Raw genomic sequence first — 123355 nt, 5'->3', positions numbered from 1 at the left:
TCTTGGTGAAAGGACTAACAGATAAATCCCATTGCTTTACAGGTTTATTCAAGTCCTTGGTTGAATGGGAATCTGAAAAGGTTCGGCAAGCCTGAGAAAACAAAACCCTGCTGAAGTTTCTTGAACATCTCTGCACCGACACCGTCCAATAACCGTGATATAACCGCTGCCTTATTAACGAAATGAACATTACTGAAGATATACGTTGTGTACTAAACATAGTATAAATTAGTAGGCATTAGTTTAAAACAACTTTTAGCAACAACGCTCCAGAGAAATGTTTATATCACGAGGTCACAGCAGTACAGAACAACGACCGACGACTACAATCCGGAAGTGAGCGCGAGTGGAATTATGGGAGATGTAGTCCATCAAGTGTACAGTGACGTGTTCTGGTTTGGTTAAATGATAGTTACATGCAGTGTTGCATTTCATAAATGATTTGAAATGGTACAGTTCCCCTTTGGAAAAAGTAATAAACAAAAAAGCTCCGAAAACATATAATATTTTAAAAGTTTCTCTTTTCTTCTCTGGTAACATGTGAATAATTGTGTGAATAATACCTCATGCTCATGTGGCATTGAACAAAATGTGTTTTCTACTTGATGATGATATAAAAAAAATTATGCGGTGTTGCCAACTTAGCGACTTTGTAGCTAGATTTGGATTTAGTGGAGTCCCATTTAGCAACTTTTTCTTCAGAAAAGCACATTGCAACAAATCTAGCAACTTTTTTGACAAATATTGGATTATTTCGTAGTTGGATCACGTTCAGTCAATATTTCTGACAACAGAAAAAAAATATTTATAAATATATTTAAACATTTAAAATTACAAATCAGTTTGTTGTGTTCTGTGCATTTTTTATTAAAATGTGTGTAGCCATGACCTCATGCAGTCGATATATACTTATGTGGCAACAGCTCAACTTGTCTATTAGGATTATTCAGTTTAATAGTTTACTGAAACTTGTTTATCAAATTATTTTTGTGCAGTTCAATTTCAACACTGATTCATATTTCTGTAACACGCACGTGGCCACCAGTAAAAGTTTGTCTTGTTCGTGTCAGTATAAAATTGATATTGCAGTGTTATGGAAAGCACTTCTGTGTTGTAAATAGCTCATAACTGTCATGTCAATGAGCTTTTAAAACTTCCATTAAAAGAGTTTGAGCAGACAGGACGTCATTTAGGGGCGGATTTTCCGTCTGGTTTTCCAATAGCTTAAAGCAATATTATTCACGATACTGCATCACTGCTTGAGCTACCTCATTTCTTTTAATAAAATCCCGGTGGGTGTTTTTTTTTCTTAAAGGAATTTGTGATCCTGAAACAAAATCGTCTAACAAAAACAACAAACTCGGAATTCACTCACCACATTTGAATTCTCATTGTGATACATAAGTCGGCCAGTAGGTGGCAGTAAAATCATTTTTACATGTAGCAAAGCACAGATCGTTACAATGGAGCCCTTATGACAATAGATAACAGCGCATTGTGTCACATGCCCTCCTTTAATTTAGCTTATGAGTTAGTGTTGAGTCATGAGAAGTGGGGGGATGTAGTATTTGTCCTTCAAGTTAGGGCAGCTCACTACAGTTAATTGCAAAACCAAGTTAATAAAACTATGTGACCCTGTCTGTGAAATCAGGGTCACATAGTTTGTTTCTTAGTCTAATTATGTATTTATCTCATTTTTATTTCACATGTTAACTACATTTGCATTGCAAAGTCAATTTTAAACACAGGGTATATTATCACAGAATGTCCTTTATGATTTATGCAGAAAACAGTAAATCACAAAAATGACTTTTCACAAACAGGGTCACATGAAATGTAACAGAGTAGATTTGAATAGTTAGATTTTATATGCATACTTAATTTGCAATTATTTGAATAGAAAATAGTTAAATATTATCGCTTACTCTTCTACAATTTACTAGAAAGTTAATTAAACTGATAAATATCTTAAAGTGGACATAAACAGTATTTTGCATGTGCATTCTATTCATTTAATGCTCCTTTACAGCCAGGTAGTATTACCCTTGTTTTCAAGAAGAGACCATAAAGAAGGAAATTAAAAAGCCTGTCTAGACGATAGTGGCTAATGTTCAGGTCAAGAGCATTGAGGGTAATCACAAGGTCATGGTCAAGGTTCACACTGAGATGAAATGAAAGGTCTCATAGAGAAGAATGAATTTAATACAACCGAGGGAACACAAAGGGACACATTGTTACATTTAAGACACAAAAACACTTACACACATAATAAAACTTTATTATTCTTACTGGAACAACAGAAATATTGTAATATGTACCATAATTGAATCATTTCCATCCCCACATAGCTCATAAGGAGACAGTGTGACAGCCTCAACTAAAAAAAGATGGGTATTAAAAATTGAAAAAAGGCAAAACTTCATATTAAATGATTCAGGATTCAACCTGTTTATCATAAACACACCAGAATTTTAACTCGCATTGGGATAAAATGAAAACAGCTGACCTATATTAATTATTTGATGGATATACCAAACTCTATTGTATACTGTGTTCAAAGGCTATATATACATGTATCACACAGCACGTCAGACAAGAAGGGTAGAAAAAAAAACGAATTATTTACACCAACCAGTAGTTCATTATGGAAACATTCATTGTCAGCTTCACTACATAGCAATGCACTGTAAAGGCCTGCATGGAAATATTCACACCATTCTACACACCAGCCATCCATCTTGCATTTGTTTGTTACAATTTCGCCATATTTGATAATGCTTTGAATGCCAAATAAGAGTACTCTTAGTTCAGTTTAAAGTCAACATGAAATCAATATTGTCTACAACCCCCTCCAATATACAATGATTAATAAAAACGTACAGTTCACACTTTAACCTCTCAATGTTCAAACCACATGCACCCTTGTTGTCTCTCCTGTGTACTTTTATACACAATTTGCTTCTATTGTGCATGAGGGAACAATGTATGCTCTCTAAATGGAAGTAAATGTATTACGTTCTTATAAAAATGTAATATATTGGTCTGCCTCTAAAATCATTGCTTTTAGGCTGATAACACCAAGCTCTTATTTTCATCCCCTCCCCTCCAGACACATTGTGGCCCCTTTCTGGTAAGTAACTCCCACTTTAAACAATCCAAACATTTACTGATGGACAAAATCAAGTCCCGCCTCTTATTCATTTATTCCTCAACAGATAGTAGAGATTAGGGCTGCACAATTAATCAAAATAATTAATTGGGATTACAATTACGGGTGAAACAATTACATAATCGGCAAAAGCCTACGGCTGTCCATTTGTGCTCATTTCAGTGGTGAATCAGAGATTTTAAAATTGATAAATAAACGTATTATCTGACCTGATCATTGACTGTTTTCAGAAAATCTGCTGATGTCCAACAGTGGAAAAAATTGAGGGGCTCTGATGCAAAAGCCACTAAGCGCCACCTTCGTGATGATATTAACTGTATCTTTAAACGTATTATACGTTTATCAAATAATTTCGCTTCAAACCTGCTTAATCCTGGCCTTACTGTGGGTTCACACCAGATGCGAGTTCAATGACTTGCACGAGTAGATTACATACAAAGTCAATGCAAAGACGCAATTCAACGCGTCCTCGCGTGGGTCGATGCGAAAAACGCGATATGGGCGGTGCGTTTGCCGCGAAACATGTGCTATTCGCCTCAAACGCGTCTTCGCCCAAGTTGAAAATATTCAACTCGAGTGAAAAATTTGCATGACACGAAGTTAAATCCTGCGAGTAATCTAGTGTAAGTAACGCAATGCCCCGCATTTGGTGTGTACGTAGCATTACTGTGGGTTCACATCAGACGCGTTTGAGGCGTCAAATTCGCATCTACTGTGCGTAGTTGGACGCTTGAACATTTTGAGTGTACTTGCTTCATTCGTGCGTGAAAGCCGCACGTGAAATTCTAGTCATTGAGACATTCACGTGGAAATTCGCGTCATGGGAGGGGCTTCTGCGATTCCGTTCGCTTCCTGTAATCACGTCACTACTAGAGCAAGCTCCTGATTATCGCGACACGTTTTTCCACCAAAGTTCAGATTTTTCAACTCACGCGTTTCCAGGGGCAAGGCTCAATTCGAGCATTTGCGTGAACTAGACGCAAATCACGTCTGCCGCGCTAAACGCCTTATTCGTGCTGCGAGACCTCCAAGCGTGAGTTAACGTGTCTTTACATTGACTTAACATTGAAATCACTCGCGCTTGACGCCTCTACCGCGGCTGGTGTGAACGCAGCATTAGGCTATTCAGAAATATTAAATGTCACGTTCTTTCTGATCGTATTTTTTTAACCCTTATAATAGCATAAATAATACCTGTAAAATGATAAAGCTCAAAGTTCACTGCCAGGCGATATATCTTCTTTAACAGAATTCCCCTTTCTAAGCCTAAAGCGAACGGCCTGTTTGGACTACAGCCCTCTACAGTTTTTTGACTAAACTCTGCCCACAGGAATACGTCAGTCGTCAGCTAAGGTAACGGCAAGCTAAGCTGCTATCGAATCACAACACACTAAACAAACTACACAATCAGAACTCAATATGTATTTCTGAAGGAGGGACTTCATAGAACAAGGAAGACATCAGCCGGTTTTGAGGACAGTGAAAACAGTAAATTGTGTGAAAAATACCGCATTTTTTACACGTGAAACATGAACACACTGTAAACACAATCAAAGCTTCAAAAACACAGAAAGAACGTGACCTTTAAGAGTCTGATAAAAAAATGCTAATTTACAAGAAAACATGTCAGATGCATTGGTCTGCATCTGAGCTATTCAAATGCTTTTATACGCCATTACTGATTATCGTGCATCCCTAATAAATATCCTATTGTTACATTACTGACACAAAAAGGGTTACAAATACCATTCATGTTGACTTTAACTCCATACAGTGCTGATAATGTGAAACAGGTGCACCATGAGGCCTAAGTAAAATGCTTTATAAACAGATACAAATATAAAACAACTACTAAACTGCAGAAATCTTGTTGTAAAGAATAAAATGACCAGGTCAGAAGCATCACAGCATTTTAAAGGTTTTCCAAACGTGAATCAAATAGGAAAATAGAAACGGATGATTTATAAAGACATCGGTGTCTGAATCTAAAGAACAAGTGGAAATTTAAAGCTCACGTTACTTGTCCAGTGTTCTGAAGAGAACTTCATTATGCCGCGTTCAGTTCATAATATGAAGGCATGCACAATGTTATATAACATTTTTCACAGAAAACAAAATGGTAGACATATGCTCAGATACCCCAGAGAACACAATGTCACTAAAGAGTTTTATAAACCATCTGATTGGAACTGGAAGAAAAGCGCCTGCCAGTACGATTCAGACGGGCACAGATTGCGAAAGGCGTCTCGATGCGAACGAACAGATGAGACATTAACGGGTTGACACCCAAACACGCCACCTTTGAAACATCATGGCTCGCAATCCAACTCGCTTCAGGTTCACTGTCTCAGGGGAGTGTGCCCATCTCATGCCTGAGCGGAGAGCCTCAACTCCACAGGTCATGGCTCATCATCACAAACTATTTACAGTGATCAAGGGAGTGTGTGTGCCTTTAAAGTCTTCACTGTTTCTTATCCTCCTTTATTAATGTTGAAAGCCGACCGGCAATCCAGTGTTTTTTGTAGCAAATAAGAGCTTTGGCTTTTCATGTTTTTGATCATGTCAATCTCTTCATCCCTCCCTCCGTCTGGCCATCTCTGTCAGGTGAAGCAGTCACGGTCGAGGTTGCTCTGAGAAGAGATGAGAGAGGGGTATGGTGTCATCTTGTCGATGTTGACGTAGGTGGTGTTGAGGAGGATGTAGTGCTCTCCGCTGAAGCTGGAGAAGATGGCAGCGATGCGGGACACCAGCTCTGAGAAGGTGGGGCGCCGCTCGGGTTTGGGGTGCCAGCACTCGATCATCACATTGTATCTGAGATGGAAATAGAGAGAGAGAGATCAGATTGTATGAGAACTCACAATTGATCAAAATGTTATGTTGCTCTAAAAAAGGATATGGGTTCGATCCCCATGATAAATGACTTTGGATAAAAGCATTTGCCAAATCCAAAATGTAAAACTCCCTTCCACTTCTTAAGTACTATGAGCAATAGCTATGCTGATACTTGCTGGCCCTACCTTTCGCAGATTCCATTCACACCAACTGTTTGCTTTGGCAGTGCAAGACACTGGTGCATTGAAATTTATCACCTATGTTGAAAACCTCACATTTCAGAACTACTTTCCTGCCGAGGCCCTAAAACCCGAGAGACTGATAGCTAGCTGTGCAGTCCATGAGGGCAGAAAGTGATGACCCACATATCTTTATTCAAAGTCGCACTGCCAGTAGTGTGTGAAGAATGTTTGAAGGTTGACTCAAATCATACAGGCAGGGTGGGGAGTCAATGTGTGTCGATCTTGGGTAGTCATGCACGGCTGAGTTGGCCGAGAGTTCTGATAAACTGTGACCGCTTGATTGAATCTGCGGGCGGTTAACAATGAGCCTCTGTTGTGCGCCCTGATGCCCATCACCCCCCTTTGAGTGTTGTATGTTGGTCATAATGAAGGACGTAAGCGTGTATGCGTGAGTGTATGTGTGCTTACAGGGCGTCCGGGCAAAACTCGGGCTGTAGCAGTCTTCGGCCCTGAAGGAGGAAGATGGTGATGTCGAAGGAGTTCACGTCGGAGTACGGCGGTGCGCCGCGGGTCATGAGTTCCCAAAGCAACACCCCGAACGACCACTGCAGGAGGATGAAATAGAAAACAATGGGTTATGAGCAAAGCACCTATCAAAACAACTGACATTTGTGTGAACTCTGGCTGACTCCAACGTGTCATCAATTGTTGGAAGCTGATACAAAGTGAATACGGTGTGCCAAACAGAGGGAATGCTAAACCCATAAATCCATTTAAGGGAAGAGTTGAATCAGAAATGTTTGGGGAAAAAATTCTGCAGAAAATGCAGACGTGCAGTTTTATTTGAAGGTAGGCAGCTTGGACAACAGGACGTGAGTCATGGTACACCTTGAGCCTGACTTGTGTGCACATGCATGAATCAATGAAGTAAAATATAAGTTAATGAACTGCAACATATTCAGTCAAACAGTGATTCAAAGGCAACAGTACTTGTTCAAATATTGCCTTTACTATTATTGGAACTGATTGAAACTAAACAGTTTTGTTGTGTTTAAAACAAAATGAGGTCACTGCTGGCACACATGAGCTTTCCAAAACTGATACAAAAACTGTCACTAGGTTGGTACCCTTTTAACAGATACAACTAAAGAGTACAAATGTATAAATTTTTGTACCTTAATGGTACATATTAGCACCCTTTAAAGGGACACTCCACTTTTTTGAAAATATACCCATTTTCCAGCTCCCCTAGAGTTAAACATTTGATTTTTACCATTTTGGAATCCATTCAGCTGATCTCCGGGTCTGGCGCTACCACTTTTAGCATAGCTTAGCATAATCCATTGAATCTGACCAAAAATGACCAAAGAGTTTTAATTTTTCCTATTTGAAACTTGACTCTTCTGTAGTTACATAGTGTACTAAGACAGACAGAAAATTAAAAGTTGCGATTTTTTTAGGCAAATATGGTTAGGAACCAAACTCTCTGGTTATTTTTTAATGCGATGCCAATGGTCCAATCAGACCCAATGGATTGTGCTAAGCCATGCCAAAAGTGATAGCGCTAGACTCGGAGATCGACTGAATGGATTCCAAAAAGGTAAGAATCAAATGTTTAACTCTAGGGGAGCTGGAAAGTGAGCATATTTTCAAAAAAAAGTTTAAATTCTTTAAATTCTAAGGTTGAGATTGTTTAATGTCATGAATTATCTTTGTTAGGGGTTGCAAGGTGATGTATGCCAAAAAGTTTGAGAACCATTGCATGAGGAAAAATGATCAAAAGATTGTTCTTCTAAAAGCCCATAAGAACCACATCTGTCCTGAGAGCCAATCAGATGTTAGAGTTATGTTTAGTGGCAATGTTAAAGGTTAAGCTCTCTATTGGATTAGGGGTTAGTATAACATTCCTATTACACCAATTATCTTCCTCTATTTTTACACTTAGGTTACGAAAAGGTTTAGGACGTGCCTCAGCAGTTCATTCCTAAAAAAAACTTTTCATAATAAGTCATTCTTTTCCCCTTAACACTTAACACTTGCTTTTACTCATAACAGCTCACAAATATCATCAATAAATTTAAAATATGTTTAAATGATTTTTATTAAAGTTAAAAAGATGTAATTGTTGGGGAGGGGTGTTATATATAATATATATATATTATTATTAATATTTTTTCTCTCCTTTTTTGTGCATATTAGAAAATTAATCCTGAACCATGTGATTATTGTAAGGTTTAAACTGAATAAATTTTTTTTTGAAAAAAAAAAGAAAAGATTTAATTGTAAAGTACCCACACATCAGATTTGGTGGTGAACTTGTGTGTCTGCAAGCTTTCCAATGCCATCCATTTGACGGGTAGCTTGACTCCATGCTTGTTGTGCACACTGTAGTATTCTTTATCATACACATCCCTGGCCAAGCCAAAATCGGCCACTTTTACCGTATAGCTCTCATCTAGCCTGTGAAGGACATTACAAGCGTTACCGGGGTACACACACACACACACACACACACACACACACACACACACACACACGCGCACACGCACACACACACACAGACACACACACACACACACACACACACACACACCCACACACAGTTATATAACTTGGCACAAAATGAGAAACACCAGAATTGTTGATAGACTCACATGCAGTTTCGGGCCGCGAGGTCTCTGTGTACAAACTTCTTGCTTGCGAGATACTCCATTCCTTTAGCCACCTGCAGCCCGAAACCCATCAGGTCTTTGACCGTGGGGTTCTGCGTGGGAACGAAAATATTAAAAGATAAAGATATTCATAACAACAGACTATGTTATAACTATAACCTTGAATTCACATTATTTGATAAACGTATGTGTGTGCATCACATACATGAGTCTCGTCTCTGATGAAGTTGCGCAGGTCCCCGTGTTTCATGTATGGCAACACGACCAGAGGTGACCCCTCACTGGGCAGGCAGATTCCCAACAGCGAGAGCACATTCGGATGACTGAAATCTTTCATGATGATGCCCTCCTTCAGAAACTGAGATACTTCCTCAATATCTGTGATTCCTGCAAATAAGCATATTGAGATTTACTAGTGTAAATGTCAGCCATGTTATTGATAACGCACAAAATTTCAGCAGTTCAAAGGTCGACCTCTTTGGCACCAACCCACATCTCCATCAGTTCTGCTACCCCCAGTCTAGATTTACACGGTTGACCCAACATTTAAAATCTATCCTGCTATACGTTTTCTAGGTTGGCAATAAACCTGCCAAGTTGTCTGTGAACCATTTCACCACGACGAATAAATTATCCCCAACACTATCAAGTGTTTTATCACACAATGTCTGATATTTCACCCTGGAAGGAGTGAGAGCAAATACTTAATCCTTGGTGTCATGACCATGGCGTTACTACAGTACCTCGATCTCTACTGGTACCTCCATTTAATCCTGTTGGAGGTGCTTTCACATTTCAAGGAGATTAAACAGATGTTTAACCTTTCACTAGGAAAAAAGAGAGGCTTACGGGTAACACAAAACAAAAAGAAAAGGCCTGTGTATACGTGTTGTGTTTACAGATGATTGATCTCGAAATGATGTAACATCTTGCACTAGCACACCGACGATACGGGCCTCTGTCAGTATCCTCAAAAGACCAAGTCTGATCTGGGAACAGCTCCAAGTATTTACTTGATCGATTCTTTATATAATTTATTCATGATGTACATGTTGTGATTCCTGCACAAATATGTAATGAAGCTTTTAAAAATATTTAATCCGACAACGTGGAGCACTTCAGACGTTTAGGGTTAAGCAAGGTTTCCTGTTGAAACAAGCCTTCGTCTTGAGAGCAAACATGAGCAAGAAAAGCAGAGCTCGGGTCATAAATCTGAAGCTCTCAGTGACGTGATTAGGGGCGTCTCTAATGTGATATGGCTGTTCTGCTGTGCATTCATCATCATCATCTTCATCACGGTGTCATATTAAAACAGCCCCGTGTGTAATACGTCATGTCTCAGTATAGAGATGTTGTGCTTGTCAGATTGGGTTCAAACCAGAAACTAAATAGTAGAAAACCAACAGGAAGTCGAATAATGTATAGCAGGAGCCAAAAGTAAAAATAAAAGTTATATTTTGACAGCACGATTTTTATATCTAGTACATTAAGCTTCATACTCTTAAGCTGTTTTAAAGAGTATATAATTTGTGTGGCACATCCCAAACAATGATACGGTGCTTTTAGCCTCCAACACTGAAAACCAATTCATCACTTTAACACAACGTCAATAATGTCAAACTCACGGTTTAAAGACTTGATAGCGCAGTGCTGCTTCTGGCCATCTGGTTCGAGTAGGGTCCCGTGAAACACGCAGCCAAAGTGGCCTGGACACACAAAGACAGAAAAGGATGCAGAGATTATTAACACATGAATCTATCAGAGCCTTTTTTGAGTCTAAGCATCGCAGGTGCGTATTACATACAGTCGGCATTTAAAACCAAGAACAATGAATGCTGTGAATCAATGGAGTGTGAATAAAGATTTGTGTTGGGAGGACGAGTGATCTCTTGCTCTTAAACGTTTGAGTCTGTCTTACTTTATCATGCACAGTCATATATATATATATGTGAATGTGGGACACTGCACTTTTTTGAAAATAGGCTCATTTTCCAGCTCCCTCAGAGTTAAACGTTAAATTTTAACCGTTTTGGTATCCATCAGCTGATCTCCAGGTCTGGCAGTAGCACTTTTAGCATAGCTTAGCATAATCCATTGAATCTGATTAGACCGTTAGCATCGCGCAATGAAATTATGCAGCGCCTAAAAATAGTTCTCTTAGTATCTTCCAATAGTAGGGGACTATTTTCGTGCGCTGCGTGGTATCGTTGCGCCTCCTGCAGCCATGGTACGGCAGCAAAGTCCTTGGTTATTGCGTCGGAATGAGAGTATGATTCCTAGCCATATCGGCCTAGAAAATGGCAACTTTTAATTTTCCATCGGTCTTAGTACATGTAACTACAGAAGAGTCAAGTTTTAAATAGGAAAAATATCGAAACTCTTTGGTTATTCTTTAGCGTGATGCTAACGGTCTAATCAGATTCAATGGATTATGCAAAGTATGCTTAAAGTGGTACCGCCGGACCTGGAGATCGGCTGAATGGATTCCAGAATGGTAAAAATCAAATGTTTAACTCTAGGGGAACTGCAAAATAAGCATATTTTCAAAAAAAGTGGATTGGCACTTTAAATTACAAGATATGTAAAAAAATGTATGGTTGGATAAAATATGAACTGTTGGTTAAATCAATCCAGGAAATGTTGGGTTGAGTCAAACGTGAGTAAACAACCAAGCATTTGGGGTTAAAACAACCCAACATGGGTTAATTTAAACCAAAAATTTGTCTCTGTCCATATTTTTCCCAAGCATGGGGGGGCTGAAACTATCCAGTGCGTATGAAATCTGTCACTTCCAACATTGTCAGGAAAAAATTTCAAAAATATTTACCTATTGGCTTTAAAAAGGTTGCAATATGTACCATTTAGCTACAGATATGTATACATTTGGTACCAATATGCACCTTTGATGTACTAATATAGACTTTTTGGCACTAATATTAACTCCTTATGCACTTTTTTGTACTAGTGCAGTGATTTTTAACATGGTGCCCGCGGTTGCCCACCAAAGCACATTCTATTAATAGCCTAAATTGTAATATTTATTTATTATTACGTATTTTTTATATTAGCTCTGCTTCTTTTATATATATGTTAACATTTAAAACAATGATAAAACATATCAAAAAGTTAAATAAAATAAAAGTTTTTGATAGACTATATAAAAAAGTTAGTTTTTTAACCATGAATACAGTTAATTTCCATTTACTTTGTTACCATTCACTACTGCGCATGCATTGTCAAATGTTAACAATTTTGCAACGTTAGACATCAGAGAGGGACTGGAAACACACAATGCAAGACCCGCCCAGATTATAGCTGGCTGCAAGGCAGTTTCTACGTGGTTGCTAAGGTGTTGCTAGGGTGTTCTGGGATTATATTGCAAAAATATTTGCATGAAACTCTAACAAGAGGATTTGGAGTTTAGCGTGGTCTATCGCTGAAAGATTAACCGATTACAAGTATCTGGGCCGAGTGTTCTCTCTAATTAGGGCACAGAGAATAGAGGATAGTGAGAGTTAGGGTGTTGAAATAATGGAGCGTGGAGCGCTGTAATCTCTCTCCAGCACTGCTATCACGTCTTCCCAGATGGGTGTCGAGTCAGATTACCGGTGCGGAGCACTGAGACGGCCCAACAATGAGCCTGGAATTTAACACGAGAACAAATCATCACACATGCCACCCCGACCACCCCAACATACTCGCACGCAAACACACACATACGCACGGTCTCTATAAATCGCTTCGTGTCACATGCGTAAACACACACACACGTTAAGCTCGGCTTTCCCACAGGGATGGTGGGTTTTGCACGGGGGTATACAGGAGAGTGGTTTACATCTGATCCCCAAAGTAAATACGATACATGCGTTCACACCCACACGTCTGCAGAACAATGAGACGACAGGCAATTTAATGTTCAAATGTCCAACCTGCCGGGCTGATTGTGACCATTTAACCTTTTAGCTTTTCTGTGTTCAACCACGTCTGAAATTGATTCCTCCTCCTAAATCACTAATTTGAGCTATTGGATTTCTTGTAATGCACCTCTTGAAAGTTGAAAGTTAGTTACAAGGAAGATTAAAATACAAATCAGATTTTCTCAAGAAAATTTCTCATTGATTTCGATCTTCGACCCAGTCAATAGTAAAGATATCAAGGTTATATTTTCACAGAACGTCTTTATATTATGTTGGATGAATTTATGTAAAAAACAATCACAGTTTTCCCAGACTGAGTCACATGATTTACAAGCATATGTTTAATACTTCAGTTTTGAATATCAGATTTGCAAAACATTTTTATGTGTTCCCTCACCTCTTCCGATGATCTCATTCACATGTAAGAGCAGATCCTCTCGAGCAATGACCACGTGCTGAACCTCCTTCAGCAGCTCGGGATGGAGGCTGCCCAGATCTATGGGTGCATTAGAAGGCAACAGCGGTGAGGCCAAGTCCCCTTCCATTGCCCCGAGCATAGGGGACAGGTCCACGTGAGCATGGGCGTACAAATGAGGCCGACAGGACTCCGTCTGTGACAGAGGCAAGCTCTGGTCTGCGAGGCGAAAAGGTCAAAGGTTAAAAGTCAATGACTTGTTCGCCGAGGCCTGGGGTCACCTGAACAAAGCGGTGAAAGTCTGAGGGAGAGTTATTACACCAACTACAAAGGGCGTAGGAAATTCTAAACCGGGTTATACAGATGAGAGAGAGAGAGAGAGAAAGCAGAGTTTTTTCAGTCATCTTTTTAAAGAAAGAAGAAGGCAAAAGCAGGCATGCGATCTCTTCTGCAAAAATGAGAATAGAGCAGAGGGTAAGGTCAGAAGGTCTGTGTTTGGAGAACTGGATAAAGTCGTCTTTCACTGCTGGTCTAGGGCCAGCCCTCCCTATCGTGATGTACCCCAAGCCGTGAAGAGATAAAAGCAAAGCTGATTTGAGATCAGCAGAGATGGTGAACCCCCACCAGTGGCGTGTTTTGAGCGAGAGGCAGCGAAGCGTGAGAACGTACCCTCAAGCAAAGTAGTTCTATAGTCCACGGACTCGTGAGAGACCATTTCATTAGTCGGACTGACACTCCTCGCGTTTGCCAACATGTCCAAGTGTGGAATGTGAGCCCGGCCGTCATACCAAACCATAGTTTTAGCTAAATCTACAACCAGAGACAGGGTGAGAGAGAGAGAGAGGGAGAGAGAGACCAAAGAAGAGGTGAGAAACAAAGGGACAGATCGCTCCACCGTGGACTTCTGCAGTATCAACTCCCATAAATAACCCAGAAACCCATATCTCACTATCTACCGCTATATTTCCAAACTTATGCAGTTTCAATAACCAACAGATAGATCAAGCGAGTACAGCAGCTGGAATGAAAGGTGGCTGCTTTTTAGACTTTTAACTTACCTCCTAAATAACAAGTAAACTATGCTTTATCTACTGCAGGGCTGCATAATCGTGACTAACAGTGTTGGGTAAGTTACTGAAAATTAGTAATTAGTTACAGTTACTTCTTTTAAAAGAAATTGAATTACTCTACCCGTTACTATATTTCAAAAGTAATTAGTTACTAGGGAAAGTAACTTTTAAGTTAATTTGCTTTTTATATGTAAATATGAACAGTACTGAACAGTCAAATGATAAAATGATTGGCTGTGGGCCACAGTGGGCATAGTTTGGTTATGTACTGCATTATTTTAGTAAAGTTTCTTATATGGATGGGCTATTTTACACGTAAGACTCTAATATATCACATATTGTAGGAGCCTATTTTGCCTTTGAATATTTTTAAGCTTACTTTATTTATGTATATCATTTAGACAAATATTCTGTATGTTTACAATGAAAATATATAATGCGTTAAAATTGTGTACTGTCTCTTTAAAAATTTGGGGACTGTGAAGCTTGCGGGTAGTGCGCTCTTTGGAATACAGTGGAGTCACACAGTTTTCTTTACCGCATACGTGATATTTAAGATCATATATTGTTTGTATATTTTTTATGTTTGATATAAATGATAAACAAGATTAAAGGAAGATATTTAATCAGAAAACGGAGTATGATTGTTTTGTCGGACGGACACAGAGTGAGTGGATTGTTTTATCGGACACGGAGTGAGTGAAACAAAAACTGAAACTAAATGCCCACTCACACATACTATGGAGTTTTAACACGGTTGTACAGCGCAGAGTGTATATTTTACTGGAAACAACAATCGCGGATCGTTATCTTCCATGAAGACCGATGTAAACATCGGATAATATATAAACATCAAATTTATTACTTTTGTGGACTACAAATGCAAGTTGATGTCATACTGGGAACGCCTGGGAAAGATAATTTACAAACATGAGATCGGATGGACTTATGACTCAAACACAATTTTTAAACAAAGGTATGTTGTCCCTTTTTGATTTTTTATGTTTATTCTATTTTACGCACTGTCGTCCATGATGAAGTTTTATGATTCATTGCGTCACCCGCCACGGTCCTGCGACATTAGATCAGTAATGTCTTGTCTGCAAGTGTTAATTTTTTACAAAATAGAGTAACGCAAGTAACGAACTCATTTAAATTTCAGTTATTGTACCTGCGTTACTTGATTAAAAAAATACTTCGTTACATGCTCGTTTCCGCTAAAAGTAGTGGAATTACAGTAACGCGTTACTTTGTAACTCCCATCACTGGTGACTAATCGTTTGCAGAATAAAAGTTTTTTGTTTACATTATATGTGTGTGTACTGTGCATAGCAATAATACATTTAATATACACATTATATATATGCAATTGAATTTATATATACATAATTATTATACACACATATAAAATGTAAACACAAACTTTTATTCTGCAAACGATTACTCACGATTAATCGTAATGCAGCCCTAATTTACTGTTATAGCTCACAGGGTTTGACGTTATACTTATCTGAAGTTGTTTTGAAGTGAACCAGTCTGAATGCACATGAGGCGATATTTGCATAATTTGATAGATTTAACTGGTAAATGCCTATACAAATGATCTTCAACATTTAAACAAGAAAGTGACTCATTTAGTACAGCAACAACATCAGTACAGACACATACATGCAGACTACATACCATCAATATGCTTTTTCCTCTTGATCCATGCGAATACTGCAATCAAGAGAAGAAGAACTATGGACACGCAGATGCCACCTGTGATCAGTACCCTGTAGTCCTGTTCTTGAGCCAAAACAACTCGACCCAGGATCACAGAAGATGTGGCCTGCTTCCACTGAAATACACAACACAAATTTTTAACGATTTATTAGGGATGCACAATATATCAGCAACCATATCAAAATTGACCAGTTTAGGTTTTTCATATTGAAACCAGATATTATTGCACAAAAAATACCTTTAGTAAGTGTAAAAAATGATAGCATCAACCAAACAACCAAGGATTTCCATACTAACGCGTCTGTGGCACATTTGCTTCATATTTCATATACTGCAAAATGTTTACATTTGAACCTTCAACATCACAACAATCCATCTAAAAACACCCTCGGGGAGAGCTTGGGCTCGGTAAAAGTGCTTCACTGGTCATAAAGCAGCACGGCGAAATGAAACGCACATATCCACTGCAGGCAGGAGGGGAAATTGGATCAGCGATAGAGCTTCTCTTATGTGGCCGAACGTTATTGAGTTTGGGCTGAGATTAGCTTCGCCGCACCGCATTGTGATGGGGTCAGATTAGAGCATCGTGTCACACGCACGCTGTCTGTCTCTCGCTGACAGATAAGCACTTTATGCTGAGGCCAACATTTCCTTGATCTTTATACCAATCATATCAGACTGTCTGAGGGCTGGTGCCGAGCCTCCAAAACGTTTTTTTTTTTTATGTTCTTGATGATCTAATGGTGTGCAAAAAGGAAATGTAAGGAAGGCTCGGTTGGGGTGAAGTATATAAAAATTACAATATGAACACCGTTGAGGAAATGAATCATTGATAGTGTTTCTCATATCCACGGTCTTTGTGGAAAGACTGTATATTAAGGAAATAATCATGATCTGGCAACCCAGTTTGCCCTGTGTGTAGAGGCCTTTTTTATAATTAGAAATTTTGACTCTCAAAGTTACAAATCAACAAATGAATTTTTTAAAGAAATGTGTTTAAAAGTCAAAAGTCAAATTCGTACTGAGGAACTACACAATCCCTAAACCTAAATAATAACCCCTTTGGATCAGATCAGATAGGTTGTTACTATGGAAACAGGATGCCAAGAGTTTACAAGTGACCCATCTATTTGCATTAAATGATTGCATATCTATGACGTTAGTTATTTTGTGTCCGTATGGATAATTTAAATTTAAAAGGGTTAAAATTTCAAATTAAATTTGTAGATTATTTGCATACATTCTCTTTTTTGAGGACCAAGTATAACATTTCTGGTTTTATTTCATTTTGAAAGAATATTTGGGGGATAATTGCAAAAATGTTAAAGTGGTGTAACTGGTCTGTGTCAATTGGTGTAACTAGTATTTTTTTAAATTAAAATATAAATATATTCATAAAAAATGTGGAATAAAATATAATCATCTAGTTTAGTGTAATATGATTTTTTAACATCATTTGTCAAAGATTATTTAGAAAACACAGCTGTTTTCAGCATACGTCAGGACAATTATTACAAAAATGCATTAAAATTTACATTTAGAAATTATTATATTAAATAAGTATTAAAATTCTTTTTTAAAATGATTTTTTTTTTGATGATTACGCTTACATATGGAGCCCCTAAGGGGACATGGAGCAAAAATTAAATAAAATTTAGTTTTGCACGCAAAAACTATCGCGTTTAGTTTTGTGTGCGGACGTGAAACTTTCGCGTGTGCACGTGAAACTATCGCGTTTAGTTTTGTGTGCGGACGTGAAACTTTCGCGTGTGCACGTGAAACTATCGCGTTTAGTTTTGTGTGCGGACGTGAAACTTTTGCGTGTGCACGTGAAACTATCGTGTTTAGTTTCGCGTGGGCATGTGAAATTTTTATGGGCAGAACCCACGTGCGCACGCCAAAGTTTCACGTGAGCACGCAAAACTAAACTTTAGATTTTTTTACTCCAATGTCACCTTAGGGGCTCGGTACTAACATGCCATCAAGGTGGAAAAAATATTTAAGATTTCTCATTCTTTGGCACAATTGGCGGTTACACCATCTGACATTTTCAGGTACATTCAGTCTTAACTTTTCATAAATATGGTGCAAATGTAATTTTTTATTGCATAAAATTAACATAAATACACTGTGCATTGAAATAAACCTGATGCATGCTTTTAAAACAAGTTAAAATAAATCATTTTACCAAACCGTTTTTGTCACTGACCCATCTACAGTCTCCTTACACTGTAAAACTAATTTTATATTCATTTATATTTAAGTATTTAAAAAAAAATTATTTAATAAGTTTGGTCATTTAAAATGCACTGACTGTAGTTAATTCCCTCATCAAAGTACACAGTCTTGTACCTTTGTATTATATCAAATATATGGATTTAAAAGTCCCAATGTCTTATACATGTTTATATTTTTTCTTTGTGGAAAGTGATTAGGAAAAATAAACAGTTGTGCTCTACTGGTTGAGCTGGCTGATGAGTGGCTCTTATTGAGGCCAGTCTGGCTTCAAGTGCTCTGAAGTGGATTATAGAGAGGGTCTTGTACCTCCACCTCCAGCTCTTTAGTGGCAGTCTGAAGCTCCATGGGCACGGTGCATTCGAGCGTGTTGCCCACCAGAGTGACGCTCTCGCAGGTCCGGTTTGAAACTCGAAGCACCTCGCCGTTTTTTACCGCCTCCTGATTTACATGAGGAACCTGCAGAGGGAAAGAAGAAAAACAGAAATATGACAAATCCATCAAACTTCACAAGGAAAATTAAAAAAGGTGTGCATTTAGTGTAGACAGACAAATTGGTTAACGTTGGAAACTTCACGTTGCTGTGTCATGCCTGGATAGGACACGGTGTTATTCTCACGCAAGCAGACACCGCAAGACATAAACATTTACGCTCATTAACATAATATGCCGTTCAGTCTGTGACTTTCTGTAAATTGCCCCGTGACTTAAGGAGGTATATGAGGCGTATACATTGCATCTTTAAACTCAGCCCGCTATGGTGTACAGAGCAGAAGGCAATAAAGAGAGCGATCACATTCCTCACATGACAGCCTGGGCTTTGCAGATTGGACACGCTCTACTCCGGCACCTGTTACTATACGGTACAGGCCAGACTGAGATATACTGCAAACCAACACACACACACAAGCACCCTTTACAATGTGTTTTTAGTAAATGATGCATTTAAATGACATTTGAGGATTGTATTATGATTTAAAAAATGTAGGGGGGACACATTAAAGCGATAGTTTAACCCCAAACTGTTATCATTCAGCCCATCCGTACACTTTTAGCCACTGTTTATCATTCACTTTAACTGCATGACATTAAGATCATCCTTATCTATTTGAATTTACCCTACAGTAATATACGTTTTTTAAGAGATATAAATCTCTGAGACAGATGCACAAATAATAATTGCAATGTCTAACTTTGTGTAACGGAGCCAAAAATCCAAATGCAAACCTTCCTTTACAAAACGCACTTGTAACTTGTAACTCCTGCCAACTGCATTTTTATTTCCCTGAAGATGTCCTTAAGTATCAAGCGGTAAAACCTAAACAAACAAACAGCATGGGAATGAAAGCGCATGACGCGAGTGATAGGGTAGTTTAATGACAATTAAGCTAAACTGGGCCACTACTGCCCATTATTGAACATACAGTGCCTTTAGTGCCTTTAAATGGGCCTGACAAGTACACAATGCCTAGCGTGTGTCTCTGTGTGTATGTGTGTCCAGGCAGGGTCCCTAGGGGTACGAAGGGATTTGAAGCTGAAGTCTCGCATGGGAAGAAAAAGCAGAATCTCACACGACCCCCTCCTCTTCACAACAGCTGCACTTGACTATTGAGTGGCAGTTTTGGATAAAAAGAAAAAAACTGTACTCTTATATTTCATTGTTTAAAATGCTGTTTTTCACCAGCTTCATCTGGTAAATGTAAAGGGTCTTGCCATCAATGTGTCAGAGCCTGTAACCTTCAGGGTCGGAGAACAATGTCAAAGATGGGGGACGCAGGAGGTCCTCAATGGGAAACCAATTACACTTCCTGTTTTGCTTCAGTATTGTTTCCTTCCAGCTCAAAAAGGAGTGTTAGGCACGGAGAGCGTGAGATCATGTTTAAACAACTCATAAAGTCAAGTTTTGAGCCTTTTAGTCGTCTATTATCCTTAAATAGGTACATATATGTATCTTTGAGGTACCAATATGCACATTTGAGATACTAATATGCACTCTTTAGATACAATAATAATATGCACTCTTTAGATACAAGTGTAAACTTTTAGAAAGGGTACCGCCCCAATGACAGCTTTTGTACCTTCTTTGGGTATGCTAATGTACAGTACGCTTGACAATTGCATCAACAGCAGATAAACATAAAATTTACAGAAAAAAATGTTAATTATTCATTTTGCAAATCACAGACTTTTGTCCTAATCAATTTTAATGGTGCAGAGCACTGGTCCATCTTACCTTTATCTCCAGAATGCTCTTGTTCCCTCTTGGTGTAACGGTGGGCTTCTGAAACTGCTCAAACTTGGGGTCCTCCACATACAGCAGGTCGTACTGTTCGGTAGAGAAACCGTCCAACACAAAGGTGATTTTGGTGGCAACTGGAGGTTGAACGCTGAGGCCCTTCAGCGAGGGAGTGATGCACATGATATTTTGCTTGTCCTCATCATGGCTGCAGGTCTAGGCACAAAAAATGCACACGTATTAGCCATCTCTCCCTTACAGCTCTGTGTCAAGTCAATGCTTAGGCATGTTACACTTTGTATGTGGTAATTTTCATAAAATAAAATGTTATTGGCTAATAAAGGGGATAACAATATAACATATCATATTAATGTGATATTATTAATGTGCAAAAGTCTTACTGTGGGTTCACACCAGCCGCGTTTCAGGTGTGAAATTTGTGTCTACTGCGTATAGTTTGCACTTGAACATTTTGACTTTACTCGCTTCATTCGCATGGGAAAGCTGCGTGTGAAATTCTAGTCATTGAGACATTCACGTGGAAATTCGCGTCATGGGAGGGGCTTCTGCGACTCCGCTCGCTGTCTGTAAGCACGGCACTACTAGAGCAAGCTCCTGATTGGTTAACGCGGCGTGTTTTTCCACCAAAGTTAAAAAAATTAAATTTGCGTGTTTTGCGGTACAGGCATCAAGTGCGAGGGATTTCAATGTTAAGTCAATGTAAAGATGTGTTGACGTGCGTCTGGAGGTCTCGCAGCGCAAATGTGGCATTAAATTTGGCGCCTTAGACGCGTTTTCGCCTCGTCCGCGCGAATGGCGCGAATTAAGCGTTGTGGCGGGAAAACGCAAGAGTTGAAAAATCTGAACTTTGGCGGAAAAACATGATGTGTTAACCAATCAGATGCGTGCTCTAGTAGTGATGTGATTACAGGAAGCGAGTGGAGTCACAGAAGCCCCTCCCATGACGCAAATTTCTGCGTGAATGTCTCGATGACTAGAATTTCACGTGCGAATGAAGCGACTACACTCAAAATGTTCAAGCGTCCAACTACACGCGGTAGACGCGAATTTGACGCCTCAAACGCGTCTTGGTGTGAACCCACAGTAAGGCCACCATGCCACCATTAGATTTGTTGTTATGCAATGGTATAGTGATCATATATATTTATTTTTTAGTCTCTCTTTATCAGAATACAACCATAAAATACAGAAAATTTGAATGTAGTATTAAAAACAATATAAAAGTATAAGCTGTCAAATATTTAGGGTAAACAATTGCAGGAATCTCCTAAACCTAAAAATATTTCTAAATGTTAAGAGTAAAAAATAAAATATTTATGGACAATAAAACTTTGTTAAAACAACAAAGCTGGTGGTGGTGGCCTAAGACTTTTGCACAGTACTGCATGTTCCAGATCATATTAACAGGTAAATTTAAATGGTTAGCATGCAAGTATATTTAAACATTTGCCCTAAAATCCACCTTTCAATGTTGCGTGCCATTTCATGATGCAGATTGCATGGTTCAGTTAAAGTACATACTGAATGGATCCATGCCAAAGTGCGTCAAATAATTTGACATTTCAAAATATTGTTGGATTACGAAAATGAGATCTTTTTTAAATGCTCAAAGCCTCCTAAATGGAAATCATATCATAAAAAAAATCATGCATTGATCCCGTTAAACCAGAAGTAAAACCCAAAGCATTGTGGAGGTACGCACATCAATATATTTAAGAGCAGTGGACAACGGTTCTTTGTGAGACATAAGGTGTGATCATGCATGAGTTATAACTCAAGGGCTTTATGTACCAGCTGTGACTACATCTCTTGGCAGCTCTCTAAGGTCTATCCACGCACTATTTCCATTTAACATTATAACACCAAAAGAGCATAATTAACTGTTTTTCCAGAACACCTGTCATTTGCTTGTCAACCGTGTATAATATGCTGTCCTCAGGTGCACTTTCTAACGTGTGTTGAAGGCATAACCCCACAACGTGAGACCCATCAAACTAGTTTGACGTTATATGCAAACATACGACATATTAGCCCACTTTGCTCCTAGATTTCCATCTTGCAAACCTGGGTTTCCCTGCACTGCAATTGCAATGCTGTAAAAGTCTACGAACAGCTTAAGTATAATTTTAAAGTGAAATGTGCACTATGGATCATCTCAGTAAATACTACATTTCATAAGAACCATTTATATTTTGTTTTGCATAATGGTGACAATTTTTTTTTTTAATGTGGCAGTTTGAACAGTTAAACCCATGACCTTTAAGCAAGAATTATAGTCCCATTTTTATGCATATGCAAGGGTCCACATACAGTACAGTGCGCATGGCGCAAATTTAGTTATTAAAATAATACATGCACACTATAAACGCACATTATTGTAACCAGAGAATGTAGTATGTAACCCAGGAGATGCACTGCATTTTGTCGCAATGTGCATGCCAGAGTTGGCCCACAATGACCTTTAATTTGGCCCGTCATGCCATGTGAGATAAGGGAAAAGGATAAACGCCATTGACGCAGATGTTTATATTTCTAATTAAATATTTTCTAAAATGTAACAAATGTTACAAACATGTAAATTGAAATTAAATGCAAGGAATTAAAGTGAATAAATTTTTTTTAATGTACATGCATACTTGAAAGTGTATAGCATTCGTCACGAAACTCAACAAACTCAGGTACTATAAGCTAATAATGGATGAGGTCAAGGCAGTGGCACACAGACAAAAGAACATTTAAAAATGATTGGCAAAATGTTTTCTTTTTTTTTTTTAGAAAATTATAAATTAGGAAAATCAGGGCAACTTTACTTTTAATACAACACAGCAACATTTACTTTCGGCCCACGGCCCTCAGTCAGGCTTGATTTTTGGACCTTGGTAGGAAAAAGTTTGGGCACCCCTGGTTTACACGTATGAGTCAAATAAACTATGCTTTGCAAAACTGTAAAAAACAGACTATACTCCAGGCTTAAGGTTGAAACCAGAAACCAGATATAGCTCGATTATAGCTCAGGAGACCAAATTATAGTGTGGGAATAAACAACATTGTTTTAAGTACGCTGTCAGAAATAAAGGTACAAAAGCTGTCAGTGGGGTGGTACCCTTTCAATAAGTACACCTTTGTATATTATATATGTAAGGAATAATTAAGGACGGGCCATTGAATTATAAGAAAATAATGCACACCCAAGGTGGTAATGCACCGCGGGTGTGCATTATTTTAAAATAATTCAAAGGACCGGAGTCAATTATTCTGCTTATACCACAGTTACCACAAACATTGCTCTAGTGCCTATTTTTAAGAGATTTGAAAAGTTAGGTGTGCAGTTATCGAAAAATAATGCATAACCATTTCTCAACCAATCAGAATACAGCATTCAACAGACCCGTGGCTATTTAAAGCAAATAAAGCAGCAAAAATGCTCACAAGCTTAATGAGCAGTTAATGCGCGACTTGCGCACTCCTCAAAAACAGCGCCTGCATACATAACTGTTGTATGTGTTTCAATGGCTTAAAATCACTTGTTTAAAACTGTAGTGCTTAAATCCGTGTACAAATGTTACGTTTTCGTGACCACGCGCACAGCAACGTGACATGAGTGTGTTACTTTGTTAGAGACGATAGTCCAAAATCTCTAATAATTAGATCATTTGAAGGAATTTGATTTAATGTGATTTTTATACTAAAATCTCTGACTTCTGGTTTGCAGACTTTGGTGTTTCTCAGCTATTTACTTTATAATTTTTTTACTTTGCTGGCCACTTCTTGTCAACATATGTTGAGCAGCTCCAAGCTCAACATTTTCATTCACACGAAAACACACAGACTCCCATCCTAACCTCTGTCATTGAAGAGCTTAAACTATGCAAATATTCATGCAAATTAACACAGATCTTGTGTATTTGAATAGCGAACAACTAACTGTTTGCATATTTAGAGAAGCAAGGAGCCATCCACTGAGACTAGTCAAATGCGTGTAAAGCACTTCGGCTTGGTGCGCAGCTTGACAAACACAGCGTTTAATTGTTTAGAATGGATCGAGTATCTCAAAGAGCTTTCGGGGGGGTTGGATAACAGCTGCTAAAGAAAGCAGGCAAAGGATGATGGGAGACACTAAAAACATTTCATTTGGCGTTTAGGGAGTAGATATCCTCAGCGGGAATTATAAGGTATTATTACATTTTGATGGGAACTATTCCTGAAGGTGCTCCATGTAACTTTTGTCAGCATCTTTGTTGGTTTCTCTCACTATGAAAGTTACACTCTTTTCTACAGTAATAACTGAAAACCTTTGAAGATAATTAGGACATAAAAAGCGTGAAGATCCCAATCATGAGGAATTATAGACTCCTACACACAAGCATCCCATGTTGGGAAGCAGTATCCAAACCACAGCGTGAGAAAAAACACAGACTGCACGAAAATGAGAAAGCCAGGTTTGGTTTGGGTTAAAATTGATCTGATGTGGAAACGACTCTCTTTGAATCCCAAAAACAGGTGGTCCTCTTGCTAGGAACCCTAAACATGTCAGAGTGCTGTAATCGCCTCTTCTTGTACCTGGGTTTAAATTAAAACATGAAGGGCTCTATCATACACCCGGCGCAATGCAGCGCAAAGCGCAACGCAAGTGTATTTTGCTAGTTTGGACCCGATAATGGAATTTGGAATTATCATTTTCACGTTTAGTGCGACGTTGTTTAAATAGCAAATGCATTTGCGCCCATGGGCATTTTGATCTAAAACGAGGTGTTTTCAGGCGCATTGTTGGCACGTTGCTATTTTGAGGCAACTAAAATAGACTACGCAATATGTTTTTTGTTATTTAAAGAGCGCGTTAGAAATATGCGCCTATAAACGGGACGACAATGCGGGTTTGCTTATCACATACATGAATGCTCAGCAGCACAAAAACACTTTCAAATATAAAAAGATTAAAGGATTGAAATGTAAAAGATTATTATTGAGTCTCTTGGACATAAATGAGGACCAATTATGAGACGTTAGAAGGCGCAAAGAGCTGCTTTACCTGTAGCCTGGTAAGTAAATAATCTGTTTAAAAAAAAAAAAATTTAAATGCTACCTCACGGATTTATTGTATATGATGACTCTGTACCTGTGGATATGGTGAGATGAGACATTTTTTTAAGTAATGCTTTGTAAAAATCCCATGGCGCTGTACTAGTGCTGAAACGCTTCGGTTCTCCACGCGTTTGTAAATTCTTTATCTCTTGTTTGTATTTTTAGAGTACAAACCTTTTCTTGTATATTTGCAAATTATTTTATGAGATTACAATGATTATGTAGGATACATTTACACCAATGAAAATCCTGCTATTTGTACTTCTATGACTGAAAGAAAACGGCTTTTAAACGTTTTAATCAAAAAAATTAAAATTTCAATAAAAATGAAAGCAACACAATTTTTTTAACATTACTCTTAAACTTAGGGTTTTCTTTCGTATCTTCAAAGTCCGTCATCTAAATAGGGATTCAACATTGTGCCAGCGCAACTGGCTTTTAAAGGGGATGAGAGCTGAGACTCTCATTGGTTTATTGCACGTTACGCCCAAAACACACCCATTATTCATTACAAAAATAGGTACAACCCTTTCGACCGTGCGCTCGGCACACAAACCATTTTTCCCGTCGTTAAATTAGCAAAAGTGGCATCGGACATGCCTATTTAGACAGTGCGCCGTGCGCTTTAGACAATGCGCTTAGATCGTTAAAATAGGGCCCGAAAACTTTACAAATCTTGGGTTGGAAGATGCCATGCCCCTTAACTAGTGAAAACTCTTTAGGTTCACTTCTGATTGTGGACAGTGACAAGCTAAGGCCTGTTAAAAATGCTTTTCATGTCAGTGGGAAAGGTGAGATTGACTGATCCCTGGATTTAGCAAAGATCTCAGAAGTAGATATTCAAAAAAGCTCTTAAGATTCCCTCCCTGTTTCGTGAGCACAATAATTTTCGTCCTCAACGCTCAATTCTGCATACAGATTTGCATGATTTCAAATGGCTAACAAGAATCTGCAGCGTCCATCACAGGAAATATAAAAGCTAGTGTCCGCTTTTCTTTTATTTTAGGCCTGTCAGCAGCTAGACGGTGACTGCGGCCCACGAGAAACCTGAGCTACTGACCGCATTTCTGTTTCCTCCATCGGTGATCAAACCTCAGTGTAGTAGATGACAGCTCGAATCGGGTTACACAACCAGAGTCAGCGTGATTCACAAAAGCTGATGGAAGACAGGAAGTTTTCCTACCACGCAGCTCCCCAATAAAAGTGGAGAAACAATAAAGCTTATGTGTGTTGCAATTTACGACAATAATAGTCTCAACGCTCACTGCTTACAGAGAAGAATTTACAGTCCAACAGCTGCAGAGCCATGCAAAATCATCTAAAGGGACAGCTTGTGTTTCATACTCTTCCTCTTTTACAGAAGCATCAAATCCTTGGATTATCCGACATTATGTCATCATTGCTGCTTAGCGACGTTCTTCGATGAGACTTGAATATTTAAGTGTTTCAGTCTGTTCTGTGGAGGGCAGAAACGATGAGAACGAATGGGAAGGAGATACCATCAAAACTGAAGACGTATGCTGAGCATTGTCATCGGCTATGACAGGACTTGTATGCTCAAGATTAGATAGCTTTGTTTGCGTGTACCACTGCAGGACCACGCTCCACCTCCACAGAAATCAGATAAGGGGACTCTGTGTGTAAATGAGTGTTTGTCTGGTCCCACTGAGACGGAAGTAGTTCAGGTCGCCCACAGCACTCAAGACGTGAGATGGGAAAGTTTACAAAGAGATGATAAAGGATGGATACTAAACAAAACATTTAATAAAACAATCACAGAACTGTCAAAAAAAGTTCATGCACTGAAGCTACCCGGTGGGATCCATCTATTTTATAATGAACATTTCAACAGTTTGCTTAGGTGATAATCACATTTAGCACAAGTGAGTTTTCCATTTCCAGTTCTGGAACATTGCTTTCTTTATTTCCTAGGTCTGCTTTTCAGTTCAATAGGGGTTAATGATAATAACATGCCTGTGAAATAGTAGGGAGGTATTTGATGTGTCGGCTGTGCGAACTCACCACAGTAACTTTGCCCTCTGTGGCAGCGGTGAGAACCATCTGAGGCTGGAGGGCTGAGTGAAGGTGGATCCCATTCACCGTCACTGTGCTTCCTCCACTGTGGATACACAAAGACAATTTAACGTGCTGTCAAATGTAGATTCTTACCTGTTTCCTGTTTAACCCATCTTTTTTTGGAATAGCTATGACATAATGTGTGTAGTATAAAAAGGTGTTGGTTGAAGACGGGCTGACCTGATGAAGGAATGCTTGGGCTGGACGCTGGAGATGTGAGGGTCCTCGTTGTAACTGTAGCTGACCGGAGATTCACAGATCACTCCGTCAATGTGCAGCTGTACCTTGAATTTGGACGGCGATTGCTGAGGTGGAGTCCGACATGTCAACATTGTGGCTGATATGCTGCAGAAAAGAAAGGTTTTTAAGATACTGTTGATATTTTTGCGCAACACAGAGGTAAAGAGATGTCAACACTCACCTCTGTAGCACACAAGAAGCATTTCCTATTGTAACCAGTTGCATGTTTCCACTGCTAAGGAATGAACCTCTAATAGTAAGCATTGTTCCACCAGACTTTGGTCCAAACTCTGGGAATATCTCTGTTATAACTGGGTTCTGGATCAACAATAAAACAAAAGAGAGATTACATTTCACATATAACTATGGGAGGGAAGTATGGCTGTACCACACATTGACGTTCATCCCTAAATGCATCGGGTCTGTGTCAACTAGTCAAAGATCACATGATTGCAAGTGCGCTAGTTCAATGCATGTCGACAACAGGAAGAAAATTTCTCTTTCCGATGTGTCCCAGTGTGGTTAAAGGTACTGTGTGTAGATTTTAGCGTGATCTAGGGTGAGATTGCAAAATGCAAATAGATATGTATAATAAAGTCAAGATGTCTCGCCTGCGTGCTGGCCAATGGAGGTCGACTTCTGCACCTGGCGGCCATCTTGTCTCAGTTAGCTCGCTCACTTGTAGCATTGTTTTAATGATGCATGTACTTTTAAATAACCATAACTTGCTCAATTTTCTACCGATTTTCAAACTGTTTGTTTTGGTACAAACGTCAAAGAGGTACCTCTGACACTGCATACTTATGAATCTTATGTTCAAGCATTCAGAATTACAGATGTGGCCTTTAAAAACGCGCGTTTTCTCCCGCGGCATTCGCCAATTCGTCTCGCAGAGTCCCGCAGCATTCTGCAAGTGCTTTCGGGGGGGCTACTTTTCCCTTTCCCTTAATGTGTTTCGCTTCAAAGAATATCCACCAGGTGGCGCATAAAAACATTGTCATTGCCGTTGTTTCCAGAAGTTAATAAGGGCATTGCTGAATATTTTACATTGAATTGCTGTTTTTGAAGTGATATGTCAACCCCTTCTTGCCAGCATAACAGCGCATACAAATATTAAGATGACTGTACGTGCAATGCGCATTTATAGTAAGTGCAACAGATAATTTAGTGTGAGCCTAATAAACGCGACTCGTGATATAGGGTTGCTATTTACAATGAATATCTTAATTATTTGTGTTGTCGAATTTTGACACCGTTTCATTGTTTGTTCATAATATTTATAATTGTCAGTTTTTCAAAAAAGTATCAATATTTTAAAGAGATTAATGTGGTATAAAAAAGACATGTTTTAAAGTTTAAAACGTTGTAAAAAATATAGTAGTATTCTTATATTTTAAGAATAACAATATGATACATTTATACTCCGCTAAAATGCTTTACATATGGAAAGAGGAATTCTTCTCATAACAGATATTTTTATGTTATTATTAAGACGTAGGCTACATCTAATAAAATAGCGAACAGAGAAACTGTGCCTTTTGCGGACGAAAAACACCTCAGAAATATTGAGTTTATGAATATTTACACTTACAATATGTACTTTGTGAAATGTGTGTGTAATAATTTTATAACATGTGGCTGTAGAGACAAACACGCTGCGTCGCCTTTCAGATATCTTACACGTTCGCATTCAACACTTTTCAAAACGTATTTATATTAAATCTAATGAATAATTATAAATTATGACATGAGAAAATTAGAAGTGTGCAAAAGAGCACAGTTCAGATATTGTTAATTAAAGCGGTTTTATACACCTTTCTGCCTTGTTTAAATTAACAAGAATTTTATTTGCCACTGTCAACACGTTTTGTGATTGATTTAATGATTTATTACAGAAACTTCTATGAAGCAAAGCTATTGTACTAAGCATCTATATATATATGTAAATAAATAAATATATATATATATATATATATATATATATATATATATATATATATGTTATAAATGTTGTAAAAAAATATATTAGTATTCTTATATATTAAGAATAACAATATGATACATTTACATTGCGCTAAAATGCGTTACATATGGAAAGAGGAATTATTCTCAACCACCACCAATAAAGTTTAAACATTATTTTTTAGAAAAACGCCTCGGAAGTGTTGAGTTTATGAATATTTACACTTACAATATATACTTTGTGAAATGTGTGTTTAAAATAATAAATTTCATAACATGTGTATAAAGACAAACACGCCGCGTTGCATGATTTTATAAATACCGAGGTCCATATAAGTATTTTCTAGGGCATGCACCCCAGGAAAAAAACTTCTTATTTCCCTGCTCTACATATATGAATTTTAATAAATCAGAAAACCAAAGAATCAAATACCTATAGATTTCAAACCATATTAGTATGCAGAAAACTTTTGTTGGTCATTAGGAATACATTGTAATAATTATTTTACCATCCTGGGCACACTGCTGCACACTTTCTCTTCTTTTGTTATTTAATTAACTTTAATGACTTTAACAGGTAGGCCTTAGGACTAAATGCAATAAAATGTTCAAGCCAAAATATGAACATTTAAACTCCGTGCACGCGCACTACGGGTGGATGAAGCGTTGTACCGCGCACGTGATGCATCGTTTTCAAGTTCAAGCTTAGCAGCACAACACAGTGAATCTAATCATTATACAGTAAAAAAACATATCTTCAAGAATTAAAGGGTGGCGTTGAATTTTGTTAATAAACACGCTGAATAACGGAAAGTGAATTACTGAAGGGAGTAAGAGCAGCGCATTAAATCTGGACACCCATATGTGCTCAACTGCAGTAATGTTTCTTGTCCTGTCACCTTGACAGTCACTGCGGTTTCACATTTCTCGTCATTAAACTGCTGTATATAATAGTCAGCGTTTGATTACTTAGGCTACATCTTTCTTGCACAACCACTAACTGCGCATCTGACCTGTGTTGCACCTCTGTCTGACTGGTTTGATTTTATTGGTCATCTCGGTTTCATTTTGACTTCATCTTAAAACTTAATAGACCATTTAACTGTTTGTACACAATGATGACATGGCACCGTATGCGTGCGCATTTGGGCAACGGAGCTATGGCAAGAATCAGCAGCAACTGACCCATTTCACAAAAAATTCACACGGCCGCGCCGCTCCATTAGCATGCTACACTTGCTACTTTAGCGGGTTGAAATGCATATACATATTAGGCTATATATTTGGTGTGTTTGACTTTCTGCCGAACTGCGCGATCCAATCGGCATATGAAATTACTATAGCGGCGCGAAAGTGACTGGGGAGCAGACTGGTGTAGCGCTACAAAAACCCACAGCCGAGTGACAGCAAAGTACCGCGAGAGCGATTCCAGTTATCACGTGGAGAAATCCGCTTTGAATCGCTCTCGCGGTACTTTGACATCACCAAGAGGTCTGCTTAGAGCAAACTTGTGACTTGCATAACAATGACTTTGTCCCACCTCTGCTAAAACGTCACATGCCGATCGGTCTGCGCGGTGCGGGGGGGAGCCACGCGGGCGCTGAGCGTTGAGTCAAATTATAGGACGAGCGTGGGAAAGTTATCGAGGTCTGGTCAGGGAATTAACCCAACACAAAGTGAAAATGATAGCAATGACTCTAAGATCTATGGACATGCACATCAGTGTTTTATTTGTGTGGAGAAAAGGACAATTTGAAATAGTGTCCAACACAATACTCTACCATTATACTCAAATAAGTAGGGCCTACATGCACTGCTCCCAAACGTGATGTGTTTTGGTGTTGCTTGTAATCTGGAACTTGGTGTATTTCAAATGTGTTTGTTAAGTGTCTCCACATGAAAACGGAATGCCCTCCCCCCGCACAGTCCTGCAATGAGAACCAGAAAAACCGGTTTCTAACCATTTTATTTACATGTGAATAGTGAGAGAGCACCCCCTCAGGAGCTGTAGGACGGTTTTTTATAAGCGTAAACCAGGACTAAGCCTTAGTTTAAATAGAATATAAAATTAGTTTTAACAAACATGCCTTACTAAAAACATTATTTGTCTGCATTTTGAGGCAAAACAAAGGGCATGGCCGTCCGGACCTCGGTAATTTTCTGACGCTTGTCTTATTTGACTCAATGCTCAGCGCTCGTTTGACGATCTTGCGGCGCCACGCAGACCGATCGGACGGCATGTGACATCTTAGCACCGCGAGACAGTAGGCCTACAGCATGCTTTTGAATAGATCTCACGGTAGTGTGATGTCACAGACCAACGGGTCTGCGCTGCGCCCCATTAGGTAAAATAAAGTGAAAATTATTCCTAGATGACCAATAAAATCATACCAGGCAGACAGCAAAGGAGGACGGATACCTCAGTTAGTGGAAGTACCAGAAAGATAGGTTAAATTGGGCCGGAGCACAGCTCCGCCTCCTCGGGTCCACAACACACCTTGCCGGAGCTCCGGTCCGTCTCCTTCAGCAACAGGGTTTGGTAAAATATAAAGTGTATAAAGTGTGCAGTATACAAAAAAATGCCAACAAATTATTTCTAAAAGTAGCAATATTTTAAAGAGATAAATGTGGTATAAAGAAAGACATGAGAAAAGTAGAGGTATGCAAAAGAGCACAGTTCAGATATTGTTAATTCAAGCGGTTTTATACACCTTTCAGCTTTGTTTGAATTGACAAGCATTTTATTAGGCACTGTCAAAACATTTTATGATTGATTTACTGATTTATTACAGAAACTTGTTGTCAGAAGCAAAGCTATTGTACTAAGCATCTTTATATGTATGTTTTAAATTTAAAAGTGTTGTAAAAATATATGAGTATTCTCTTATATTAAGAATAACAATATGATACATTTATATTGCGCTAAAATTATTTTGCCATATAAATTATTCTCAACCACCACCAATAAAGTTTTAACATTATTCTTTAGGAAAAAAACGGCGTTTAAACCCGTGGAGCGAACAAGAAAACATATGTTTATATGCTCATTCGGCATATCATATGATATTTTTTATTTAGTTTTACAGTTTTAAAAGTGGCAAAAAAAGTTCTTAAAATCTAACTGGTCTCTGTAAATATAACTGCAGATGACAGCAGATTAGATTCAGTTCACCTACTAAGAAATAGGAGAAGCGATGATTTGTGATTGATTGGGGCTAATAGAATGACTGCCACACTCAAAATACACCAAACCAAATGAGCACTTTATATTACACTAAAGCAACACACAATGTGCAAGTCATGACCATGGCCGGGTTTCCCAAAAGCATCGTAAGGCTAAGTAGATCGTAAAAACGATCGTACGAATCATCTTAGAATTACGGGCTGTTTCCCAAAAGCTTCGTAACGTAAGTTGCACTTGAAAATCATCGTAGATCTACGAATGCTCTGGAGTAATCGTTCATTCATAAGTGCTTTTGGGAAACCGGGCCCAGGCCCTGACGCTTTGCGTGTTCGACTTTAAATGGTGGGGCGCTGACTGGTCGGCGTGTGAAAACAGAGTAACCCGCGAGCAAATGTAAAGTCGGACCATTTTGTAACATTTCGACTTGCTCTCGCGGTACTTTGATGTCTTCGGTGCCGAACTGTCTGCGCAGCGCCACAAAGAAACGCCCTTTGACTCTTTACAGCAGAGTACCAGCAACATGAGAGAAGTGGTGGCACGCAAAAGGAAGTGAAGGTACGCAGTACGCTAAAATATAAAGTGTCTGTACTGCGAGCACTGGTCTAGTTATTTACATCGTGTGTTGCTCTTTCACCATTGTGCACCCGCGCACTCGCTCTGTAGTTTGTAGCTCGCGCTCCGGCTTCTGTAGCCGTTTCTTAATACAAAGTACAGGAGAGTGGAGCAAAATAAGCCTTTATCTAGGCAACCATACAGATTTGTAGCCGTGTGACCACAAATACAGGTAGCAACCATAATTTATATTTGGCTATGTTAAGGGGAAGGACAAATTAAAGAGTTATGATTAAAGTGATTTTTTTTACAAAAAAATCCTATCCCATCAAAGTAAAATTTATACATACCAGGTGGTTATGTCAAAGTAGATTTATTCAGGTCTAAATATACCATAAATATTGGTGATAGGCGAATGATTTAGCTAAAGATTAGCCTGAATTACTAAGCTAGGCAGTTTTCCCAAAATGGTGGCTGTGGGGCAAAGTGAACCACCATGAGGCACTGTCTGAAACCACTGAATATGTTTCATTAAAAAAAATATCTGTGTAGTTTCGCACAACTGATTTGTTCATTTTTAAACATTTTAGAAAACATATCATGCCAAGACATTACAATATTACTACATTTTTATTTTATGCATTTGGCGTTTTGGTCCATACTGAAAAACAAACTTACCACTAAGAAACGTCCATTGACAATCTCCAAACAATAAGTTGTTCCTCAAAATCTGTATTTTCATCTGATACAGACTCAAACATGAGTGGATGACATCAGAGTACCGCGAGAGCGATTGAAACCAACCTCCTCCGCCTTATTTCTCGCGGTACTCTGATGTCATCTGCTTGTCTGCTCTTGCGGCGCTGCGTAAAGTTGACCACACCTAAAAACCGTACTGCTAAACTCGACAGGAATTCTCTGTGTATACCAGCACCTCCTTTATTAATTGTATAGCAGGAAAACTTATTTTTTACTTCTCAGCGTGAAAAATAGCTTGGTTTGGCGTGTGAACTGATTATGTCAAATTAAGTTACCCGATATCCACTTAATTTTAGTTATAGAAATTCATTTAAAATAACTTACAGCGTAGTAGGCCTAGATTTGCGTTTAAACAAAGCAACTGCAAGGTTTTCTTTTGATTCGCTCGCTGAGAGGAGATTAGAATTGGGGGTTGGCAAAGAATTGGCAGACCTGGGGGTGGGTGGTTTTTAATTTCTTGACTTTCTGTGTCAGTGGTAGCTGCTACTAGACGCATTACATTTTGGAATGAACTTCCTTCATGTCGTTTTATTTATACACTGTAAAAAATATTTTCTGAATTTGTAAGTAAAGTTAGCATTAAATATGTATTACAATTTTAAATGAATTTTTGCTTTTATTATAATTATAACTTAAATAACTGTAAAAATATTATGTGTAATTTTTAATGTGTAATATTAAAAATAATATTACACATTTTTTTATCAAAAAGACAAATAACTTGATTCTCATTAATAATAGGCATGGAAAACAAACTTCTAATTTTCAAACCCTCATACAGCTTGTGCCTATCTGCGTTGAACTTGAGAGCGCTGTAAGCGTTTATTGTGTCTTTCAGCACATTACATATATGACCCATTCTGTCTAAATGAGTGGGATGTTTTCAAATACCCTATTAATTAAACATCTAATACGTTTTCTGAGAGTGAAATGATTAATACTAAGATGCATGTCATGTCTGACATCTTGGTTTCGGTTTAAAAACATGCAGGAATTTGAAATTAAAATCCGGAACTTGCTTGATGTTTAAAAAGTTATTAAGAGAGATAAAGTTCGGGACTGATTTATGTTAAAAAGTTATTAAGATCAACAAGACTCGTACTGACTGACAGATCCGAAACCAACGCACAGACACGCAAGTACCTGCAGACAGAATAGTAAAAAAATCTGTTTTGGCAAGAATTTACGAAAGCATATTAAGCATTACAAAAAACTTGTTAAGCTCATTATTAAATATGTCCATAGCCTACAGCGTTTGCGCGAACAGAACGAATTGTTTAAAAAAAACTCTCTCATTAATCTTCATCTAAATTAATAAATAATCAGATATTCGTTTATAATTTTAAATAACAGTATTCTCTATTATTTAAAGTCAGTTTTAGTTCAAAACAAGCAAAATTATTTTAAACAAGGTAATTAGAAAGTTGTAATTCAAATGTTTCAGCTGTTATTTACTAACTTTTTTATGTTAATTGCAATTCATGTCATAATAATCTTCAGTATACATTTTGCTTTTAAAATGTTACATTTTCATATTTTTATCTATTTACTTGTTTATTTTATATTCACCTAGATTGACAATGAAGCTGGCTTTAACTTGAAGTAATTTAAAGATCATCTGTGACCGAAGTCACGGAGACACGGAGTTATTAACGAATATTTTATTATCAGAGTGCAGCATTTTATCAAGGTTTTCTGGTCTTGTGTAATTAAATAAAACAAAAAAACTAAAATGGTAATTTTTTACAGTTGGATTAAAAGAAGCTTGATATTAGGAGCGTTTTAAAACTAATTCCAAAACATCTCGAGTTTCTAAATAAGGGACGCGCAGAAAATGTCATTCATTCATGTAATTTTATAGATTACACTCATTCACTTAACACACATATTATGCGTGCTTTAAGGGCTTTATAATTTAGCTGTAAACACTTGATTATGTCTGGCCGAATATTTTTTCTGCTATTCGGATGAATTCGTTATTCGTTTTAAAGCCATTATCCGTGCCCTTGCGAATAACGTATTCGGCTTCGGGCACATCCCTAATATATATATTTATTTATTTATGTTTGACGAATGCTTATCAGTACATACTTTTTGGTTTCTTCAACTTTAAAGATGAATATTCTCCTTTAGAGATGGGCAATTTTTTGCAATCACGAAAAAACAAAGAACGGCACACTGCTACTATAGCTCTCAATATTTATTATTTAAAAGACAACGTTTCGACCAAAACGTTGTCTTTTAAATAATAAATATTGAGAGCTATAGTAGCAGTGTGCCGTTCTTTGTTTTTTCGTGATTTAGTGTTTTTGTGATCGAGCACCTGTCTCATAATATTTTTGGATGTGCACACTTCTTATTCAATTTTTTGCAATAGCACATTATATTCAAAATTTTGAGCTCATAAAAAAGATTTTTCGCTTATTTAAATGACATGTTCATGTTTTTATGCACGTTTAGATTTGGTGCAATTTCCCAAAGGCTTATAATTAGGAAATACACACAACACGCTTAACTTATATTTTCTTATATTTCTACTTATATTCCTACTGTTCAGTAATGCAGAAAAGCGCAACACAACCATGTTAAAGCTATTAAACGTTCAGATGCAAAAATGAACTAAATGTAAAATTAGATAAATTAGTTATTGATATTGCGTAAATGCGCTCGGTCTCTTCAAAGGTCTTCGCGAGTTATTTTGTTATAAGACTCAGTTATCATACATCACGTCTCTTCTACTGTAAGTACACGGAAAAAAATAAGACAAATGATGCGCGTTTGAGTCGAAATTTTATGAAGAATATGTCACTGTTTATGTAACTGGCAAAGAAAACTTCGCCAACGAAAGGTTTGCCAAAAAAGCCTGCATTTGTATGGCATCAAAGAGTATCTCCTAAACACAGAAAATCCGTGTCATGTTACTTCAATATCATAGAGTATACGCTCAGCATGAAGTTAAGCACACAAATTGTCGTCAGTATGGCCTACATGAAACACGACTGCCATCTACAGGTTTTTGTATTTCCTGCATCCCCCACCGAACCCCCCTTCTGCGGGATCTCGCAGAATTTCGGAAGTCCTCGCGGCATTCTGCTCTCAGAGACGCGCATTTTTAAGGGCCACATCTGTATAACCACGTTAATAATGTTTGTAAAAAAACAAACTATTTGAAAATCAGTAGAAAATTGAGCAAGCTATGGTTATATAAAAGTACATGCCTCATCAAAACACAATGCCACGAGTGAGCGAGCCGACCGAGACAAGATGGCCGCCGGTGATGACGTTAAAGACTCTGCCGTAAGACATCTAGCCATTATTATACATATCTATGAGTCCACCGCTCACCCCTCCCTTTTGAAACGCATAGAGAATATATGGTAAGACAAACATGTCGTCGTCTGAGACAAGATAGTAAAGAAACGCACTCTGTATAGCAGTGTGTCCCTTTTGGGCTACTGTAGAAACATGGCGGTGCAAAATGGCGACTTCCAAGTAAGGGATCCTGTGGTGTATATAGATAAAAAAGTCTCATTCTAAGGTAATAAAAACATAGTTTATTATGTAAGGTCTTACAAAAAAAAAGAGTTGTATATTATATTGCATTTCTGTCAAGAGATCCTTCTAAAATGTACACACAGCACCTTTAAGTGACATTCTGTGTATAGTAACCTGTATCGGCCAAACACATTTGAACACGTGAAAAAAGTTAAATCCCTGAGTCAAAATGTTAACGCACCTCTCTTTAATAATAGCTTCATTTGCATTACAGATTTGCACAAAACTTATGCAATATTTTATAAATGTCGATAAATCCTTTTGTGAAATGACAGCATTTCCACTTACCGATGATATGCAAATAAACATTTTTTATAAACATCTCACGGCAAGACAGATGTTGGGAGGTTTACTAATATCGCATCCACCAAAGGAGACATATCCAAGTGATCCAAGCATTAATGCCAAGGAAAGCCCCTAATACTTGGGTGCGGCAACATACAAGGTGTGTCTTGGAGGTAATATATTATTTTAAATCAAAGGAGATGTAGGAATGTTATCCAAACACAATTGGCAAGGAAGGCATCTTATACTTGGGAGCAAATGGAGTTTCTGGGAGGTAATATAGTAGTACAGGGGTCTTCAACCTTTTTGTAAGCAAGGGCTACCCCAAGTTAAAACAGTCTGGAGGGCTACTTTTTGAAATAGTCTACTCAAAACTTTTTTGTTTTACTTGTTGATTTTATTTTATTTTACTTGTTGATAGGTTTTAGTATTGATACGTAAACCAAGCCAAGCTAATATAAAAATACGTAATAAAAATATTACAATTGAGATTAATAGAATAGAATGTGCTTTGATGGGCACCTCACAGACGTTGGAGACCCCTGCAGTAGTACATACTGCATCTTCTTATAATGATTATTTGACTTGCATACTGTACATCAGGTGACCTGAAAAGTGAATAAGTTGTTTCCAATGCAGTTTGCGAAATACTCCTTTTTCAAATTGCCTAAAAAAACGCCTGATACGTGCGTAAAACTTTTTTGCAACATATGGGAGTTTCTGCAAAATTTACATGTTTCCATTTGGCTGTATGTTCAATTCGCAATGTCAATTTGCGCAATTTAAAAGGTAATGGAAACGGTTACTGTGTCAGCAAGAGGTTCACAAAAATTCTTAGCTAATGAGATCCGACTTTTGAGGCCATTTGTGAGGATGAACCAGCATGTATCTGCATTGGAGATACGCATGCTTTCGCTTCTTCGCAGCTGCTGTGTGTTCTCTTCCGATGCGTTGCTAAATCAGCCAGAAGCAGCAAAGCGTGTCATTTACATAAGCTGGACAAAAAGTCTTACATGATGCTTAAAACCGTGTAATTGTAAATCAATTTTAAATAAGCGTGAATAAAAATCCTAGAGGGTCTAAAATGGCTGAAAACATACTTATATTATTTTATTGGGAATCTGTGAAGCCTCTTACCACAAATGAGAAACCGTCTTTCACGGTCTCTTCTTTGCCACTGCGCACCCTGACCGCGGTGTCAACATTGGAGGCATTCACATGATCCAGTCTGCAGACCAACCTGGCATACAACACAAAGACATTAACATTTCCCGCCACAAAAACAGCAAACAAGGCGTGGTTGTGAACCAGTGGAGTAAGCAGGCAATTAGTCCGCTCTAATTTAATGATAATGCCGTACTACTCGGCAGAAACTACACAGGAGCTATTCTCTAAGGGAATTTCTTTTCTCTCCTCACAATAGGATGGTTGTAGAGTGGTATGTCCGGGGGCACAAAGGCTCATAGGTTTTGTGTGTTGTTTATAGTATGATAGTTTAACATAGAAGCCCAGGATGAACAATATAGCAATTTTGCAGGCCAATTTAACATTCTGCAGCATTGCAACAAGGCTGATATGTCGAGAATGTGACCTACTCTCTGATGATGTATATAAAAGGTCAGCAATAGGGATTTTTACAGTACGATTACTTGTTGAACCACATGAAAATGCTAAATAATTAACTATTCGTTAAAGGGACATTCCAGTTTTTTGAAAATATGCTCATTTTCCAGCTCCTCTAGAGTTAAACATTTGATTTTTACCATTTTGGAATCCATTCAGCTGATCTCCGGGTCTGGTGCTAGCACTTTTAGCATAGGTTAGCATAATCCATTGAATCTGATTAGACCATTAGCATCGCGCTAAAAAATAACCAAAGAGTTTCGTAATTGTTTCTATTTAAAACTTGACCGAAAATAGTCCCCTTGGTTACTCTCAATAGCAGGGGACTATTTTCGGTCAGTGCGTAATATCACTACGCCTGCTACAGCCATGTAACATCAGCAAAGTCCTTGATTATTACGTCAATGTGAGAGTATAGTCCTCCAAATCTGCCTAGAAAATTGCAACTTTTAATTTTCCGTTGGTCTTAGTACATGATGTAACTACAGAAAAGTCAAGTTTTACATAGGGAAAATATTGAAACTCTTTGGTCATTTGGTCTAATCAGATTCAATGGATTGTGCTAAGCTATGCTAAAAGCACCAGACCCGGAGATCAGCTGAATGGATTCCAAAACGGTAAGAATCAGATGTTTAACCCTAGAGGAGCTGGAAAATGAGCGGAAGTGGAATGTCCCTTTAAACGTAACCAGATTATATGGCATGGTATGTCAATTTACAAATAACTTATGACACTACTACTGTAATTTAAATATGATATGACGATTCCAGCTGCAATGCATTAAAGGTGACATAGAATGATTGAACAGAGTATTTATCCTTGTTGTGTGATGTGACATGTAGACAAATTTTTTTTTTTGAGTCTGTAATGCCTTAGAAGCTTCCTAAAAACCTCTCTCAGATAGCTCTATTAGGGTGGGGGATTTTAAACAAGTGGTTTTGCACCTATTTGGCTCCCCCTACTGGCTTAACTTGCAATCTCATTACTGATTGGCTGACTTTGTGCCACTCAAAAAATGTAGCCTATTATTTTAAAGTGGAGGGGCAGTTAGATGCCTGTGATGTCATAAGCATCAGTTTTTTCAGATTGGGCAGTTTTCTGGCTGACATTTCTAAAAGAGGAATTTCTATGAGACTGAGATGTTTAGCATGTTTTGCACTTTTTGTATGTTTGTGAATGTGGGTAGACTACCATTATTCAACAAAGACAAGGTAAAAATGGTTTTTCATTCTCTGTCCCCTTTAAAAAGTTCCTGACACAAATATATTCGATTTTGAAACAAACAGTGTAGGCTACATATTTTTATCCATAAAAAATTATATGTAGGTTGTTTTTGGCTATTTGGACTACAAAAGTTTTAAAGTTGGATATGTCAATAGCACCTTTTTGTCAAACAAAGCTTTATTTCCTAACTTACCGATTATTGCTACTGTCCTTCCTTTCAAGTTTACACTTTCTTCCAGCAACAGTCACGTCGATCAGCTTGATGTCAAAGCGGTCTTTCTTATTAAAACCAAAATTTTTGCCACAGATCGTCATGTTAGTGTTGCCTCCCAACGGAGCAGAGAAGGGAGAAATCTGCAAAACAAACATTTTGTGAGCTTAAATTGTGGCAGGAGTTTTCTTTCAAAGTCTCCAACTGTGCCAAGCATTTCCCTCCAATCATAAAGTTGGTAACCACTGACAATAATTTGTTTCGGTTGTATGGACAATCTGAAGGCAGGGGGTCTTCCAGTAAATAGTGATGAAGACAAAAACCAAGAACAAAACAACCTTCCCTGCTCCCTCTTTGCCTTTTTAGTCTCTTGGGTTAAAGTGCCCTTTAAATTGGGCCACCAGCTGAGGTTAAGAACAATACCATTGGCACATCTGAATCCAAAGTTTGCGTAACACCAAATCTACACTTTCATCTGGTCTGTTTTAAAGACATGTTAGATGTCCTTTTTGTTAACTGTTTATGACATCCCACAATCCTTCCGTTCATTTCGATTGGAAATAATAAAAATGTGGTCTTAATTTGTTAAACTTGAGCATAGATTTCAACTACAAAATAACCATTGTAATCATAAAATATTTGGGTTGTATCCATCGTTTTAATGAATTTGTTCTGGATGATTGGTCATGATGTTATGGGGCTTTGGTAATCTATCTGAAACTTCATACAAAAAAAGGACTGCCTGTGTAATTACTGAATCACTGGGCAATGAGGCAGCTGTCTTAGGTTTTGGACGCTGACTGTTTTGAACAGGAAGAATCTTGTACGTAGGTCACCATATCCGTTATCTAATGCAAAGCTCATCACTAATACGTTCCACCTGTATTACTTGGCAATGTATTCTGTGGAATTAACCTTATGAGATTATAATAGCTTTACTGAGAAACCGATTAACCATTTTGGGTCTAGAATCTATTAATATTGCATTAGTTAGGTTTCAAACTTCCTTTTTTATAAGCTATCTGAGAAACCTGGCTGATCTTAGTTCTCTATTGAGAAACAGGTGGTGTTGCCTTAAACACACATTTTTAAATTTTCAGTTAATCATTAAGAGTTCAGAGCACCACTTATCATTTGCAAAGAGATCTTACACAAATCCAAATACAGGTTGGTCCATTCTGCAGCAATGCATGGATTTGGAGGAGGGCTGACGTTTATATCCATTTACAAGAACGCAAATACTTCTTGATATTTAAAATCAATTTTCGTCTTTAAAAACAGACCAGAGGTCTCTGGAAACCATGCAATGATGTTTAACCTCGAAATCACCGCAAAGCAGGCAAATCAATAAAGGTCAGAGTTTGATACGCGGTTGTTTTACTTAGAAAGCACTTATTCTATTAGGTATTTGCTATTAGGTGCTTTAAAACCACGGTAATATTGTTTGTGGCAGGGTGGGGCAATTACCTTGTTGATGAGAAGGGGGCAGGAGTCCTGGATCCAGTTAGAGGGGGAGCACTGAGGAGCCCTCGTACAGCGTTCAGAGGTCTTACACCATCCACAGCCCATAAACGCTGGGGCCAGAAGACACGAGCTACAAGACCATAGCTGGTTACAGCCAGGGCCTATCAGAGGGACCTTAGAGACCTAAGAGCAATGCATAAATGTCATGACTATATTACACTTTACATAACATTCATATATTAAGGAGATACAAATGCTTACAAACATCATTGTATTTAGGACAGCTACTGTGTGATGTGTCTTTTGACGATTTTGTGGTCAGCTTACTTTTATGAGCTTTTCCACTGGTGCATAGTACCCCATACTTTTTTTTTGTACCACCTTGGTCAGGGTTCCAAGCAACCTGAGCTGATACCAAAACGTGACGCGAAAACACTGTAGATCACTGATTGGTCTGAGAGAATCGTCAATACCAGCGTCATCGCTATAATGTAAAAGATTAGCTTTACCTTCATGCTAGCTTGCGCTGTCTCGAGCAAACATGTTGTCATCTGTGCTCTGCTATAAGTTCCCAAACTCCCTTTTAACGATGAAAAACATCCATAGGTTGAGAATCAGGGACACCATACCAGTTTTTTTCCAGACTTTCAGTTTTGGCGGAACATTCGCGGTGCGCACATTCGCATATATGCTTAAATGCAACTTATATAAGGCTCAGCGGAGCGCGTCGACGCCACGGGTGTTTGTACAAAAACTGTCATGTGAGACAGAGGTAGTGTTAAACGCGGTGTGCAAACATCTATTTGTGATTGTCAATTTAAATTTTGAGAAATAAATGAATGTATGGGAATGTACAACGATGCTCTCAGTTGTATGATGTCACAGCAGTAGGCAGCGCAAATATACCGACACGCCTATAATCCCTCCCACTCCGAAGTGTTACTTAACTGAATGGAAAAGCTAACCAGGCCAAAGTGAGGTGAGCTGACCCGACCTGACCTAAACCAAACCAAACCATGGGGTACTATGCGATGGAAAAGCGCCATTTGTTTCTCTAATGCAGTCATATCTGTTTACTATATCTCTTTATCTAAGCCACCAATAGGTCTGCTATGTACTCACTAATGATTTTCCAAAGAAATGTTTGCCCTCTTCTCCAAGACATTCTTTCGCTCACCTTATTTCCTGTAACCAACAATAAGGAGCCGTCTTGACTCTGTGGAGACAGCAGGGCCATCTCTGAGGACACAGGGAGCGTGTCCAAGCGGAAGTCCACATGCGGCTCTGTCTTGCCAAAGCGGGAAAACACCACCTGTGGAGGATGCCAGCAAAAACGGGTGGCCTTTTACATCAAAAGCGTAATCGGTAAATGCAAGACCTTAAAAAAGCATGTTTACAGTCTCAAAAGACCTCAAGACGGCATAACCGCATTCCACGTGGATGATTAAATGCTGGAACTGAATGATTTGAAAGCTTTTCACTCTGGTACAGGTTATTTATAGAGGACACTTACACTTTTTTTAAGAGGTCAACTGTTTATTTTTTCTTTGATGAGAACATCTAACATAATCTAACATCTAAAATATGGGGTCATATATCACCCCAATACTGTAATGCAAAATAAATAAATGAGTCATATAAAAAATCTTAGGATTTTGGGATAAACATGACCCAAACATTTGGTTTTCTTTTTACTTATTCCAAAACAATAAACATCTCTCCAAGAGTTGGTGCATCTTCCTAATCCCTGTTATTTTTTTCCTGAAGAAACATGCTATAAAACATTAAATTACAGATCACGAGTGGAACTTTCATTGGAAGAGAGGCAGATTCAAAGGAAAGTGGAATCCAGAGGCAGTCTTTGTAAAGGGACAGAGCCTCTGCTTGCTACGGTTACTGTAATAACAAGTGTCTTAGCCTTTCAGGGCAAAAATGACAGACTGATATGCGGTGACTGTGTTTGATGGCACGGAGTGGGAACACACAAAAGCTCGGGCCTGCAGGCAAGTGTAGACGTAAAGACCTCTGACATGGTGGGAGGTGTCAGAACAGTGGCTCCATCCATACACCTGGACTAACATTTATCATGGTTACATTGCAATTACAGGCCTTCAAGACAGGCTAAGTATGAATAACGTCTGTTTTCCATTAGCGATCGGCGGATCACATCATTAACAGCCTTGGGCTTGAAGCGTGGGGCATGTGGTGTGTTATGGTAGCTGGGAGAGTATGTCATTACTGTGGTTTTAGCGAATATAAGTGTGCACGAGATACCTTCAGCTGACTAAAATAGTGCACTGATGTAACTTCTGCAGTCAAGTGTACTTTTAAATACTCATAGTAATCTTTAATTGGTTAGGATGTTGCCTTAGGCCCGGAGCATAGTTAGTTCTTTATGCATATGGGGACACATTCGAGCACATACTGTAGCCTTCCAAAGCATAGTTTATGCTGCGTTCATCCCAAACGCAAATAGAGCGTCTGGCGCGAATGATTTCAATGTTAAGTCAATGTAAAGACGCGTTTATGTGCGTTTGGAGGTCTTGCGGCGCTAATGAGGCGTTTAGCGCGGTAGAAGCGAATCCGCCCCATTCGCGCGTCTAGTTCACGTGAATGACACGAATCCGCCTCATTCGCGTATCTAGTTCACGCGAATGATACAAAATTGATGCACGAATGACGCAAATTGAGCGTTGCCACGAGAAACGCGCGTGTTGAAAAATTTGCACTTTGGAAAATCTCGCTGCATTAACCAATCAGGAGCTTGCTCTAGTAGTGACATGATTACAGGAAGCGAGGAGTTGCAGAAACCCCTCCCATGATGCAAATTTCCGCGTGAATGTCTCGAATGACTAGAATTTCATGTGCGAATGAAGCGAGTAAACTCAAAATGTCCAAGCGTCCAACTACGCGGGAATAGCGCATTTTTGCCGCCTCTATCGCATTTGGTGTGAATCCAGCATTAGTTGGAAGCTGTTTATGTAAGAAATAGGTAACCAAACAGCTCACTAGGTGCTGAAACAGAGGCTACTGTCTTCTTGTGCTGGGCAAATGTGATGTGCTATATTCACAATCCCAAAACCGAATGAAAGCTTGGCAACTCTCGAGTGGCTGAGAAGGTTTTCAAGTGCGTTAAGCCATAAAAGGATTTTGAGTCCCAGAAGCAGCTAAGCTAAGCCAGGCTTAATTAAGCCCGAGCATCGCACAAAATGGCTACAAATGGAGCCGTTATTGAGGGAGGAATGTTACGCACTCTGGGGAAAAATGCGCACAGTGGCGGCCTAATAACCGTGTGAATTACAGCTCATTGTGTATGTAAGGGAAGTCCTGCTAGCAAACACAAGGCAAGGTGTTGAGTTTTTCTCCCCATGAGTGGGAGCACTTCCTCATACAGAATAAGGACCACTGGGACTGTTACTTCCCCAATGCCCTCCCTCTTCCCTGCTTTTAAAAAGCTTGTGGGCTCTCATAACTTTCATTCACACAATTATGCCGTACTCTGCACTCATCTCCATTGCATTCCTTATTTTATTTGCCTATGTCTGTTTTTTTGCAAGCTTTCGTCGTTCATTGTCAAGCCCTCTTAAACACTCAAACACTCTCTCTTTGTCTCAGAAAAAACTCTCTTTTTTATCTTTCTCAAATGGGACAGCTGGACCAGCGCTCACCCCTAACCAGGCCTCAACATCCAGACAAAAGAGGCGAGAAAAAGTTGAGAGGAAAAACGTAAAAAGGAAAAGACAGAGAGGGAGAAAACGACGACAGCTGCAGCCGTTCCAAGAAAATGCCATGCGAGGACGTGTCATCGAAGCCTAGTGCTTACTATTAGCGAACCATTCGGTTCCTCCGGCATGCTTCCGCGCAGCTGTCACCATTTCTCTCGCCACTCATTTCTCAAACATTTTCTTGTGGTATTTACAAAACATGAATGGAAGGTTCTGATAGGCTGTTTCATATCGGAGACATTCATTAGCAAATATTCCCAAGTATCTTTGCATGCACGAGACATACGATATTTAAGTCTGCCTTACTCCTGCAGCTTCAGAACTACAAACATTGATAGGTTCAAATTTTTTTTTAAAGAGAGAGCTGAAGTGGTGCTGGTGGGTCAAAGGTGAACAGAGAGCAAACAGGAAAACACCATATTTCCCAACCTGCCACTGGCACCTGCATTCAGAAGTGTTTTCACTGGTCACGTACCGACATCCTGCCTATTTACATAGACAATAAAATGGGGAAATAGTGCTGGCAAATACAGGACATTTTAGATTCTGTTTCTTTCTGTTTCAGTATGAGGTTGTCTATACTAGTCTGTACCTCACCAGCATTATTACTCATAAGTTTAGAGGCACTTTAACTGTTCATACCCTCCACGATTGAATAATCAGTATCTATGTAAAAGTTCAACATTAGCAAACAATAATTATGTGGCTTTATATGCACAGTGAGAAAATAGTTAACCTTGTTTTTTAATGTTTGTCTTACCTGGATCACCCGCCCTTCATTTGTGCCTAAGCTGACAACTGTGTGGTTTTGAATGGGGACTACAGCTATGGAGGTGAGAAGAACATTCCTGAAGCGCCCGTTAAAGTAGTCCCGGCGTGGGTTGGTGCTTGCAACCTCAAGTCGGTAACCCTTTTCATGCTTCCCACAGCCAAAGGAATCTCCTACAAAGCTCTACAAAAGACAGGAACATAAATTAAACAAGCGATTAACTTACGCGACTGTCAAGCATAGATACCTACAGGTGACGCATAAGATTAGTCATGCATAGGGCCGGGGAATACATTTGTTATACCAATAGAAAATTATAATCTTATATCTTTAAAGTCACAATGAAACGAAAGTAGTAATTGTTTTATTTTTCCCGTCGTAACGTATATCCGAGTGAAATGGCTTCTGAAATGAGGAAAACGTAGGACTGAACTTGAATTCGCTCATCAAGAATTGATTGGATCGTTGGAGCTTGGGTCATGTTGCTATTTGCTAATCGCTGCGATTTTTTCTCCCTTCTGAATGAAAGTAAAGAGAAATCGTTGAGGAGGAGAGGAGATTTGCGTTTTGATTGAAGATTATGAGGGCACATTAATTTTTACAAAACACTGAAGCTCACAGATAAGTCATTTATAAAAATACCACAATATTCCCAAAAAATTTAATTGTGACTTTAACAGCCTTTAAATCAGCCATTAGATTTCCTATACACACACATACACAAACTACACAGCCTTTAAGACTATATTCAGCACTATAGTAATGTGTGGATGCATTCTGTTTCTTCAACAGAGAACTGCCCTCAAATCCACCATGCAAAATGCAATTTGTGGATAAGATGCCTGTGGAAAGGAGCGATTAGGCCCCAAACAGTAAAGCTCTATCTAAGCTTGCCATCTACTATTTCATCACGGCCAGTGCAGTTGCGCCTCTTCTCCCATGGTGCTTGGATCATCCTGGCCGCAACGCTCACAGATGGCAGAAATTCATGGGAAACTGTGAGGAAAGCTGGGCTTGCTGTTGCCCTGTTAGAGCTGCTCTGATTGAGTCCAGCTTTATTTGGCGGGGATGTCTACAACCTGTGAAGCTTTGTGTGGAGCTATATTGTAGTATTTGAAATATTAAACTAGCTTTTAGGGCAAGTTAAAATGTTAATTGAGAATTGAGGTTGTGTTTAGCTCAGTGGTAGAAAATTGCGTTAGCAGTGCAAGGGTCATGGGTTCGAACCCAGGAAACACACATGCTGATGTAAAAATGTAAACCTTAAAATGCACTTCAAGGTGCTTTGGATAAACGTGTCTGCCAAATGTTTAATGCACAAATGTTTTACATTCATTGATGTAACGTTTTGTTTTACACCCTTTACATGATTTTTATCCTGCACATCCTTCTGAGAATAGTCAAGGCATTGTTGTTTCTGTACATTTAAGACTATTTTACATGTAAAAATCTCTTTGGTTATGGCCAATGCCAGTTTACTGGAGTTACTCATAGATTTATTCATCAGAGATTGCCAAATACTGAAAAGGGCACGGTCTAGGGATAGACCAGGGGTGGGCATTCCTGTTCCTGGAGGGCCACTGTCCTGCAAAGTTTAGCTCCAACCCTAATCAAACACACCTGTCATTTCCAAATCATACTGAAGCCTTTGATTGGGATTTTCCGGTGTGTTTGATTAGGGCTGGAGCTAAGCTTTGCAGTACAGTGACCCTCCAGGACCAGGAATGCCCATCCCTGCGATAGACAATAGTATTGTGTAACGACGATCGTCAGACTTATTGCCAATAGCAGGCTTTCATGACGATAGTTCACGATTAGGGGTGGCACAGTTCATGAAAAAAATACGAACCGTTCAGTTCGCTTGTCTCGCTTCGGAGCGCGTATGCGTCGCACGGTTCAACGGTTCATGGCATGCGCAATGTAGCCACATGCCCTGTATGTGACCTCAGATAGCGTGTTTCCCTTTCGCGCGAAAGAAGAGGTGACTGGTTATGTTACGTGTAGAAATGGCAAGTGGGAGAGAAAAGGAAGTCTGCCCGGAGTTGGAGGATGCGCCAGCGTCATATAAGTCTGGTTATGTTACATATTATGACAGCGGAAATAAAACAATAGATAGAACTGCAGTCTATGGGTTGAATGTGTTCGAACAGCCACAGGAGACCGCCTCCTTTCCGACCATTTATCTAATCTGAGGTACTGAACACTGTTTTACGTCTTTTCGTATTCAGCGCTATTTTTAGCCTTTCATTGATAAAACTAAAGCGGCTGATATCCGCGTAGTTTCATTTTGCTACCGTGTGAAAGTTGCGCGATCTTATTTCATAAATTGCCCCTCAAAGTAATCAAGACATTAGTAGTCAAAAGTGGACAAAAGAGACGGATTTAAATATTACAGGTGTAAACGTTATGTTTCTCTCTCCTCCACATATACTCTCTGTAGTATTTAAGCAGCCTCTCAGTGATAAATCTAAGAGCTACACTGAAGTTGGCATTTTGATAAATGCAAGTTATCTTTGTGTGCTAAAAAGGCACATAAGTTCATGTAGATGGCAATACACATTCTCTTTTGCAAATCTTTTTTGCCAAATAAATGAAAAGCATGTTGAAATCATCAATGTCTGCCCTCTTGCTGTATCAAAATCTCATCTGGCTTTCCTCAGGGATGGTCCCAATAATGTGCTTAAAGTCAAATTTTAGTTTGTGCATGATTACATGATATAACTCTTTTAATACTGTATCCCAAATTATTTATAATTAATAAATTAATAATATAATAAATTTCTGGAGTTTTAAAAATTAAAATAAAAAAATAACAAAACCGTACTGAACCGAGAACCGTGACCATAAAACCATGATACGAACCGAACCGAGGGTTTTGTGATCCGTGCCACCCCTATTGACGATGGTTATTATTATCATCATCATTATAGATTCACATTTACATGCGCATTGCATGCTTATCCTCGCATGAGAGGGTTTCACTTTGCACGAGAGAGCTTGCAACGCAAGGATTCGTGCTTGGACCTGAATGCGTGCAGCATGGACTTCTCATTAATGCACATGATTCGGAGCTTGTAATATGCGCGGCTCTGACATTTCCTTGTACTAGATACTGTAGGTTGCTAGTGCACAGAGGGTTAAAATCTCATGATTGTGACATTATAACCATGAGACCAATATTTGTTTTCAAAAAAGTCAGTGTGGACTTATTTCAGTCATACTCCAAGCACACTACAAAGAAAAAGTTTTTTGAGTGAAAAATACTTGATTCACCCAAGTTAAAGTTTACTTTGCTGAAAGTCACCTGCCGTTAAAGACAAAGGAGCGGTGCACTTGAGGGCTACACGGTGGTCAAGCTCTAAGGGTCACAGATCCTAACATGAAAGTCATGCTATTAATAATTAAAGAAACCAGACCATGGCACCATGGGCCATGACTAAAAGCCCGCTGGAGTACAGAACACAGGCAGTTAATGTTTAACACCGTGCTCACTCTGAACCCGCTCAGATGGTATATCGTTACACTATAGTGAATGCACCTCTACAGAAATCACACCCATGAAATTTCAGACAGGCATAAAAATGGACACCCATGCTGTGCCAAGCAGATGCAAAAGTGAAGAGGGAAAAAAGTGTGGTTTCTCAACTTATAATACACCTCTCTCTCTCTTTTTTTTCACTGCCAATGTAAGAAAGAGCTATGAGTCAACGGTATGACTGTGGTTGCAGATTCGTTTTGAGGGCACGTCTCAAAGGGCCGCTTTGAAGACATTGAGAACAATACAAGCTGACGATAAATCAAGCTGAAGGAGGTTTGGGCTCTGCTCTCATTACAGGTATTACAGCTCAGAGGCACAGAATCTCAGGTGAAAAACAAGAGAAGATGGTGAGATTAGAGGGCAGCTTATCCCATCCCCTAAAGGAAGAGCGGGACTGGTACAGCAGCCAAATAGGGCGTATCAAGAGACAAACCACTACAGACAGAAAGGACACATGTAGTATGAAAGCAGGCCGGGGAATTAGTCAGCTGGGGACAAGCTTGCCTTTGATGTGTCTTCAACTAAAGTAAGTTTGCTTGGCTTGGTTATGCAAGCCCACTGTGATCCATCACAACGACCTCGCTGCCATGCGCTTTCAATAGGGCTTTCGTAAACGTGCGTAAGTAAGCACCGCGGTTTGGAAATGATTCGAGGGGACTCTCTGAAGCTTGACCCATCACCAGCTGAGAACTCATCAGAGGGTGAACGCCTGTTTTAAGGGGAAAAAGACATTATTTTCATAGCAAATAAACTTAACGTTTGGTCTTTGTTTAGAAAGGAAGAAAGGGAAAGCATTAGGAAGCAAAGACGTGTGTACATTCCACTGCTTAGGTCAGGGTATTGCAGGGATCAAGGACCGAAATTGAAAAACCTGGGCAGTGTTTTGACAAGCGAAGCTTGATGTGATCCTGAGGCTTCTCCACCAGACTGTAGTCTAGCAGTGTTGTCGAAATGGTAAACGTTTTGCCTTGGGGTTATGGATAGTTTGCGCAAAATTTTCTTATTTCTATGACCTCACAAGGAAGTGCATTTAAAATTTTGATCTAGGAAATGCAGAAAAATATCCCACGGCAATGTGCTATTACAGTGTTGAAATAAAAAGCTAATGGCAGGAATGGTAGAGCCAGCGCATAACTCCTCTTCAACACATTAACCAGCTCTTATTGTGTCCAGCACAATGCAGAGGTTATAGGGTTACCGCGCCCCACCTGTGGTTCTTTATAGTTTTGTGGCCTTTGGCGTCACCTCCACAAGGCCTGATCTGCGTGTAAGGAGATCTGTATGACCAAATGTCACCTCCAAACACACGTTGCGTTAACAGTTTCTGCCAAGTACAAAGTTGAAAATTTTTGGAAAGTCATTGCTCCGCATTTCCACAAGTCAGCTGTTCTTGACGAAAATAATGACCTATGACCCCACAAAAATATATATGCTTGCGTGCAAGACGTAACATTTGCTTATGGCAGTGCATCTACATGGCACGTCGTGAAGCAATCCGATTCTTATGTTTGTGGGGCTTCCATGGATTACTGGGTCGTGAGGGTCAGTAGTCTGGGGAGAATTAGAGAAGCTGACAATATTGGGGGCTTAAAGGCTGGCAGTGCAAATACTAGGGTCGGGAGTTTGTGCCTGCTTGCTGGTTTGTTAATACCTTTGGAGGTCTCAAAAAACACTTGATGGGCCAATCGTGCATGCTGTCAATGTCACACCTTGCTTTATATATTTTGGGAATCTTGGTTTTAATTAAATAGTGAGCGCCTTTCTTTTCTGGGCTTACATTGTTGTGTTTGACTTCACAAATATCTCATCACTATGCTTTCTGTCAACATTCAACACATTCAGTGCAACCTTAAACTTCTGGAGAGATGGAGAATATAATCTTTCTTCCACTCTCCCCCTCTGTCTTTCTCTTAACCCAGCAGTCAAGTGATCTGTCAGCATGATGCTTTGTTCCTTACTAGAGCCTCCAAAAGGCTGGTATAGCCGCTTGTATGTTTGTATAAAGTAATCAGTTTAGTGCTCATGGTTAAATCCCTGCTCATCTAAGTGCTTTGACTAAACTTGTTTGTGCGTGTTCGATTCACCCAAAAATTAAAACGCCGAACAACCCACGAGCGAGATAAAATATCTTTTATGCAAAGTCATAAATTAAACTAAAATAGTTATTAAAGTGCAATTAATAGATTAAGACATTGCTAAGCCAACAAAAGCAGGATTGGTTCTTTCTGGATAGAGTGTAAGATTATTTATCATTGTTTCTGAACGGTTTAATGAGCAATAAATCATAGTTTGGACCAACGCTACATGATTTACACCAACAAAAACAGTGACAAGCTTAATGTACTGTACAAGCCTAATACAAAGAGAGAGAGTTATCATTCTATCGACTTGCACTGAAACATATTATGGAAGTGCTTATGAACCATGCACATCCATTCAATTAGTGCAAACCGGGGATAATTTAGTGTGGAGTCTAATCTGGAGGCCTGGCCCTGTCATTATTTACTTGTACAGCATGGATCCATTCAAAGCATTAGAAGAAACGCCCATTCATTAAAGTAGACGCGATGAACACACTCAAAGAATCCCGTCTATGCCTCAGCACACAAGCGCGGTTGCTTAAAAACTTTATGTAAGGGGCACGGATGTGATAAAAGGGTAAAAAGCATAGCTTCACGACCATGAAGCGTTGAGACCCCTCTAAAGATCAAATCCAGCTCTTTACAGAATGAAGAGAGGGGCAGCAGAGGATTAAGATGCCTGGTTTGCAGTTGACCAGAATAATCAATTCCAATCGTGACTGTGAAGGCTTGGCAAGGCCTGCATTTCTGCCATGATCGTACAGTTTTACGCATGTCTGTTGTCTCTGACAGGATAGATCAGACACAAGCTGCTCATTTTTTTTGGGGGGGGGGGGTGTTTAAAGGGTTTTGCAGATTCTCTGTTCCTAATTTTAGCTATTTTTTTGACATACGGCAAAGAGGTTTTTTTTTTATAGAAAATTAACTTTGTAAAAAGAGTCTTAAAATGAGAATAAGTGGAATGCATTAAGGATTTTTGGTTTTTTTTGTCATTTACTCTTTCATGTCTTTTCAAATCCATGTTGCCATTTTTTCCCCACTAAAACGCACACATAGGCACTTTTCCATATCCCCACAGGCTGTCATGTGCCATTAAGAACGAAAATGCCTTTCGAAAGCACAACCCTACTTTATTCAAAGCATTATATTTCATCCAAAACCATATGTTAGCACTGTGTGATGAACAAGTGCAAAATCTTGGTCATAGTATTATGGTCTTACATTATTACATTTGGTTATGGGGCACTCAAACGTGCATATGTGACCCGTGCTGGCAAAATGAGTCAGATTGCGCACCGTCTAATTTTGAGCTAAAGGCAAAAGAAAGTTTAAATGTCTATTTTGGTCGAAATTATGGTTTTCATAAAAACAAACACTAAACCCTCATCTAGCGTTCTCAATGCTCTAAATAAATATTAAAGATCTAAAATGATCTTTATTTGAAGAGTTTGGTTCCAAAACATGTTTATTATTATGTATGTTATCATGTTTTTATTGTGTTTTATTGTGGTACCTAGCTGTTTTTTTAGTTATAAAGGGTTAAATCAAAACAAACCAACTGCAGTTTGATTTATATCAATTGGAATGCACAATCAAAAAACACTATTTTTTTAAAAAAAATAAAAAAACTGAGTTAACTCATTTTGGAACCAAACTCTTCATTTGTTCAGGCAAAAACATGCTATTCACGCGTAGTCGGACGCTTAAACAATTTCAGATTTTTCAACTCGCGCAAATTACGTGGCAACGCTCAATTCATGTGGAACCCCATTCGCGCTTACCGCGCCGCAGGATGCCTATTCACGTCTTTGCATTGACTTAACATGTAAATCACTCGCGCTTCCTGCCTCTTCCGCGTCTGGTGTGAACGCACCATTACAGTGGGTTCACACCAGACGGGAGTTCAACGATTTGCGCGAGTAGATTACATACAAAGTTAATGCAAAGATGCGATCAGATGTGTCCTCGTGCGGGGCGATGCAAATGACGCGATATGGGCGGCGTGTTTGCCGCGAAAACACACGCTATTCGCCTCAAACGCGTCTTTGCCCAAGTTGAAAATATTCAACTGGTGTGAAAAATTCGCATGACACGAAGTTAAATCCCGTGAGTAGTCTAGAGCGAGTAACACGATGCCCCGCGTTTGGTGTGTACGTAGCATTACAGTTTAAAAAATATCTGTTTTGACAAAAATTTACACAGGTAGGACCTATAATCAGGTACCTCTTAAAGGGATACTTCACCGATTTAGCATTCAGCTTTGTATCTGTAGAAACCCGGCAGTATTACTGAATGACCATGTTTCCCTCCATCATTTCCCCCTGAGAGGAGAGATATCTGCATTTTGGTTATGCAAAAAAGTCCTCCGATGATGCAAAAATCGTCATATTACATCATCGGAGGACTTTTTTGCAGAACCAAAATGCAGATATCTCTCCTCTCAGGGGGAAATGAGGGAGGGAAACATGGTCATTCAGTAATACTGCCGGGTTTCTACAGATACAAAGCTGAATGCTAAATCGGTGAAGTATCCCTTTAAGTGAGTGTTTGGTTAACTTTTGGGAAAGATATCTAATGTGTAACATTATATTAAATCCTTGCGTTATAGTAGATATGAAAGTGTCAGCGTAAGTTCTACCAGGAAGACTCTAATACCACGTCATTCATTCATAAAATCGGCTTACCAAATCACAGCTCAATGGCGACTATTTAAACGCTGAACTAACACTCTCTCCTGCTGCCCGTAGGTGTCGTAGCTGAAGTTCGCCTCCATCCTCCCCACCACCACCACCACCAGGTTGTTCCCTGTTCTTTTGTCCGGGGGTAGGCTCCGCCCCTGCCGTCAACATCAGGCAGGATCTGCCGGACTACAGCTAGACCTGGACGAAAGGCGGGGCATACGCCACAAGAATCGATACGAGACTCACGCATCTAATTCATTGAGACGGATTTGAATTTCTGTCTTTTACTTCAACATGGAAGAAAGGTCATTCCAACGGTCACTTGCCTTCTGAGTCTTTATGGTAGAACTTAAAGATCTCTAGAACTTAAAGATCTCAATGTCAATCAAACTATAAAAGAAAGACAAAAGTTGAACATATTTTTCCTATAGTATTGTTTCTAACTTTAGTTCTAACCTTTAGTTATTTTAAGTAGTGATGCACCGATGTATCGGCCACCTATATTTATCGGCCGATTTTTGATGATTTTGAAACCATCGGCATATCGGCAATAGCACAAGAAAGGCCGATACCGATTGTTTATTAATTAAAGGCAATGAGTTGCATGTCTGTTGTTCAATTAAAATGATTTAATGTTCTGGTGTGCACTATACTTAAGCACCGACAGAATACCTTTGTTGAGCTGGCTCAAATGTCTCGGACAATAAAAGAAACAGACTGCACTTTAGTGTGGGAAAAGAAGTCCAACTTTTTTTGAAGTAGCAATATTTATACTCTGTTTAAAGCAATAGCACTGGCATTATTTATGTTTATTAAAGAAATCCATTATATGTAAAAAATGAGTTAATGTTGTTAATAAAAGAAATGCTGAATAGCAAAAACCACCTTTGAAGGTTGTCATGTTGCCTTTTTATATTTGTTTTAGCTTAATGTGCCTCTCTTATTATGTTGGTCAGTTGAATGTTAATTAGATCCAATCCATGTTCAGTAAAAATAATTTGATGCAGAAATAAACTAGCTAATAGACCAACTGTATAGTATTGTATACAAGTGTTTAATATCGGTATCGGCATCGCACAGAAGTTGTCTGTTTAAATCGGTATCGGCTCAAAAAATCCTATCGGTGCATCCCTAATTTTAAGGTATAGATGCAGTGATTTTGCTCAAATGTCAAAAAATTCATTTGAAAATTTGCTCATTCCAACTCATTTTGCCAGCACGGGTCACATAGGGGTTGTGAACAATATAAATGCGAGTAATTCATGACCTCCCCTTTCTAACTATTCCTTTGAGCCTATTTATCTTAAACAGTGCATTATAAAACTCTACCCTGATACATTTATTGTTTTGACCATTGTTGTGCCTTAGACATTTAACACATAGTTTAAATGGCCACTTTTCAGAAGTTGCCTTCAGCTTTACTTCCAGCAGTTGTTACTAAAAGGTCCATATTATGAAATCCTTATGTCTACCCAACATTATTTTATGCCTCTCAAAAAGCACACGCAGCCTCCACAGCATGCTCAGAACAAAGATCAAGGTCTTTACTCACAAAACACCCTTCCTTTGCCAAAAAACAACATATGTGATAAGAGTATGAGTATGCAGCAAAATCTGTTTTTGGTAGTCATCGTGTTTCTCACGATCATGATTCAAAGAGTCTGAGCAGGTGTCGTCCTTTTCTATGACACATAATTTCAGTAATCGCCAGCAGCTAATATACTACTTAGTGTATAAATAAAACCATGTAACAAACAGAAAACAAACAGACAATTCAGCATTACAAGAACACGTAACGCTTAACAGCATGGGAGAACAGTGCATCAGCGTGCCATCTTTTTGTAAACCACTAGAATCACTAGTAGTCCAGGCAAACTAACCCATTTTGGAGCAAAAAATAGAAGTAATTGTAAAAGAATTTTTTTCAGCCTAGATCATTTCTATGAGGTGTCCAGAACAACATACTAAAAGTCCTAAGAAATCCTAGTTGAGGAAATATGTTAATTTCTCATCAATCCGAAATGTGTGCCAATAAGGCCAGACTACAATACACCCCAATGGGGCTATTTTTTTCATTTACTCCTATCAAAATGAAACTTTACACAGTTGAAGTACCCATGAAAAGTAATTTTTTTTGTATTACAAGTTGCTTTGAAAATTAAATGTAATATGCAAATGAGCTATACACTAATCGAATATGCCCAAAATACACCCAAAAGTAACTTTTTGGTATTACAAGTTTCTTTTGAAATGAATTTGAATATCCACATGAGCTTTACACTTATTTAATATGTCCTAATTTGCATAGGCAGAAACATCATTCATATGTATGATAAATATATCGGCCCAATGTTCATCCAATCAACCTGCTGCTTTCAAACTGGCCTCTAATCTGAAAACTGCCTGGCTTGGTAGTTCCTGCCAGCTGTATAACCCCCGCCGGTATTATCTTCAGGTTCACGGAGGAACACAAGCCTGAACAGAAGGGGAGGGTTGTGTTTTTTGTGTGTGTTTTTGTTTTTTAATTTTTTTATGTTTTTTATCCAGCCTGGATCCTCAACCCCTTCTTTGTGGCTTTTGGTTCGGGCACCCCCATATCATTTCCTGGTTTGTTCTTTACTTGGTTCTTCCCCTCTGGGTTATATTCATCTGATAAAATTGCCTCACTAAAGCAATCTGAATTGCAGGACTAGCAAAATCTGTACAATTTAAATGCATGTTAAGTTAGAAAATAGATCAACACAGTAAATCATTAACAAAACACAAGAAAGACTGATTCCTTTTTTTCTTAAGGTCACACTGGTATAACAGCATAAATGTACCTGAGGTTTCCTTGCAGCATTGATATGGGTAAAAAAAATTGCATTGCAAAATACATTCATTACAATGCAGTGCAATTGGCCATTTATTTTGTTGGGGCACTATTATGGGTCAGTGCTGAAACAATTTATATAAAATCCTCTTATGTTTCAGAATTGAAATGACATTTTTATTAAGAATGTGTAATTGATTGTTTTCCATAATTACATTTTAATCAGGGAACGAAAACACTACCGTATTATAGATATTTATTTAAAAGCAACTAAATGATTTCAGACTTTTTCCATTCAAGATGACACATCGAGCTCTTCAAACAATCCAACCCTAATAATTTTGTGGCTGTAATTCTACATCTCGTCTATTTGGCATAGGAAAGGGATGGCACTGAAAAAAGTAAAGAATGACACTGGCTTTCTCAAACAAACTAAGGTGTTTAGCCAGTCACAGGAAAATGTGGGAAAAGGCATCATCATTGCAGGTGAAAAAGCTCTAGTATCACTGTATGGGGGCAAAAGGATGAATCACTGGACATGCTAAGATACAGGCAATTCTTTCTTAAAGTAACTCAGAACTCATCTCCAGTGAAAGCTCAATCTCTCCCTCCAACGTCAGCAGCTGCAAAGTTCCAGAGTCTTCAGGTCTTTTACCAAATGATGAAGTGGAAAGAGGGAAGTGAACCTATGGACCCAAAACCTTGGGGGTGCCATGTTTTGGATGGGAGATTAATGCCAATAATGACTGATCAGCCAAGCAGCGTAACGAGCCAACACCAGGTTACTTTTTGCCAGGCTGGGAGGACCAGCTTAAACCAGCTACTGCCACCTTAAATCAGCAAAAAACAGCTACCAGCTTATGCTGGTCTTAGCTAAATTTTTCAGTAGGGATTGTTAATCACTGCTATGACTAAACACATACGCATAGGTCTAAAGGTTCCAAATTGTGAAAAGCGCTATATAAATAAAATTGAATTGAAAAAAATGTAGGTTAGGTAGAGGCCTGTCTAAAAGCAGCAGGATGATTGGATGAACATTGGGCCGATATATTTATCATACATATGAATGGTGTTTCTGTCTATGCAAATTAGGACATATTAAATAAGTGTAAAGCTCATGTGAATATTCAAATTCATTTCAAAAGAAACTTGTAATACCAAAAAGTTACTTTTGGGTGTATTTTGGGCATGTTCGATTGGTGTGTGGCTCATTTGCATATTAAATTTAATTTTCAAAACAACTTGTAATACAAAAAAAATTACTTTTCATGGGTACTTTCATTGTGTAAAGTTTCATTTTGATAGGAGTAAAGGAAAAAAATAGCCCCATTGGGGTGTATTGTAGTCTGGCCTTGTTGGCACACATTTCGGATTGATGAAAAATTAACATATTTCCTCAACAAGGATTTCTTAGGACTTTTAGTATGTTGTTCTGGACACCTCATAGAAATGATCCAGGCTGAAAAAAATTCTTTTACAATTAGTCTGTCGTAAAACGCTATTTTGCCTGGACTATAGTGTGAATCACTTTTAGTCTTTTTGTCCAGATACTTTCAGTAAGTACGGTCAGAATAAGGCATTAATAAAACACATCTGTTTGTTTTGAAGTCCTGAGAAGGAGGGGGTATTGACAGGCTGGCAGGCTAGAAGACTTTGCACCACCGTGAGCTGAATACAATAGCTTAAAGGTGATATCTCTTTTGTCCTCCTGTTTAGATAACCATTCTTTTGAATTTTACATGAGACTGTGGTTAAAGAAAACAATGGGTTTGCTTATGATAAAATACACTGCATCAAATATCCCCTCTGTGCTCACACTCCTTCATACACTCAACCATGACTGACATCTAGCTGACGGAACATCCATCACGCCTTACAAAATGCACAAGTCAGGTATCAGGTAAAAGCTTGCTCCCCTTTCACTGACCGATCACACAGGCGGAAGGATAAGCTTGGGAATATCTGACTGACGTGCTGAATGAGGTGGAAGGGAAGCCACAGATAAGCTCTTATTTGTGATGCATTGTTGGCTTCACGGCAGGTGATAAAATACAGCAGTTCCTTCCCAATCCAATCTGTTCCATTACTTGAGCACACACATTCATTGGACCCGCGTCTTATAGATCCCATTGTGTCTGCATTAGCCAGTATACCGTAATGGCACAATTTAACCTGGTGGGGGAGGTTCTTCTCGCCTACCAAACCCTCAAATGTTTATTTGTGGTTCTTGCTGGGTAAGCCACAACAATTAGTGAAGGCCTTTGAACTCCACCAAGCAATTAGTCTGGATCAGTCAGCTCTGGTTGTTTAGCAGTGTTGGCAGGCTGATTGAATTTCCAACCTGCCTGGGTTCATTAAATGCTTCAGTAGGTACTTGATTTATCCCTTAACCAAGTATTGAGGTTCCTGCCGGAGAGCAGGAAATTACCATAGGAGGAAAAAATGAGGAAGAGGACGTATAGCGAATACCAGAATTGGTTCAATAGGCCTGTAGGCCACTGACTCATCATCAGCCTCACCAAAAGCAAACTATTCTTCTGTCTGACACTTACACATGTTTCTGAATTATGCCCAAGTATTTTAAGCCTGGAGGCTGAAAAATATGTTGAATATGGGCCAGCCACCACAAGACTAAAGGAGGAAGCCGGAGTGCAATAAATCTAGCGTAAACATTGGCGTTCTAGCCAATCATAGCCATAGGTTTGTTGGTATGGAAAGCTCCTCCCAAATGACAGATTGCAAGTGCTTTATCAGTTATGACTGTATGCTTATCTGTTTTATGAGCGTAAACATCAGTTGAGCCATTTTCAAAGTCATAAATATAATATACTGTACATACATTCACAGTATAGAAACAAGGGCACTTTAAAAGATGTGTCCTAACTGAAAACAGCCAAAAATAGCCAAAGATTCAAAGACACATCCTCACTTTTACCAAAATGCAGACCGGTGTGCACCTGGATGCCAGCTGTTCAGTCTGCTCCAGCTACAATGATGGCCCAAAGTCACGCAGGATTCCCACCAGGGCAAAGCTCCCAACGTGAACGCACCGCATGAGCTTGACGTTTTAAAGAAAACACACAGCTGCGCACATCCACCTGTGAGTTTTTGCCAGGACTGATTCACGGTGACTTAGTTACTTCCCCTGTACGAACCACAAATCACCCCCATAAAACACATCTTTCATACATGTATGCATACATACAGCAAGGCAACCGAGCAAACAGCTCATCGCACTGTCTTCAAACAAAGACAGGACACAACAAGTACCACGTCTTTCAGCGCGCCCTTGCGTCTTAGCAGTGCACCTCCCAGAGTTGAGCCCGTGCCTTGTAGATAATCTAGATTTGACCATTTTGCACAAACACATCTGGGTACGGGCACAAACAAGCTTAGGCACGTACGCGACTATACGTGCCAACTTCGGCACATTAGTGTGTTATTACATTATCAAAACAGTGTATTACAGTGTGACACGAGATGATTGTTGAACATTCCAGAAACCGAGTGTTATTCATTCTCCTGCTAATTTGCATTGATATTTGGTTATGCACAGCATTAAAAAAGAAAAAACGTGGGAAATTTTCACAAAGTAACTTGGAATCGATGTTGCACTGACGCCTTCATCTTACACTTTCTTCGCCGTCTGAAAGCTTGTGTTCATTTAGCCACAATGGCTGTAATAATTAAAACGGCTGTCAATCAAAATTCCCTCTTTAGGAATTATATTACAGACGGCAATCAATCAAGATTCAGATTTAATTTTAAAGTAATCAGCCTTTGCCAGTTGTTCCACTGATCAATCGTAATCTAATGATAATTTTGACCTTAAATGTGGCTGTTTGTTATTGCTGGTCTCAAGTGTCCCCCTCTCGGGGGTGCTAAGCTCTCCAACTCCAGATGACATATGTGCACCGCTCCTCCATCACTCCAAACAATAATGACTATATTTCTGTCTTTTTATTAACGAATATTGCTGAGCAAAAGCAGACTGGTGGGTCGATACATTTAAAAGCTTGGGTGCAGTATAAAAGCTGTGGGTAAGAGTGCATGAGAGTCTTTGGCAATTTATCCTATGTGATATTCAAATAACTATGGCTCCATAATAACAAATAAAAAGAAAAGCAAACCTAAATCTAATAAAAACAAAAGTACATCTTAGTGTCAGATACCCATTGTTTTTTCATAAAGGCAATGAGCTGCCAACCAGCTGGAGCCGGTAAGTGCAAAACAAGACATTGGGATCAATTGATCATCTTTCTTTACAGCATAACTGTTTTATGACACTCTGTCAATTGCCTCTTTATGGGACGATAAGGCAGACTCTGCGTAACATATGCTACCGGTCTCATAATTCTCAACGATGGCACCAAACATACTCCAAAAACACATATGCACAGCCACACGCTAACATATAGATAAATATTGATATACACTATATTGCAAACAGCTGAGCCGAATAAAAAAACTATGCCTTATGGCGCCTTTTAAGATGCCTGGACCTCTTAAAGTTAAACAAACAATTCTTCGAAAAAGCCTAAGGAAATGTTTCCAAACCGAGTACTTTAAAAGCCATTTTAGCTATTGTACATCCATGTAATGAAAGCTGACAAAACCGCGGCTGACTCTAAGCAGATGACAGTGTTTGGACCAAAGATCCACCGAACAAAAATATTTAAAACGTCTGGAGTGGAGCCTGCAGGTTTTCTCCCGTGACAAATGACTGAGAGCACTTTGAGCACTTTGTGAGTTTGGGCAGATAAAGTTCAGGGCATTGAAACAAGCGCACCAGATTGGAGAACTGTTTGACTCGGGGTACGAGGCCAGCAGCTCTGGTCTGGCCCATATGAACTGTTAAATCCACGAGTACGAAGACTGTTAGAGACGGTTGAAGAACACCTGCTGGGTGGTGGTCTGGGTTTTCCCGCTGTATGGACTCTGATAAGACATCACAGGCAAGCACAGAGAACAGTCAGTATGAGCAATGCTTGTTAAACAAGATGTCAAACAAACATAGCCTTAAACTTAACCCAGTTGTTATACACGTATGCGCACATTCTCAACCCAACAACATGATTAAAAAACGACTGCCAAAACAGCTAAACTAAACGGATAATTATGCTTTGAAATAACTTGGAAAAGTTAAAATCTGTGTTTTTTGCTTGCCTTTTACATCTGATAATTGCAGCTAGCCAAGCTTTTGCAGATCTCGATCAGCTGGGTATCTCAGCATGCTTTGCTTTTATCTTTAGGAAAGCACATTTACTGCTATTTAACATGGATGTATGTGCATGGTGACAAAGCTTTATGACTATGTTTATAATGAACTCTAGAGGTAATAGTCCCACAGTTATCGACAGGCTCCTCAGGGAGTCACCGGCAGTTAAATTCCTGTCATTTATTGAACGGCATGATTTACCGATTGATCCAATGAATGGTGATGGATAAGACAAATAAGACGAGAAGGGTCAGTGATTTATGATGGCCAGAGGATAAAGACAAGCAATTTGGTTGACAAGAAGTCAGAATTGCTCTCTGATGGGCTGTGTTTCGAAAGGGTCAGCTAATATCCTGTTAGACAATTACCAAAACAGCAGTTAGCTGGGTACATTTAGTAAATGAGAAAACACTACATGATCAACCAGCTGATGCTTTCGTTACATAATCACAAGCTCTTACCTGGTTGTAAGTCTTCTCATCTGATCCTGTGAAGTGAGAGAGCTTCCTTATGTGTCCTTTCTGCATGAAATCCTTGAAGAAGTTATTGATGTCAGTGATGGAGACAACGCACACGGCAGAGCTGGCGGTGGGCTCCGGAGAGTCGGGTTTACTGCGGGCGAAAGCTGCGAACAGCACATCCTCGCCCTCTTTCAGCCCCATCTCCTGCTGAAAGTCATAGCCGACCTTGGCCACGTGCGCGGCCTGCAAAACATTGAAAACCACCTGCGGCGAGCGCTTTTTCCGTCTGCGCTCGGAGTAAATGCACTCGAAGGGCATTTCTATGTATCGCAGAATCTCCGGATCAGAGGAGCACATGCGTACTATTCGCGTGTGATAGGCGTTGGATCCGGCACCTTCTCGTTGGATGGTGAGGAAATACACGTACGGGCCACTCTGGAAGGAGTAGACGTAGCGTAGGGGGAAGTTCCCGCGCAAACCTGGAGCGAGGTCCATGTAGGACTGTTCTGAGAAGAACTCAAAGCCGTCTTGAGTCTCTTTCATCTTCCTAACAGAGATGGTATGGTGGAGACGGGGTTCAGTTTGTTCAAGAGGTTCAGAGTTAGCGACGAAGAACCGTACCACGCCGCTGCTCATCACATTGAGGATCTGAGTGCCTGAAGGACCAGCCAGGCAGTCTGGGCAACCGTGGTTGCTGCCGTCGTTCTTCTTCGAGTACATGCAACTTACTTCCGCATCCAGGGGAGCATCTTCTAACACGTGACGGGTACAGACGCCATTCCCAACTGACCCGCAGCTAAAGAGCTCAGGATCGTAAAACGTCTCCACCACCAGGGCCATATTGGTGTTGTTCATGCCGTTTGCTCCGGGGGGTACACAACCAGCGCAGTGATCTTCCACATTGCAGCCTGGATTGTCTTGCACGGGTCCGGTGTTATATTCATGAATGTTTTTAAGGTTTTCAGACAGAGCATAAAGCTTGTTGATGGCACCTATGTACACAGTTCTATTGAATTCCAACAGCTTCTGGATAGGGGTGTCAGATATAAAATAAGGGAGGTCGTAGGTCACAGAAAGGTTAAGTTTGTAGTTCTCTATTGGTTCCTTACATTGACTACTCAAGCCCCACCCCAGCGTCTGAAGAACGATGAGGATGCAAGTGGCTTCAGGATAGTAAATTCTCATCTTTGTTCCTCTGCAGAGTAAAAATAAAAAAATTAATACATATAAATACCAGAACATATAGCTTTAGCTTATTATAAATCCATTAGCATCAGACCCTCATTTGACTTAGCATATTGAAATAAATAGTATACTAAAAGACTTCTAGTATGACTCCATATATAGAATCCATTAAGTCAAGCACACAAAAGCTTTTTGGAGTTGTGACTAAGACAGGCTGCGCCGGACAAATGACACTTGTAAATCACAACCACACACAGCGCAATAACAATGATATCAATGGTTTGGATGCATTGTAGCAGCATTACTCCAGCGCCGACCGAAAGCCTCAATAAGTCACCATTCAATGCGTGTGAGCAATCCATGGATAAAAGAAACAGGGCAAATGTAAATGGTACTTGTGCTTCTGACTTAGACAGCACTTTTGTGGCTGTGGCGAATCATCAGAGGCAGGCTGCGCTGAGTGCACTGCGGTGACAAGTCTAACTTTAGACAGCCTTCTCAAGGGAGTGGTTGATAAACTCAATTAAGCCTGGTAGGCCCAGAGAAGTGATTTATTGTTGCCGTGCTTAAACGCTTTCATAGAGGTCGCTTTTAAGGGTGAGGGGATTCATCCTTACAGTTATCTAAGCAAACGCAGCTGACTCAAGCTCAGTTAACTGCAAACCATATGTTTAAAAATAAGCATAAAGTATATGCACGCACTTCATCATACTTACACTATGGGTCAAAAGTTTAAGGTCACTTGACTGAAACGTTTATTAATCTCTTTCATTAGAAACATGTTTTTTAATAAATTACTTGCACTGACTATTGATAAAAACAGCCAATACGAGCCCATAATAGATTTGAACTCCATCAATATTGTACAAAAAAATCCCAGTCTGAGACCTCAAAGAGCTAATTGACAAAATTCCAAACCTACATTTTGCTCATTATGAAAGGTTGATAGAATAGAAAATTAATAAATGACCCTAAACTTTTGAATGGTTGTGCATATAAAAAACTGTGACTATAAGACGTAAAAATACAGTCAACATGTTTAACAATATGTTTACATAGTCAGGTGCGTTAAAAACGGCATTCCAACCATAACAGCTTTGCGACAAAAACATTCAGGTATTTATCCTCATTAAAGCAAGCTCGTTTTATGAAAACATTTGGCACTCTTTAAACACTTGTTCTCTAGTAGCTCTGGTAGTTTTATCTAGTTAGATTTATTGCTAAGAAAATATAGATTCTTCTTTTCCAAATTCTATTATTTTACCTACTGTACAGTATCAAAAACCTTCCGTCTCCATCTGCTTTCCAACGAAACTTACTCAGAATGACTCATTTGGTCTGCAAATGAAGCGCAGTTTCCTTAAAAGACGTTTAACTACGCTTAAAATATATTTTTAAATGGTTTATGTTTATTGTTTATGCATTAAGAAAGTGGTATTGCTCAACATCAGTCCCCTGAATACATTTAACGTTAGCCTACATAACATCATGACTGAGGTAAAAAAAATAGCTTTATACATCAAACACATCTGATTCACACCTCTAAACACTTTTTAAATAAAAAAACACTCACTCACCTGTAAAATAAAAACACCTGTCGGAGACAGAAGCAAGAAATAATCACATCTTTCAACTGTCCGTCTCGCTCGACACGCACGCGCGCTTTTTCTGCCAGATGTCAGCGGTCTCGAGGTGAGATGCAGCGGTGACTTCTTACCCCTTCTGTTAAAAAAGTTGCCCTCTCTCGTTCCTCAGTCCCGTGATCGCTCAGTCACTGCACTTGAACGGAATAGAGACTCGGGTGACTCACGTTCACAATGGGTCACATCAGTTTAAAAGGCTCGTGTTTTCTCTCTCCACAAAAGCTGCGTGCCGTTACTCCGCGTTGCGCGTGCCATTGGACAGAATATGGGTTTCTCAGGTGAGTGCACTCAAATCACTGACAGTTACGTCACCTGCTGTGGGCGCGATGATTGGCTGTTGGTGAAATTCACTAAAACTTTAATAACGACGATGATAGCAAAACAACAACGTGAGGAAAACAATTACTTTGTTATATACTTATTTAAATAATTTATCAAAATGTATAAATAAAAACGTAATGATTAATAGACGTCGGACGATTTAATATAATAACAATATAATAATAATAAAAAATAAAAATAACAATTCACTCTAAATGAGTTACATTTGTACAGTATTTTGCATTGTGTAACGTGAAATTCATGTCTATCGTTGTTGAGCAAGTGAGCTCAGCATATCAATAATAAACCACTATGTTCCTAATAATGAGTGTAATTGCACTGCATTACATACAAAAACAAAACACTCTACTATTTAGTGCACTTATTTTCTCAAATTAACCCAAAAGTGTCATATCTAGGGTGTATAATGTATGTATTTATGACAAAGCCTTTTTGTAGCACGAGGCAAGTGTGCTGCCTTTATTTGTCAGATTCTTGTTCAAACAGTATGGAGGGAAGTTTGCTGATCTTGATCGATTTTACGCTACCACTCAGTAATCACTAAACCCGAAGTGTGAAATTTTGGGCTATGACTTTCTATCCAGCTATGCGGTATTTTAATCCAACACCTGCCATGGTATGTTACTGTTTTTGTGTGGCTCATGACACATCTCACAAATATTTTGTGACTATCGTTTCTTTTTGTGTGGAATGGTGTGCGGATGTCAAAATATCACGAAAAAATGAAAACAGCATATTTTTGGGATGATTGGGATAGTATGTTGTTTTAATGTTTACTTGTGATGCGTGTCCCACAAACTCCATCCAAGATACTATTACGTATAGGTATTATTTAATGTATTCTACCGCCACCTAGTGGTGACCTGATGCTTACAACTCTTAATGTTTCAAATAATTTATGTTACAAATTTTTATCAATCAATTAAAGGTGTGATGTTGTGTTTGACAGGGTGAATGGGAGGACACCATAGATAATCTACAAAACTGCTTCATTTAGCTTTACTACATACACTATTTAGTTTTATTTATCACCCAGGGGTCAATAGGAACTGGGTTAATGCTGACCTGGTCATTCTTCTACTGTAAATGCTTGATGGCTGTCCAATTAAACCTGCCACTGTTCATTTGGGAGAAGGCTCTTAACTGTTGTTCTCATTGGCACAGAAATAATTTAACTACCCTCTTGACATCCATATATTGCATGACCATTTAAAGATTGGCTGCTGACAAGCATGGCATTAGCAGGTTTCTTGATATTTAATGCTTTAAACAACAGATTTGATTTTATAACAACAGACACTTTTTTTTATATATATATATAAGAATGTACGATTTAAATACTGTAATGCATACTATAAATATTTTGATATTGTCAGAGATGAAAGCAGGATGGTGTATAAAACCAAAAATAAGTGCACAGTCCCAGCCCTGAGCAAACACAGACAGTGTCTCTATAATATATTACAGAAATGGATTGGACACTGTTATTCCAGAAATAAAAGGTTTGATATGGTAAACACAGAGCTACGATTTAAAAACTTTTGTTTAATAGTTACGCTCAAAGCAAAGTTTTAAAGCACTTAAGATGATTAATTCACCCGTTTGGCATTGCTTCCCTTCAAGGTTACAGTTTTTGGATTCATTTAATAAAAAGCTGACATGAAAATCTGGCCTGTAATAGCCAACACAAACAATTTGATTTTAAAGTATGCAGTGTTTTTAAAAATGTATTTAAAATAGACCTTTTTAGTTTACTTGAGTAAAATAAAGCCTAATAAAGACTAATAAAGAGTTTTTTTTATTTTAGTCAGCATGGTTGGTCATCTGGTTTTTACACCAGATGGCACATGATCTCTGCTCTTGTTACAGTTTTACAAACAGTGTTAGTCACTAAAATCTTCCTTTGTTCATTCAGTATGTTATTTTCCTGAATGCCTTTGAAACACAAACCAGTTCCACTTTAGGGCACATTAAAACACAGTTATCAGGACAAAAACACATTTTAACCCTCAAAGACAATAGAAATGTATGCTAGACAGAATGGATAGAAATCAACACCATTTCCACTGATTGACATTTTCCAGGCAGCTGAATATACAGAACGAAATGAGGTATACTGTTTTATTCTCATGTGTTTGTCACTGTGGTGATTATGATTCAACTGTGCTGCCACGGGGGAATGAACACCTGGTAGTGAAGCGGTACACAGAAACGTACCATCCGTTCTCTATCATAAATGATGTTATAGCCATAACGTCATGATGTGCAATGAAAACCACAAAAGGTTTGAACATGATAGGGTTTGTGACTGAGGTCTTTGTTCTTCTTCCTGTAAAAGACCTCAGATATCTGTGATTAACTTGAAGAAGCTGTGACCTATTACAGATGGTTTTTTGTGTGTGTAGCATAACAACCAAACAAAGATGCAAAACATGACCTTTGACTCAAAATCTCTTTGTGCATATTCACAGTAGTAAATATTTTGAAGATATCGGATGATTATTTTTAAGGATGTTTTTATATGTAGATGTTTATGCATTTGACAGACACTTATATTCAAAGTGACTTACAGTGCATGCAAGTTTTACATTTATATCAGTGTGTTCCTCGGGTGTGAACTTGTGATGCACCGATATGTATCAGCCGGCGAATTGTATCGGCCGATTTTTGATGAATTTAAAACCTCAGCATATCGGCAATAGCACGAGAAAGGCTGATACCGATTGTTTATTAATTAACTGTGTGAAGGCAATAATGTCGGTGGCATTTAAAAAATTCAGCATTTAAAAAAAAAATTATTAAAATAATTAAATACTTCCCAAAACTAAATAAAATCAGTACAAATTATAGTTTGATGTGGTATGGAGGAAAAATAGTAAATCACGCCTAGTTAATCATGTGAGAGATTAATCATTCACGTGAGCCATGCAGTCAGAGTATTTCAGGAAAATGTCTGCGGTCTGGGATTTTTTCAAAATCTTGGAAAAAGCCAAAATGTTATCTTACTTTGTGCCTCTATTATTATGTTGGTCAGTTGAATGTATACGTAGATCCAATCCATGTTCTGTAAAAATAATTTGATGCAAAAATAAACTAGCTAAGATGCCAACTGTATAGTATTGTATACAAGTGTTTAATATCGGCATTGGCCAATAGGTGTCTGTTTAAATCGGTACCCCCCACCCCACAAAAAGAAAAAATCATATTGATGCATCCATTGACCTCTGTGTTGCAATGCTACCAATTATAGGAACACGACACAGTCTAAAAATAATTTAATATTATATCAATCTTATATTAAATATTGTTAGGTACATACTTTCGTTAGAAAATATTATATCTCTCAGCTAAGTGGAATATATGTGACTTTATAACAGCACAAGGGGCAACAGCTGTCCTCGGCTCTCCTGTCAAAACCAATGATGACCGCAGGGGGCGCTAAAACTCCAATTTAACAGGTTTTACAGTACATTTTCCTACTAACCGTCTCCCTAGCTAAGCTTTTAAATAATGACTCATTATAAATAGTTGCTTTGCATTTACGTGGAAAAATAAAGGGAACATTTTCGCCAGTTGATCCTTATTTTTATTTACATTAATGCAATGCTCCACCCATTGAGCAAAGCAACACACCTTTATAATGCAGCATGTTCCTAAAAAAGAATAAAACATATCCACCAGCTACTTTAAAATATTATAGAGAAAAACGGTGAATGTTTTTATATCAGAATGAATATTTTGTGAGTAATATTTCCCTGCAGCCAAGTGCCAGCAAGCAGGGGTGTTTAAAAATGAATAAGCATTCAGATGTATTTCTCTTCATTTAAAGCAACACTATGTAGTTTTTTTACCTTTAAATAATGTCTCTAAAATTATTTCAGTGATAGAACAACTTTTAACTGGACAAGTTGTACTGTTGCTGCAACCTGAGCAGTCTCCTAGCTGCTACAAGCACACTCTGAAAGTGGCGGTGGAGGGTAGAGCACACAGCCCCACCCCTCCCCCTGCCTGCAGAAGAGTGTATGATACCAGGCACTGTTGCGCTTTTCAACCACATGGGGGAGCTGTAAGTCATTTTTACATGGAAACTAGTGTTGCTTTAATTTAAGGACCCTTGTTCACAGGTGCTTAGATTTGAATGGATACTCTAGAAACAATAAAGTTTAAAAGAAAATATTAATTGGCATGGCTTCAATCACTTTAACAAATGCATAGCATAGAGCCATAAAGTCCTCATGAAATCAAAATATAAGTTTATATGCTTTTAGTATGAACATGTTAGTCTGAAGAATATCTATAAACTAGTGTCGTCCAAAACATTGACAAGATTCACATTTTGTACACTGTAAAAAATCTTTGCCGCCTTACATTTTTTGTTTTTTGTTAAATTAACTCAGATTTACAAGTCATGTCAACTTACTATTATTTATCTTGAAAAGAGATGAATTGCTACAACTTAAAGGAAAACACCACACCGTTTTTCAATATTTTACTATGTTCCCACCTCAACCCAGACGAATCAATACATACCTATCTTCCTTAAATGCGTGCACCCAATCCCTGCACAGCACGCCGTGAATGTGCCAGCATCCAGCCCAGCCCCATTCACTCCCCAGGATCCAAACAGGGATGAACCCAGAAACAACCAAGCACCTCCGTGGTTTCCCCATTTAAAGACTGTTACATGAGTAAGTGCGCTGAGGTCGAAGTGCTGCAAACTTAAGTGCAATTCCAATATCGTTCTCATTTTTTATCCACTTAAAAAATCGCCATTTTTTATTTTGTGCCACCATACTTACTCGTGTAACTACTCATGTAACAGTCTTTAAATAGGGAAAACACGGAAGTGCTTGGTGGCCTCCAAACTCATCCCTGTCTGGATCCCAAGGAATGAATGGGGCCAGGCCAAACGCCAACACATTCACGACGCGCTGCACAAAGATCAAGTGCACGCACTGAACAAAGATAGGTATGTATTCACTCGTCCAAGTTGAGGCCAGAACATAGTAAAATATTGAAAAACTGTGGTGCTTTCCTTTTAAAAAAAGTCAACTTCATTTTATAAGTTATAACAACTCATCTCTAGTTATAACTCATGTTAAGATAAATAATAAATAATATAATCTAAGTTGATTCAACGAAACATTTTAGGGCAGCAAAGAATATTTTTACAGTGTAGATATAAGGATTTAAAACCTTTAATGTCTCACTTCTGCCAATACAGATTAGCAATTGATGACATCATGTTATTTGCTTTTTTTAAAGGAGGAGGAGCCACTCAAGATGTCCCGCCCTAAGATCCGGTTTCAGTGAACGCATCAAACAAGCTATGCATTTCAGGGCACATCAATGAGTTATTGAAGCATCCCAGCAGCCTCGCTGAATGACATTATGACAAATAAAGATGTTAAATCATACAGACAAATAAAAATCAACTTGATTTATATTAAATTTTCTTTAATGTGCACGGCATTATGTGATTTTTACAATAAAAGCCAGGGAAAAGAATTTCAATTTTTCATATAAAAATATGATCTCATCTACCGAGGCAGAATCAGGCATTGCAATAACTACCAAGACAGCAGATAGACAAGCAGGTGATTAAGTCAAAGCAACTAGATAAAAAGGTGACTTAAAAGTAAGCTTAATGTCAGTACAAAATACTATACCCCACTTTACTTTAGCAGCAGCCTATGGGGCTGGAAAATTTAGTTTGCTGCCAGTCTTTGCCAGTGTGTGTGTGTAAGTGTGTGTATTTGTGTCCAACAGTGAATATAGCGAAAAGCAGAAAGGTTTGCTTACATTTGCAGGGACAAAATGCAAAACCAAATGATGTCACTTCATAATGCAAAAAAATAATTATTTCCAAAAAAAGTACTTCATCTTCAAAGATGGCAAATATGTTTATGTAAAAGCTGTGATAATGTGCTTTTATTAAAAAAAAGATAGTTTGCATGGATGTTGTAAATACACCCTGCCACTCATAAAGTTGTTGCCATGACGACTACTTTGAAGCATTATGTGTCACAGAGTCAGGAACAGTCTCTTTGTTAATATGACAAAGGGTTCAGCGAGAGCACCTCTGTTACCCCGTGTCTGGGCCAACCAACAAATTCAGTGGCAACATGCAGTGTGATGGGCAGTCTTGATGTCATGCCTACGTTTCTCCAAAATAACCCCAACCCCTCTCCCAAAAACAAAATACTTTGTATTGCATCCCCAATGATGACCACAAAAAAGGGTGGCAATACACATCTAGTTTGAACGTAGTTAAAATATTAAACACAAAGAAACTATTATGAACTATCAAAGTGGATGCATAAGTCAAAAAAAGAGGACACAGAAACTAAATTCACAGCCTTGTCCCAAGTCAGGCGGTGTTCCTATGATGGTAAACCAAAACAGATCTTATGTCCAAAGGGATCCAAAACAAATATTAAAGACTCATTGAACAGAAGCAGAGAGGATTATATAATCTAATAACCACCAAAATACAGTGCGAGCCCTCAACAATCGCACCTCTTAAAAAAGGATTTTTCTAAGCTTCATATCCCTGTGTTGGACATTGTTTTCCATTGCCCAATCCCACCCTATCCCACTGGTCGCCAACCATTCCAAGTTCCGGCTACACCACTTTTGTGGTGGTGACCCGGACGCTGCTGAAGCATTTCCCCATGGCTTCGAATAGCGGGTCGCAGAAGGTGTGCACACAGATGGAGTAGACTCGACTGATGCAGTGGATCTCAATAAAGTAGCTTCTCACGCACGGCACCACAGCCCAGATGTGGATAAAGGAGAGGATGGCAAAGAAGATGCCCCATACGAGAGCGAGCGGGATGCCGACCAGGGCCGTCAGCAGCCTGTAGCACCAGTATTTGGTTACTGTGAAGGTTGTGAAGCTGGCTTTCCATATGCCGTCAAAGCTGTAGGTGCCGGGGGGTTCTGCGATCACATCCTCAAAGTCCACCTGGAGGCATAAAAATTCAGGGTTACACTGAGAATTGTATCATTTGTTATGCTATTTACAAAAATTATTATTTATAGCATTTTTTCCAAGCATTCCACTTTAAAGGGATATAATTCTGTCATCATTTATTCACCCTCATGATGTTCCGAACATATATGAGTTTCTTTATTCTGAGCTATTTTGATAAATGATGGAAAGCACACAGTTGACGGTACCCATTAACTTCCATAGTATTTGTTTATCCTACTATGGAAGTCAATAGGTACCATCAACTGTCCAGTTAACATCATTCATCAAAATATCTTCTTTTGTGTTCAACAGAATAAAGAAACTCATACAGGTTTAAAACTACATGAGGGTGAGGAAATTATGGTTTTTTTTATTGTTGGGTGAACTATCACTTTAAATGCTTGTGAATGTTAGTCCTAGTACCAAAAAAAATCATCATTTTGTGTCACCTAACCATTTTAATTTCTCTTTCTGGCCCTGAAATAAACATTTATGATCCTGTACTGTATTTAAAAAAAATATTTTGAATACTACAAATTTACGAATGTGTATGTGCACTGTTGGCAATTGCTAAAAATGCTTTTTGAGCATTAAAGTGTACGATATTGAAGACAAATGTGATAGATGTGTACAACAAAATTTGAAAAATCAATCAACATCAAGCACTAACATTCAAGTCTTTTTTCTTAAACTATACATAACCTTTTGAACTACTGAAATCAGTCAGTTATTGCAAACTATTGCGATATGCACATTCACATAATTTCAATATATTGTGCGCCTGTATTGTTAAGATAGTACAATGGACCTTGACCAAGGGCAACATCTAAATGCTGCGTTCACACCAAACGCAAATAGAGCATCTGGCGTGAAATATTTCAATATTAAGTCAATGTAAAGACGCGTTTACGCACGTCTGGAGGTCTCGCGGCACGAATGAGGCGCGGCACGGTAAACACGAATTTGCCTCATTCTTGAGTCTAGAATGGTGAATTCTTTGTATTTACGCATTAGACACGAATTTGCATCTGATGCCCGAGTTGAAAAATGTAAACTATTGTCATAAATTCGCGCTGCATTAACCAATCAGAAGCCTACTTGCTGCTGTGGAGGCAGGCCCACCCAGAGTCACTCATTCAACATGGAGGACCGACTGATATTGTCAGTGAGCAGTCACCCAGAGTTATATGACACAAGTTCATATTTCTATAGAGACAGGAATAAAATTGGGCACGAGACAGGCGTAAGTACCGCTGAAAGCGGCCTTCATCCATGCACAGCTCCTGGAGCAAATGATGAAACTCGCCACTGGGAACTGGGAACGCCTTCGGAGGGTCTGGTAGACCCAAGTACAGCGACACTGACCCCTACGCCGCTGTTCTGCTCTCCAGAGCAAATACAAAGCGGCAACTTTGATAAATGTTTGATCAATACCAGCCATCTTGCAAACGGACAACCACCTAGCACTGCGAATTTTAGCCTTTTAGTTTATTACGCTCTAGACACGCGAATGCATTCAAAATGTTCAAGCGGCAAACTAGACGCGGTAGACGTGAATTTAACTCTCTATTCACGTTTGGTGTGAACGCAGCATTACAGGAATATTTCACCCAAAAATGAAAATTCTGTCATAATTTACTGACCCTGAAGTTGTTACAGATCTGTATAAATTGCTAAACACAAAGAAAGATATTTTGAGCAATGTTTGGAGCACCATTGACTTCCATAGTATTTTCCTATCCTACTATGGAAGTCAATGGTGCTCCTGTTTCCTGTTCTTCCTTTGTGTTCAGCAGAACAAAAAAATGTATACAGGTTTGTAACAACTTGAAGGTGAGTAAATGATGACAAAATTTTTGGGGTGAACTATCCCGCGATGTATGTGCCTTTTAAGAAAACACCTTCAATTGGATACAACCATGCATTAGGAATTAATATCACTTTATATTGCCATTTTCTAAATTAGTCACTTTTAACCAAATCCATCCTTTACGCCATTCATTCACAGTGCACTTTCCTTAATCCAGCAGCTGACATTACTAGAACCACAACTATTTCTCCTCCACCCCTTCATATCTACAGTACATTCCTCACAGACAGCTTTACATTGTACAGTACTCTGCTCCGGATCACTCAGACTGGTACGGCCTGGTTCACACACAGTCACCTCAAAACGCTCAAACCTCCTGCATCATATACTTAAATCTGATCTGCGCCTGTCACCCAACACTAACATTTAGAGAAGACCTCTATATACAAAACCCATTCCATCTCGCAGAAGATTACTTCAGGTCTTTACAATGCTGCTGGCAGACCTCACAGATTGTATCTGTCCTACGGTACACCTGCTTCTGATGTGTTTATTTAAACTGTGCTGAGTACGCAATGAAAAGCACACACAAACACTCTTCAACGTCCTTGACAGTCATTTGTAAGAGTCCAGATAAGGCTAATATTTATATAACAGCTTGTTTTTGAGTGAGCATGTCTGCTAGTTTTGTATCCACACAATATACCGTAAGTGAACTTTCTTACAAGACTTTGAAATGTTTTTAAAAGTGTGTTTTAAAGTCAACTGAAGACGTTTCATAACAGTAATTTGATAGATTACAACTTGCCCAAGGATTTCAAACCATCATGGTTGAAGTTGGCTAAGAAACTCCAAATTATACACTCGTAAATAAAGTCTGTCCATTCATTAATCTCAACTATATACCGATTGGCTGGATCCATAGTTTCCATTACAGAAATATCTCCAACATACTGTAGGTAAAATAAACTGACCATACTTATCATTTATGTACTGTATGTGGCTTTAAAGTGGTGGTTCAATGGTATTTAATGCATTCTGACTTATTAACACTGTTTAAGAGATATTTCCTCATGCTAACCGGAGGCAAAGTGTCAAAAAAGCAGTTGGGCGTGTTACAGAGTATTTCTGTGCCGAACTTCGCCAGGGTTCGTACAAGTTTCAGAAAGTTTTTTTCGATTACGGGTCCAGCTGACGTTTCAGGGGTTTCTATAGGTATCACTTCTTTTTATGGGCACTTCCCCCGGAAAACCCCGCCCACCCGTCAATCAGCGGGAGACGCTAGAACTTGCAAACATCACATCACGCGACAGCTTTGTTTAATTTCAAAACTCAACAATGGCACGAAAGAAGAAGTGTGTTTTTGGATGTAAGGAGAAGAAAGTCAGCCTTATGGAAACAATGAATATAGTTTATTATCCGGGGTAGCAGTGGAGTTTTGCGTGTGTGTGTGATGCGCTGGATTTTTTTTAAAAGTCCCAACCGGGTCATTAGTTGCATGCGGTAAATAAGCCTTCTGTCTTAGGTTGGAAATAAGCGTGCATATTATATAAATGACATGAACATGTAGTGAATCATAAGTTAAACAGTGTTGTATAGTGTTGCATGACTCGCTCCTCCCGCGGTAGTAACTCCTCCTTCTTAATTTTTTCGTACGTTATTGGAAAGAATCAGTAAAGCTAATCTTTCTTTTATAAATCTGATTAAACTAAAGACTTTTCGGAGATATAAAGGATGTAATACTACTTTATAGGTACTCCAGATTAACATCAGAAATGCAGAAACAGCGTTTGTTATGTGAGCTTTAATGCAAAGTGACACATATTTTATTAGTATACAGTATATGTGTTCCCTGGGGATCAAACACATGGCCTTTACGTTGCTAACCCAATACGATACCAACTGTACTAAAGGAACAGACTATAAAGACAAAAGTATCAACTTGTATTCCTTAAATCCACAATTAAGTGATAAAACAACAGTATGCATCAAAATACAGGACATCAACTAAACAGTGGGAATAACACAATGGCATCGTTGTGGATGTACACCAGTCGCATAAAAACTACTACTACTGTTTATTTGTCCGAAAATAATCCTCCATCGCCATGGCAACAACGCATGACTCATTTCTAAATGCAATGTGCAGTGACTACAAACCCACCAAAGCCTCATTACCATAACTCTATTGGCCGCAGAAGTTTTCCTATGTTTGTCAAGTCAAGGAAACACTTCAACACCCTTAATGTACAAATGTAATACAAGTCTATACTTCCTTAAAGGGATAGTTCACCCAAACATGAAAATTCATCATTTACTCACCCTTATGTTGTTACAAACCCTTGATAAATTTCTTTGTTTTGATGAACACAAAGGAAGATATTTTGAGGAATGTTTCTAACCAAACCCTTCGTGAGCCCCATTCACTTCCAAAGTATATTTCTTCCTACGAAGTCGAATGGAAACGGATTGGTCCTTCGTGTTAATCAGAACAAAGATGTTTATACAGTTTTGTAACAACATGAGAAAATGTTTATTTTTGGGTGAACTATCCCTTAAAGAGAGTGTATTACAAATAAACCTAAAAAAAACAATGTTACCAAAGTACTAAAGTATCACAGTTCAACCATGGTTTTGCTACAATAACTCTTCAACAATGTATTTTTTATCAAAATTAATATGCTAAAAACATGCTTACTACACTTTTACTACAATAAAAAACATAGTTAATTATTGTAAGAGATATGTGTAATGTCATAAGTGCAGTCTTTGCATGGTTTGACCACAGCCCATGCACTGCCAAAATTACAAAGTGGTCCTCCGCTCCAGTGTGCTATTAAAAGAACGCATTTTTACGAGAGGAAAATGTTCTGTTCCGAGGGAAAGCTAGGCATGTGTTTCTGCACACAAGAATCTTTGATGTGGATATGTGGGAGTGCACTTGGACCATGTGTGCATCACGGTCTGGACGTCTCGCTGGAGGAACGCCCCGTGCGCGGAGAGTGAAAACGGAGAAGGGAATTCCCTTCTACGCTCTCCTACGCAGGACCACTGCGGGACAATGGTCTTAACCCCTTTTAAGGACAAAATCAAAGAAGCATGTCTGTTTTGCCTAAAATAACTTCGAAATCCCTTGTGACTTCAATCCCATAACCCTTAGCAAACATCACAACATAAATCGAAAAAATGCTTTCGATGTCCTCTGGATCAAATCATAAGAACTATTCATATCCACGTATCCTCGGGGAAGTGAGTCAGTATCATATTGTGGTAGGATGAAATGAAAGGGAGAATAACGCAGCAGGGGTGGGAACAGGGTGGAGATGCGTGTAGGGGGTTCGGTGCTGTTTATTGTACAGTCATCAAGTCACCATAGCAAGCAGCTGAATCCATGTGGGCCCATGAACTTTATAGGAAAGTTGCTATGCGAGGAATTACCCCACGCCCAGGAAATTTTTTTTTTGTTAAGATTGTTAAGTGTACAGGATTCTCAAAAACAGGAAGGTCTTAATATTTCCCCTATAAAAAACAGCTCTTCACTGCATGGGAGTTAACACGGTAGCAAGCAGAGCTGCGCAGATTTCACAAACCCATGCCACAGCCCAAACATTTCACATTTCAGAGACAGCTGCAATAATTGTTTCCAGTGCCACGGTAACAAAGGGGATTGCATGCCAGATGTTTTATTTTTATTAATATGCAACCCTGATGCTATATATAACAACATGCTTTATAAAGTTACTTACTTAAATTATTATACCACTCAATGCACTGATTTATGCATAACATTTATTATACATTTTTTTTTTTACATTTTATCTGTTTAAAATGCAAGAAGCATAAAAAGTGTAACAAAAAGTGTAACAAGTTTGCCATACCTTAATCACATCGTCATTTAAATGCTTCGGGTCCCTGTTGACCAGGTCAATCTCTTTAGTGTGGACATCATGTAGAGTCTTTTCGTTGATGCTGTCGTTATCCATTTCTTTATTATTTGGTTTGTAAATGTTGCCCTGTTTCCTGATGAAAGGTGAGTGCGCGTATTCCTGTGGTTCCAAAGAAAACAGAAAATGAAAAGTTCATGAGCTTGAAGGGGAGACTGGGGCGCAACTCAGTACACCGCCCTGGCACGGGACGCTTTTAAACGGATAGAAATGAAGCACCACACCCCTCTACAGCGCGTGAGCCATGTTGCCGCACGGGGGCGACATTTAACATTGTGCGCACGAGCATTCAACGCGCTCGTATTGCAAAACAGAAAATATATCAAATTTCAAAAAAGTACATTAGTTAAGAATAAATACGCTTTAGGACGACTTTAAGAAATTAATTATAGTATTATAATTGTTTTTCCAGGGGACGCACACAAAAATGTACAACTTGGATGAAAGCGTCTTCCAAATGCATAGACGTACCTGCTATTACAGTCAAAGTGAAGTAACCATGTTTTGGCGCATACAGTTTGTGTTACCTGTTTAACTGCAAATACCATAGTTAAATTAGTACTGAAGTTTTGCCTATAGTTGTACTGCAAATGAATCCCAAAAACTATACTCACTATGTTTAAAATTTTAGTTAAACCGTGGTTAATTTTCCTGAGGTAAAGTGTAGGCTACCTATACGCGCCCCGTGAACGTGCCTTGCGCGCAGGCGCACCTTTACGCACGGTTGCGTATATGTAATCAAATCATAAATACAGACTTAAAATATTATCCTTCTCTGCAGTATTAGCATACATATGTTAAAATGTATCTTTATATAATAAACGAGTAAGCAGCGGGAAATATTTCACAGTTGTTACGAGTTGAGCGTGACACGGATAGAAAGAATGTTCGCAAGTGTGTGCCAGAAAAGATAAGACGGCAAATTTGGCCACCATGCGCGAAAAATAGCCAATAGTGGACCATGGTGCAAACACGCCGCCTTTAAAGCCAGATACACCCCGGAAAGTGTTTAAACAAACCAGCTAAAACACAATTTCAGTTGCATGAAGAAATAAAACCTCGATTAAGAGACATATAAGTGCCCACAAAATAGGTAACAAGCTCATATTTAAGTGATTCTTACCTCTTCAGGTGACCCGTCCTTGTATCCGCTAGTCATGCTGTCCTGAAGACCATTCAGATCAGTGTGTGGAAACAAGACAATCACTTACAGAGGAAACTGAGGGAGGCGTGGGGAGTTGAAACGAGATCGACCAACACTACCACACTGGCTCTTTACGTTTAGACTCCCATCATAGGGTTTATTATCTATTGAACGGTATTTCATCCGCTTTGAATCCTCTCGTGGCACAGGGTGGGAGTTTCTCAGTCACTCATGAGCAGTGTGTGTTTAATGAATGAGCCTGAAACCCTCCATTAGTCTGTCGCTCAAAAAACACGACTTATTAGTGGTGGAGATTTTTGACGTGATTTTTCCCACATGGGAGTTTTAATTGGACACCGAGTGTAGCAACCAATCCCTTAAATTCCATGTGCACTACCCAGTCAAAAGTCTGGACACACCTAAAGTACTCTTTAATGCTGTTTGCCAATTGATAAAATGGTAGGAAATAACACAATGGAAGAATAAGACCCACGGTAATAAGCAAATAATATGCACCCTTTCATTCAAATGCAACAATAATGGCACAAAGCTACTGGGGCGGTACCCTTTAAAAAATACATCTTTGTACCTAAAAAGTGCATAGTAGTACCTCAAAGGTGCATATTGGTACTAAATGTACCTAAATAAAGACCCTTTACCAGTGTACAAGTGACAGCATGTGTACCTTTAATATAAGAGTGTGAAACTTTATGACTGCTTTCCCTTCACTGTTTGATCCAATTAAAAAGCCCCATTACATTTAGGACTTTGGCGATTATGACAATTAATTGTTTTATTGCTTTTTTTGTTTGTTCATGAAGTAATTTTCACACATTGTTGTGATTATTTAAATTAAATCTTTGTTTTATGTCTGTAGTACCTACAAAAAAATAAATTCCTTACAGATCCTTAAGAATAGCATCCTTCACTTCCCTAAATTCAAGTTTTGCAGCATTTCTTTAAATGCTGTTTTTCAACTGTATTGAATTGCTTTGCAATGTATTGCGCTACACTGTCAGTTAAGGAGCGCCATCTAATACAGTCTCATTTATAGAGGCTCTGCAGCTCCCCCTTGTGTTTTTTAAAGAGATGTGCAATCATTGTGGTGATCTGAAATCATCGCGGTGAGGTCAAACAATTGCGATGAGTCGATTATTTAATTATTGTGAGAGTCCAACCCTATATTACGAAATGATGTACCTATAGGCACGTATGGACCAGTGTCACGTTTTGCCGCGTTTGCTGTTTGTGTCACTGTCACTGTCCTATTTTCAAACCATTGTCGCTTCGGTTTAGGGTTAGATTTGGTGCTTGCGTTAGTATGTCACTTTAGGTGTTGGTTTATAAAAAAAAGATACAAGACATATTCTTTTATATTTTCTAAACTTTAACCAATTGTCGTCTGACGTTGGGGTTAGAGTTGGGTTTGGGTAGGGATGTCATTTTATGTAAATCTAACCCTAAACCGAAGTGACAATGGTAAGAAATTAGGACAAAAAAGTTGAGTAAACAATACGTGACAGTGACACAAACAGAAAAGCGTGACATGCTCACACTAAAACGCAGCAAAACGTGACATTGTCACGCTGGTCCATACGTGCCTATAGGTACATAATTTCGTGATATTGGGTTGAACACTCCTAGGTATCACCACAGTTATAGCTGCTGGGGTACATATTTTAACCATGGAATAAAGCTGATCCGAGTATACAATGTACTGTATATACCTGAAACGTGCACTATGTAGTAAATTTGGTTTGCATTCCAAAATCTACCTTAAGGCAAAACACTTTACAGCAATTTAAAATGTTTTCAACAACATACTAAACGTATAAGCGTATAGTTTGTGTTATTCGTGTTTTATTTTTTAACTTTGATTAACTTGTTATTCATGATTTATTTCACATTTGTTAAACTTGTTATTTAAGTGCTTATATATAATTTATTGTTAATTTTCAGGTGGCAAATAAGGTCAGGCGCTGCATAATGAGAGATGTGAGAGGCGATGCAAAATATGCAAACAAAGACGACCATGATTGTGGCCAAAGCTGAACATTCAGGTTTTATAAAGAGCACCTTTTGTTGTTTTCGAATAAATGTGACTCTGCATGTGAAAACCCATATAACCTTGGTGTCTTTAATATTCACTGAGTAAGCTCATGACAAAGATTGAAATCAATGAGAAATCAATAAACTTTCATGCACTGAATCTCATCATTAGATTATAAGACTTTAACCTGGATTCCACATATAGGGTCGCATCTATCTATAGTCATCATATGCACAATTGTATTTGTGCAAAACATGTCTGCAATAGCACGAAATCAATATGCTTAATGAGACATTACACAAAACATCCAGCTGAGAGATAAAGAGAATGCAGATCTACAGCCAAAACCTTCCCAAGGTCCTGCTAGGCAAGATTTTTGTGCAGATACACTTTCAGGCTGACCTGCACATTTCACCTGGAGCATTTCTCCTGGAACAAAGCACTAAATCATCTCAGGTTTGCTCACTCCACTGTGAACTCTGTATGATGTAAGATCAAAGCAAAACTCAAAGTCTATCATTTATATAAAGGAGAAAACACATCTTCAACTTCAAGATTTTATTTATTTGGTGCATGTAGCTCTCTTTTCTTATTTAAACTGAGTTGTGTTCAGCATGCTTGCCATATGACATCATTCAAAATGGGCGAGGATATGGCACCTGAGCCTCTTATGTTCCACTGCGCAGTCAAATATTCCATTTAGCCCGTGGAGCCACTAACAAAGCACAATCCATGGCAAACGGCACGTTAAACACTGCTTTGCAAGGCAAATTAATCGCCATTTTGAATAATACATGCATCATCATATAAAGAAATCAGTGTTTAAACAGTGTTAATGTATATTTGTACAGAATGCTCTCTAACAGGCATGTACCTGAAAATTATAAATATAGTCTGTGCACTAAAATGCTGTCAGATCGATATAATAAAAACATAACAGCGTCTTATTCAGTCTTGTTGTATAAAAACCTTTCATCTGTAAATATATAAATATTACCCTCAATAAATCACCACTGCCCTACTGGAAGTAGTTCCATCATTTTTTTATATTATTCTTTCTTTTTACTTCTTAATCCTATATTTCTGTATCACATTATGCATATTGAGACTGCACATCAATCAGAGCATCTTAAAGGACTAGTTGACCCAAAAATGAAAACTCTGTCATCATCATCTTTCGTCACACCCTTATGTTGTTCAACTATGCTTTCAATACTTTATTTTCCATGTAATGCAAATGAATAGTGACTACGGCTTTAAGTTCCAAATTGTCTTTGTACTCTACAGAACAAGATGTAAATGATGACAAAACTTACATTTTGTGTAAACCGTCCCTTTAAGTCTTACCTCCCAGTCACATTAGCTACAAGAGACAGAGCGACAGCCTACCATTCATTTTCAATGGGAGTGGCCGTTTGCCAGCGACAAGCGCCGAGCAAGGTGGGGCCAAAATAGACAAGAAGGCTATTTTATGCAAATGCTGAGCGATGCGACAAAGCGACTGCCAATCGGAGTGAAGGGGCAGCGTGACATAGGTCAGTGGCTCGAGTCGAAGAAAATAATTCAAGATGGCGGAAAATGCGTATTTAAGTATATATCTGATAAGTTTGGCATTTTATCTCACATATTTTGTTACTTTTATCGAGAAATAAATACTTTTAAAACCAAAACCATCTTTTTTTGATACCGCTTTTAGATACTAACCAAGGAACGCCCATCAAGCGAGTGTGTGTTGCTCGGTGTCGCTCACTTTTGTAGCTAATGTGACTTTAGGGTTATAATACAAAAGCTTACTCCAAAAAGCATGTTCACACTGACGCCACCCATTAAAAAAAGTCTGTGGCTAAACAACGGAATGATTATTGCAATTGTGTAATAACATAAAGGAAACATTTTTCCCATTTCTGTGTTTTGGAATGTCAAGGATAAATGATCCTTCAGGAGATAACCTTCAATAATGAGGTCTTATTACAAAGTAATAAACCCGATCGAAAGATTTGCAACAGTATCGGGTGAGATAGTCTGGACTTGTACATCATCCAGCAGAAGAGCTGAAACACTTCAATGTGGAGCTTACAGAAAACATCTTAGTTTTGCAAAGTCTTGATGTTGACGGACGACAAGCACCTCCCAATGCTGAAGTAGAGAGGTCGTATGAACGTGTCCACCAAACTGGTCCAGATCACCTGAATGGGAGGCAGGGTCATCATGCAACCGTGGACCACCGGTATCACCACCCTGCAAACAGAAGAGAGCTCATCACCACGTGTGCTGCTAATACACAGGAATTATTTAAAGATCCTATCAAGGTGAATTTAATCCTCTCTTTGGTCTGATAAAAAATATTCCCTGTAGTGTTTGGAAAGGTTGAAGAGCTTTATCGCAGACACTTCCCCTAAATCATCACCTTTGATGTTGTTGACATTCTGGGCTGCACATATGATAGAGCTGTCAGTAAGCGTGACTCGCCCGTAAGGGATGAAAAATGGGTGAGATGCCACGTAAGGTGTGTTATCAGTTATTGCTAAGGTGTACTAAGTGGTGCCAATTAAAGGGGCACGATACTGTTTTCATCTATCTATCTATCTATCTATCTATCTATCTATCTATCTATCTATCTATCTATCTATCTATCTATCTATCTATCTATCTATCTATCTATCTATCTATCTATCTATCTATCTCTGTTAAAATGTGCCTCGAGAAAGCGATTATACACTCATCTTAAGGATTATTAGGAACACCTGTTCAATTTCTCATTAATGCAATTATCTAATCAACCAATCACATGGCAGTTGCTTCAATGCATTTAGGGGTGTGGTCCTGGTCAAGACAATCTCCTGAACTCCACTTTAGGCCTCTTAGTGCCAATTGGGCATCATTTAAATGCCACAGCCTACCTGAGCATTGTTTCTGACCATGTCCATCCATTTATGACCATCATGTACCCATCCTCTGATGGCTACTTCCAGCAGGATAATGTCACCATGTCACAAAGCTCGAATCATTTCAAATTGGTTTCTTGAACATGACAATGAGTTCACTGTACTAAAAAGGCCCCCACAGTCACCAGATCTCAACCCAATAGAGCATTTTTGGGGATGTGGTGGAACGGGAGCTTCGTGCTTTGGATGTGCATCCCACAAATCTACATCAACTGCAAGATGCTATCCTATCAATATGAGCCAACATTTCTAAAGAATGCTTTCAGCACCATGTTGAATCAATGCCATGTAGAATTAAGGCAGTTCTTAAGGCAAAAGGGGGTCAAACACAGTATTACTATGGTGTTCCTAATAATCCTTTAGGTGAGTGTATAAGTTTTTGGAAGATAGCATTGATTTATTTTGATACCCCTTTGAGCTATGCTGACTTCATGACATTTAATCCTATCTGAGTAATTTGTCAAAACGACTCACTTCTAAGCTAATGGAGTCACGCTTGTTATGGGTCTTAACACCCGCGTGTGCTAATAAGCCGCGTTTAGCTCATGGACATCGACCATAAAAGAGCTTCTGACCTAAAACACTGCACAAACAAGGGTCGACTAGTACGTTCTGCCAAGTTACTGCCTGCATGTGTCAAAATTCAAAGGGGTCACAGAAAACTTCTCACTTGCATGCTAACAACCCAGCTTTTTTCCATCATTAGTGAAATTCCACATTACACTACTGTGCAAATATCTTTGTGCGCTTGTGCATTTGTAAACTACAATATATAACTGCAAGCAGTCTGAATAAAGAATAATAAAATAAATGAAACGACTTTGTCTAATTTCTATTTGCATTGTTTTTCAGTGCCCGTTTTTATCTAGATGGGAAGTGGCCAAGACAAATATTCTGCAATTGGACTGTGGAAAACTTTACACGGTGCCAACGGCTTCACCAACAAAAAGACTTTTCATACCAAATATGTATGCAGCTGAGGATCCCGAAAACAATCCCTGCAACAAATGCCATGGGAATGGCCAAAATCGTGGTGAGGACCAGGTAGACAACATATTTCACCAGCTCGAACACAGCATGACTGCCAATCCATACTTTATCAAAGCTGTGTGTGGAGATGGGCTCTGCGATGATGTCTTCAAAGCCAACCTGTGGAGTCAAATATATAATAAGTATTTCATGTTACTCAGAGTTAGATAGATAGATAGATAGATAGATAGATAGATAGATAGATAGATAGATAGATAGATAGATAGATAGATAGATAGATAGATAGATAGATAGAGAGAGAGAGAGAGAGAGACCATTGGTGCATTGGCAAAAAGCTGGACTGAAAGTATGCATGCTATGCACGTAAACAGATTTCGCATAGTCCTACACTACACAAGTGAAAGTAATCCAAACACGTTTACAGTTTATTAATATTCATGACAACAGCTTAAATGAAATAATTAAAAGTTATATACTGTAGTAACATAGTGTGTAGTACTTACCTTTACGTGTGAGTTAATATTTTTAGGGTCTCTGTCCGGTACCGCTGAATAAACGTGCGCTTTTTGCTTCCCCAGTATTGGTTCAATGGATTTGTTGAATTCGTCTTCATCCATAATAACGCTGGTCTCCGCTTTTTCTCTTTCAAGTCCCATGTTTTGTTTTTGGAGACGCTGAGAGACGCGCAGTGCTCTCTGTTGCGCCTGTGGAACGCGCACTGCGCGCTCATTGCAGGGCGAGCACACGCCCCGTACGGAAGCGCGTTTCACAGCGCAGACAAAACACACGAGCGCCGCTTATTTAAACTACTACTGCAACAAATAGGCCTACCGTGTGAGCCAGCGATAAGGGTTGAGAAACGGTATCTTAGTTATCTTTACACATTGTTAACTAAAAAATGAATGAAATGAATGTTAACAGATCGTTATTAGCATTTATTCAATACTTAGATAAGTATCTCATTGTTTCATTCATTCATTTATTTATTTATTCAATACATAATACAGATTATAAAAAGTAGCATATGCAGGTGTTTGTGGTTGCATTGTGATCCATACATTTGATCAATCTGTGTGTGATCAATATGCAATGATCTACCAGCTAAGCTACATGAACCTTTCTCAAAACATTAAATACAGTGTATTGCTTATCTTTGGTCGTCTATTGACAGATTAAGCTTCTTTGAGGAAGTCTTTGTTTGAGGGGAAAGAAAACACGACTGTTGGTAGATCATTTGCCTGTGTTATCCTCGGTCAATCCTCTGCACCCGTTGAGCCCTGTACCACTCACATTTGCCTTATATAAAGCTTAGTCTTTTGATGTTGGTGTCTATGTAGACTTCATTATTCATATTAAAGGTCTAGATGTCCATAACCCGAAAGAATGAAGGAGGTTTCTCTGGAATAAATGGACACACAAACAACAAATTCATTGTGTTGCAACCATGGAGAGGAAAAGTGGGAGAGGCTGCAGGTCATAACAGCAGTGAAAAAGCACAACAGCGGATAGTGAAAGGGCCATTCTGCACACGGGAACATACACAATACAGACCATAATCCCTATGGATAAACACACAGCTCTAACAACAAAGTAAAGGTGCCAAGACCTCTCCCAGTGTGTTTGTAAATGTGAGCGTTTTGGAATGGGAGGTACACTGAACCCAATGAGTAGGCTAACTGGATACTTTTGGATTCATAAGCTACCCAAAATGTATTTGCATTAAATTCAAAACATCAAGTAACTGAAAACAAAAAGTTTTTTAAAGGATATTTAAGAACATTTTAGGAACTTAAAGGGACACTCCACTATTTTTTGATAATATGCTCATTTTCCAGCTCCACTAGAGTTAAACATTTGATTTTTACAGTTTTGAAATCTATTCAGCTGTTCTTCGGGTCTGGCGGTACCACTTTTAGCATAGCTTAGCATAATCCATCGAATCTGATTAGACCATTTAGCATCTCTTATTTAAAACTTCTGTGGTTACATCGTGTACTAAGACTAACGGAAAATTAAAAGTTGCAGGAGGAGCAATGATATTACGCAATGCCTGAAAATAGTCCTCTTTGCTATTGAAAGTTACCAAGGGACTATTTTCGGGCGTTGCATTATATCATTATGCCTCCTGCAGCCATGTTACGGCAGCAAAGTCCTTGATTATTAAGCAAGAATGAGAGTATAGTCCTAGCCATATCTGCCTAGAATATCGCAACTTCTAATTTTCTGTCGGTCTTTGTACACGATGTAACTACAGAAGAGTCAAGTTTTACATAAGAAAAATATTGAAACTCTTTTTTTTTAGCGTGATGCTAATGGTCTAATCAGATTCAATGGATTATGCTAAGCTATGCTAAAAGTGGTACCGCCAGACCCGGAGATCAGCTGAACAGTCCCTCCAGAAAACCGTGATTGTGCGATCGCGCGATATATTGCATAATCAGCCAAAGTCCGCATTTTTTTCAAATACGGCGCACTTTCGCCGCATTAATTACATATTTCCGCGCACAAAAAATATGCGGGGCTTGCATGATTTCATAATCTCCGCATTTTCGTAGCAAAAAGTCACATATATATTAGCAGAAAGTGTTGCATTTACTTCCCAAAAGGGCAGCCGTGTCCTCTATTGCCATGGGAACGTTATGAAGTGACGTGATTATGTGACGTGAACATCATTGCAGCTTTTGCAAGTTTCCGCAGTTTTTGCAAGTTCCGCAATTTTCGCAAATTCCCGCAATTCCATCGCATAAATTGCATAAATATCCCACATATTCCATCGCATTTTTTAAGAAAACGTGCAGCAAAATCGAGGATTTTTGCCAGCAACAATCACAAAAAAACTCCACGTTTTTCTGGAAGGACTGGCTGAATAGATTCCAAAACGGTAAAAATTCAATATTTAACTCTAGAGGAGCTGGAAAAGTGGAGTGTCCCTTTAAAAGGAATAGTTAAAAAAAATGAAGATTTTGTCATTGTTTACTCACCCTCAAGTTGTTCCAAACTTGAGGGTTATTTTGGGTTGTTTGAAACCAAACCGATCAGAGGCTCTATTGACTTTCATAATAGGAAAAAATAATACTATGGAAGTCAATGGGTCCTCTGATCGCTTCGGTTACAAACATTCATTTTTGGTTGAACTATCCCTTTAATTCATAATTAACTGTTATTCCAGTCGCCTTTTAACTGGATGATCTCAGGGTCATTTTAATGGATTTATGAAGTGAGTTCACAACAAGTAACCAAAGATGTACTTTAATTATAGTCCCACAATGTTTGACATCTAGAAAATGCCCCAATATTTTTGATAATGCTGCCCAATGTATCTTTAATAAATTGAAACTGCATTAAAACTTTGCAAACTTCATTACAGGTTAAGTATTATATAATATGTGATAAAGTATTTAATAGGCGTGTCTGCAAGGTCTACTACATTCATGTACCATCATAATAGCAGTTGCAATGCAAGTTGACAAGTTCAAGATTTTCACCCTCAAGAAAAAGGGACTAGCCTAACCAGCTCTTGCAAAGCAACGAATCAATATATGTCATTTTCATGACAACCGAGCAGGTGGATGACAGCTACCGTCTTCAAGCTTGTGCATACTTTAGCAGTACTAAACATAACAACTGAAATTGACTGGCTGTAGTAACTATCATTATCAAACTAGGTGAGGTAAAAGAAAGAAAAGTTGGAAAGGTCTGCGAACACATGGTCATTTTATTTTAGGCATTTAAAAAACCAAACAATTAACGCATCTATTCTTAGCATCTATTCCTGTAGTACTTTGTAAATGTTTTTAGTACAAACAGCAGCGAGTTTTCATGAATCAGCCACAGTTTACAATCTGTGGGTTATTGTCTTATGTTCTGGATTGATCGGTGCATGTGGAATGCATCAGCGGATCTAACAAGCTGCTGATAAACAATGATAAGAGAACACTGTCTATCTGAAGGGACGTCCTGTCAGGCGCTTCTCAGATCTGTAAATCTATTTACCAGCAAAGTCATAATAAACTTTGATGTAGTTATCGTGAGAAACAGCCCATAGCGACATGACTCTATTGGCACTGAGCCTCAGGTCAAGAATACAAAATTATCACATACATTGCTATAGAAACAGTTTATAGGGGACAAACTGTATGACAGACATAATTGGTATGAAAATCAATGAAAATTTTTTACACCTATGGAACCATAATTAAAGGTGCAGTGTGTAATTTTTAGAAGGATCTCTATAAAGAAATGCAAAATAATATACAAAACTATATTATCAGAGGTGTATAAAGACCTTTTATAATGAACCGTTATGTTTTTATAACCTTAGAATGAGACGTTTTTATCTACATACACCGAGAATCCCCTTACATGGAGGTTGCCATTTTGTGCCCCATGTTTTTACAGAAGCCCTTAACAGACAAACTTTTTTACTAAGTTGTCTCTGACGATGAAATGTCTGTCCAGTGGTGGCTATCGTAGCTTCTTTATGCATTTTAAAAGCGAGGGTTGGGCAGTGGGCTGAGCCACTGGTTGCAATTCGCAACTTCACCACTAGATCCAGCTAAAATTTACACATTGCACCTTTAAAAATATAATAATATATGTATAGTATAGGCCTATCATGTTGAAAGCATGGGTTGGGTTTTCAATATGGTTGGGTAAAATGTAAACAAACTAGTTTAAAAAATATGTACCTAAAAATTTCCATATTTGACTCGACCATGGATTCAAACAATGCAGCTTTTGGGTTGAAACAACCGAAAAATGATCCCCATATAATTTATTATAGCATGTTAAATTCCCACTTTGTAGGTGTGAGCAAAAATGTGCCATTTTTGGTTGTGTCCTTTTAAATGCAAATGAGCTGATCTCTGCACTAAATGCCGTGGTTGGATAGTGCAGATTCAGGGGTGGTTTTGTCCCCTTCTGACATCACAAAGGGAGCCAAATTTCAATGACCACATGCTTGCAAAGAATGGTTGATCAAAACTAAGTTACTGGGTTGATCTTTTTTCACATTTTTTAGGTTGATAGAAGCAATGGGGACCCAATTATAACACTTAAACATGGAAAAAGTCAGATTTTCATGATATGTTCCCTTTAAAGGGTGCTGCCCCATGACAGCTTGGCACCTTTTCTTGCAGGTTGAAAACAATCAAAAAATTTTTGAGTGTTTAAACTAAACTAAAACATAATTATTAAAAGTAACATAATAGAGTATCACATTGACTTTAAAATGGAAAGACAACATTTGGTTTTAATGAAAATCAACCCTTGAGATATAAAACTTGAGAAGAAACATCCATTAACATAAACATAAAGCTTTTATACATAAGTTTGCAGTTATCTAAGGTGGCTTTGCTTTTTTGATAACAGATGGCGATTTATTCCAGCCCAGAGCAAACTTTTCTGCTACATCGAGAGCTTACTGGCAAGCAATCGAAACAGAAGATTTCAATTAAAGTCTTTGGCAGAACGAACCAACCATTTGAAAATAGCACACATTTGACAGAAGAAATAAAAGTCTGCGCTTCAACATTGCATTACCCATCCAGACACAAAACAGCCTTTGTTTCTCTCACCCATTGAGCCTTGGCTCATATTAGCTTTGAGGTAGACTAAATAGATTGCCTATACATCCACGCTCTCTATACCTTTTTCTTTATGGATAAAATATAGTGCTGTAGTTTTTCCAAGCACAATAAAGCTGTCAGAAGCTCCCAATCTATTCATCTGCACCCACGATGCTCCATGTTTGCATACAGCACCAGCTAAAGGTGCGGTAAACATTTCAAAGACCTGCCCAGGGCCCGAGGCGGCATTAGTCGATAGAGGATGTGCGCTTTAAAAGAGATAAATACGTTTTTCCATGTCTTTGCTGCGGTGATGGGAAAGTCTTGACAAGTTTGTGAGTCTGTACAAGTTTGAATCTTGAATCTCTGACACAGTCACCCAGTTGCACGTGGAGGAATATTAATCTCTACTGTGTGACAGGGCCCTCAAACCATTTTCCAGCATAACTTAGATTAGATTGATGATTCGCAGAGTATCAGATCATACATACCGGTGATGTTGTTGCTTGAGGTCTGATCTTCATTTCATTTTAAGCCAGGTCTGAATATGCATATTTTTTCATGCATCTCTATAAAGTTTTAATAATCAGCTGCTATAGTGATGCAAATTAAAGTGCACCTATTTCATTGCTAAAAACAATATTATTTTGTGTATTTGGTATGTGTTCGTGTGGTTTTTGGTTAAAAAACACATTATTTTTTACATACCGTATATTTTTGTAGCTCCAGATTTCACTCGCTTCCTGAAACGCACGGATTTGAAAAGCTCTGTTTCCCTGATTGGCCAGCTAATCTGTATGTTGTGATTGGCCTGAATACCTCTGACATCAGCCGGAAATGTGACGCTCATTACTATGTTTAAAAGATTCGGTTGCTAGCAGGAGTTCACTTACAGGCTGTAAGTCAGAAGCGGGATGAATTATGATAATGTCGGTCTTGTCTACATCACCAATGCCAGGAAGTAAAGTATCGCCTACAATCCGTGTGTTTGTTGTAGTCCAAGAAAAGAGATTTACGTTGGAGACGATAACTCGTGGCATCATTTACTTTGGGGTTTGTACTTTTTGCATATCATTAACATGTACTAATACACACTTACACACCAAAAGAAATGTAAAAACATAATCGGACAATAGGTGCTCTTTAATACACTGTAAAAATCCTTGTTGCACTTACATTTTTAAATTGAATCAATTTTATTTTATTTTATTTTATTTTATTTTATTTTATTTTGTTTTGTTTTGTTTTGTTTTGTTTTGTTTTGTTTTAATTTAATTTAATTTAATTTAATTTAATTTAATTTAATTTAATTTAATTTAATTTAATTTAATTTAATTTAATTTAATTTAATTTAAAATTTATAGCAACTCCTTACTAGTCAAGAAAGTTCACATTAATTGTAAATTCAAGTTGATTAAACTTAAAAATTTGAGTGCAACAAATATTTTGTATAAATTCTTTGTACACTGTCAAAAAATGGTCTAAAATGCTTCCTACGAATAAAGCTTACACATCTTAAATTCATCTTCTGGGGTTCTTGAACCAGGTGACACTAAACACTAAAGAACTGATCAACCTGATGGGCGCTGGAGTGGGCGTGCGGTCAAGAGCAAACATAGTGTTAACCGCCCAGGCTCTAGTAGTTTTCCAGGGTTGTTTACACTGGAATATGAGGAGTACACATGAATGCTTTAACTTATTTAGTAAGGGAAACCCCAAACTCATCAACAGTGATGTTCAACAGATTCACCCTGATCCTTTCCCAACTTGGGTGTGGGGCACAAAGAGGGTGATTCTCAGTTTTGCTGTGGTGTTTCTGCTCTTTTTGATTACTAGGTTGTTAATGGGTTCTGAAATAGTCAAGAAGACTTACCCGCTGTGACGCACAACTAGGGTTCTCCAATTCAAAGTTAAATTTGGGGTTTAATTATGCTCTCGCCGCACCATCAGCTCACACACAGCTTTCCTTCTCTTTCCACACAAGCCAAGGCAGTGAAACGCTTCTGTCGGGGTTATTTTTAGGCATTTCTGACTTCTTTCCACCTTGCTCCACAAACATCAACTTTGGGTTTCCAAAAGAGCTTAATTGTTGCTTTATGAAGGCTTCACGTCAGCGTGTACTGTGAATCCATCAATCTATCATCTATGGGCAGTAACATCTGTTTGCAAGTTAAAGGACAACTGAGGTATATTATATGGTCTCCAGCAACAACTGTATTTTTCATTCGCAAGAATGATATAAAAGTGGTGGAAATGACAGCATGGGGAACTTATTTATATCTATGAATGTAAGTTCATACAAAAGTAATTGTCGTGCTATGCTTGCAGTGAGAGCATTTAAGGTTTACCATACATTACCAGTAATGAACATAAAATCAATATACCAATAAGCAAAAGCTTATATGTCAGAGTTCTTGCATGCTACTGTCAAGGAAAATAATGAATTGACTGTGCAAAATTTTCCTCTAGCTCTGCAAAATGTTCAATTGCACTAAAATCCAGCGTTGGGTCAAAAAAAGACAAACCTAACCCATTGGGATGTAATTTAACCTATGCTGTGCTGTTTTAACCCATTGTGGGGTCACATAGAAACATTTTCTGGGTTAATTTAAAGGACAAGTTCGGTATTTACACTTAAAGCCCTGTTTTCAGATTGTTTATGATGAAATAGAACGGTTTTGACTGAAATTTGGACATATGATGCTGGCCGGAGAATTTTTGGTTTCTGTTGTATCACCCCCCACCTCTACAATGGCTGCATAGGTGCACTGGAACAATCCTAAAATGCATTAAACTTTCGTTTACAAAGACATGAAACTCACCGAGTGGTCAGGGGTGTTCACTGATATGCTCACACAAAAATTGCTGCAAAAGATGCTTTCCAACAGGTGTTTTACCATTCTTTGTAAACTTGTGGACCTATTTTTCCAAATGCCTCACACCCGTACATTCCTCCACTGAGAGCTTGAATAATAGACACTCCAGCCCAGTTGGTGGCGATAATCCACCTTTGCCAAATGCAAGAATACAAACAACTTCATTTCCATTCCCGGCGGCGGAGTAATAGCGTACCTCACAGCACATCTAATACAAGTCAATGGAGTTGGACAAAAACTACGATAAAATCTGTTGGAACGCATCTTTTGCAGCGATTTTTGTGTGAGCATATCAGTGAACACCCCTGACCATGAGTTTCACGTATTTGTAACGAAAGTTTAATGCATTTTAAGAAGGATTGTTCCAGTCCACCTATGCAACCATTGTAGAGGTGGGGGCTGATACAACAAACACCCGAAAATTCTCGGCCAGCATCATATGTTCAAATTTCAGTCAAAACCGTTCTATTTCATCATAAACAATCTGAAAACAGGGCTTTAAGTGTAAAATACTAAACTTGTCCTTTAACCCAACATCTCAGTTCATCTTTTTTGACCCAACACTGGGTTGAAAATATACCAGCATTTTTTTGTGTAGTTTAACATGTTGAGCTAAATTATGTGTTATCAGTGCAAAGGTCATGGTTTCATTTCCTAGGCACACATAGAAATAAAGCGTATGCATGTAATGCAAAAATGAATGAAATATGGAACAAGTAAGCATGTTTTGTATTTACGGCACACTTTAAATTAACCCAGATCATTTTTATATTGCCCCAATAATGGGTTAAGACAACCAAGCATATTTACAATCCAACAGGCTGGGCTTGTCCCTTTTTGACCCAACACTGGGTAAAAAACAGCATTTTTGTGAGTACATAAAAATAATTACATTAAAGCGCACCTATTTCATTGCTAAAAAAACATTATTTTGTGTATTTGGTATAATACAATGTGTTTGCGTGGTTTAGGGTTCAAAAACAAAATTTTTTTACATACCGAACATTTTTGTAGCTCTAGATATCCTGCCTTCCTTAAAATGCTCTGATTTTGTACAAAGCCCATCGATCCCTGATTGGCCAGCTAATCTGTATGTTGTGATTGGCCTGAATACCTCAGACGTCAGCTGGAAATGTGACGCTCCTTACAATGTTTGAAAGATTCGCTTAAAATGCAATGCTAACAGGAGTTAACTTACAGGCTGTGAGTCAAAGCAGGTGGAATTATGATATTGTCGGTCTTTACTACATCACCAATCCCAGGAAGTAAACTGTTGCCGAATCCGTGTGTTTGTTGTAGTCCAAGAAAAGAGATTTACGTTGGAGACGATAACTTGCGTCATCGTTTACTTTGGGGTTTGTATCTTTTGCATATTGTTAACATGTACTAATACACACTTACACACCAAAGGAAATGTAAAATCATGAATCGGACCATAGTTGCTCTGCAGTGGAGCATACTGTATTCTAATCTGGCATAAAGGGTTAATTTTGACCATTATTTAAAAAACATGCTCATGTAACCCTGCAGGTCATTGTGAACCCTACAGATTGATTACAAGCTTTTGTCTTACATGGAAAACACTTCATGAAACCAAATATGAGGCTATCAGACCACACATCCTGAGGTGAATGAGAATATGGGTGAGTGGATGTGCCACAGAGAGTTCAAAGGAAACCATGAGCACACAATGACCACTGCTTACCTCTGTGCTTGATCGAGGGTGTAATGAGTATTCGAAAACAGATTTGCCAGAGATCACTGCTCTCCACTTTTGTCCAGACATTGGGTTTTTGGCAGGGTGTGGTCATTAGAAGCACAATTGTTCCATAGCTCTTAAGGAATGTGATCTTTAAAGACTCCTTCTGACCTCAAACGCTTAATATCTGGATATAATTAAAGTTTTAAGTTGGCAATTTGTCCAAAGACATTCTCTTTTAGTTAACTCACCATCATGTCATGCCATCCCAACCTTTCTTCAGTTGAACATTAAAATGTTGTCTTGTTATCTTTTTATATGAGGGTTAACATGGAGAAGTTTCATTAAATGACATATATGACAGTAATCGCAACGACTCCAGTTGGTTAAACGATATAAGAGAGAAAGCAATGAATATTTTGAGCCTATTTACCGATACATTGCGTATTAATGAAAACATACAGTACATATCAATGTGGTGAATTCAAATATGGCAGCACATTGATAACACTGAATCTTGTTGCTTCTTATACAGGGTAACCAGGTTTTCACAGCAAATCCATCCAATAGCAACTCAAAACTAGCCCAAAACTCGCCCACTAATGTTTCAAGGGGGTAAAATGTGCTATTTTGCTCAAATTTGTATTAGAGGGGCTAAATATCACATTATTGGGGTCAAGGAGCAGAGCGTGCGAAATATAGTCAAAGAGCGCAGAGCAGGTTTTATCCAAAGGCTGGATCGATCACTCTGTCTCGCTCCGGTTTCTTCTCTGATAACGCTCACACTAGGAGTCTAAGGCATGCACAAGAATATAGGATGCTTGGCGGAGGCAACGCAGTGCTGGTTTCTGCGCGTTGATTTACTTATGCATATCAGGTGCGGTCCAACCATACCGCAACTGCAGGCCCCGCGTCAGAATAGAAGTGAAGCGAATTTTTGTCAGCAGCAGTCACACAACAAACCAGCTCCAAGTCTGCCATGCAAACAGGCTTTGGTTAAAAACAGTGAAAACGAGGAATTTTAAATTTGAGCTGTAAGATTAAAATTAAAATATAGGAATTTAATACTTGGTCACAACTTGTCAAAACCTCCTGTGCTGATAGTGATCAAAGACTTTACAGTGGGGGTTAAAGATGGTCTTCTGATTGGTCAGTTTGAATGTATTATGTTGGGTTTGGTCAAGTACAGTGGGGGTTAAAGGTGATCTTCTGATTGGTCAATTTGAATGTATCAAGTTAGGTTTAGTCACATGGTCAAGAGAGAGGATAAAGGTCACTGTTTTTATGAGCTCTGGGCCTTTGCATTTTAGCTTTTGCCTTGGCATTGGCCTTTTCCCCTTTCCTTTCTTTCTTCACCTAAGTTCTGGGGTTCGGCCTTTAGGCCTAGATTTCAGTTCTCAAGTGTGAATCTCTTTCTTCTAAACTTTCTTTCTCTGTTCTCTATCTTATCAGGTAATATCTCACATACATTGGAAACAGTCAATTGTTTGTATTATTTACCATTTCATGCATTTATAGTGTAACCATTTCAACTGTAACTTTAAGTCAGTACTGTAATTAAACCTTTTCATTTACAAATCTGTTGTTTAATTTTGTTTTAAGGTTAACACTTAAACGCTCCATATTGCAATTCAATATATTTATATTCTAGCAATGCTCTCCCACATATTTTGCTATTATAACTGCACTTATTTCCGTCGTTGGTATAGGTTGCAGAAGGGTGATAATTGACCAGAAATACACAGTTTTATAAAATCTTGCTGTTAACATTTCTCAGTCATTTCGGCGTTCCTACAGACTGAACCACTGTAGTGAATCCTCCCTTACAGTTTGGTGGCCCGTACGGGAATCCCTTGCGGTGAGTTTTCTGAGTTTTACTCTGATTGATCAACTGAATAAGGACTTTATCACGGTTAATCCTGTGAATGGATTAAAGGCCTTCTGACCACACAGTGGGTAAGTCTGTTTTCATTGTTTCATGGCATGGTTAGTGAAATCTCCATTTGCATGAATTGTATGAAACAGAAGTAAGAAGGACCTTAAATATCCTATTTGTTGTACAGTAAGAGATTATTTCAGATTATCTCCTCGGGGATGGACGGGAATAACTCCAGTAATGCTATATTGTTTGATTTATGGAGTGAGAAAGTTGAACCTACACTTTCTAAATTATATAGAAAGGGTCTGGATTACTACGCTAATGATATTCTCACATGGTGGCGCATGGTTCGTATTGAACAATGAAAATCCAAACATGCTGAAATCATTGAGGCTTTGAATTACATGAAGTGCTTGGAGCTACGTAAAATGGATGGACAGGTTAAATCTATCCTGAATTCTAAGTGTGATGAATTGAATACAAAAAATGCTGAATTACAAAAGTCAGAGGCAAAGATCCAAAATCTTCAAACTCAGATAGATCAACTATCATCTGAGCAGTTAGCCCTGGCTAAACAGTGTGAGAAGTATAAAGACATTATTGCAGATGTAAGGGCTAAACTAATTGTGCGAGACACTAAGTCTCCCCAAACGCTTAACAGCTATGGGACTAAAAAAGATGCTACTTGTACTAAAGAGAATGTATTTTCCAGAACCCAGAAAAGTGTTCCTATCTCAGCAATTGGGGTGATGCAACAACATGCTGGAAGAGAACCGCATGATGTGAATGAAGCATTAGAGAGTCACAGACTACGTTTACATGCTGTCAATATTCGGGTTATGGTCGAGTTAAGGTCGGGTTTCGGGTTTCTGAAACATTCGGAATAACCCGTTTACATGCGTGAGCAGAGAGAGTTACCCCTGTATACATGGAATTGGCAATATACCGATGTAAACTGTGATTGAAAGGTAAATGCGGTGATTTTGCGTGGCTCACTAGTGCGCATGGCGGTTTTACTGCCTTCATTTACTAAAATAGTATTATTTAAATCCAGAACAAGCTGCACCGATGTAGAAGCAGGGTAGGCTAAGTTACACGTCTTTCCTTTTTTTGATAAAAAGATTAACAAGCTATAAACTAGCCTTCAGCTAAATATATTTTTGAAAAAAAAAATTAATTGAAGAACAATTTTCTAAAAATAAGGTTTTTAAGTGCAAATTTACAGAGCATCGGTAAATAGAGAACAACCACGTCTTAAAGAAATTTAAATTAGACAGTATTTATGCACCTATAAATGTACAAAACGAATGCAATAGCTTACAGAAGGCAATGAATATTTATTTATGGCATTTTCAATAATATATTAGTAGATAAATTAACATATATAAAGTATGAAAACGAATAAATCATTATTTTGGCTAAATTAAGCTGGAAAGATCGTTTTTATAATTGTCATCCTTTCAGAACAAGCTTTTATGCTATCTATAATAACTTATATTATATCCTGAGTGTTACTTGGCCGAAAATATGTAGAAATACATGCAAGTAAAAAAGTACAGAACAAAAATGTTTACCTCACGCGGATAGAACGAAAAGCCGTTAATTAAGCGGACTGAGGACGTGCAGAAACAGTCGAGTCGGCAGATGATCATCAATGTTTAATGTTTTGCGCAGGTACTGTTGATGGTAAACTTTCATATCTAAATGTCAGGTAAGAGTCAAGTATTCAGTCAGTTAATAATAAAGCCACCGGCGTTATTGCAACATCCTAATCCACAGAGCGGAGGCTGCATACAAAGAAAAAACCTAAGGTTTTTATTTTAAGTGGTTTTAATGCTGGTAAGCAATCAGTTATATTATGCCGCTTTGTATTTGTGTGGATCAGTTAAATTAAAGTAATTTTAATCTTAGAAACTGCATCGATGCAGACGACGCTATGCAGTTATTCTGTCATCTTTCACTTTTTTCACACATTCACTGTATTTAACGAAATATGAATAGCATTTTGTATTACATTTTGAATTCAAATTCACAAAAAAAACCCAAGTTACTCTCATAACTATTGACAATCTATTTGAACTTTATTATACATGTATGATGTGAAAAACAAGAAGGGCATAGCAATATATTAATTTAACGTGCAAAGCGCGGTTGTTGCAATTGGTTTCCTCCTCGCTCTAAAATACAAGAAGTTCCTCTACTCAAAAGACCAAGATTCCTTGCGAATAGAACATGCGCAGAACACAAATCAATGTTCCTTTTGATGGGAATATCCCGATGCGCGTTTACATGACCAAAATTTCGGGCTAGAAAAGAGGTAACCCAGGGGTAATATTCGGGATTTTAAAAACAGGAATATGAGCATATTCGGGTTTTTGCCGGTGTTTACATGGACGTGCGCGACCGGGTTATTGCTAATATTCCGGATTTGAACGGGTTATTGGCTGCATGTAAACGCAGTCACAGACCTCCTGAAGCTCCAGGAGAACCAAGCTACAAACCCGATGGCAAAATGAACAGGCTTTGTAGTTCCTGTCATAAAATAGGCCATACAGAGGAGAAATGCTGGTCACTGGGCAGGGGCAGACCTCCACCTTATTATTTGAAATGTAGGAAATCACTTTCTAAGGGCAGATGTAACCAATCTGGTTTTGCAAGTAAAACTCTTACTGAGTTGACTGCATTGTTCATGCAAGGACTCCAGCTGCTAACCTCACTTGCTAGTGGCTTAGCAGCCAGTTAGCATGTGTTTAACATTCTCATAGATGATCCTGTTTGCATTTCCTGATTTGTAATTGTTTGTAATGCATTGTTGTTTCTTTAGAACACAAATTCTAGTTGTTTGTTGTACTATATGTACACATAGGCTAATGAAGTTAATTTCTTGTAACACTTGACTGTTTCCACTGTAAGTGTTGGACAAAACATTTAGGTGAGAGGTTGTTGAAGCTACATGTATTCTAGACCAGTTGTCTTGTGTTAATGGAATAACTTTTTCTCTTGAAATTGTCTACCAGTTTCAAGTTGTATGTGTTTCTATGTTGAAAGATTTGTCTCCTAAGTGGTAAACTCTGCTATTCCTTGTATAGCTGCAGTAAGACCATAAAGAGGAGCACAAAAATGCCATGTGGCTACATTGTGTTATATAATTACATTAATGAAAATGTTTTACCTCACAACAGGATCCAGTAGCACTTTTACCATGCTTAACTAAAAACATGGGTGTGAGAAGATTTACAGAGCCAGATTACAATCTCAAACTTATAATATCAAAATGGCTCCCTGTTTTCAACAACAGGACTAAATTTGCATCACAATTTTATCTTCCTCACCTTTGTTGCAGCATGGTATTCACACATAGCCTCAGTTAAATTCACACATAGCAAACACAATTCGCCTCACATCAGTCATTATGTTAAAATGTCTGATGTCAAGCATCGTTTTGGTTTCTTTTCAAAAAGTTTGATTAGTTTTATGTCTCAAATACTGAAATCTTGATAAAGAGTTATTTTTTATGTGTAATAATTTCATTAATTTTGCTATTATGTTTTACATTTAATTTGCTCTTTATCCAAGACATTTAAAACTGTCATGTTCTTTGTTCTCATTTTGTTCATTTAATTTATAATGATTATACTGGAAAATTAAGATCTTTAAATATCATGTATTTGGTTACACTATATTGTTGTTGTTGCTTCTAATGACAAACTGGATTGTTAAAAATAACATTTACTGAGTTAAAAAAGCATTGTAGTGACATGTTTCCAAAAACAATGTAAGAGCTTTTATTGTTTTTTTTTTCTTTTATTCTCACCTTGACCATGTTTTAATGTATTTGACAGGGATTGTAGGATGAAGACCAATCTGACCATTTAAAACTTGAGTAACAAATGCCATATGCTTTGCTTTTTGTGGTGCCATTTGCTTGAATCACAGGAGTCCTGCTGTTTCACATCTTGGGTGTTGTCTCAAAGAGAAGGACAAAAGTGAAGTCCCCCTTCAGGGCCTGTTCTTGTGAAGGTGTGAAGTATCGATGGAAATCTGCATAACTATGAAAGGTGCAATTCCATTCGGTGAAGCCTTTCATGCAGGGCTGAAAGGAGAAGGACGTCTTCAAGTCTCATCAACCAGCAACCAGTTTGGACAATAAGTCTGAAGATGACCACTGCACACAACTGAAAGCATAATTTTATGAACTGTGTCATCATGGATCTTCTTACGTGTGGCCCATGTTGCCAAAAGGGCGGATTGTAAGATTAAAATTAAAATATAGGAATTTAATACTTGGTCACAACTTGTCAAAACCTCCTGTGCTGATAGTGATCAAAGACTTTACAGTGGGGGTTAAAGGTGGTCTTCTGATTGGTCAGTTTGAATGTATTATGTTGGGTTTGGTCAAGTACAGTGGGGGTTAAAGGTGATCTTCTGATTGGTCAATTTGAATGTATCAAGTTAGGTTTAGTCACATGGTCAAGAGAGAGGATAAAGGTCACTGTTTTTATGAGCTCTGGGCTTTTGCATTTTAGCTTTTGCCTTTGCATTGGCCTTTTCCCCATTCCTTTCTTTCTTCACCTAAGTTCTGGGGTTCGGCCTTTAGGCCTAGATTTCAGTTCTCAAGTGTGAATCTCTTTCTTCTAAACTTTCTTTCTCTGTTCTCTATCTTATCAGGTAATATCTCACATACATTGGAAACAGTCAATTGTTTGTATTATTTACCATTTCATGCATTTATAGTGTAACCATTTCAACTGTAACTTTAAGTCAGTACTGTAATTAAACCTTTTCATTTACAAATCTGTTGTTTAATTTTGTTTTAAGGTTAACACTTAAACGCTCCATATTTCTATACAATATATTCGTACTCTAGCAACGCTCTCAGACCTATTGTGTCCGAAACCGGGGAACGATTGCAGTTTTGTTCTCCTTCCGAAACCTGAGATCCCTTACAGAGCAAACGTGGAGCAATTTCACCAGAGCGTGATGAAATTGTAGGTGAGCGGAATTGAGCGAAGCAGTCTGGTCCGACTTTGGCGGTGAAGTGGGGGTAGCAAATGCCCACGTAGGCGGGGGTGGAATTTCTCACAGCTCAGCTCCGCACACATGCCTTGACCCGCGGACATAAAAAAAACCATGGTGGCAACACTATTAAAGTAGTACAGTTCTGTAGGAAAACTGCTGACTTGGCAACCCTGGTCTTATATAAAATAATTTCTTCAGCTAAAGAAATAAAGTAAAATATATCTGGGATGACATAAGGGGGAGTAAATTATGAGATCATTTTCATATTTGGGTGAACTATTCCTTTAAACGGCTTTCTTTTTTCTACTATGTTAATAATACGATGGCTGGGTCCTCAACCCAAGGCAGCCGAATTGTTGCCTTGCTGCCTCATGAGGCAATGAGTTTGGCGGCATGAAGGCAGTTCGGGGAAACGCATTCAGACAGACACCATAGCTTCATAGCTTAATGGAATTCTGTTTGAAATATAACAGAGAGCGCCTTTGTGATAACTAATCCCATATTTGAAAACTGCAATACAAAGTTTTAGCTAGAAATGCATTCAAAAGGTCTAAAAGGTTATTTACACTAAATTTGTGCTCCAGCTGCTTTCTTGGCCGCCATTTTATTTTTTCAAGCTCGACCAATCACATTCCCAGCAGTACACAGATACACCTGCATAGAATTGTGGGACAACACGATGAAGGTATAGAGGGTATGCACGTGACCTCACCTTCGGCGAAAGTGCCTGCGGTTACCCACTGAGTGGCAAAAGACAGAGCGACAGAATTTGAGTACAGTGTGAAATCAGCGGAAACACGTTGAAAACGCGTCCAAATGGGAAACGGCTGTTGTGCGATAGACTTTACTACCAGATTAACAAGAATTCGGAGCTATCGTTTTACAGACTGCCAAAAAAACACCGAAAGGAGAAGTAAATGGATCGTTCATGCCAACGTTCACAGACCACAGCTGGGTTGACAAGTTGCTAGGGTCACTATCAAGCAGAGGTTTTACTTTCTACAAGTATTTGTATTTTATCCATGTTTTTCTTTGGAAAACATACATTCCAAAGCATATTTTCATAATTTTTACATAAAGTTTTTGTTTTACATTTAATATTTAAGTACATTAACGTATTTTTACTCAAGTAAAAGTACACAATTTTAATGTAATTAGGTATTAAATAAATTTTAATATGCAATATTAAAGAATACACAGTATGATTATATGCTTTAGAATGTAGTGAAGTAAAAGTTTCCCCAATACAAACACCCAAATAAAGCACAGATGCCAAATGTAACTAATGTAACTACGTATTGTCCACCTCTGCTATCAAGTCCAACTAAATTCAATTTAAGCTGATAATAGTCAGTTTTACTGGCATTTTTTCAGCAGCCGCTATGAAAACCAGCCATTTTGTTGAACATTTGCCACTCAACAGAGCGAGTTCTGGCGTGGTCACATGGAAAAGTGACGTCAATGCATACCCTCTATATCAGGAGACAGGAAGTAAAACAAAAATTGGATTCGGACATGCCTTGAGCCAATATTAATTTAACTGTGCTACAGTCTGCAACAACTTATAGAACTATTTACTACGATTTAAACTATTGTTTTACATTTTTCTCGACCTTGTTAAAAATTTTGTGGCCTTGCAGAAATCTATCCAAATGCACCATGACTGTTGGTGACTTCTTTTTCGAGGGCGCATGATGCGAAGCTCGTCACAACATGTATGTAGCCCGTAATGTGTGTGGCTCGTCATTTCAAAACGTGTTCGGCGTGTTGTGTAAACTAATGTGCATCACATGCGATGTCAAAATACGAGCCTGCTGCACATGCGGCTAAAGGGTTTAAGATAAAAGAGACACTCACGTTTGCCAGATACTTGCTGAATCTCATGTGTAATCAGAGTTTAGTGTTAACTGAGTGTCTTGCGAGTATTTTGTGAACACATGCGTCTCTTTTATCAATCCTTTTGACGCGTATGTAGCAAGCTCGACACATTTGACACTACGAACACATATTATGAATTTGCGCCCCTCGGAAGAGAAGTCACTGACCGACACTGACCATGACTCTACACTACTGGGCATTAAATAAAGGTTTAGTGATGCAGATGTGACATAGGCATCATGAGGTATGCCATACGCAAGTACATGTTTGTTATGTTTGCAGGCTGTGTGGACAGATGGTTGAATGTTGATGCTGTGTCTTTACAACTCAATGGAGAATAACATCCGTTTGTACGAAGGCAAGGAAGCACATGCCTCCGTCTGCATACTTATAAAGGTTAAAAATACCTCAGCATGCCCAATTAATTTCTGCAGGTAAAAAAACAACTTCAAATGAGATTACACGGCCACTTGAAACTTAAAAAAGTTAAAGTGTTGAACTTGTTTGGCCTTGTGATGAACATGATTAATTACAATGACATCACATTGTCTGGGTGTCTTCTTATTTTTCTTCTTCAAAGGATTCAAAACTGTAATTCAAAAAAGGTAATGCTCACGACTTCTACTCTTATGTGAGTCTTTTCCAAGTCTTTTTTTTGGCTAAATGTCTGAAAAGCTTTTAAATTCTATGGGAACTTGAATGTCCACGGGGACTTTCAGCATTTCAAACATGCAGCACTCAGGTTTTTGACATATCAGAGTTGTTTCCACCAAAACCATGTAAGGAGTTTTCAGTCTACTCCTGTACTGCATGATCCTGGTATGATGCAAGCCATTAACGCTCAAGTGTTTTCTTTCCAAGGGTTTTAAAGGTCTTATGTTTCTTGACCGATTCATAATACCAAAACATTCCTCAAACCTTTGGTAATATGCCAAATATTTCCTCACTCCCAATTCCTTTTAGACATCCATGTTCGGATCTTCTGCCATCCAGCAGGGTTAAGTTGGGCGTTGTCAGACAAGAGAGTCTGTGATTGGTTGTCTTTCAAATCTGCAGTACTCCAGTCATCATAATGTACAAAGAAGGCAGGGCTCGGTTACATGGTTGCTATGGCATCATCACACACTACATTTAAAGCCATGCACTATACTTCTCCATTTCATATCCTCAGGTTGTGGATTTCCCAACGGATGTACTGTAAGTATAGTAACCACCACTGTGGATTTGGACACCGACAGCAGTTGTACTGAAGACACAACATCTGTAATGTGTTAAGAAGACACCAGGCAGTGTGGTGACAGTGGTTTTGATTCAGAAATGTACTCATGGTTCATACGGAACAGCAGTTGTTCTGACTCACTATTTTCGGGATGCCTTTGTGAATCGATTAAATTTCAAGGAATATTGTGATAAAGAAGGTTGGGACAGACGCTCAAGGAATAAGATGCAGTCCTCCATCAGCTGTCATTTTCATGGATCCTATTCAAAAACAAATCCATTACCCAGCTAAAAAGATTTGCTGTTTTCTACATAAAATCATCCAACATAATGTAAAGAACATTTTGTGAATATCTAACTTTGATATCTTTAATATTGACTAAGTAAGGTCATATCAAAGATTGAAATCAATGAGTAAACATCAAACTTAATATACTTTATGATTTGCTTTGTTCCTTTCTTAAAGGTTATTGTCTTTAAAGAGACACTGGATTCTTTAAAAGTTTCTTTGAGTTTTTTCTTTTAAAATATTTTCTGTTAAAAAAAATCAAAAACCAAGTTAGCACCCAAGTGTGTATTTAAGTTTGTGATGCTCTCTCTTTCTCAATTCAATTTGAATGTATTTTATTGGCATGATTGTGCATACAATATTGCCAAAGCATTATGCATACAAGAAGAAACATATTACTTTCTTACTTACTGTGATTTCACACCAGACGCAAGTTTAACAATTTGCTCGAGTAGATTACATACAAAGTCAATGCAAAGACACGATCAGATGCGTCCTTGCATGGGGCAATGCGAATGACGTGATATGGGGGGCGCGATTGCCGCGAAAACGCGCTATTCGCCACAAATGCGTCTTCGCCCATATTCAACTCTAACAAAAAATTTGCATGACACAAAGTTAAATCTGCGAGTAATCTAGAGTGAGTAACCCGATGCCCCGCGTTTAGTGTGTACGTAGCATTCGTATTTTTGTCTTGTTTTTAGCAGTGGCGGCCGATGACTTGTTTTTTCGAGGGCGCTCGATGCGAAGTTCGTCACAACATGTATGTAGCCCATCATGTGTGTGGCTCGTAATCTCAAAACATGTGTTCGGCGCGTCGAGCGAACCTATGTGCATCACGTGTTTCGTCAAAATAAGTGCCTGCTGCAGATGCATCTAAAGGGTTTATGATAAAAGAGACGCTTGCGTTTGCCAGAACTCGCATAATCTCATGCGTAATCAGAGTTTACTGTTAAGGGAGTGTCTTGCATGTATTTTGTGAACGTGAGCATCTCTTTTTTCATAAACGGTTTTGACGCGTGTGCAGCAGGCACTTATTTTGACAAAACCCGTGATGCACATGTTTTACATGACGCATATTTTGAAAACACGAGCAACAAACATGACATTCTGAACACATATTTTGTATTTGCGCCCCTCTGATGAGCAGTGACGAGCCGCCAATGGTTTTAGACAAAATATATCAAATTTAATTTGTGAATAAAACAAGCAAAAAAATCTGCCAATGGGTAAGCTTAAATTTCTTAAATTGAGGATAAATTTACACGGAACTGATCTGAAAAACCCCCCGCAAAAGTGGCGTTACGTTATCACTTTTTATTCCCCGTTCATACGAGCGCTTTGAGGGGGAAATCTGCGTGCATATAGTGACGCAATATTGTGTGATATTCGATGTAATATGCACTCCAGACGGCTAGGTGGCAATGTGAAGCACTGACACACAACAATACCAAGTCCGCACGCCTGCGAACAACCTTCTTCCTTGTTCTACCAGGTCTCGTGTAAAGCCATGTGGTTTGGCTTGGAACGAATTGGCGCATCAACAATTTGATAGAGGTAATTAATGCACCTTCTCTGATCAGTAATACTAGCTGTGAATATTTCGTGCAACTGCTGTAAAGACACTGTATATTTATCAGAGCTGCTAAGGCAACTTGAAGGTCCGACGTATGGAAATAATACAACATGTCTGTTGTTATTTTCCTGCACTGGTGCATGCCTGTGACGTAAACGTGTACACAACGAGAGCCATCATGATCAGACGTTTGCGTTTTTACCCTTTAGACGGGAACGCGACGGTAGATCATTTTTAAGATTTCCACTCTAGAGGGTGGTTTCACTTTTTTGCGTTTTTAAGCCCCAAAAACACCTTCGCCGTGTCAACGAAAGGCACATCCGGTAATTTTTTTAAGTTTTCACCCTTGAGCGTTCTTGTGTTAACAGGTCCTAAGTAAGTACACTATAATTACAGAAATGTATGCTGTAAATTCGCTGTACTTACGCAGTACTTTACTGCATACATTATTTGTATTTTCCCGGTTGTTACCCCTTTATTCCCCAAATATTATAAATTGTTCCCTTAAAATTACATGTAAGTACTTCATAAGTAAACTATAATTACAGAAACATACGCTGTAAAATCACTGTACTTACGCAGTACTTTCCGGGCTGTAATCTAAAGCGTTACCGCATATTTTTAATGGTTTGTTTTATCCACGACTTCACAATTTGATATTTTTTGTCTAAAAACTAGACTTATTTTTTTAGATGATTTTGCTCATCAAAAAAATGCATCTTGATTTAAAAATTTGTAGATATTTGTATTAAAAACAAGATGAAAATACTAAGTAAGAAAGTCATTTTTTTGCAGTGTACATTGCTATATGATAATCATAATATATACACATATAAAAATTGACTTTAACATGACAGCCTCTCTCTCTCTCTCTCTCAGCCTGTCTCAGTGCTCAGGAAGTTATGTACAGTAGATAGCAGAAAGAGGGGTCTAAACACTTCCCTGAAACTCAACAGAAGCGACGTCAGTAATTAGGAGAGACCGGGGAACAGCTTTTGTTTTTCTTGTGCAGCTGAACATGAAATTAAAGCTTTATCTGGAGGTAACAGGCTGCTGGTCCCAGGGGTCAAACTCGTGTAAGTGGACTGGGCTCAATGCCCAAAAGCACAAGTCCTGCCCGGTCTAATTCTATCAAAAACAACAGAACTGGCTAATTACCTTTCCATCATCTACAGAAAGACACACGTCCATTCTAGACATGTAGACGTCTCTGTTTTTGCAGTTTATGCCGGTAAAAAAAAAACAGCGACAAAAACACAGAGCCTGGAGCAATTCCGAATATGTTTATATTCTGACGTCTCTTATTTTCACATTCCTCTAATTGCGGCTTTTACTGTACACGATCCCTCTGTCATTGTATATATCTGTTCTTGATCATGCAGAGAGAGGGAGTCCCAAGGAGCTGCAAGTCTATATAAAGCCCTTTGCCTCAGACTCCACCAGTTCAATGCCCATAGTCTTCCCACAGTCGAGCTTCCAAGCCGACACACATTTTCCTGGCTGGAGTTCAGGAAAGTGCTGCTCCGAGCTGAAGGATGGAAACTACAGACCGCCTTTGCCTGGATACAATAAAAAACATACAAACAGAGGGCTGCATGATTCAGAGCGTTGTAGACGGTGCCTTTCATATCAGGACAGGCGAATTTGACACTTATCAAAGCTTAGGACCAATTAGCACCCGGTATAGGTCATAATAAACACATACATGTAATTCTTACTCATACTTAGTATCTGATATGTGATTCTTCAATGTCAAGTCTCTCCTTTATGCCAACATATGTGACCCTGTCTATCAAATCCAGGCTAAAGTTTTATCATCTAATGATGAGGAGCATTAAAGTTTGATTTCAATCATTGATTCAATCTTTGACATGGTCTTGCTCGGTCCATATTAAAGATATCAATGTTATATTTTCACAGAATGGTTTGTGCATGATTTTAATAGTAAATGTAAAAACTGTTTAGGTGAATGCTGTTGAGGCATGTCTATGAATTAACATGCCAACAGATCTTGCCCGGGGCAACCTTATCATAAACAGCTTGGATAGGTGTATGACTTCCAAGTAAACAATCATATTCAGAGGTGAGAAGGTAGACATGTCGGATGTTTTGTGTAGACAAAAGGTGAGTTCATGTTTAAACATTATTTGACCCTGTCTGTAAAATCCAAACTAAAGTCAATTTATGACTTGGAAAGCATCAATGAATTACAATGTCTGAAAAGGGTACAAAAGTTGTCACTGGGATGGTCCCAAAAAGGTCCTATAATGTAATATTTAGGTACAGATATGTATCTTTGAGGTACTAATATGCATTCCAATGGTTTTTCGACAGCTTTTCATCTTTCTTTCTGAGAGTACAGGATAAAAATAGGTAAATTATAGACTATTTAATAAAAAAAAACTAAAATGAATGATTTTATTGACCCTACATTTTATTATTTTGCGGAAAAAAAATGCCATTAGTTGGCTTTCTAAATATTGATTTTAATCTTTGTCAGTCAAAATTAAAGATATCATGGTTATATTTTCACAGAATGATCTATACATTATGTACACTGTAAAATGATATCATATCAACAAATATTGTTATGTAACTTTAACTTAACAAATTAAGTTATACAATTTAAACTTGTACAACAGTTTTGTCATATTTTCTCACCACTGTCGCTCCGGTTTAGGGTCAGATTTACATAAAATGACATCCTTACCCAAACCCAACTCTAACCTTAACACCAGGCGACATATAAAAAAGAAATCTGAAAAAATAGTATAAACCAATGCTTAAAGTGACATCCTAACACAAACACCAAATCTAACCCGAAGCGACAATGATTTAAAAATAGGAAAAAGCAGTTGAGTAACCAATACGTGACAGTGACATGTAACAGAAATGCGTGATACGGTCACATAAAGCACGGAAAAACATGACAGTGTCATGGAAAAGAATCAAAGATTTTCGTGACTATAGGTACAACATTTCGTGATACAGGGTTGGATGAGTTGCAGTAAATTCTAAAATAAAGTTGACATAACTAAAGCAAATTCAACTTGATTTTTTAACTAACAGCAACTCATCACTTCAAGATATGACTTTTTCCATGTTTAAGTGCTGTAATTGGGTCCCCAGTGCTTCTATCAACCTATAAAATGCGAAAAAGATCAACCCAGCAACCCATCCTTGGGCAAACCATTCTCTGCAAGCGTGTGCAAAAATAGGTAATTGAAACCTGGCTCCCCCTGTGATGTCATAAGTGGATCTTATTATAATAATACCACCCCTTAATCTGCAACTATCCAACCACCGCATTGCCATGATTTAGTGCAGAGAAAGAAAGAGAGATAGAATAATTGACAGCACAATTGAGTTTTAATTTTAACAAAACGTCACCATGACGATCGGTGCTTGCACTTCATCAGCTCATTTGAATCCAAGAGGCTGGTTACATTTGGCATTAACATGTGTCTTCGTCGATCGGATCACAAGTGGACGACGTTAATGCCAGGTGTAAACGGTGTTCAAAACGTTTTGAGCTCGTCCACTTTCGACCACTTTCAACCACATCCAGAGCCAGAGGTGGTCGAAACCACTTTCGATCGGATCGCTTTGGAGTTGCGGAACGCACATGTGGTTGAATGCGTTCGAATAGCCACACGCGACCGCCTTCTCTCCGCCCAATTATCTAATCTGAGGTATTAAACACAAGTTTTACGTCTTTTTTGACTTTTGGGGTGAACATTCGGTGAACAGCGCTATTTTTAGCCTTTCATTGATAAAACTAAGCGGCTGATCTCCGTAGTTTCGTTTTGAAAGCGTGTGAAAGTTGCGCGATCCTATTTCATCAATTGCGCTGAAAATTCAAAGAAAGCTCTTACATACTCATGTACAAAACACTGTGCAGCATGTTTACTTGATAAACAAGCAGTGCACTCCGACATAATATTAGTTTGCGTCCATATAAACTCATAATTACTCCCGCTTGGGTTTGAATGGCAGCAGAGAGACTCTCCCACCGTCTCACAGACCACCCCCTCATAGTATTCAGCACAGAAGCGGTCGAAAGTGGACAAAAGAGACGGATTTAAATACCAGGTGTAAACGTAATGTGTCTCTCTCGTCCACTTGTGATCCGATCGATGAAAACACATCTTTTGCTCACACCTACAAAGTGGCAGGGTGCATGATTTTTGAAAAAAACTTTGGAAAAGAGAGTCGGGCCGACTACCAAAACACACCAATCAGCAGTAAGGGGTGTGTCTACTAACCCACATTTTTGCCTGGGTTGTATGTGTGGGGCGGGTCTATCAAAAGAAGGTCCAGATTCTATTGGTGTAGGGGCGTGTTTGTTGAACAGTGTTCTCTCTGGATGAGACCTATAAGGTTAAAACCCTAAAAGCTGGGGTCAGAGGTCACCAGTAACATTATTTTAACCTATAACCTCAGTGAATGGATCTGGCTTGAGATCAAAGGTTTTTAGGAAAACTCCTGATTTCCTTATCCAGAACGTAATATGTACAAAGACATGTACTGTGAAAAAAAATGCGGATTTGGTTCAACACTTTCAGAAATACAAACTTTGCAGAATTCCAATCCAAACTGTGGCAAAGAGGGAACTCCCTGACTGAGTGTTTATAGCCGGGCCCATACAGGAACCCGATGCGAGGAACATTCTGTCAACACACACCGCAGCCTCCTGCCGAACAAACACACATCCAATTCCCACAGCATTGCCATGGCAGCATTACATAATACTGCGGTGATCCACACTTTCCTGCGATTGACTCCAGGCAGGATGTGTTCGAGTTGTGATGAATGTGTCTCTCAACGAGACTCCCACTGATGTTCCACACTGCAATTATAGTATGAATCTATACTGAGAGATCACATTATTAGTGTTCACCAAAGATCTGGTGTCGGTTAATAATGTTGTGTGTGAAACGGTCTGTGGAATCCAGGCTTACATCTCAATCTAATTTTGAATAAGAAACATCAAAGTTTGATTTCAATCTTCGACATGACCTTACTCCGTCAACGTCAGTCAAAGGGCGCCTGAGACCATACAGGTTTAGGCTGAAGACATGCCGACGTGTCCTCATGCAAAAGTTTCCCTCAAACCGCATTGTTCATTTCAGAAGCACATATGTTTGACATCAAATTACTGAGACAAAAAGGTTCTCTGTGATACAGTTAATAGCAGACATCAGGAAGAAAAAGAGAAACAGATGTAAGCCTAAAAATTCAGTCGGCTAAAATTATCTGAGGACATCCCTGCCACGTGGGTCAGCTGTGTAGGAGTATTGCATGATGGGGTTTTCTATGGAGTTGGGAACTCCTCCTGTCAATGGAAGCCCATAGCACACATGAAACACATGCATTAATCTTTCCCCTGAGCCATACGGCACACCCTCATCCTCTGGCTCGCATTGTCCTTCGGCTCGCGGTAGCTGGAGGAAATGACTGCAGTGTTGTTGGACGGGAGATGTGGAAAGGATTCTTGTGCTTTTACTATGTGGCCTTGGCCAAAAGCTTCCGACTATTGACGCGACTCGCTCAAGCTTCTTAAGACGACGAGATGGAAAAGACAGATGGCAAGATGGTTGAGAGATGTTTCAATGAGGCGTAGCAGAAATAAGAGGTCTCGTTAATCTTCTACAATAGGGTACTGATGGTGAGAATGATGAGTTTAGCAAGTCAAGTGAGACATAAAGTTGACTGAGTAGACAAGAAGTCTTTAAAAGGAAGAAAGACTGAAGCACAAATGTGACCCAAGTCTGTGAAAACTCAAGTTTTACATCAAATCAGCCTACATAATGTAAAGAAAAATCTGCGAAAATATAACACTGATGTCTTTAATACTGACTGAGTAAGGTCAGAGACTTTTTAAGATGTAAAATAAGTCTTTGGTGTCCCCAGAGTGTGTTTGTGAAGTTTAGCTCAAAATACCCCACAGATAATTTATTATAGCATGTTAAAATTGCCAATTTGTAGGTGCGAGCAAAAATGCGCCGTTTTTGGGTGTGTCCTTTAAAATGCAAATGAGCTGATGAAATGCAAACCAGTGGCGGCTCGTGATTTTTCATCTGAGTGGCGCAAATTCAAAATATGTGTTTGTTGCGTCATGTGAACCATGTGCATCACGTGTTTTGTCAAAATAAGTGCCTGCTGCACACGCATCAAAATTGTTTATGATAAAAGAGACGACGCTCATGTTCACAAAATACACGCAAGACACTCCCTTAACTCATTCAACGCCAGCCTGTTTGAGAAAAGTTGCCCACCTGCATTTTTGTGATTTTAACAAAAGTTTCACAAAATTCCTTGCAGGATAAATTTATCTTCTATAAATATTAAAACATACAAATATATCAAATGAAAGAACACACCATCTGCTTTCAAGCAAATAATAAACAAACAAACAAAATGGGGAAAAAACGTTTCATTATATATTTACCTTTTCCACTTAATTTAACCAGTGAAATATGGATATTTCTCTTTAAAAATACAACATTTTGAACAAAAAGCTTAAAAAATTGCATTTTTGTAAAGGAATTTATGTTAGAGATCAGACTCAGAATGACTATCAAACATAAAGGCAGTTAAAATAAATCATTAAATCTTTTTAACTTCCGTTTTTGATGAATTCGGTTTGGAAAGGCATATTTATCAGATAAATATTAACTCATAATTGACGAGATAACTCGTCAATGGCGGGGAAAGGGTTAACAGAAAAGTCTGATTATGTGAGTATCTGGCAAATGCGAACGTCTATTTTATAATAAACCCTTTAGACGCGTCTGCAGCAGGCACTTATTTTGACAAGACACGTGATGCACATAGGATCACTCGACGCGTAGAACACATATTTTGAAATTACGAACCACACACATGATGGGCTACATACATGTTGTGAGAACTTCGCATCGAGCGCCCTCGAACAAAGAAGTCACCGGCCGCCACTGATGCAAACACTGATCGCCATGATGGTGGTTTGTTGAAATTGAAACTCCATTGTGCTGTCAATATTTTTTCTCTCTCGCTCTCTCTTTCCACTAAATGGCAGTGCCGTGGTTGGATAGTGCAGATTAAGGGGCGGTATCATTATACTTAGATCACAAGGGGAGCTAAATTTTAATTGATATATTTTTTCACATGTTAGCAGAAACATGATTTACCAAAACTAAGTTACTGGGTTGTTCTTTTTCACATTTTCCTGCACTGGGGACCCAATTATAGCACTTCAACATGGAAAAAGTCAGATTTTCATGATATGTCCCCTTTAGATTCTGAGAATTTAGCCTGGATTTCACAGACAAATGTTATCTAAAATAAATAAATAAATGTTTGCTAAAGATTTCTATAATCTAAATCCTTGTTTTCAGCATTACCCTGTAACCAGTCATGGTATACTGAACAACAAATATTGGTCCCCTGCCTAGTAAGAGTATTTGCATTAAATGTTAATAAGAATCTACAGAGTAAAACTTTGAGGGCGTTAGGAGCGACTTATTCAAGGTAGGCCTATAGACCGTTTCAGCAGTAACAACGGCTTTTTCGTGGTCAACACGTAACTTCCGGTAAACTTTGCTAAGAATAAATAACAAAAGTACTTTTAATAAAAAGCAAAATAAACAACATGTATAGATTACCTAGGAAACCAAAACATTTGTTATTTTCAGCGAGGTATTTGTTCAAGAGTTCAGTTTAGCAACTAGTCAGACCATTAAAAAAAAACTGAAACCAGAAGTAAAGTTCTGACCAGACGTCCAATGAAACCGTCTATAGTGAGCAAATGAAAGCCAAGTTGTGTTTCAAATGACGCAATATACACTTACAGTATGCACCATGTATTCTATCATCTATACTGTCAATAAAAAAGGTCAAAAATTGTCCCTAGCTCTCACGGGGGTGGTGCCCTTTCAAAAAGTACACCTTTGCACCTAAAGAGATACCTCAGAGGTACATATTGGTACCAAAAGGTGCATATTAGTACCTCAAAGGTACACATTGGAACCAAATGTATACATATCTGTACCTAAATGGTACATATTATGATGTAAATTTCCCAGACAAGGGGAATCTCAAATGCATAACACAAGTCACCATCTGAACTTTGATCTCACAGCGCCTGAAAGGCATGAAGTGTCCAGCATCCATGCTTAATTTTTTTGGTTGAATAAGTGCATCATCCATGCACATGAAGTTTACTTGTTGGAATTTGCAGTGTGAACACACTAATCACACTATTTTACATAAAAATGGTGTAGAATAGTAACAGATATGCACAAATATGTATATTCATATGCACAAATATGTATATGTATATGGGACACCTCTATGGTAGGTTTGAAAAGGTAACCAGCAGCAAACACCCAGTTTTCCAGAAGTAAAGGAGCCTTTATGCAGCCAAGATCATATTAAAATATTATTTTTATGTATTCATAGATTTTTTACATAAGTCATAAATTATTACATTTTCCTGGCATTTTAAATACAGTTTTAATCTTTTAATAACAAAACAAACGCCTGCAAGATCCTCAAAATTTGTGCTTGACCCAAAAGCCAGTTATTATGCTCTCATCTTTTAATAACTGCCATTGTCTTTATTTGTTTATGACAGACTGTTTATTTCTAAGAGCTTTGGTGGAATTTTGGAAATGCAGACACGGCGTAAAAACAGCGAGGCAGGCACCAGCAGGATCCACTGACATGAATCAGACCTTGTTTTCAGACCAAGCATCAGCATAGTGATTTCATCTGGAATACGTTACAGAAGTGTTTTATCGGGCGTGTCCCTATCTTTTCACCCTTTCGCTTTATTCCTCCCTTTCTGTACTCGTATAAAGCACACACACATGCATTCCTCTGAAACAGATGAGAACACTGAGGTGTGTCGAAAGAATGAAACCGCTACAATTATACAGTGGAGCACTTTGGGTGACACTTGGGAATTCGCAAATATGTCATTCCTCCTTTGTCTCCTTGGAGTTCATTGTGAGTTGCTAAATTTATTGCATGGAAAGACACCAAAAGCTCGGACAGAAAAGGGGCCATGGCCATTGATACGGCTGTCTGAAAGGCAACTGGCTTTGACTGAACTCTGGAGACCAAAAGATGGAGGCATCTAGAATTATGTGGGAAATGCCTGAGGTCTAAAATCTTCTGGTTTATCACTGAGACTACGGGAGTGCCTAAGTGCATAAATCTGGCACCATTCGATTCGTTTTTGCTCGAAACTGAACTGTTCTTCCAGTCTAAATGTCAGTTATAATATACACTGAGTCCAGAAATATATTTAGACAGTTAAGACTCCCCTTCACAGTATATAAATTATTAGATAACAAAATATCAAGGACTAACCAAAGTCCCTTTCGGGAAGTCATGGCACTTGGCAGCCGTGTATACGACACTGCCGGGCAGTTATTTCAGTCAAAGTCCTATCTACTTGAATGGAGGAAGACATGTGTATTTGAAAACATGCTATTTGCAGTGATACAACATGCAGTGAAACAACATATTTCTGACCAACAATTAAATCTGGCAACAACTGGTGTTCTTTTTACAACTTTTTTACAGTGTACTGTATGCACTGTCACCTCCAAACAAATGCGAAATGATTGTAAATGCCATTCTCTATTTTTGATTTATATTCTTGGATAGAAACGTAACCATAAGGTATGAATCTCATTTAGAAAGCCCTGCTCTGGCACACCCCATTATTTCACACATGCTCATATGGCTTATACGTGAGCACGAGCACATAAATATAAGCGGCAGTAAAGCAAGCACATCCTCTCTGTGGCAAAGACGGATGGGAGAGGAATTTTCCAGAGATGCTGTGAAAGGCCCATGTGTATATGTGAGAGAGAAATGTTTGCTAATGTGATTGGGTAAAGCACATGTTGCCCAACGGTCTCTCGTGTTGCAACGTATTGCCATTCGAGAGCATCTCGCTGTGCTGTCTGGGAGAGGGGTGAGATTAGGAAACTTCTTCCATGGTATTTAAATACCATAAATATGACTTGGAAAATGTCATTTGGTCACATGGATTTCCATTTAGCACAGACTGCTGATTTTCAAGTATGAAACAAGATAAAAAATTGTGATATTCCAATTTTCCATAAATAACCTCAGATTATTGCACCACTTGGGCATTGTGAAAAGTCATCTTCTGGTGGATATTGCGAAGGCATAAACATTTCACCCGGTGCCTGGTGAACCAACTTCACACAACTGTTAATCTTTCCACACTGGTGCAGTTTACCAGTCTGTTGCTATGGTAACAGGAATACACTGGTGCTGTTGCTTCACGATGGCTTTCTGTAAAAACAGTGTCCTCTCTATTATAACGCTATCGCATTCACGATCCGAGTTTGGGGATAAACATTTTAACAAAGCCCCTCTTACATGTGTACATGAGCATAACAGAAAGCTTTGATGTGCAGAGATTAAGAAGCCGCTTGTGATCGGGGGTTAATTTTGTTAGCGTGACAGAAATCTTTCCACAAGCTCAGGGAACGTTGCAGTTTATTGACAGAAGAAGCCAAACTGGTTTTGCCATTCATATGCAATAATTCTGGGTAAAAGTTTATGAAAATAATACGGCGTAGACATCACTTAATCTTTTGTGGTTAGCTAATTGACACATATCAGTTAACATTAATGGCGTGGTTTAAAACAAACAAAAAATATTATTCTCATTAGCATATCGTAAAAAGAAACTCATTTATATATACATTATTACTTTACAGTTTGGCAGTATTGTAAAGTATTTATAATGGGATTTATTGTACAATATTTAATTTATTGATTTCAATAAAATGTGGAAGATTCGAGTATTGTCTTACAGTAATATGAAATGCAAACTGATTTATAGTATAGAAATGTATATATTGAATGCACTGCAAGTCGCATCATTGAATAAAAGTGTGCATACATTTTACAAAATAAAATACAAAAATGACCTTAATGAACTGAAATATAATGCACAAGCTGTTACTGGGGTGGTACCCTACTAAAACCTACATCTTTGTAACTATAGGTTGTATATTAGTACTATTGGTGCCTCAAAGGTACATATCTGTACCTACATGGTATATTACGCCCTTTGTACCGTTCCGGATTTTGTAACTTTTTTCTAACTTCTTTATGCAAAACATAATTCCTTTTTTTAATCTTTTGCCCCTAAAAAATTAACCATGGTTTTATTGTGGTAAAAGTGTAGTAACCATGTTTTTTGGTAAATTGATTACTTATCAGCAAAACCATGATTTTACTACACTAACCATGGTTTAAAGGTGCAGTGTGTAACTTTTAGAAGGATCTCTGGACAGAAATGCAATATAATATACAAAACTATATTATTAGTGGTGTATAAAGACCTTAAATAATGAACCGTTACGTTTTTATTAACTTAAAATGAGACGTTTTTATCTACATACATCGAGGGTCCCCTTACATGGAAGTCGCCATTTTGTGCCGCCATGTTTCTAGTACAGAATTAAGTTGTCTCTGACGATGACATGTTTGTCCTGTGGCAGCTAATGTAGCTTCTCCATACGTTTCAGTAAACGGTGGACTGAGCAATTCACAATCTCACTGCTAGATGCTGCTGAAATTTACACACTGCACTTTTAACTATGGGTTTTGAAAAAAATCTATTTTGTGGTTACCATGGCTTTACTACAGCACCCATGGATTTTTGGTTGTAACTGTAGTAAAAACATGGTAAATTTTCGTGATGGATTTTAGGGGTGACATTTAATCCAAACATGTTTCTAAATGATCCATATAAGAGCCAAAACAGGACAGCAAATGTTGCTACGCTAGGTATGATTATATACTTTCACTGTAATTCATGTAGATGTATTAGCATAACCTGCCTGATCACCTTACACGCTACGTCCCAGGAAGGGAGTAAACACTTGAAATGTCTGCTCCATTACCTCAGAGAGGAAAAATCCCAGAGCAACACACTTATCAGAAGACTCCGACACGCAGTTACCCGTTCACTTTAATGTATAAATACTATTGTGTTTATATAAGCTTAACCAAAGTTGGGCGAGGAAAATCTAAAAGTATGCATACTAATACTACTGTATATATGTACTGTAGGGTTTAGCTGATATCACAAACCTAACCTTCACATGATCAGTAATAATTTTGATGGAGGACAAAGAGCAACAATTTTGTTTTTTATAAAACTAGTACATGTTATATGAGAACCTCAGGTTTGTGTACAGAATAACGACAGTTGTGACTGCTAAGGTTACAGTTGTGTTTACTGTATCCATATGTGCAATGCCTTCTGTTTGCTATTCATAATAAGAGCAATCTTTCATGGCTTAGCGCAGCTAAGTAACATCTAAACAAGTCTTTCTTCTAAGTCGGTTCTTATTGTTCACGATACTTGGCTGGAACGTTAAAGTGATACAAAGACCGGCATTCCACGAGGTGCATTCTTCTAGCAAGCATAGACCGGCTCTCTAGTGAATTAGTCTCAGGGGGAGGCAAATGATTGTGTTATGCCAAAAAACAAGTCTGTTGGAGTGATAAAATAATGTTAAAGGTTCACTAACTTAGCTATTAAAAATGGTTAGTAGGCCAGATCTATTCAAATTCTGTGGAGAAGACAAAGGTTACCCTAGCCTGTTTTGGGATGAGCCACCTAATGAGTAATGTTTCCAAAAGTTTCTCCAACTTTGTGTAAAGGTTGTGTAATGTAGCTGTGCAAGCATTTATTTGATAATTTTTTTTTATAAATGTATTTTTTTATTGTTTTATACATTTTTTAAGGCATCTAAAGAGTTAATATAATGGCATCTAAAGAGTTAATATAATGTATTAGCCTACTCTTGTTAACGCTGTATTTATTTTTAACATGATTGCCTCTCTGTTTAAACTTTTCTATCACATTTAGCTTATCTTAAAACATTACAAAACATAACACTGAAAGTTATGACAGGGAGATGTGGATGTGACAGAGGTCAAAGGTTAAAGGTTAAGCACTGGGTTAATGTTGACATTTCTTCTATCACCAGACAGTGGAATGCACTATGAAATGAGGGAATGAATGAAAAGGAAGTGCTTTACTTTCACGAATGTCAAACATCCACTTTTCTCTTTCATCCAATAGTTAAATAGGTGGCAAAAACTTTTTCCGATGTAATACCAGAGAGGTAATACTGCAGTGATAAAATACTATAACATGTTAAAGGGACAACATAGGTTTTTTAGCGGCCTCTAGTGGTAAGTTGCAAATTGCACCAACCTTAATTTCGAAACGCAATGAGAAGCTACGGTAGCTGCCACATGACAAACATGTCGTCGTCTGAGATTACGTAGGGACGAAACGCGCTCTGTAAAACAATTTGTCCATTCAGGGCTACTATAGAAACATGACAGCGACATCCATGGAAAGTCCAATTTGTAGTTGTGCGTAAGGTCTACGCTGTAGCTACGCCGTTCGTTATCTGTAGCCTCTGCGTAGCCTGACGCACCTCGCCAAATTTTTAACAATGTGTCAGTTCTACGCGGACCGCAAGCGCTGTGATTGGTCTAGAATAGAACCCCTCCCGTCAGGTAAAAAACTGTCATAGGTATTTCCGTTTGCGACGGTGAGAACAAAGATGGACCAAGTGATTTAACTCAAACTGCAATATTAGTCACTGTTTATTTACTTCCATCACTGCTGGTCTTTTTTAAAAACATTCACAACAAGTTGCTGTTTCTCCTTAGTTTGTGGGTTGACGCGGATGACGATGCAAAAGTAAACATGAAAACCAACGCGCAACCTAGGCCATAGGACCTACATACAACTATAATGAGCCCTTTAAGGGGACCCGCGGTGTATGTAGATAAAAACGACTCATTCTAAGGTAAAAAAAACAATACAGTTCATTATTTAAGGTCTTTATATGCCACCAATAATATAGTTATGTATATTAAATTGCATTTCTATCAAGAGATCCTTCTAAATCCAACCCAAAAAAATGGGTTGCAGAACTATTCTGAAAGGGTATCGGAAAAACAATTCTAAATAAATATTATAAACAGATATCATAGTTGGACATGGACTGTTTCCTAAAGGGGTGGTTCAATGGTATTTCATGCATTCTGACTTATTAACACAGTTATAGAGTTGTTTCCTCATGCTAAACGTAGGCAAAGTGTCAAAAAAGCAGTTGGGCGTGTTACAGAGTATTTCTGTGCCGAATGCACTTCGCCAGGGATCGTACAAGTTTCGGCAAGTTTTTTTCGATTACCAGTCGATCAGCAGGAGATGCTAAAACTTACAAACATCACATCACGCGACACAGCTTTGTTTAATTTCAAAACTCAACAATGGCACGA

At 38.4% G+C, this 123355-nt stretch overlaps 4 protein-coding genes and 1 long non-coding RNA gene across 6 annotated transcripts in view; 1 reads left to right on the top strand and 4 right to left on the bottom strand.

The window, feature by feature from the left end:
* Positions 1-354, bottom strand: part of fam185a (family with sequence similarity 185 member A) — a 4594-nt gene extending 4240 nt beyond the window's left edge. The window contains exon 1 of the mRNA XM_055193078.2: positions 1-354. This exon is cut by the window's left edge and continues 228 nt beyond it. Coding sequence (XP_055049053.2) covers positions 1-220 — 220 coding nt within the window. The 5' untranslated portion in view covers positions 221-354.
* Positions 355-2257: 1903 nt separating this feature from the next.
* Positions 2258-66929, bottom strand: met (MET proto-oncogene, receptor tyrosine kinase). 2 transcript variants are annotated; one of them, XM_073868688.1, is made up of 21 exons: positions 66739-66929; positions 63977-65171; positions 47177-47368; positions 43869-44003; positions 42695-42874; positions 41210-41370; positions 39307-39409; positions 28054-28190; positions 27813-27977; positions 27579-27675; positions 20451-20669; positions 18527-18676; positions 15941-16097; positions 13857-13997; positions 13170-13406; positions 10481-10561; positions 9061-9242; positions 8838-8947; positions 8479-8643; positions 6652-6789; positions 2258-5980 (listed from the first exon to the last, which is right to left on the bottom strand). In XM_073868688.1, the coding sequence occupies exons 2-21, from the start codon at positions 65159-65161 to the stop codon at positions 5770-5772; spliced, it is 4146 nt and encodes a 1381-aa protein (XP_073724789.1). In that variant the 5' UTR covers positions 65162-65171; positions 66739-66929; the 3' UTR covers positions 2258-5769. The 2 variants fall into 2 exon arrangements, with proteins under 2 accessions (XP_073724789.1, XP_073724790.1); XM_073868689.1 differs by lacking the exon at positions 13857-13997.
* A 23-nt stretch (positions 66930-66952) lies between these two features.
* Positions 66953-72597, top strand: LOC141364322 (uncharacterized). Its single transcript, XR_012370047.1, has 2 exons — positions 66953-67082; positions 72412-72597. It is a non-coding gene; the product is annotated as an uncharacterized lncRNA (long non-coding RNA).
* On the bottom strand, positions 72587-81260 carry cav1 (caveolin 1). The gene is made up of 3 exons (XM_055191633.2): positions 81000-81260; positions 79811-79978; positions 72587-74113 (listed from the first exon to the last, which is right to left on the bottom strand). Exons 1-3 carry the CDS (start codon positions 81033-81035, stop codon positions 73772-73774), a joined length of 546 nt encoding a protein of 181 aa, XP_055047608.1. The 5' UTR covers positions 81036-81260; the 3' UTR covers positions 72587-73771.
* A 2353-nt stretch (positions 81261-83613) lies between these two features.
* On the bottom strand, positions 83614-87783 carry cav2 (caveolin 2). The gene is made up of 3 exons (XM_055192992.2): positions 87509-87783; positions 86977-87164; positions 83614-85308 (listed from the first exon to the last, which is right to left on the bottom strand). Exons 1-3 carry the CDS (start codon positions 87659-87661, stop codon positions 85158-85160), a joined length of 492 nt encoding a protein of 163 aa, XP_055048967.1. The 5' UTR covers positions 87662-87783; the 3' UTR covers positions 83614-85157.
* Positions 87784-123355: the final 35572 nt, after the last annotated feature.

The sequence above is a fragment of the Misgurnus anguillicaudatus genome, chromosome 6 (genome assembly GCF_027580225.2).
Source record: "Misgurnus anguillicaudatus chromosome 6, ASM2758022v2, whole genome shotgun sequence".
Classification (NCBI taxonomy): Eukaryota; Metazoa; Chordata; class Actinopteri; order Cypriniformes; family Cobitidae; genus Misgurnus; species Misgurnus anguillicaudatus.
Note: the sequence above shows the minus strand (reverse complement) of the source record. Positions and strands in the feature narration are given on the sequence as shown.

What these genes read in the sequence shown, in the direction of transcription:
- met (XM_073868688.1), bottom strand. Translation starts at nt 65,161, where the DNA reads ATGAGAATTTACTATCCTGAAGCCACTTGCATCCTCATCGTTCTTCAG. An exon ending in ATGAAGGGCGGGTGATCCAG is followed by an intron (nt 44,004 to 47,176) that starts GTAAGACAAACA and finishes CATCCTCCACAG; the next exon opens with GTGGTGTTTTCCCGCTTTGG. An exon ending in TAGAACTACTTTGCTTGAGG is followed by an intron (nt 13,407 to 13,856) that starts GTACGTTCTCAC and finishes TTCGCCTCGCAG; the next exon opens with ACCAGAGCTTGCCTCTGTCA.
- cav1 (XM_055191633.2), bottom strand. Translation starts at nt 81,035, where the DNA reads ATGACTAGCGGATACAAGGACGGGTCACCTGAAGAG. An exon ending in AGGACGGGTCACCTGAAGAG is followed by an intron (nt 79,979 to 80,999) that starts GTAAGAATCACT and finishes TTGGAACCACAG; the next exon opens with GAATACGCGCACTCACCTTT. An exon ending in TAAATGACGATGTGATTAAG is followed by an intron (nt 74,114 to 79,810) that starts GTATGGCAAACT and finishes TTATGCCTCCAG; the next exon opens with GTGGACTTTGAGGATGTGAT.
- cav2 (XM_055192992.2), bottom strand. Translation starts at nt 87,661, where the DNA reads ATGGGACTTGAAAGAGAAAAAGCGGAGACCAGCGTTATTATGGATGAA. An exon ending in ATATTAACTCACACGTAAAG is followed by an intron (nt 87,165 to 87,508) that starts GTAAGTACTACA and finishes TTGACTCCACAG; the next exon opens with GTTGGCTTTGAAGACATCAT. An exon ending in CTCAGCTGCATACATATTTG is followed by an intron (nt 85,309 to 86,976) that starts GTATGAAAAGTC and finishes TTCTGTTTGCAG; the next exon opens with GGTGGTGATACCGGTGGTCC.